The 144,179-nt window shown below is 45.6% G+C and overlaps 2 protein-coding genes and 1 non-coding gene across 6 annotated transcripts; 1 reads left to right on the top strand and 2 right to left on the bottom strand.

Moving 5' to 3' along the window:
* The first annotated feature begins 44,893 nt into the window (after positions 1-44,893).
* LOC116987106 lies at positions 44,894-45,085 on the top strand. The gene has a single exon (XR_004415646.1). It is a non-coding gene; the product is annotated as a U2 spliceosomal RNA (small nuclear RNA).
* Positions 45,086-55,054: 9,969 nt separating this feature from the next.
* On the bottom strand, positions 55,055-92,927 carry ampd1 (adenosine monophosphate deaminase 1). The gene is made up of 15 exons (XM_033042795.1): positions 92,780-92,927; positions 88,139-88,313; positions 85,617-85,776; positions 83,804-83,969; positions 77,943-78,162; positions 74,609-74,738; positions 72,799-72,993; positions 69,838-69,969; positions 68,187-68,350; positions 65,315-65,441; positions 63,381-63,544; positions 60,628-60,748; positions 58,188-58,361; positions 57,396-57,506; positions 55,055-56,665 (listed from the first exon to the last, which is right to left on the bottom strand). The coding sequence occupies exons 1-15, from the start codon at positions 92,799-92,801 to the stop codon at positions 56,507-56,509; spliced, it is 2,220 nt and encodes a 739-aa protein (XP_032898686.1). The 5' UTR covers positions 92,802-92,927; the 3' UTR covers positions 55,055-56,506.
* A 12,694-nt stretch (positions 92,928-105,621) lies between these two features.
* Positions 105,622-130,539, bottom strand: nras (NRAS proto-oncogene, GTPase). 4 transcript variants are annotated; one of them, XM_033042792.1, is made up of 6 exons: positions 130,427-130,539; positions 122,928-123,062; positions 118,886-119,064; positions 116,655-116,814; positions 111,326-111,449; positions 105,622-110,700 (listed from the first exon to the last, which is right to left on the bottom strand). In XM_033042792.1, the coding sequence occupies exons 2-5, from the start codon at positions 123,036-123,038 to the stop codon at positions 111,330-111,332; spliced, it is 570 nt and encodes a 189-aa protein (XP_032898683.1). In that variant the 5' UTR covers positions 123,039-123,062; positions 130,427-130,539; the 3' UTR covers positions 105,622-110,700; positions 111,326-111,329. The 4 variants fall into 4 exon arrangements, with proteins under 4 accessions (XP_032898683.1, XP_032898684.1, XP_032898685.1 ...); XM_033042793.1 differs by having other exon boundaries at positions 130,422-130,529; XM_033042794.1 differs by having other exon boundaries at positions 130,351-130,502.
* Between the last annotated feature and the right edge of the window lie 13,640 nt (positions 130,540-144,179).

Here is a 144,179-nt window from a genome sequence, read left to right as displayed (position 1 = left end):
GCATAAACTAGGCACCACAGAGTCAAAATCAGTTGCCGTTACATTAGGTGTAGGATAAACATATTAAGAACTCAATGCCCATTTTTTCTTTAAGATTCAATGACATTGAATGAGAATGGTGAGATGGTCACAACTGGGAGCAGAGGAGAGGAGAACGTGGCCAATTCAGTCACAATATTCTTGCCATAGAGGGAGTACAGAGAAGGTTCACCAGACTGCTTCCTGGGATGTCAGGACTTTCATATGAAGAAAGACTGGATAGACTCGGCTTGTACTCGCTAGAATTTAGAAGATTGAGGGGGGATCTTATAGAAACTTACAAAATTCTTAAGGGGTTGGACAGGCTAGATGCAGGAAGATTGTTCCCGATGTTGGGGAAGTCCAGGACAAGGGGTCACAGTTTAAGGATAAAGGGGAAATCCTTTAGGACCGAGATGAGAAAAACATTTTCACACAGAGAGTGGTGAATCTCTGGAACTCTCTGCCACAGAAGGTAGTTGAGGCCAGTTCATTGGCTATATTTAAGAGGGAGTTAGATGTGGCCCTTGTGGCTAAAGGGATCAGGGGGTATGGAGAGAAGGCAGGTACAGGATACTGAGTTGGATGATCAGCCATGATCATATTGAATGGCAGTGCAGGCTCGAAGGGCCGAATGGCCAACTGCTGCACCTATTTTCTATGTTTCTATGTTTCTAATAGGCAGCACGGTGGTGCAGCGGTAGAGTCGCTGCCTTACAGCGCCGGAGAACCGTGTTCAATCCTAACTACGGGTGCTGTCTGAACGGAGTTTGCACGTTCTCCCTGTGACCGCCTGGGTTTTCTCCGGGTACTCCGGTTTCCTCTAATACACCAAAAACGTACAGGCTCGTAGGTGAATTGGCTTCTGTAAATTGAAAATTGTACCTACTGTGTAGGATAGTGTTAGTGTACGCGGTGATCGCTGGTCGGCGCAGACTCAGAGGACCAAAGGGCCTGTTTCCATGCTGTATCTTTACAGTCTGAAGTCTAGATTGTCCCCACATGAGAACTCCCTCTGAAGATGCATGTTAGCTCCATGTCCATCGCAAATCCATTTACAGATACAACATGGTTGTAAACACTGGCTGGACCAGTTCCACACAATGTGCTGTCACTATTGAACGTCTGAGCTTAGTTTATTGAGTTTAATTTGAGTTAAGTTTATTGTCCCATTTACCGAGGTATAGTGAAAATCTTTTGGTGCATGCTAACCAGTCAGCTGAATGACAACACAAGATCACAATCGAGCCATCCACAGTCTACGGATACATGATAAAGGGAATAACGCAAATAGGTTTTAGTGCAAGATAAAGTTCAGTAAAGTCCGATCAAAGATAGTCTTGAGGTTCTCCAAACAGATAGAGAGTAGTTCAGGACTGCTCTCTAGTTGTTGGTACGATGGATGATTCTGTTGCCTGATAACAGCTGGGAAGAAACTGTCCCTGAATCTGGAGGTGTGCGTTTTCACACTTCTATACCTCTTGCCTGATGGGAGAGGGGAGAAGAGTGAGTGGCTGGGGTGAGACCTTTGGAATGTGGGAGGAAACCAGAGCACCCGGTGGAAACCCACACGGTCACAGGGAGAACGTACAGACACCAAACTCCGTACAGACGGTCCTTGATTATGCTGCTGGCCTTGCAGGTATAAATGGAGTCAATGGTTACCATTTCCATTTGCTCTCCAAATCCTGGTCATCTCGCATGTCCATCTCATATTTCGCTTGGACAGCTTACAACCCAGTGATATGAATATTGATTTCTCTCACTTCAAGTAACCCCGGTATTCCCGCTCTCTCTATCCCTCCCCCACCCAAGTCGCACCAGCTTCTTGTTTTCACTGAACAAACAGCTAACAATGGCCTGTTTCATTTATCATCGTTACTTTTTTGCATATCTTTCATTCGTTGTTCTTTATCTCGCTACATCATCGTCTATATCTCTCCTTTCCCTTTCCCGTGACTTTCAGTCTGAGGAAGGAGACTCGACCCGAAACGTCACCCATTCCCTCTCTCCAGAGATGCTGCCTGTCCCGCTGAGTTACTCCAGCTTTTGGTGTCTATCTACGGTTTAAACCAGCGCCTGCAGTTCCTTCCTAGACAAAAAATGTTTAGTTACTGGAATGCCCTTTCATAATCTGCAGAGGTTCCTGGAGGTTTTTGTCAGTCTCCCTACCTGCATCCACTACCTACAACCTCCGGCAACCACCTTCAACCTCCGGGAACCGCACGGAAACCTTGGATGGGGCGCAAAGTCTCCAGAGGTTTCCGCTCAGGTTTCCTAAGTGGGACAGGGGCATTAAGCAATCAACCCGACGTGCACAAACAAATAGATCAAATAGAACAAGTTGTCCTACAACTTTAGACTGTGCACGCCATACGCAAGAAGGAGAAGAATAGCTCCCTGTGTGTCGGATGTGAAAGTAGGATAACACGGAACTAATGCATGGGCTTAGATTAGTTTAATTCAGAGATACAGCATGGAAACAGGCCCTTCAGCCCACCGAGTCTACGCCGACTAGCGATCCCAGCACATTAACACTACCCTACACACACTAGGGACAATTTGACATTTACACCAAGCCAATTAACCTACAAACCTGTAGCTCTATGGAGTGTGTGAGGAAACAGGAGATCTTGGAGAAAACCACGCAGGTCACGGGGAGAACGTGCAAAATCCATACAAACAAGCATTTGTAGTCAAGATCGAACCCGGGTCTCTGACGCCATAAGGTAACAGCTCTACCGCTGCGCCACCGTGCCACTGTACATGGTGATGGATAGCGGGCTTGGACTCGGTGGCCCAAAGATCCTGCTTCCTCACGATAAAGAAGCAGATTTTTCCGGGATGGATGACAACAAACTTCTTTGATATTGTTGGAGCTGGGTTCTGGGAAATTCATAAGAGGACACTCCATCATAATCCTGGCATCGTCTGTAAGTGGTGGGAAAAAGCTTGATGGAATCAAGTGAGGCATATTTTACGGAATACCCCGCATCTAATCTGAAATAGTAACATTATATTCTGCAATTTGTTCATTTTTATTTTTGCACTGCTGAATGTGCCCAAGTATGGTATGATTCCCCTGGGGAGCACGTAAATCAAAATGCTTGACTGTGTCGAAGATAGACGCAAAATGCTGGAGTAACTCAGCGAGACAGGAAGCATCTCTGGAGAGAAGGAATGGGTGACGTTTCGAACCAGCATCTGCAGTTCTTTGTGTAAGAAAGAACTGCAGATGCTGGTTTAAATCAAAGGTTGACACAAAATGCTGGAGTAACTCAGCGGTTGAGGCAGCATCTCCGGAGAGAAGGAATGGGTGACGTTTCGGTGACCCGAGACATCGCCTTTTCCTTCTCTCCAGAGATGCTGCCTGGCCCGCTGAGTTACTCCAGCATTTTGTGTCTGTCTTCGATTTAAACCAGCATCTGCAGTTCTTTCCTACACTTTTTGTTTTGCTGTGTCTATGGACACGTGATAATAATAAATCCATACCAATACCAAGGCTCACCCATTGATCACGTATAATCTGGTTGGTTGAAGGCAATGTAGTTGATGTATAAACAAGGAAACAAGAATGTAGAAAAATCCTTTTTCTCCAGAGATGCCGGCTGACCCGCTAAGTTACTGGGGGGCCGCTGAGAACCAAGTGGGACCTGATGTGGGGGGGGGGGGGGGGGGGTGGCAGGAGTCTAGAACAGAGGGAGCTGGCAGTAGGGGGGAGGGGCACCGAGAACGCAGAGGGACTATCATGAGCACTTTGTGACATTGTCGGCTTCCTAATCAGAGGACTGAACTTTCTGATGCCTTTCCCCACAGTGGAAATTTTTTATTCTGTTGTGGGGGGACGTTTGTGTTGAATTATACAATATGTTGTGTCATTTTTCTTAATTTTAATTTTTCTATGGATGTACGGATGCTTAATTATTTTTTTCTATGTAAAGCACTTTGGTCTCAACGCGAGTTGATTTAAACGTGCTATATAAATAAATTTACTTTACTTTACTTTACTATACGTGGCGACTCTTTGCATACTTAGTGTTTTGTATGCAAAACAAAGAATTTCACTGTGTCTAGGTACATGTGACAATAAAGTATCATCTGTTTGTGTCAATCTAAGGAACTCCTGATAGATACAAAAAGCTGGAGTAACTCAGCGGGACAAGCAGCATCTCTGGAGAGAAGGAATGGGTGACGTTTCGGGTCAAGACCCCTTCTTAAACCCTCAACCTGAAACGTCACCCGCTCTCCAGAGATGCTGCTTGTCCCACTGAGTTACTCCAGCATTTTGTGTGCTGCAGTGTAGTTAACGTTACATTTAACATATTACAGATTTTCGGCGAGACCCTTCCTCAGACTTTTGTTTTATTAATTAATAAATAATTATTAATAGGAACATTGAAACCCAGGGAGTTAAAAGGGAAATTGCTGCATTGTCACAAATATTACCTGCAGGAAAGTAAATAGGGTTCTGATAATGGAAGGTAGACACAAAATGCTGGAGAAACTCAGCGGGTGAGGCAGCATCTATGGAGCGAAGGAATAGGTGACATTTCGGGTCGAGATCCTTCTTCAGACTAAGGGTTCTGATAATGGTTGTTTCTTATGTTGGGGGGAAATAGGTGGTGAAAGTCTTTAATGTTAGAATGGGACCACAACTGTTTTCGATGTACGAAAATGACCCAACTTGTGAGTTCACAACGCAATTCTAAAATTTTCAGACAACGCAAAAATTAAAAGTATTAAGTGAGAAATCTGGCAATAGACTTAAAGGGAGCACACACCAGTGTAATAGAAATACAAGGAACTGCAGATGCTGAAATCGTAGGTAAAACACAAACTGCTGAAGTAACTCAGCGGGTCAGGAACACAGCGCCAATTTTACAATTTTACCCAAGTCAATTATTCTACAAACCCGTCCATATTTGGAGTGTGGGAAGAAACCAGATCACCCGGAGAAAACCCATGTGGTCACGGGGAGGAGTGCAAAACTCTGTAAAGACAGCGCCCATAGTCAGGATCGAATCCGGCGCTGTAAGGCAGCAACTCCACAGCTGCGCCACCGTGCCGCCCCCGCTATTGATCTGCAACGTTTCTGGTCATGATCTTGAAGAAGGGTCCTGATCTGAAAAGTCACCTGTCCATGTTCTCCAGAGATGCTGCCCAAACTGCTTAGTTACTCCAGTACTCCAGCACTTTGTGTCCTATTGTTGTATTAAATTGAGCAGTAAATCAGCGGAATAAGCAGCATCTCTGGATGGAAGGAATGGGTGACGTTTCGGGTAGAGACACTTCTTCAGACTGAGAGTCAGGGAAGAGGGAGGCACAGAGATAAGGAAGTGCTCGGTGTGAGAAGGAGATATCAAAAGGGATGAAATCCAAGGATAACGTGGAACAGATCATTGTTAGCTAGGAGAAGGTGACAATGAAGCATGCAGAGATAAAATGTAATCAAGGGGACAGTCAGACTGGCCGGAGAACTAGGAAGGAAGAGGGATGGAGAGAGAGGGAAAGCAAGGGTCACTTGAAGTTAGAGAAGTCAATGTTCATACCGCTGGGGTGTAAGCTGCCCAAGCGAAATATGGGATGCTGTTCCTCCAATTTGCACTGGGCCTCACTCTGACACTGGAGGAGGTCCAGGACAGAAAGGTCAGTGTGGGAATGGGAGGGTGTCCAGTCAGGGAGTATTGTTGCACAGAATATTGGAGGGTGCAGGGTAGGTAAACAAGAGCATGTGGAATGTGGATTTATTTAAGGAGCAGAGAACAAAAATCACAGGATGTTATGATAGAATTAAGTATATTGCAAAAAAAAAGATTACATTGGCTCCGGCTGAATTATTGAATCGAAATCTGGGCACCACACCTAGGAATAACAGGACGTGTTTTGGAAAGGTTGGTGAAGAAGTGTATTAGAATGGCCCTGGGATGATGGATTACAATTGCCTGCATGGGTCAGCAAAGTTAGAGTTGATCCAACTGCAGAGAAGTGGAGAGTTGACAAAAAGTCATGGAGTGTTTAAATAATTTAAAGAAAAATTGCTCCTCACAGCCGAAAAGTTGACTCAAGGCACAGAATTAAGATGGTCGGCCATAGAGCCAAAGGCAATGTAAAGAAAATTATTATACGTAAAGTATATTTTGGTTAGGGCGGCACAGTGGTGCAGTGGTGGAGTTGCTGCCTTACAGCGATAGAGAACCGGGTTGGATCCTGACTACGGGTGATGTCTATATGGAGTTTGTACGTTCTCCCCGTGACCTGTGTAGGTTTTCTCCGGGAGCTCCGGTTTCCTCCCACACTCCAAAGACGTACAGGTTTGTAGGTTAACTGTCTTTGGTAAAATTGTTAAATTGTCCTGCTGAGTGCCCCCCCACCCCCCCTGGACTGTCTCCCTCGGATGGTCGTATTTATTTATTTATTTTACTTTTCTTTTTCATCGGTTGGAGCTGCATACTAAATCTCGTTGCACTGACGTGCAATGACAATAAAATATATTATTATTATTATTATTATTATTATTATTATTATTATTATTATTATTGCAGTTGTACAGGGTCTTGGTGAGACCACACCTGGAGTATTGCGTACAGTTTTGGTCTCCAAATCTGAGGAAGGACATTATTGCCATAGAGGGAGTGCAGAGAAGGTTCACCAGACTGATTCCTGGGATGTCAGGACTGTCTTATGAAGAAAGACTGGATAGACTTGGTTTATACTCTCTAGAATTTAGGAGATTGAGAGGGGATCTTATAGAAACTTACAAAATTCTTAAGGGGTTGGACAGGCTAGATGCAGGAAGATTGCTCCCGATGTTGGGGAAGTCCAGGACAAGGGGTCACAGTTTAAGGATAAGGGGGAAATCCTTTAAAACCGAGATGAGAAGAACTTTTTTCACACAGAGAGTGGTGAATCTCTGGAACTCCCTGCCACAGTGGGTAGTCGAGGCCAGTTCATTGGCTATATTTAAGAGGGAGTTAGATGTGGCCCTTGTGGCTAAGGGGATCAGAGGGTATGGAGAGAAGGCAGGTACGGGATACTGAGTTGGATGATCAGCCATGATCATATTGAATGGCGGTGCAGGCTCGAAGGGCCGAAGGGCCTTCTCCTGCACCTAATTTCTATGTTTCTATGTTTCTATTATTATTATTATTATTATTATTATTATTATTATTATTATTATTATTATTATTATTATTATTATTATTATTATTATTATTATTATTATTATTGCCTTAAGTGTGTAGGATAGTGCTAGTGCATAGAGTGACCTGCGTAGTGGACCTGGTGGGCTGAAGGGTCTGTTTCCGTGCTGTAACACTAAAGTCTAAATTCATTCTTGAAAGGATGGGAGAAGCAGATTAAGTAGTGGTGTTCAAAAGGGAATTTGTTTTAAAGATCCAGTATGGAAACAGGATCTTCGGCCCACCGAGCCCGTGCCGAGCAATGATCCCCGTACACTAGTTCGGTCCTAAGACGAGAGACAATTTACAGAAGCCCATTAATCTACAAACCTGCACATCAATGGGATGTGGGGAGAATTTCTTTCGTCAGAGGGCGGTGAATCTGTGGAATTCATTGCCACGGAAGGTTGTGGAGGCCTTTTTAAGGATATTTTTTAAGGCGGATTAATGATTAGAACGGGTGTCAGAAGTTATGGGGAGAAGGCAAGAGAATGGGGTTGAGGAAAACCATGAGAGGATCAGCCATGATTGAATGGCAGAGTAGGCCATGAGGCAAAATGGCTAATTCGCTGCTCCTTGGATTTATGAGCTTATGCAGCACTTATGAAACCGGAACACCCGGAGCAAACCCACGTGGTCACAGGGAGAACGTATAAACGGTCAAGCATCAATAGTCGGGATCGAACCCGGGTCTTTGGCGCTATAAGGCATCAACTCTACCACTGCGCCACCGTGTTAAATATTTGGAGAATTGTATTGTTGGTATATGGGGAAAGAATGGAAACATGGAACCTGGCATTTTGCTTTCTCAATGATACAATGCAAATTTAACAGGAACGAATACCTGTGTGCAGTGTTGTTCCGCGATACTATGATTTAGTTTGTGGTCAAAGTCTAGCCTTGACCTGTGGTGGTTAGATGGTTTAGTAGATAGTGAAACATGGTTAGACTTTCCCTCGCTGGAGATGATCATTATTTGGCCCTTGTCACTTTCAAGCCTTGGTGCTGTTCAACAAATACTGTGTCGTCACAAGCTGACTGTTTCATTACCTGACTTTGTATTGATCTAACTAAACTCAGCCAGGAAAGCTTTGTGGCCCCATTGCCTGAGCCCACTGATAGAGGAAGAACATTTTATAACGCTGTTAGTAAGTATGTACTTTACTAACTCTTAAAGACCTTGACAATTTAAACATTTCAAGCTGGTTCCCTGGTTGGACAGACCAACGTCAGGGTAGGGAGTTCATAAGTTCATACACGTAAGTGATATGAGCAGAATTAGGCCATTCAGCCCATCAAGCATACCCCTCCATTCAGTCATGGCTGATCTATCTTTCCCTCTCAACCACATTCTCCTGCCTTCTCCCCATAACCCCTGACACTCCTTTGTAAACGTACATCCTTTTATTCTGAGGCTATGGCCTCTGGTCCTGGACTCTCCCACCAGTGGAAACATCCTCTCCACAACCTCGCTTGGCCACTTCAGCCAATGGTACAGCCTCACAGCACCAGGGACCCAGGCTCAACCCTGATTCAAAGTGTAACTCGAACTGAAGATAAAAGGCCATTACTAAACGTTCACCAAGAAAGATTCATATCACAGCAACAGAGCAGCTTCATTAGCGCTGGGATTGTATGATCATTATCAGAAGCGGCAATGTTTCCGATAGTCTTAGTGTGGGCGTTGCTGCTGAGTAATTGCTTTGAAGTCAAAGCTACTTCAATTTATTCAGGTACATAAACTGGCATTAATTTTCATAATCCATTCATTAGGCTTGAGGATCTAAAAACAACACTTCTCCTTGCCTACTTCAAATAACCCCTGAAGATATGTGGGTTTGTAGCTTAATTGGTTTCTGTAATTGTCTTTAATGTGTGCAAAAGTGGAAAGACAAAGAACCAAGGGCGGCACGGTGGCGCAGCGGTAGAGCTGCTGTCTTACAGCGCCACAGACCCGGGTTCGATCCCGACTACGGGTGCTGTCTGTACGGAGTTTGTACGTTCACCCCATGACCACGTGGGCTTTCTCCAATATCTTCGGTTTCCTCTGAATTTCTGAGATAGAGGATTCACATCAGCTTTGTAGTGTATGTAAATAAGTATGTAAATCAGTATGTAAATAAGTATGACGTCATGTGATCATGCTTGTAACCCTCAGTCCAGGAAGTGGTTGGAATACAGAATGCTCTCCTTCCTATCCAAGGAAGGACCCTATTCCTATCTGGCTCTGGGGAGGGCCCAGATAAGGTTTTCAAGAATGATTCCAGGAATTAGTGGGTTGGCACTGGGCCTTTACTCATAGAGTCGTAGAGTGATACAGTGTGGAAACAGGCCCTTCGGCCAAACTTGCCCACACTGTCCAACAATGTCAGAGCTACACTAGTCCCACTTGCCTGCACCTGGTCCATATTCCTCCAAACCTGGCCTGTCCATGTAAACTCGCTGGAGTTTGGAAGGTTGAGGGGGGACCTCATTGAAACTTACAGAATAATGAAAGGCATAGATAGAGTGGATGTTTAAAGAATGTTTCAACTGGTGAGGTCTAGAAGCAGAGGTCATAGTCTCAGGACACTCTTTTAGAGGACACTCTTTTAGAAAGGAGGTGAGGAGGAATTTCTTTAGTCAGAGGGTAGCTAACCTGTGGAACTCATTGCACAGAGGGCTGTGGAGGCCAAGTCAGTGGATATTTTTAAGGCAGAGATAGACAAATTCTTGTTTAGAACGGGTGTCAAGGGTTATGGGGAGAAGGCAGGAAAATGGGATTAGGAGGCAGAGATCAGCCATGATTGAATGGCGGAGTAGACTCGATGGGCCGAATGGCCGAATTCTGCTCCTATAACTTGTAAACTTGTGAACGTGAACTCTCCTAGCTTGTAATGGAATCAGACAGTAATGAATCACAGACCATACAACGTGGGAAAATACAACATAGGACCAATGGTCGGCATGGACTCGGTGGGCGGAAGAGCCAGTTCGCGTGGTGTATCTCTAAGCTAAACTACACGAAACTGGAGCACCTGGAAGGAATACAGAAGGCCACAGGAAGAATATACAAACGTTGAACTCTCACTGTTTCTCTCTCCCTCCACACTGAAAGCACCTGACGTCAACGTTGAACCTGGGTCCCTTTCTCCATATGCTGCCCGACCCGCTGGGTTACTCCAACATTTTGTGTCTATATTCTTGAACCTGGGTCGCTGGATCTATGAGGACTCCTTTGCTTGCTGCATCTCTTTCCCGTCTCAATTGCGTAACTTTGAAAGGGAAATTGGACAAGTTGATGGGATGTAAAGGCATTTAGGAACGTGTAGTTGGGCTGCGATGGAATGTGCGTGAAGTTCTTGGAGGTGAATTCGATGGTCCCACTTCCTGTGGGAACATTTAAGGGCGGCACGGTGGCACAGCGGTAGAGTTGCGGCCTTACAGCGCTTGCAACGCCGGAGACCTGGGTTCGATCCCAACTACAGGTGCTGTCTGCACAGAGTTTGTACGTTCTCCCCGTGACCGCATGGGTTTTCCCCGAAATCTTTGGTTTCCTCCCACACTCCAAAGACGTACAGAATTGTAGTTTAATTGGCTTGGTATAAGTGTAAATTGTCCCTAGTGTGTGTAGGATAGTGTTAATGTGCGGGGTGATCTCTGCTCGGCGAGGGCTCGGTGGGCCGAAGGGCCTGTTTCTGCACTGTATCTCTAAGCTAAACTAAACTGTGCCAACTGACTGAAAGTAAAGTCTTTACAAGCACCATCAACCCTGTAATACCACAGAGCTGGCCATTTTGCTGGTGTCATCATTCCTGGCCAAATGCTGAAAGGGACGGCCTTTGGTTCCACCACAATTTGATGGTAATTCTTGAAATTTCCTGCACTTACTGTATGTTGAAATGTGTGAACGCTGCATATATTTTCTCAAGAGGAACTTGCTGACTGGAAAGGTCTAATTTTAGTACTCGATACTCAATGTGGCTCAGCGGTAGAGTTGCTTCCTTCAGGGCCTGTCACACTTAGGCTATGTTTTAGGCGACTACAGGCGACTAGGCCGTCGACGCATGGTCACCCGGGTGTCGCCTGTACGGTTGTGAGTCGTCTCCTCAGTCGCCCAAAGAGTCGTAACTTCTTTCTGTTCGCCGCTGGATTTTCAACGTGTTGAAAAATCTTCGGAGACAGTCGGCGACAGTGGGTTTGACGCCAATGAGCGTAGCTTGACTACTCCTGACATAGGCGCTGTCGTAGTTGTCGCCAGGTTAACGTAGGTTGTTGCCGGTGCTGACTTCAGTTTTTTTGTTGTTAAAGTAATGACCCTATTTCAAATTTTATGTCGAAGGGGGGGGTCCAGTCACCAGTTTTTCGGTGACCTGCTACGATTATGACAGTCGCCGGCAATCGCCTAAGTGGGACAGTCCCTTTACACTGCCAAAGACATGCGTGGGATCCTGACCACAGGTGCTGTCTGTACGGAGTTTGTACGTTCTCCCCGTGACCAGCATGGGTTTTCATGGCCATGACTTACAGAGGCCAAGTAACCTACAAACCCGCACACCGTTGGGGTGTGGAAGGAAACCGGAGCATCCGGAGGAAACCCACGCGGTCACAGGGAGAACGTACAAACTTCACACGGACAGCACCCGAGGTCAGGATCGAACCTGGGTCTCTGGCGCTGTGAGGCAGCAACTCTACCAACTCTGCTGTCCTTCTGGCAGTGACATTTTTTAACTTTGTACAGAAATGACAGAGGGGAAATGATCCTTTGTTTTTACTTTCTATTATTGGAGATGTTTTTGTACCAGATGCTATTTCTGACGTTTCATGCCGAAAATTGATGGGTTTTCCACTTTGACACTCCCTGTATGAGTCAGCGGCCGATGGGAGAATAGTTTCATTCTTATGTTGAGCCGTGCACAATGACAAATTGCCCCCAAGGAACTTTACACTGACTTGTATCGACTCAATATGTAGTCATTATTATAATGCAACCGTATGTAACAGTTCCCCGAGCTACGGCAACGTTCCACAAACCATCAGGAGAACACGGCAATTAACCAACGGCGTGCAGTTAGTTGGGCGGCACGGTGGCGCGGCGGTAGAGTTGCTGCCTCACAGCGCCAGAGACCCGGGTTCGATCCTGACCTAGGATGCTGTCATGACAGAGTTTGTACCTTCTCCCGGTGACCTGCCTGGGTTTTCTCCGGGTGCTCCGGTTTCCTGCCACACTCCAAAGACATACAGGCTTGTAGGTTAATTGGCTTGTTAAAATTGTAAATTGTCCCTAGTGTGTTTGGGATAGTGTTAGTGTGCGGGGGGCCCCATAACTGATGCGTCCACGTCGCGGGGCTGGAAACTGGAAGTATCCTGAGCTAATTCTGCCACCACCATCATCTATTGCAACAAGCGATGGCTCCCACTGATTGTCGCTGGAAGCTTGCGTCCTTTTCAGGATGGACGATGACAGCGGTGTGAACATTTGTAACAAGGTGGACGCGAAAGAAGAAGAAGAAGTGCGTGCGGATTGCTGGTCAGCTTGTGCTTGGTGGGCCGAAGGGCCTGTTTCTGTGCTGTATCTCTATAATAAACTAAACTCTTCAATGCCTCCTCTGTTCATCTGAAAGACGACACTGACGGTACAGCATTCTTTCAGTGAGTGCCAGCTTAAGTATGTGACACACATATCTGTAATGTTCTGACTCACAGCAAGAGTATCATCTAGGGAGATGTGCCAAAGCCCACACTTTGCGCGTTATATATCTATATATTTATCTATAGTGATCTATATTAGTCGATGCCTCAAAAAGGCAGCCGGCATCATCAGGGGCCCACACCACCCTGGCCACACACTCATTTCACTCCCGCCATCGGGAAGAAGGTACAGGAGCCTGAAAACTGTAACGTCCAGGTTCAGGAACAGCTTCTTCCCTACAGCCATCAGCTTATTGAACACAAGGAACTCCAACTAAACACCAAAGTGCGAACTGTCTTGGTTGCAATAAGGATTTTGGGCTTTGTTTTGTTTCTCACTATATTAATTTAAAAAAAATAGATTTTCATTTTTGTTTGTATATTCTATTATCTATTGTGTACTGTATTTACAAACCTGTTTTGCTGCTGCAAGTAAGAATGTTCTTGTTCCGCTTTGGTACATGAAATAATAAAACACACTTGACTCTATCATTTGTGCGGCACAGTGGCGTAGTGGTAGAGTGGTTCGCTCACAGCGCCAGAGACCTGCATTCAATCCTGTCCTCGGCTGCTGCCTGTGTGGAGTTTGTATGTTCTCCCTGTGACTGCACGCTGTATCTCTAAACATAGACATATGTCCATTAGGCATTCATGCTCAATAAACCAAACCTACAGTAACACAGAAAACGTAAAGGGCAATTGCTGCATCTCTCACATGTACTTGACCCAGGGCAGGGGAATCAAGAATTAGCAGACAGGCTTAAGGTGGGAGGGGAAAGATGTAATAGGAACTTGAGGGGGGAACCTTGAGCGTGGTGGTTGAGGAAGGGACTATAACAACATTTACAAGACTCTTGGATGGATACATGGATAGGAAAGGTTTGGAGGGGGATGGGCCAAATGTGGGCAGGTGGGACTAGTGTACATGGGACGTGTTGGTCGGCATGGGCAGGTTGGGCCGAAGGGCCTGTTTCTGTGCTGTATGACCATGATTATCTATTCCTTACTTCAACACCCCCTGTTGTTGTAGGTTCTACGCTCCCACCCTACACTTCCACGCTCGATGAGCAAGAGCAGCGACTAGCGTTAAGCTGGTACACATTATCACCCAGAGAATTGCCAGAGCACTCCAAAATGAACAAGGTAGACAAACGTGCTGGAGAAACTCAGCGGGTGAGGCTATGGAGCGAAGGAAATAGTCGACGTTTCGGGTCGTGACCCTTCTTCAGACTGATGTGGGGTTGGGGGGGGGGGGGGTGGCGGGAAGAAGAAAGGAAGAGGCGGGGACAGTGGGCTGTGGGAGAGCTTGGAAAGGGAGGGGAAAGAGGGAGAAAGCAGGGACTACCAGAAATTGGAGAAGTCAATGTTCATACCGCTGGGGTGTAAACTACCCAAGCGAAATATGAGGTGCTGCTCCGCAGATCAGTCATAAGCTCCCTCTAGCAACTGTCTTATGAGAGTCATGAAAGCCTAGTTATGTTGTTGGGTGTTGGCTGGTTTAAATGAGTGTTTGTTTGCAGCCTACTTGTCAATATATTTCCCTGCGTCACGTCTCAACAGGTAGAACTGCTTTTGACTTGTAACGTTCATCTCCTTTATAGATCATGCTCAAACAGGCAAGCTAACCGGGCCAGTGGTTGGAGTGGGTGGGGTGTGTTGAAACGACAAGCTAAGTCAGGTATTATTTTGTTGCTCGTATATATAACCCACCGCACAACCGGAAATGACAGGAAATATATAACACTGAGATCCGACATGAAAGTGAATTCCGGAGTTACCGAACAGGCGGCATGGTGGCGCAGCGGTAGAGTTGCTGCCGTACAGCGCCGTGGACCCGAATACGGGTGCTGTCTGTACGGAGTTTGTACGTTCTTCTTAGAAGATTGAGGGGGGATCTTATAGAAACTTACAAAATTCTTAAGAGGTTGGACAGGCTAGATGCAGGAAGATTGTTCCAGATGTTGGGGAAGTCCAGAACAAGGGGTCACAGTTTAAGGATAAGGGGGACATCTTTTAGGACCGAGATGAGAAAAACATTTTTCACACAGAGAGTGGTGAATCTCTGGAATTCTCTGCCACAGAAGGTAGTTGAGGCCAGTTCATTGGATATATTTAAGAGGGAGTTAGATGTGGCCCTTGTGGCTAAAGGGATCAGGGGGTATGGAGAGAAGGCAGGTACAGGATACTGAGTTGGATGATCAGCCATGATCATATTGAATGGCGGTGCAGGCTCGAAGGGCCGAATGACCTACTCCTGCACCTATTTTCTATGTTTCTATGTTTCTATGTCTATGTTTCCTGTAACTGTGTGGTTGTTCTCCGGTTGCTCCGGTTTCCTCCCACACTCCAAGATGTACAGGCTTGCAGGTTAATTGGCTTCGGTAGAAATTGTAAATTGTAAATTGTAAATTGTCTCTAGAGTGTGGAATAGCGCCAGTGCGCGGGGGTTGCTGGTTGGCATGGACTCGGTGGGCCGAAGGGCCATTTCTGTGCTGTATCCTTGAACTACGAGAAAAACGGCGGCACGATGGCGCAGCGGTAGAGTTGCTGCCTCACAGCGCCAGGGACCCAGGTTCAATCCCGACTACGGACGTTTGTCTGTACGGAGTTCGTACGTTCTCCCCGTGGCCTGCTTGGGTTTTCTCCGAGATCTTTGAAGTCTACACTAGTAGATCTACACTAGTCCCACCTGCCTGCGTTTGGCCCATATCCCTCCAAACCGGTCCTATCCACGTACCTTTCTAAATGTTTCTTAAACGATGGTGGGATTTCATTCCAGATTCATGAATAATGGAGGTGAAGTGGACCAAAGATAATTGGAAATCGAGCTGACATTGGTACTGGTGAACTGTCTGTCATTCTGTTCCAATAGGCTCATAATGTATAATGCCACAGCTCCAACTAGGCAAACAGAGTTAACTATTTAAACAGCAGTGACCTATATTTAGATTCCTATATACTGTGCTCCAGTTAACAGCAGCCGACATTACTGCCTCTCCCCGTGCTCAGCTCCTGCTGAAACAATATATTGCATTCCATCTCTGAATCAAATGGGCTCAATTGCTAGAGAATTTCTATCTCCCTTTTCTTGCTTGATGTCATTAGTTAATTTAGTTTATTGTCACGCGTATCGAGGTACAGCAAAAAGCTTTTGTTGCGTGCTAACCAGTCAGCGGAAAGACAATACGTGATTACAATCGAGCCATTTACAGTGTACAGATACATGATAAGGGAATAACGTTTAGTGCAAAGTAAACTCAGCAAAGTCCGAGCAAGGATAGTTCGAGGGTCACCAATGAGGTAGATAGTAGTTCAGGACTGCTCTCTGGTTGTGGTAGGATGATTCAGTTGCCTGATAACAGCTGGGAAGAAACTGTCCCTGAATCTGGAGGTCCCTACCTCTTATAAGAGTTTAGGATCTTGCAAGAATTAGTGAAGGGCACCTTTTATTTTGATGCAAGGAACTGCAGTTGCTGGTTTTAAAAAAAGACACAGTGCTGGAGTAACTCAGTGGGTCAAGCAGCATCTCTGGAGAGCATGGATAGGTGGAGTTTCGGGTAGGGAACCTTTCTTCAGACTCACAGGGGGGTTTGGTGAGAGAGGGTATCACAGCTCCCCCCCCCCCAACACAGAGAGGAGGAGAACATGTTAAAAGTAGGCATACCTTGAGAAGATTTTGCAGTCGAGCAGTAGTTTAGTTCAGTTTAGGGATACAATGCGGAAATAGGCCTTTCGGCCCATCAAGTCCACTGCTGGCCAGTGATCCCCATACACTAGCACTACGCTATACACTAGGGACAATTTACAATCTTTGCAGAAGCCAATTAACCTACAAACCTGTGCATCTGTATCTTACCCTCCTGTTATTTAGTTCCATAACCCAGGATCTGTAAACAAAAAGCATCTCTGATACCACATCTGTAGCACAATACAGTATCTGTAATGCATCATCTGTACCCTGTTATCTGTGGCTCAGCTTTTAAAACACATCTTCAGGGCAGTACTGGCAAATGCATCTGTGAGTTGGCATTCAGTACCACCTACACCTGTAACATAATGTATAGATTATAATATTTGTAGCACTGCTTCCTGTATCTATCATTTAGAACAATGCAGCTAATATATACTGCAGCAATGGTCTGAATTTTACTTCGGAGTCACGTGAGTGACTACGTGAAGAACCTGCTCAGCGCGCATGTGCGGCATTAACGCCAGCAGTGCAACAGCGGCTGCAGTGGGAGTTAGCCGCTCTCGCTACAGAATGAAACGGACCGTCAGGTGAGTACCCTGAGGTCGGGCTTCTATTACAGGGGAGCCTTTTTCTGCTTGTGTTTTACAGGCAGAGAAAAAGGCTCTGGAACAAAACTGTCCCCCGTTCGAGGAGGAACGTTTTCCGTCGGGGAGGGGGGCAGCAACAGGTGGTAGGAGCGTTTACCCGGTGTTCCGCTATTCCCCGACACCGTGCCGAGCCACCGGGGGAGAGAGAGCCGCCTGAGCCGCTGGAGCGGCTCTCGGAGCAGGTGCCTGCGAGACGCGCTGCTTGAGGGGCGCTCTCGCTTCTACAAGGCACAAAAGCTCTAGAAGAACCTGTCCCCCGCTCGACTCCAGCGGAGGAGCGTTCCATTGCAGGGGGGGGGGCAGCAACAGGCGGTAGGAACAATTACCGGGCGATCCGCTATCCCCATCACCGCGCCGAGCCCAGTCCCGCTAGTGCCTGAGCTGCAGGCTGGATGTTTAGCCATCCGAAGAGGCATCCGGCCGGTGGCTTCCGACTTGTAGGAGGGGACGTCTCTCCACCCGCATGGGAGAGAGACAGCCGCCTGAGCCGCTGGAGCGGCTCCTGGAGCAGGAGCTCCTGCGAGACACGCTACGTGAGGGGCAGTCTCGCTGGAGGGTTCAGGCATACCCTCCACAGTGCCTAGGCACTGCCCATCGCTTCCTCCTTAGTGTGGTTAGCTTTGGGGTGACCAGGGCTGGGCTGGTCATGAAGAGGGGGTCGCTGGCTGAAGAATTCGGGAGTATGCCAGGGGTGCAGGAACAGGAAGATCTGCTGGTTGTGTGTGGACCGCTACGTGGCTACCCCACGTGCAGGAAGGCCATTAGAGCCTAAAAACTAACGGCCAGCGTTGACCACCTCTCCGACAGGCACCTACAGGAGCAGGTGGTTATTAAGGCTTAAAATGTACAGCTCAAATGAATTATAGTCCTTCAAAGTGCCAGCAGTCAACAGCCAAATCTGGGGGCACGTCGGGACAAATACTCGGACCAGGAGCTGATACTGCAGCGGATCCTAAGGCTCCTGACGTCAGCCATCACACCATTTGCTCGTTTTCTGTGGACAATACGGAGATGACCACTAACTAACAAATCACTCTCGCACTGTTGTGCAACACGCAGAGCGAGATAAATTACCTCCGTATATAAATCATAAGACCTGCCCTAAATCCCAAATTTGGGTTGTGCTAAACCCCAGCCACTGAGTCAGCCTCACAGCTCTTTGGCAAAAAACCTCATGGGAATAAAAACTTTCGGCCTCATGAGGGCAGGCCCCAGGACGAGCAAACCCCAAAAATACAATACCCAAGCGGCAGCACCCCATCGCGTCCACCAGTCGACGTCTACCATATGGGACTGGTGAAAGTTCGGGGACCGCATTTTTTATGCCCGGGAGTCTTTTAGACCACGGCCCAGAGCAGGACCCCATGGAAAATGCGCCACCCCCCAACATCACCGCCACGTCAGACAACGCGCCAGACTCGCTGGTCTGGGAAGAGACAGAGGAAATGCCCATATCCATGGAGGTAGGTGGGTCTGGTGCCTACAAGAATATGTAAAATAAGGAATCTAATTCCAAAGGATACTTTATGGCAAGCATTGGTCTCAAATATGCTTACTATTCAGTACCCATTCAAAAGGATCTACGCAGATACCTAAAATTTACCTGGATGGGGCAACTATGACAGTTAAAGCATTACCCCATGGGGTAACGTCAGCTCAAGGTTATTCATCAAGATACTAAAACCAGCCCTGGCAAAACTAATAAGAAGACCATGGAATTGGCTATGTCAGCTGTTTTTCAGCTACAAAACAGTTTTCGAAACCCTGGGGTTTGTTTTACATCCAGATAAATCAAAGTTGAAGCCGTCCACTATCATGGACTACTTAGACTTCACAATTAATTCAGTCCATATGACTGTAACTTTGCCAAAAGACAAAACAGTTGAATTGGCACAATTATGCCACAATTAATGGTCAACGAGCAACCAACTATTCGACAAGTAGCAAGAGTAATTGGGAAAATGGTAGCAGCATTCCTGGCTATACAATTCGGACCATTGCATTATAAAATCTACAAAGAGCAAAGGTACAGGCATTAAAATATCATGCAGGTCATTATGATCGGGTCATGAAATTACCCACTGAAACTATATCAAAACAGTTGGCATAGTTTCAGCCCTATCATTATCTAACAGGTGGTAGATGGACTAATCTAAAGTCATCATTGCTACTTACACGGGGCATCAATTATTTAGCGATGTTGGGTGCCTTTTATGGATTAAAAGCATATACATCAAATATGCATCACTGCATGTACGGTTACAAATGGATAATACTACGGTGGTGGCCTACATTAACCATATGGGAGGCATAAAATCGTTATCATGCGACAAATTGGTCAACACAATTTGGCAATGGTGTGTCAAAAAGACATATTTGGCTGTCAGCAACTTACCTATCAGGTAAGCTAAATACAGTGGCAGACACCAGGTCACGCAAATTCAATGACAACATCGAATGGATGTAAAACCCAAAGTATTTGCAAACATTATCAAGCTATATGGCACGCCAGATATCGATTTATTTGCATCAAGGCTAAATCACCAGATACCTATGCATGTCGCTTGGGAACCAGACCCAGAGGCAGCAGCGGTAGTAGATGCCTTCACGCTGGATTGGGGAAATTCCTTCTCCTATGTTTTCCCTCCCTTCTGCCTCATCAGTCAGGTACTACGAGAAATACAGATGGACTCTGCATCAGGGTTTGATAGTACCCGACTGGCCTACACAGCCATGGTTCCCAGTAATCCACTAAGAAGCAGTACTTAACCAGCATCAAGAAATGCGAGAAGTACTGCCAGGAAACAAGGACCACGTACACAACAGCAACAGTCACCAACGCACTGGAGTTCCTGGCCTACCTACACCACAAAGAGGAATCAGCTACAGTGCCGTCAACACAGCAAGGAGTGCCCTGTCTGCTTATTTGAAACCAGCACCAGGACAACAGCCGATGGGATCCCATCCACTGATGGTCAAATTAATGAAGGGCATCTATAACATCAAACCCCTAGACCAAGGTACACCCATTTATGGGATGTCAGTGTGGTCCTGACGTACCTCAGGGGATGGCCACCAGCCAGATCCCTCAGCCTCAAACAAACTATCCTGAAAACGCTCATGTTGATGGCACTTGTATCCACTCAGAGGGTCCAGTCACTACATCGATTGCGACTGGACAACATGGGGACCACCCCAGACCAGATCTCGTTCATCATCCAGGGTCTGGTAGAACAGAGCAGGCCAGGTATAGCCAATCCAGTTGTGGTGTTCCGGGCTTACCCGCCAGAGCCGCGGTTGTGTGTCATGACCTATCTACTATATTATATAGACACAACCTATAAACATCAGAGGGAGTGAAAAAGCCTTATGGGTCAGCCACAAAAAACCTCATGGCCGGGTAACGAGCCAAACCATTGCAAGATGGCTCAAGCAGGTACTAAAGGCTGCCGGAATAGACTAACTTTTTTCAAATCTCATTCCACCAGGGCAGCGTCTACATCAACGGCCGAAAGAATGGACGTACCGGTTGACCATATTCTGACGACAGCAGAATGGTCGAGGGAAACGACATTCAAAATTTTTTACAATAAGCCGTTGACGAAACCTGACTTGTTTGCAGAAAAATTTTACAAACTGCAAATATTTAATTTAAGCCCGGGGGAGCAATTTAATTTGTTATTGTTACTAAATACCATTTTTGTTTCTCGAAAAACAGGTTAATTGGTTAGTTACGATAACACACTTCCTCCCTCAAGAACTTCGGCAGTGAGTGAAATAAAACTGTTACACGGTTTGAAATCACAGAGCTCTGAAGTCTTCACGTAGTCACTCACGTGACTCCGAAGTAAAATAGTAAGATTAAACAAGAACTTACCAGTTTGAAGTTTGATCTGTATTTTATGAGGAGTTACGATGAGGGATTACGTGCCCTCCGCTCCCACCCTCATAATATAGGTCAAACTGATAACTGATGTCTCCTTTTCTTTACTATGTTTACTTCAACAACTGTGTCTATCTGTGATTCCACACCGCTGCTTGGAAGTATGCCGCGCATGCGCGCTGAGCGGGTTCTTCACGTAATCCCTCATCGTAACTCCTCATAAAATACAGATCAAACTTCAAACTGGTAAGTTCTCGTTTAATCTTACTATTATATACTGCCTTCATAGGAGTTTAAAGTAGAAAATATTTAACATTAGGATAAGTTTATGGATAGGACAGGTTTGGAGGGATGTGGGCCAAATGCAGGCAGGTGGGACTAGTATAGATGGAACATTTATGCCCCTGTCCCACTTAGGAAACCTGAACGGAAACCTCTGGAGACTTTGCGCCCCACCCAAGGTTTCCGTGCGGTTCCCGGAGGTTCCCGGAGGTTTTTGTCAGTCTCCCTACCTGCTTCCACTATCTGCAACCTCCGGCAACCACCTGCAACCTCCGGGAACCGCACGGAAACCATGGGTGGGGCGCAAAGTCTCCAGAGGTTTCCATTCAGGTTTCCTAAGTGGGACAGGGGCATTAGGTCGGTGTGGGCAAGTTGGGCCGAAGGGCCTGTTTCCATGCTGTATGACTATGACTCAATTAGAACACAAAAACACAAAGAGCATCTCGGGAAAACAAGGATAGACAATAGACAATAGGTGCAGGAGTAGGCCATTCGGCCCTTTGAGCCAGCACCGCCATTCAATGTGATCATGGCTGATCATCCCCAATCAGTACCCCGTTCCAAATAGACAATAGATGTTTCGAGTCGAGAAGAAGGGTCTCGACCTGAAACATCACCTATTCATGTTCTCCAAAGATGCTGCCTGGCCTGCTGAGTTACTCCAGCACTTTGTATACTTTTGTGTATTAACCAGTATCTGCAGTTCTTAGTTTCTAAAAGTCTAAAGAGGTAAGCTTTAATAAGATGTGAACCAAGGAGCTGCAGATGCTGTTTTAAACCGAAGATAGACGGAAGAAGAGTCTCAACCCGAAACGTCACCTATTCCTTTTCTCCAGAGATGCTGCCTGACCAGCTGACTTACTCCAGCACTTTGTGTTTGACGCAAGATTCCAGCACCTGCAGTTCTTTGGGTCTCTATGTTTTAACAAGAGTCTTGAAGGAGGAAAGAGAGTTGAGGGACTGAAGTTCCTCAAGTGAAGGGATGTCCATAGAAATCAGGTCAGTCTGAAGAAGGGTCTCGGCCCGAAACGTCACCCATTCCTTCTCTCCAGAGATGCTGCCTGTCCCGCTGAGTTACTCCAGCATTGTGTGTGTATCCATCGTAATATATCTGCACATGTTAGAAACACCATGATGCGCAGATGAGAATTGTGTGGATGTAGTGTTATCCAATTAGTAAATTAGCACTGGTTATTAAAGAAGTATGAAATTTTTGGTGTGAGATTTTTTTCTGTATTCTAGCACCACTTTATGTGCGTTCAGCTACCCCGGAGGATAATCATGATACAGTACCTGAAATTATTCTCTGACAAGATTTTCAACTTTAGTAGTCTGATTCATGCTTGCCACATACAGAAGAACCAGTTTTTAACTATGCCATTGGAGAGCGAGGGGGGGGGCCATCGGAGAGCAAGGGGGACCTTCGGATAGCGAGGGGGGCTGTTGGAGAGCGAGGGGCCACGTGTGGTGGTGGGCAGTAGATAGGACTGTTTGGTGTACTTTACTTTTTTACTTTAGAGATACAGCATGGAAACTGGCCCTTCGGCTGACCAGCTATTGCCCATTCACTAATTCTATCTTACACACACTAGGGAAACCGAAGATCTCAGAGAAAACGAACACAGGTGACAGGGAGAACGTACAACTCCATATGGACAAGGACCCCTAGTCGGGATTGCAACCGGGTCTCTGGTGTTGTGAGGCAGCAACTCTACCGCTGCGCCACCGCGCCGCACAACTTTGGGAAGGAGAATTGGTTTGATCTATAAACGTTTGCGAATGGGAACTTGTTCATTTCTGTGTGGGTTTGTGAGTGTAAAGTGGTTTGTTTGCGTGAGCTTAGATGTGAGTTTATAAAAATAAGACAAAGTGCTGGAGTAACTCATCGGGCCAGGCAGCATCTCTGGAGGACATGGATGGGTGAGGTTAAGGGTCCTTGGCTGAAACATTGCCTATCCATGCTGCCTGAGTTACTCCAGCACTTGGTGCTTTTTCTCCCCTCCAGTAGCAGAATGCATGGATACTGAGGCGAGGTTCCCAGGGTGAGGGGGTGACCCTGACTTCGACCTTGAGTGCGGAATTGGCACTTGCGTTTGTTTATACTTGAGGTTTGCCTAGCAAACAAACATTAACGAAAAGCCAGAGAGACCTGTGCCAGGTTTAGCGCAGGCTTTTGGCAGTGCTAATCTTTTGCATATTACACCCAAAGCAAAGGCATGCATGAAAGCCTTGCTTCACCAGCTTCAGAACTGGTGTGTGAGCATATTCTAGGCAGATGGGAGATGTTTAGGTTTATTATCGTCATGTGTACCAGGATAGAGCGAAAAGCTTTGTTTTGCACGCTATCGAATCTGTTCTGGGGCGGCACGGTGGTGCAACGGTAGAGTTGCTGCCTTACAGCGCCAGAGATCCAGGTTCGATCCTGACTACGGGTGCTATCTGCATGGAGTTCGCACGTTCCTCCTTTGACCACGTGGGCTTCTTCCGGATGCTCCGGTTTCCTCCCACTTTCCAAAGACGGGCGGGTTTGTAGGTTAATTGGCTTCTGTAAATTGTCCCTGGTGTGTAGAATAGTGCTAGTGTACTAGGCGATCGCTGGTCGGCGTGGACTCAATGGGCCGAAGGGCCATTTTCCACACTGTATGCCTAAAACTAAAGTCTAAAGTCTGCAGATGGTGGAATTTGGAGCAAAAAAACAATCTGAGTAGGGAAGAACTGCAGATGCTGGTTTAAATCGAAGGTCGACACAAAATGCTGGAGCAACTCAGCGGGTCAGGCAGCATCTCTGGAGAGAAGGAAAAAACAAAACTTTTTAGGCCAAGTCCTGATGCTGGGTCCCAACCTGAAATATCAACCATGATCTGCTAAGTGTCTCTATAAGTTTACTCTTTGCTCCATTTGTTCCTAAATTCCTTCATGTACTTATGATTCACAGTTATAAATATCAATGTTCTACAAGCATAAGATGCAATAGTAATTTAAAAAATAAATGGTGCCAGGATCTGGTAACGGGGGGTGGAAAATATGGTTGGTATATCCCTTTTTGCAGAGTTTTTTTATAATAGAGCGATTATTTATCTTTCTTTCTTTCTCTTCTAGGGTCTATTTCTTAACTTTCTTCTCTAACTCTCTTTCTAATGGGCTTTCTTTCCCCAACACTTTCCTGCACTATCACGACTCTTTCTCACTTTCCTGCACTATCACGACTCTTTCTCACTTTCCTTACTTCTTTTATTTCTATCTTTCTTAAAGCTCAAAAAATGTAGGGGTACAACAAATGTAATAAGATATATGTGGTGTGTATTACTGTAACCTATTGTACTTCTAATAAAAAAAATAAAAAAAATAAATAAATAAATGTCAATGTTCAACTTCAGAATATCTGCCCTGAAATTAGAATTAAGTTCGGAAGTTCAAAAGCGATGGGTGAAGAATTAGGCCGTTTGGCCCATCAAGTCTACTCCGCCATTCAATCATGGCTGATCTATCTTTCCCTCTCAACCCCATTCTCCTGCCTTCTCCCCATGAACCCTGAAACACTGAAGTTTCAATGAGGTCCCCCCCCAACCCCCACCACCCCCCTAGACCCCCAGAGCCGTCAAACGCTCATCATACGTCAACCCACTCATCCCTGGGATCATTCTCGTAAACCTCCTCAGGACCCTCTCCAACGCCAGCAGGTCCTTCCTCAGATACGGGGCCCAAAACTGCTCACAAAATACTCCAAGTGCGGTCGGACCTGTGCCCTTTAAAGCCGCAGCATTACACCCCTGTTTTGATTTTGTAATTAAGTTTCCATTATTTTTACTGCAAACACATGGACTGCGCTGTGCTGGGCGTTCCCAAACTGAGTCAGAGTTCCAACACCCCCTTGAACCCTGAGCGCTGGAATGAGTGTTTCCTCCCTGATAGAGATTTGCTGGTACCCTTTTCAACTTTCATCCCTCGAGTGCCTATTGAGATAAAAAGAAGAGCTGGATTGCAGCGTGGTGGGTGGGGTTGCTTATTGCAAATAGCCTTTGTCGTCTCAGGTCCAAATAAAACTCACACGGATGGGGTGAAAACTCCCATTTCAGCTATGGAGGGCTGGATAGCTCTGTGACTTGGAATAAAGCCTCATCACATTCGACACTCAGAGTGAAAGCAGCACACACCAGCTCCACAGCAATGACACTGCCAAGGTGGAATTACTTAGCCAAGAGTGATTTAAATTGTTATTAAAAATGAGTGTAACAGAACTTACACCCTTTAGAAAAGAGAGGACTGAAGTGAGGGGTACAATAGCATGAAGGGTTCTGATAGAGGGGGAATAAGGAACTGCAGATGCTGGCTAATACACAAAAGGACACAAAGTGCTGGAGTAACTCAGCAGATCAGGCGGCATCTCTGGGAAATATGGATAGTCGATGTTTCGAGTTGAGAAACATCACCTATCCATGTTCTCCAGGGATGCTGAGTTTCTCCAGCAATTTGTGTCCCATTCTGATAAGAAACATCAAAAATAGGTGCAGGAGGAGGCCATTTGGCCCTTCGAGCCTGCACCACCACACAAGAGTATTGGGAATATTCTGTTTCCACAAGCAGGGCTGGATAATCACGGGGTACAAACAAGGCACAAAATGGTGGAGTAACTCAACGGGTCAGGCAGCATCTCTGGATGAACATAGATGGGTGATGTTTCAGGTCGGAACCCTTACACTCTTGTTAATTCAAGTTCAAGTTTAAGTTCAAGTGAGTTTATTGTCATGTGTCCCCGATAGGACAATGAAATTCTTGCTTTGCTTCAGCACACAGAACATAGTAGGCATTGACTACAAAACAGATCAGTGTGTCCATATACCATAATATAAATATATACACACATGAATAAATAAACTGATAAAGTGCAAATAACAGATAATGGGTTATTAATAATCAGAGTTTTGGCGGAGTAGACTTGATGGGCCAAATGGCCTAATTCTACTCCTATCCCTTATGACCTTATGGCCAATGACATTGGCCTCCACCTCCATCCATGGCAATGAATTCCACAGATTCACCACTCTCTGGCTGAAGAAATTCCTCCTCGTCTCCATTCTGAAGGGACGTACTTTTATTCTGTAGGGCCTGTCCCACGGGCGTCATCTGCGCGTCATTTACTTGACATCATTTACGCATCACGACATGCGACGAGCGCGTTGTGACGCACACATGATGCGCGCATGGCGTGCATTACACGTGCATGGTGCGTGGTGACGTAGGCAGTAACGCGCAGTCGTGCGCGGCGCCCCAGGATTTGCGGATTCACAAAATCTTCGCTCGCCACCTGCGTGATGGGCGAATGACGTCCAAGTGGGACAGGCCCTTGACTCTCCCCGTGACTGGAAGCATCCATGTTTGCATGGGGTCACGGCACAGCAGCGGTGAGGTTGTGAGGGGAGGCTGCTTGCACTCACTGGTCAGACTGGGGGATCATAGACTGTTACACTTGTGATTAACAATACAGAGAAACAGACATACGTAGCCTGTCTTATCTGAAAACAGGAAACAGATGCTTGCAGAGAAAAGGATGCAGATGTTACAAGAACTGTATTTTGTGGCAGTCCATGTGGTATTAATCTTCAGAGCAGCAGTTATGCATTGAAGCTGAGGATATTTGTGGAAGCCATTCCATGACCAGCACCTTCACTCCAGGGCCTTAATGGCTTCAACGGCTAAGCAATTGCAGGGTGGGACTGCATTGCATAAGACACAATCAGAAAATGAAGGTCATTCAACTTAATTCGGAGTATTAATCCCTCATTTTAATATTGCGCCTGCTTTGAAGTTGGGAGTGAATGGAAGTTAAGTCTTTCACCTTTACTTTGTTCAAAGGATTTGAATGGTTTAGAGATGCAGCACTGAGATGCAGCACTAGAGATGAAACAGGCACTTCAGCCCACCGCGTCCGTGCCGACCAGCGATGCTCGCACACTACCGCCATCCTACACGCACTAGGGGAAAATTACAATTATACCAAGCCAATTATCCTACTAACCTGTATGTCTTTTGGAGTGTGGGAGGTAACCGGAGCTCCCGGAGAAAACCCACGCGGGTCACGGGGAGAACGTTCATACTCCGTACAAACAAGCACCCGTTGTCGGGATCGAACCTGTGGTTCCGGGCGCTGTAAGGCGGCAACTCTACTGCTGTGCCACCTTGCCGCATAAACAATTGACTGCTAAGTGCTGGCTGTTTTCCTGGTTCTTTAAGTAGACTGTTTACTGGGAAAACCAATGTCGCTGCAAAACTGGCCGTTTGTTGATCCCCACCTCGAGCTCGTTGCTGAGAGTGTTGGCAACAGATACTCTGCAGGAAAAAAGGAAAGACTTGCATTTATGACCTCGGGATGCCCCCAGGAAGCTTTACAGCAAAATAAGTATTTTAGAAATGTGTTCACTGTGTAATGTAAGCAATACGGTTTCTAGTTTATATACAGCAATGAGATAATAGTGAGATTGTTTGTTTTAGGTGAGTGTTGTGAGATCAGTCACAAGGTTGGGGTGAGACCTTGCTTTTCTTTGAAATGTCTTTGAAATTTAATCTGGAGGAATGTCAGGTGTTGCATTTTGCGAAGTCTAACATGGGCAGGACCCGCAGGTGCATAAAGTCATGAGAGGAATAAATCGGGTAGAAGCGCAGAGTTTCTTGCCCAGAGTAGGGGGATCGAGGGCCAGAGGACATAGGTTTAAGGTGAAGGGGAAAAGGTTCAATAGGAATCTGAGGGGTAACGTTTTCACACAAAGGGTGGTGGGAGTATGGAATGAGCTGCCAGAGGAGGTAGTTGAGGCTGGGATTATCCCAACGTTTAAGAAACAGTTAGACAGGTACATGGATAGGGCTGCTTTGGAGGGATATGGGCCAAACGCAGGCAGATGGGACTAGTGTAGCTGGGACATGTTGGCCGGAGTGGGCAAGTTTGGTCAAAGGGCCTGTCTCCACGCTGTATCACTCTATGACTCTATAAAACCATAAGACATCGGAGCAAAATTAGGCCATTTGGCCTATCTAGTCTGCTCCATTCGATCACGGCTGATCTCTTTTTCCCTCTCAACACCATTTTGTTTAGTTTAGTTTAGAGATACAGCATGGAAAGAGGCCCTTCGGCCCACCGTGTGCATGCCGACCAGCAACCACCCGTACACTGGTTCTATCCTACACACTAGGGACAATGGCGGCATAGTTCATAGTCCACAATTCAATTATGGCTGATCTAGTTTTCCTTCTCAACCATATTCTCCTGCCTTCTCCCCGTAACCTCTGACACCCTCCCTAATCAAGAATCTGCCAATCTCCACCTTAAAAATACCTCATGTCTTGGCTTCCTCGACCATACCTGGTAATGAATCCCACAGATTCACCACCCTCTGGCTACAGAAATTCCTCCTCATCTTCATGTTGGGCTGCTGTAAAGTCATATTTGATCGGTGGGCATGGACTCAGAAGGATGAAGGGTCTGTTTCCCACGCTTTATGACTCTAGTTTAGTTTAGTTTAGTGCAGAAACAGGCCCTTTGGCCCACCGAGTCCACTCGGGTCATGGGGAGAACGTACAAACTCCGTGCAGACATGCACCCATAGTCGGGATCGAACCCGGGGTCTCTGGGGCCATAAGGCAGCAACTCTACCGCTGCACCGCCATGCCTCACCAGGCACAATTTGGCTTTAGGACAATTCAAAATTCCGCTGGGCACATAGAAACATTGCAAATTGGTGCAGGAGTAGGCCATTCGGCCCTTCGAATCAGCACCGCCATCCAATATGATCGTGGCTGATCATGCCAAATAAGCCCACCGCTCCTGCTTTCTCCCCATATCCCTTGATTCCGTTAGCGCTAAGAAGCATGTCTAACTCTCTCTTGAAAACATGTGAAGCATAGACCAGCAGCAGCCTGTCGGGCTGAATGGCCTGTTTTTAACATCGTGAATTCTAATCACATGAGACACAAGATCTGTTATGGCACAGAATATAAAGAGATAGTTGAAGGACAAAAGGGAATAATGCAAAGAGAAGGAGGTTAAGAATTCAGAGACGTTGCCCACAATATGGCAGCTTTTTACATTTCAAGAGCCTTTTCAGTTAATGCATTTGATGAGTTTGAACATTGCAATAATAGTCTATTCACCCCGGAGCTGTCCCTGAATTTTCTTTGACTTTGATTTTAAACTCCCTTTAGGGATGAGGTGATATAATAAGAATGGAATGCTTTATTAGGAATAGGAAAGCTTCTTCGGGCATGTTATTTAGATTAGGCTGACTAATTTTATCTTCAGTAAACGAAAATGAGAAGAACTGCAGATGCTGGAAATCTGAAATAAAACAGGGAAATTCTGGAAAAGCTCAGCAGATCAGGCAGCATCTGTGGAAAGAGGAACAATTAATATCCCTCTTTCATCCATAACTGATCATCATCCTCTGACACTTTGATCAGCTCCGACATGAACCCACCACCAGTCACATCGTCCCATCTGCATCCCTATCTGCCATCTGCAGAGACCGTTCCCTCCTCAACTCCTTGGTTCACTCACCCCTTCCCTCCCGGCATGGGTGGCGCAGCGGTAGAGTCGCTGACTTACAGCGCCAGAGCCCCCCGGTTCGATCCCGACAACGCGTGCTGTCTGTGCGGAGTTTGTACGTTCTCCCTGTGTCCTGCGTGGATTTTCTCCGAGATCTTCAGTTTCCTCCCGCACTCCAAAGATGTACAGGTATGTAGGCTATTTGGCTTGGTGTGAATGTAAAATTGTCCCTCGTGCATGCAGGGCAGTGCTAATGTGTGGGGATCGGGGACTCGGTGGGCCAAAGGGCCTGTTTCCGTGCTGTATCCCTTAAACTAAACTAAACCCTAACCACTCCCTACCCCCAGATACCTTCCCCTACAACCGCAGGAGGTGTCACACCTCCATCCCCCACCTCCATCCAGGGACCCCAGAAGTCCTTCCAGGTGAGACCTCCTCTAACCTCATCTCCTGCATCTGGTTTTCCCAATGTGGCCTCCTGTACCTCCGGTGAGGCCAAATGTAGACTGGCCGACCGTTTCGTCGAACACTTGCGCTGGGCCTGCTGGATCTCCCGGTTGCTAACCATATTAACTCCTCCTTCCATTCCCACACTGACCTTTCTGACCAGGGCCTCCTCCACTGCCAGTGGGAGGCCACATACAAACCGGAGGAACAACACCTCATATCCCACTTGGCTAATATTTTGGGTCTGTCATCCTTCATGTTCTCAACCCTGGAGCCAATTCCACACAAACTTTTAGCTTCAAAAAAAAAAATTGTTGATGCTACGAATCCATTTGATCTTCAATGGCATTCCCTGTTAATTTGTTTCATATGCCTTTGAGAATTTCTGTGCAGGATACACTTTCCAACTTTCTTAATAATTGGGAATTTGGCTTGTACATGAGTGGTTTATCTAAGACAGGTTCCTGTCAATTTTATAATGGAAATGGGACGATTCCAACTCTCAATCCTGCTCGATTCCAACAATCCTTCCTCATAATGGGGTGGCACGGTGGCGCAGCGGTAGAGTTGCTGGCTCACAGCGCCAGAGACACGGGTTCGAACCTGACTACGGGTGCTGTCTGTACGGAGTTTGTACGTTTGCCCTGCGATCTGCGTGGGTTTTCACCGGGTGCTCCTGTTTCCTCCCGCGCTCCAAATACGTACAGGTTTGTAGGTTAATTGGCTTTGGTGTGACATTGTAAATTGTCCCCGCTGTGCAGGATAGTGTTAGCATACGGACTGATCGCTGGTCGGCGTGGACTCGGTGGGCCGAAGGGCCTGTTTGTGCGTTGTATCTCTAAACTAAACTTAAGTTCCTGAAGTTAACTGATTCACCCAAGGGATGGAAAAAAATCACCAGTTTATATTCTGGGAGGGTGAAAGAAAAACATTAGGAGAGTAAGGAAAGATTGTTTGCAATAGTTGGGACACTGAACTTGTTTGATGAGAGTCAAAATTACTATCCCAACCAGCACCTGTGCGCTCAATGAGCAAAAAACAATGTGCTGGTGGAACTCAGTGGGTTAGGCAGCGTCTGGGGAGGGACATGCATGGGTACAAGAATAGGCAGTGGGCCAGCTCTTGCCCCAACCATCCCCTCTGAAGTTGTTACACTGGCAATCTGTCCCTGACTCTTTCAATTCAGATGAAGGGATTTGACCCGAAATGTCACCTGTCCATTTGCCTGTCCCACTGAGTAAGAGAGCCATAGGTTCATATAGCACGGAAACAGGCCCTTCGGCCCAATTCATCCATGCCAAAAATAAGCCCCACCTAAAATTGCCAGTCCCAATTGCACTGTGCTTTTTTCTCAAAATATCCTACTGTTATTTCCAGTTTTATCACCCCCCCCCCTACTACAATCAGTCTGAAGAAGGATCCCAACCCGAAACGTCGTCTGTCCATTTCCCTCCGCAGATGCTGCCTGACCCGGTGAGTTCCTCCAACGAGGATGGACACAAAATGTTGGAGTAACTCAGCAGGACAGGCAGCATTTCTGGAGAGAAGTAATGAGGTTGGGACCTTTCAGGTTGAGACCCTTCTTCAGACCCTCCAGCACTCTGTGTTTCACTCAGGATTCCAGCATCTACACTTCCTTGTGTCTCCCATTGACCTCGTTGTTTCCTCGAGGAAGATTGTCGAATTTGCTTCCTCAACAGCACTCTGTGCAATTCACAAAGTGGAATTGTTTAGTGAAAACAGTTTCACGCAGTCGAAACAAATACCGTATGAAATAGTGACCTCATTGTTTTGTCACGAGGAGAAGGGAGTTGGTTACAACATTGTAACCATGAGAACCAGGACAATAGACATGCAGTCCACAGCGAACAGCATATAAGATGAAAAACAATGGTTGAGAAATGAGGCAATATGTCTCAAACATGCAGGGTTTGGAGTGACTGCTGTCTGTACGGAGTTTGCACGTTCACCCCGTGACCTGTGTGAGTTTTTCTCCGGGATCTCCAGTTTCCTCCCACACTCCAAAGACGTACAGGTTTGTAGTCGAATTGGCTTGGTATAATTGTAAATTGTCCCTAGTGTGTGTAGGACAGTGCAAGCGTGTGGGGATCGCTGGTCGGCGCGGACTCGGTGGGCCGACGGACCTGTTTCCACGCTGCATCTCTAAAGGAAAGGAAGCAAAACCAAAAGTTCTCAATCCAAAACATCACCTATCCATGTTCTCCAGAGATGTTGCCTGACCTGCTGAGTTACTCCTGCACTTTGTGTGCCTTTGCCTGATAAGCGATACAGGAGAAGGGGGGAGGGGGGGGTGATTGTAATAAGGCTGGACAAAAGCTAGAGATGAAACGACAGAAAGTGTGAGATAAAGATCGTAGAAGGCACAAATTGTGAAGCCAGAGGAAGGAACATAGGTGGGAGGGGACCATTGCACAGGGAATGGGAGAAATGGGTGCACACCTAGGAGGGGCAGAGGAAATCATTTGCCAGACTTAGTCTTGCCCCCACTTCTCTTCCAGGTTTCACACTACCCCACCCCCAGCACAATCAGTCTGATGAAGGATCCTGACTCAAAACACCACATATCCATGTTCTCCAAATATGCTGCCCGACCTGCTTAGTTACTCCTGCATTTGTGTCCTTTTCCCCCCCCCGTAAACCAGCACCTGCAGTTCCTTTTGTCTCCATGCAAGGGTTTGTTTTCATTTTATTTCTGTCTCCCCACTGTTTACTTTAGTTTAGAGATACAGCACGGAAACCAGCCCTGAGGCCCACCGAGTCCGCTCCGACCAACAATCCCCATTACACCAGCACACACTGCACACTCGCGACTATTGACAATTTTGAACAAAGCCAATTAACCTACAAACCTGTACATCTTTGGCGTGTTCGAGGAAACCAGAGCACTCAGGGAAAACTCACACTGTCACGGGGAGAACGTACAAACTCCGTACAGACAGCTCCCATAGTCAGGATCGAACCTGGGTCTCTGGCGCTGTAAGGCAGCAACTCTACCGCTGTACCAACATGTCGTCCTGCAAGACCTAATAAATATGAGTACTTGCTTAAATACTCATTATTCAGAATACTTACACTGGTGGCATTTATAGTAATTTGCTAGTATTGTACCTAATAGTTAAAAGAACTATCTAATTAATTATATTGTTGACAGCTCCTAGGGTTGGATATCCACTCAGTATTGGGAGCATTTATCATGCAAACCATACAGAAACCTGAAAGAGTTCACCACTAGACTCAGGAACTAGTTCTTCCCCTCTGTTTAGTTTTGTTTAGTTTAGAGATACAGAACGGAAACAGGCCCTTCGGCCCACTGAGTCTGCGCCGACCAGCGATCCCGCACGCTAGGGCCAATTTACAATTTTACTAAAGCCAATTAGCCCAAAAACTTGAACGTCTTTGGAGTGTGGGAGGAAACCAGAGCTCCTGGAGCAAACCCATGCAGGTCCCAGGGAGAACGTACAAACCTTAGTAGTCAGCAGCACCTGTAGTCAGGATCGGACCATGTGGGTTTCCTCCGGGTGCTCCGGTTACCTCCCGCACTCCAAAGACGTGCAGGTTTTGTAGGTTAATTGGCTTCCGTAAATTGTCCCTAATCTGTCAGACAGAACTAGTGTACGGGGACCGTTGGACCGCCCGCACTCGGTGGGCCGAAGGGCCTGTTTCCCTGCTTTTGTTCTAAATGTAAAATTAAATGAAGAAACAAGTACTGATTGAAGTTACCGAGGTCCGAGAGCCAGCGTAGCCAAGGTAAGCGAGGGGGATAGTGCATGAGTAATAAGGAGTAATGAGGCGTAAATGATCAAACTCACAGTAATACACAACCGCGCTGATGTAAAGTACTGCTACATGGTGTAGTAACTTGTGACCTGGTTACTTTTCACTTCACCCCAGTGCTGCTTCTGACTCATATCCATTCCACCTAGTGAACTGTAATTCACTATCAGGAAATTCAGAGAACATTCATTCAGAAAGTAATTCTAGTCGAGCTAGATTCACTTCCTGCTGCAGTCAGATGTGCTGGGAATGTGTGGAACTTTAAAGCACAATGCATCTGGAGAAACTCATGACCCTTCAATACCTGCCACCCATCTCATCAAGTAAGTAAGTAAGTTTATTGGCCAAGTATTCACATACAAGGAATTTGCCTTGGTGCTCCGCCCACAAGTAACAACATGACATACAGTGACAGTTACGAATGACTCAGAAAACAGTAAACATTAATAATAATAAAACGTTAATGATAAAACACCATTCAACACCACAGGGTGGTACTGTGGCACAACTGGTAGAGGCGCTGCCTCACAGAGCCAGAGACCCAGGTTCGATCCTGACCTCTGGTGTTGCCTGCCTGGAATTCGCACATTCTCCCCTGTGACCCTGTGGGTTTCCACCTGGTGTTCCGGGTTCCTCCCACATCCCACGGACGTGTGGCGTTGTAGATTAATTGGCCTCTGTAAATTGCCCCTAGAGTGTAGGATATGTGGGATAACGAACAACCTGTCTGAACGGGTCTGTACGGGCTCGGTGGGCCGAAGGGTCTGCGTCCAGGCTGTTTCTCTAAACTAAGCCCAATGGGTCAGGAAGCACCTGTGGAGGGAGACACAAGAAACTGCAGATGCTGTCCTTTACAGAAAAAGGCACCAAGTGCTGGAGTAACTCAGTGAGTCAGTCAGGCAGCATCTCTGGAATATGGATGTTCGACAGAGATGCTGCCTGATCCATTGCATTACTCCAGCTCTTTGTGTCCTTATCAGTGGAGGGAATGGTCAGGCAATATTCCGGGTTGGAACCTTCGCTAGTCTAAAGTATGGTCCCGACCCGAAACGTCACCTGTCCATTCCTTCCAAAGGTGCTGCCTGACACGTTGAGTTTAGTTTGGAGATACAGCGTGGAAACAGGCCCTTCGGCCCAGCCGGGTCCGCGCCAACCAGCGATCCCCGCACACGAGCAGTATCCTACATACATAAGGGACAATTAAACCAAGCCAGTTAGTCTGCAAAGCTGTATGTCTTCAGAGTGTGGGAGGAAACCGGAGCACCCAGAGGAAACCCACGCAGGTCATGGGGAGAATGTACAGATTAGCACCCGTAGTCAGGATCGAACCCGGGTCTCTGGCACTGTAAGGTAGCAACTCTACTGCTGCACCACCGTGCCGCCCTCCAGCACAGACTTCCTCCAGCACTTTTGTGTTTTGATCAAAACTCAATCACCTGCACTTCCTTGCGTTCAATTCAGTTTAAGTGTGAACGCTTGTGTCTGTTCCATGGTGAATGGAATGTAATTGAGGCGGCACGGTGGTGCAGCGGTAGAGTTGCTGCCTTACAGTGCCAGAGACCCGGGTTCGATCCTGACTATGGGTGCTGTCTGCACGGAGGTTGTACGTTCTCTCCGTGACCTGCGTGAGGTTATCTCCGACATCTTCAGTTTCCTCCCGACACACGAAAGGCGTACAGGTTTGTAGTTTAATTGGCTTGGTATAAGTGTAAATCGTCCCTAGTGTGTGTAGGGTGGTGCTACTGTGCGGGGATCGCTGGTCGGTGCGGACTCGGTGAGCTGTAGGGCCTGTTTCCACGCTCTTTCTCTAAACGAAACGAAACTAATGAGGACAAAATCGTCACCTGAACTACATACATGATTAATGTTGCCATCAGTGCTGACTGGAGCTTTACTTCAGTGAAGGAAACTCCCCTGTCATCGGTCCAAGATGTAGTGGGACTTGCAGGGGAGTTCCGAAGGCAGGAGGTAAGGATTCCTACCACACAATCTTTTCATAGAACCGTTGAATTGTTACAGCTCAGGAAGTGACTACTCAAACTCAGCAAGGCTTCACATTGTGGTCTTTGGCTCCTGAGAGTTAACGCCAGAAAATAAACATCAGTCACAGCTAATTTTTCATCCACTCGACGGCAAGGCTTACTTGCAGAACATTCGCCCTGAATTCTGCACTTGGTCGGTTAATAAATCACAATCTCAGATGGGAAGTTGAATGAGGAGCAATAAGGCCATTAGCACCCCCAATTTGTTTAGTTTAGTTTTAGAGATATGGACGGCAATGGTGGCAGAGCTACTGCCTTATGCACCTGTCCCACTTAGGAAACCTGAACGGAAACCTCTGGAGACTTTGTGCCCCACCCAAGGTTTCCGTGCAGTTCCCGGAGGTTCCCGGAGGTTTTTGTCAGTCTCCCTACCTGCTTCCACTACCTGCAACCACCTGCAACCTCCGGGAACTGCACGGAAACCTTGGGTGGGGCGCAAAGTCTCCAGCGGTTTCCGTTCAGGTTTCCTAAGTGGGACAGGGGCATATCAAACCAGCGAACCGGGTTTGATCCAGACTACGAGTGCTTGTCTGTACGGAGTTTGTACGTTCTCCTCGTGACCTGCGTGGGTTTTTCTCCGAGATCATCGGTTTCATACACGTGCAGTGCAGGTTTGTAGGTTAATTGGCTTGGTGTAAATGTAGAAGTGTCCCTACTGTGTGTAGGTAGTGTTAACTGTGCGGCGATCGCTGGTTGGTGCGGACTTGGTGGGTCGAAGGGGATGTTTCCACATTGTTTCTCTAAACTAAACGGAACTAAGACATAGCGTGGAAACAGGGCCTTCGGCCCACCGAGCCCGTGACAACCAGCGGTCACCCATACACTAGTCATACGCTATCCCACTTTTGCATCCTAAACACTAGGGGCAATTTACAGAAGTCAATTAACCTAGAAACCTGGTACACAAAAACGCGGTCACGGGGATAATGTACAAACTCCGTACAGACAGTGGCGGTAGTCAGGATCGGGCCCGAGTCTCTCGCACCGTGAGGCAGCAACTCTACTGCTGCGCCACTGTGCCGCCGCTAATACTAGGAGCAATAGTCAGGATTACAAAGAAAGTAAACCCCAAAATTAAAGAAGAAAAATGTTCTGAACGTTTTGGGTTATGTGGAGTCAAACGTTGGAAAGGTCAAGGAATGGAGGAGGCGTGTGAGGTCCATATTGTTCCCACCCAGCTGTGAGACAGATGTCTCATCACATTGACAGAGCAGATCGGATTGGGCCCTGGGTACTGATTGTATCATGAAATTGATTCAAAAATGAAAACATGTGTTGATCAGCGGTTTTTGCCGAAACGTTTTGAAGAGGAATGTTCTCTGATTGTTCAGGTTCAGGAAAGATAGTTCCAAATTCAAAACTAGTCTAGTTTAGTTTAGAGATACAGCAAGGAAACAGGCTCTTCGGCCCACCGAGTCCGCACCGACCAGTGATCCCCGCACATTAACACTATCTTACACATACTAGGGACAATTTACATTTGTACCAAGCCATTTAATCTACAAACCTGTACGTCTTTGGAGTGAACTTGCTGCAAGTGTGAACATCACTGTGGTTGGCTACAAGCCAGAATTCTGCCTTCAGTGAATAATATACTTTCAGGGCGGCACGGTGGCGTTCCTTTAGGTAGGAGAAGGAATTCTTTCTCCTCCGAGGATGGTGAATCTGTGGAATTCATAGCCACAGAAGGCTGCGGAGGCCAAGTCGAGGGATATGTCTAAGGCAGAGGTGGATAGATTCTTGATTCGTACGGGTGTCAGGGGTTATTGGGAGAAGGCAGGAGAATGGAGTCGGGGTGGGGGGGGGGGGGGGAAGAGATAGATTAGCCATGATTGAATGGTGGAGTAGGCTTGATAGACCGAATGGCCTAATTCTGCTCCTATCACTTATGAACTTATGAACTTTACCTACAGCAAAGGACTTTTAAAGTCCTGTTGCTACTCTTGGGTGAAGGTGCCACCGTCTGGCTGCAAGAGTCACTGGTAGTTTTACACAATGATTTATGAGGCCAAGGCATTAATCTACAATGAGTGAAACTAAATGCAAATCATTGCAATGTTGCATTCATTGACTTGATGGTCTGGTTCACATGCTGAATGGCAACGTATTCACTCTGATAACGATGAATAGAGTTAATTAAGAATGGCTGCAATGAATTAGTAACCAGAGTCTTAAACATCAGGGGCAAAAATGTTTGTGGATTTGTTGGTAGCGGCCAACAGATTGTGTGGGATGTAAGACTTGATGCGGAATCATTGCCCTACCAGTCATCGTCTTGCACAGCCTAAAGTTGTAGGTCAACTTGTTCTATTTGATCTATTTGTTTGTGCACGTCGGGTTGATTGCATTAGTCAAAACAGGGTAGACCATGTGAAGGTTGCAATCCCCTACCCCGCCCTACCAATGAAGCTTCTGGACAGGAGAATACATTTTATGGAAGTCTACCTCAAGTTCAGTGAAGGTTTTACTGGTGTGTGGGAGGGAGCTGCAGATGCTGGTTTAAACTGAAGATAGACACAAAATGCTGGAGTAACTCAGTGGTCGAGGATACCTCTCTGGAGAAATGGAATAGATGACGTTTCGGGTCGTGACCCTTCTTCACCCTTCCACTCTGGTGAGCAATCTACTTCATTCCACTCTATGGGCGGCACGTTGGCTCAGCGGTAGAGTTGCTGCCTCACAGTGTTAGAGACTGCGGTTCAATCCTGACTACGGATGCTGTCTGTACGGAATTTGTACGTTCTCCCCGTGACCGTGTGGGTTTTCGCCGGATGCTCTGGGTTCCTCCCACACTCAAAAGACGTGCACGTTTGTAGGTTAATTGGCTTGGTATAAATGTAAAATTGCCTCTAGCGTGTGTAGGATCATGTACGGCGATCGCTGGTCGGCGCGGACTCTGGGGGGGGGGGGGGGGGGGGGGGGGGGGGGGGGGGGGGGGGGGGGGGGGGGAGGGGAGCGAATGGACTGTTTCCGCGCTGTATCTCTGAACTAAACTATAGGGGATAAACACACAGCCTTGTTGTGCACCTGTGTTGATGGTCATAGAGTAGAAGTTGTTAACCCTGTTTCTCCTTACGCAGATGCTGCCTGGCCTGCTGAGTTTTACTAGCGTTTTCTGTTTCATTTCAGGTTTCCAGCATCTGTGAGTTTTTGATGTATGAAACGGACCCATTGAATCCTTGGACTCTCTTGAGATTTAATTATCAACCAGCTTTAAACTTAAAAACCTTTCATATCCTGGTGACCTGAGGAAATATTGTAATTCCAGCTACATTGTAATGATGAGCGAAAGGCCTAAATGGAGTGGATATGGAGAGGGTGTTTCCAGTATAGGGAGCATAGAGCAGGGGATGAGTAGAGCAGGGTAGTGCAAATCACCAATTGAGATGTTTCCAATAGTGGGAGAGTCTAGGACCAGAGGGCACAGCTTCAGAATAAAAGTATGTATTTTTAAAATGGAGATGAGGAGGAATTTCTTCAGCTTGTTTTGCGCGGTTTTTGCTTGCTTACGTCAGTTCAGCGCTGACCACCGTTGTGGGCAGACGTGTCTAAAGAACCTGTATACTGGAAATCGAACTTTTGACTAAAGATCTGTTGGAAACCCCAGTTGTCGTTCTTCAGACCGGCAAAGGTTCTTAATTAGTATGGGTGCCAAAGGCCATGGGGCTTAGTACCTGCCACAGGTCATGGGGAGAAGGCGGGAAAATGGGGTTGAGAGGGAAAGATAGATCAGCCATGACTTGATGGTGGAGTAGACTTGATGGGCCGAATGGCCTAATTTATCTGAAATTATGAACATGAAAAGGACAAAAAAAGACAACGGCAGAAATCTGAAATAAAACAGAAAGTCTGAGAAATATCCAATGGTTCAGGAAAGGGAAACGTAACTTCTGATGCAAGATCGTTGACCTGAAATGTTAATGTTGCTTCTCTGTTTGTGGATAATGTCTCCCAGCATTTCCCTTTTTGTAATTTACAGAGATGCAGAGATACAGCAATACAGCGCGGAAACAGGCTTCTTGCTGCCTCTACTGTACAATGTCTGGTAGATCAGCCCAGAGTATTGGGAATAAATCTGTCTGTTGACAACTGACCCGATGCAAGGTTCCTTAAAGCATTTCCACCCTCAAACAGCATCTTTCTATTAAAACCACTTTTTTGCTCAGAGAACTGCTGTTCCATCTGGATGACTTCATTCATTCCGTCTGAGAAATCTGCTTCCAATTATTGAAGATAAACACTTGGGTCAAAGTACCTCGTTTGTCTGTGTTCCTGCCCTTAAAAGGGGCTCATCAAGTGCCTGTCTGTCCCTTCCTCCGCTTCATGAGTGAGTCCGCAGCTGGCAATCCTTCCAATTGGAAACATGGAAACATAGAAACATGGAAAATAGGTGCAGGGGTAGGCCATTTGGCCCTTCGAGCCAGCACTGTCATTCAATATGATCATATGTGAATCATCCAAACTCAGCACCTTGTTCCTGCTTTCTCCCCATATCCCTTGATTCCGTCAGCCCCAAGAACTATATCTAACTCTCCCTTTGAGTTGCGGCTCCATGGACTCACTCTCTCCTCCTAACTCCGGGGCATGCCAAGGAGACTATTCCGTACCATTCCCACTTGTCTCCGTTCCCGAAGCCTCTGGGCCCCTGGACTCGGGACCCCCGACCCGGCTGGGGGGGGGGGGGGGGGGAGGAGGGATGGGGCGAGAACGGAGGGGGGGAACCCGGTGAGGGGGGGGGGGGGGTCCGAAAGCCAAGGGGGGAACCTGGCGAGAGGACGCTGAGAATGAAGGGGGTACCCAGCGGGAAAGGGGTGCCGCTGGGAATTAAGGTGTGACTCGGCAGTGGGGAGGTGGGTGGGGGGTGGGTGGACGGTGTGGGGTGGGGTTGGGATGGGGTGGGGGGAATCGAGGACCAGAGGACACAGGTTTAAGGTGATGGGGAAAAGATTTAATAGGAACCTGAGCGGTAAATTTTTCACGCAAAGGGTGGTGGGTGTGTGGCACGAGCTGCCAGGGGAAGTAGTTGAGGCTCGGACTAGCCCAATGTTTGAGAAACAGACAGGACAGGTTTTCAAGGATATGGACCTAACACAGGCAGGTAGGACCAGTGCAGCTGGGACATGTTGGCCGGCGTGGGCAAGTTGGGCCAAAGGGCCTGTTTCCACTCTGTATCACTCTACGACTCTAACTGCAGGTTCCTGATTTTTAACATGATGTTCCATACTTAGTGTGTCATGACCAAGAATGGACACAGCTCACAGCTCACAGCTCACAGCCCCCCCCCCCCCCCCACGCCCCCCCCCCCCCCCCCCGAGTGCATCCTCTGAACTCTGGACCCCAGCCTAACCTTTCTTTACCTCCCTTCCCTGCAAATGTCCCAATTTCCTAACCCTCCAAGCCCTTGATTCATTCAATCCCCAATCTTGAGGACATCTTTGACCTCCCAATTCCCACTGTGGTTCACCCAATCCTAATTTACCAACCTCTTCATCCTCACATCCCTGAGACTCCCACGATCTCTGGATGGATCGATCCCCTGGCCACTTCTACACTGATGGAGTCTCCCATGTCCAGAAATGGGATTTCAGCTCCAAAGCATGGGCTTCAATCCTTCTACCCATTCAACCAAAGGTTAGATCACTCCAAACACATCACCCTTCCCCCTGAACAAACAGGCTGGTTTAACCCCCCCCAGTTCCCCCAGACCCTAACGCCATGTTTCATCTCTCCCGGCCTTGGGTTAAACTTTATCCCCTTCACTCTGTTATAGTGGACAATCGGCAATAACAGACACTATCCTCCGCCAGTTGTCTGTAATTGCAAGGGTTTACGGTGACACCTACAGGGTGGTAACTTGTTCATTTTTCCCACTCACTTCGTGTAATTTAGAAAATAATGAGTCATTATTAATCAGTCATTATTAATAATGAGTCATTATTAATGAGCCACCCAGCACAGAGCGGCTTGGTGGCGCAGCGGTAGAGTTGCTGCCTTACAGCGCTAGGGACCTGGGTTCGATCCTGACTACAGGTGCTGTCTGTATGGAGTTTGCACGTTCTTCCCGTGACCGCATGGGTTTTTTCCGAGTGCTCCGGTTTCATGCCACACTCCAAAGACGTGCAGGTTTGTAGCCTAATTTGTTTCGATAAGGATGGTAAATTGTCCCTAGTGTGTAGGATAGTGCTGGTGTAGGGGATCGCTGGTCGGCGCGGACTCGGTGGGCCGAAAGGTCTCTTTCCGGGCTGTATCACGAAACCACACCAAAGTATTTTCACAAAACAGTCAAATTGGGAAATGGGAATAGGTACATGGTTGAGGTGAATAAACCCTCCTGCGTAGGTGTGGTGTGGAACAATTCACAACCCTAACGATAGACGCAAATTGCCGGAGTAACTCAGCGGGACAGGCAGCATCTCCGCAGAGAAGGAATGGGCGACCCTCCTTCAGACTGAGCTGCAGAATTCTCATCGCAGAGAGGAGGAGAACTTCTTCAAGGTCGGCAAACCTTGAGGAGATATCGCAGTGGAGCGGACAAAATGTTTAGGCGGGAACTACAGGTTCTGGTTTACACCGACGACAGACACAGATACGGCAGCACAGTGGCACAGCGGTAGATTTGCTGCCTTACAGTGCTTGCAGCACCAGAGACCCGGGTTCGATCCCGACTACGGGAGCTGTCTGTTCGGAGTTTGTACATTCTCCTCGTGACCGCGTGGGTTTTCTCCAAGTTCTTCGGTTTCCTCCCACTCTCCAAAGACGTACAGGTTTGTAGGTCAATTGGCTTGGTATAAGTGTAAAATGTACCTAGTGCGTTTAGGGCAATGTTAGCATGCAGGGATCACTGGTCGGCGCGGACTCGGTGGGCCGAAGAGGCCCATTTTCGGGCTGTGTCTCTAAACTAAACTAACCTAAAATGCTGGAGCAACTCAGCCGGACAGGCAGCATCTCAAGAGAGAAGGAATGGGTAACGTTTCGGGACGAGACCCTTCTTCAGACTGAAACATCTTCGGTGCAAACCGGCATCAGCAGTTCTTTCCCACACAATTCATAGCCATATGTGTTTTCCACCTCTGGAGAACCACGGAGTTCAGAAGGGGATGGAAAACAGGAAGCGCCACAGGAATGACACTTGGAGTCAGATCGGATCGGGCACCCCGCCCAAAGACGACCTTTGCTCCTGGGAGCAGATGGCTATAAATGGGATTTCTGGAGATTTATAGGATTCATCCTGTTGCCATCCTGTCCTGCTCCACCCCAGCTCACAACGTAGTTCCATTCTGATGTGATAAAAGGAAGTTAATTACTTAATCGTGGGGGGGGGGGGGGGGGGTCAACATTCCAGGTCAAGAACTTCCCTTTCCTGCTGCTACAACTCCTGCTCTTTCACTTCAAACTAAATCTCCAAAAGTTTTTAGTCACAGCAAACGGCCATTGAAATGGATTCATTTGGTTTCTGATTGACCACGACGCTGAGGTTCCCCTTGCAAAACCAAGGAAATTCTTCTTCTTTCGGGGCAGCACGGTGGCGCAGCGGTAGAGTTGCTGCCTGACTGTGCTTACAGCGCCAGAGTACCTTCTCCCCGTGACCGCGTGGGTTTTCTCGGAGATCTTTGGCTTCCTCACACACTCCAAAGACGTACAGGTTTGTAGCTTAACTGGCTTGGTATAAAATGTAAATTGTCCCTAGTGTGTAGGATAGTGTTGTCCCTAGTGTGTAGGATAGTGTTAGTGTGCGGGGATTGCTGGTTGGTGCGGACTCGGTGGGCTGAAGGGCCTGTTTCCACGCTGTATCTCTAAACTAAACTAAACCTGTACTTCGGGCCTATCTTTGATCGAACTTTACTGGCTTTACCTTGCACTAAGCGTTATTCCCTTTATCATGTTTCTGTACGCCGTGGATGGCTGGATTGTAATCATGTATTGTCTTTCCGCTGACTGGTTAGCACGCAACAAATGCTTTCCTCTGTACCTCGGTACACGTGACAGTAAACTAAACAAACACAACTCACCATGTTGACTTGGGAATGATACGGGCTTTAGATGATAAACTATAGAGATACGGTGTGGAAACACAATGTTCGGCCCACCAAGTCCGCGCCAACCAGCGATCACCCCGTGCACGAGCACCATGCTACACACCAGGGACAATTTCACAATTTACAGAAGCCTATATAAACCTATTTATTTATCTATAAACCTGCACGTCTTTGGAATGTGGGAGGAAAGCGGAGCAGCCAGGGAAAACTCGTGCAGTCACAGAGATAACGCACACTCTCCGTACAGACAGCACTCGTAGTCAGGATCGAACCCCGGGTCTCTGAGGTTGTAAGGCAGCAACTCTACTGCTGCACCACCGTGCTTTAAGCTTTCAGGCTGGTGTAAGCAGGGTGAATCTGTTGTATGCAGCATGGGTGGTGGTGATTGATATATCTCTAAAATATAGTGTTCTATTTTACTTCGGAGTCATGATGAGGGATTACGTGAAGAACCCGCTCAGTGCGCAGGCGCGGCACATAAAGGTTAAGGGTTGTACTAACAAGGGGTGGATGAATCACGCCTGGTTAGGAAGCTATCACTCTTGGTAGTTATATACCAAAAAATAAATACAAGGGGATCCAGAATCAACTAGCCCTGACACTTAGAAACATTCCGTCATGGCATGTCTATATATTAACGACAAACTATCCTTGGATACAGCTTTAGCTGCATCGCTTCTCGGCCTTTTGGCTAAGATCAAGTGTAGTATCTGTTCTTATCAGTTTAATAATCTGATACGTCCCTTATCTAGGGACCATATATTAAATTGAATTTTGGAACAGGGAGATGGAATAGGGGCTTGCTCCGTCCACTCCACGCATCGACCCAGTATTGCAGTGCCTCTGGGAACGGTGCACAAAATATATATCCAGATATTTACGTTGACCATCCACAACGTTGTTATCTGGTATTAATTAAGACTATCAGTCATGGTGCATTAACCACCAATCAACTACGTGGCAAAGTAATTGGGATATAGCAGCATTACCAGCTACTGAACTTTGTACCTTTCCTATGAGCTGAGATACTAGTGTTCAAAACTATCTCCATACCTGTAATATGGGGGCAAATGGATTAATCTGTAGTGTTATCATGGAATTTATCGGCAGGAGGATTATGGTTGTACACTTCCACCTGTTTTGAGTAACATCTTATGTGTCCTGATGTGTTACTGAGCTTGTAATACTTAATGCCAATATGAATTGACTTAAACATGTTATATATTAACTTACTTAATTCTAGTGAAGCATTTGCTCAGTAATCCACCAAATTTGCATGTTCGTTTATAAGATAACAACATCAGTGGTGGCATATACCAAACCACTTGGGCGGAGAACATCGATATTAGGGGACAATTTATTAACAATTGGAAACCGTATGTCGTCAAACATGTTTGACCATCAGTAACTCACCAATCAGGTGAGCTAAATACTGTAAACATACATTTAAACCCAAAATATTTGCTGAAATCACTAAGCAATATGCACACCAGATATCGATTCCTTATATCCAATTAAATCACCACGTACTAACTTACGTCACATGAAACCAATCTCAAGGCAGCGGCAATGGAGACATTCCCGCGTATTGAGGGGTGGGGGGAACCTAATCTCTATGTTTTCCTTTCCTTCTACCTCTTCAATAGGTACTACGGCTTCATCAGTCGGTTACTACGCAAATTACAGTGGACCAAGTCCACAAGCATGGTTCCCAGTGATCCTCGACATTGTCATTAAAAGAATTGCAGAATTGGGAAGACCATTGCTGTGCTTGGATCAGGAGCACTATCAACCTGATGACAGCATGCCGTTGCATATCCTAGGGAACATACCTGAGGAGCATCAAGAAATGGTACACTGTTTCCAAAACAGGAATTATACATTCAACTATAACAAAAAAAAAAAAAAACAAAAAAAAAAAAAAAAAAAATGTACTGGAGCTCCTGGCAGGTCTTCACCACAATGAAGGACATGTTCTGTTAGCCTACTCAACTTGGGTACCGCTCACTGGTGATCAGATACAGGAGAGGTATATCAATCCATTCCCCAGAAATAGGTACACCCAAATTGGGATGTCAGTGAAATCCTGACATACCTTAGGGGATGATCACCAGCCAGGTCACTCACCCTGGAACAGCCTACCCTGAAGATGGACATGCTGGTGGCCTTGCATCAACACAAAGAGCCAGCTCTCCCATCTACTGCGATGGGACAACATGGTTATAACACCAGATAGTGTCACATGCCCATTCAAGGGTTGGCCAAACAGAACAGACCAGGAACATCAGGTCCAGTCATGAAATTCCGGGCATACCCACCTGAACCACGTTTTATGTGTCATGACCCACTTAGAGATCGACACAATAAGGAATACCGAGGGAGAGGAAAAAGCCTTATGGGTCAGCCACAGGAAACCTCATGGTCGGGTGACGAGCTAAACTATCTCTAGTGGCTCAAGCAGGTACTGGGAGTTGCTGTAGTAAATACTAACGTGTATAAAATCTTATTCCACCAGAACAGCTTCCACGTCAGTAACTAAGAGGATGGACGAGCCTATGGACCACATCCTGGCTACTGCAGGGTGGTCTAGGGAGTATACGTTCCAAACTTTTATAACAAACCACTGACAGAACCTGTATCGTTTGCAGAAAAAGAATCTGCAAAAAATATATAATTTAAGCCCGGGGGAGCAATTGGTCTTGTTGTTGTTAATAACACCATTATTGTTTTTACAAACAGATTCATGGTTGATTACGATAACATACTTCCTCCCTCGAATGACTTCGGCAGCGAGTGAAGTATGAACTGTTACACGGTTTGAAATCACAGAGCTTTGAAGTCTTCACGTAGTCACTCACGTGACTCCGAAGTAAAATAGTAAGATTAAACGAGAATTTACCAGTTTGAAGTTTGATCTGTATTTTATGAGGAGTTACGATGAGGGATTACGTGCCCTCCGCTCCCACCCTCATTATATGGATCAAACTAATAAATTGATGTCTCCTTATCTTTACTATGTTTACTTCAAATAACTGTGTCTATCTGTGATTCCACACCGCTGCTTGGAAGTATGCCGCGCCTGCGCACTGAGCGGGTTCTTCACGTAATCCCTCATCGTAACTCCTCATAAAATACAGATCAAACTTCAAACTGGTAAGTTCTCGTTTAATCTTACTATTTTGGTTTATTGTGTTCAGTATTGGTCATCCTGTTATAGGAAAGGTGCTGTCAAGCTTGAAAGGATTCAGAGAAGATTTACCAGGATGTTGCAAGGACTCAAGGAGCTGAGCTATAGGGAGAGGTTGAGCAGGCTAAGGTTTTATTCCTTGGGGCGCAGGAGGTTGAGAGGTGCACAACACCTCACAAGATGAGATGTTGGAGAGGAATAGAACGGGAAAACGCCCAGAGTAGGGGAATTGAGATGCAGAGGACACAGCTTTACGGTAAGGGGAGAACGTTTTGATAGGAACCTGCAACCAGAGGAGAGACAGCCTTGATTATGGGCTGAACTGATCAAGGTGACACTTGAACAGACAACCGCTTAGTTTGTTTTAGTTTTAGTTTAGTTTAGTTTGTTTTAGTTTAGTGAAGCGGGGACACGAGTGTCACAAGCGAAGAATTCTTTAATCGTCGGTAGACAAAAGTGCTGGAGAAACTCAGCGGGTGCATCTGCAGTTCCTTCTTGAACAATTGTTTAATCATAATGTACTATACAGCTCATAAAACCACAATGACTTCCACTCCAACTCCAACTCGAATTCCAACTGCCAAACTAAGTCACGTGACCCAGCCCCTAGAGCCAAGGGTTCGCACCACGCGTGGCTAACCACCACGGGCCTCCACATTAGTTGAGTTTAGTTCAGCTCAGTTCAGTTCAGTTCAGCTTGGTTTAGTTTAGTTTAGAGATGCAGCATGGAACAGGCCCTTTGCTCCAAACCCGCTCCAACCAACAATCTCTCCACACACTAGTTCTGTCCCACACATTAGGGACAATTTACAGAAGCCAATTAACCTACAAACCTGCACGTCTTTGGGATGTGGGAGGAAACCGACGCAGCTGGAGAAAACCCACGGGGTCACAGGGAGAACGTGCAAACTCCGCACAGACAGCACCCGTGGTCAGGATCAAACCCGGGTCACTGGTGCTGTGAGGCAGCAACTCTACCGCTGCGCCACCGTGCCGCTCATTATTATTTTTACAATATGTAAATCTCCTTTGACACAAGCGGCACGGTGGCTCAGCGGTAGAGTTGCTGCCTCACAGCGCCAGAGATCCGGGTTTGATCCTGACCGCGGGTGCTGTCTGTACAGAGTTTGTACTTCCTTCCTGCGACCTGCGTGGATTTACTCCGGGATCTCTAGTTACTTCCAGCGTTCCAAAGACATACAGGTTTGGAGACAAATTGGCTTGGTACAGTTGTAAATTGTCCCTTGTGTGTGTAGAACAGTGTTAATGTGCGGGAATCGCTGGTCGGCGCAGACTCGGTGGGCCAAAGGGCCTGTTTCCGCGCTGTATCTCAAAACTAAACTAAACAAGACACTCAAGTGTTTCCTACTGCATAATGTCCAACGTATAACATTCCTGTTTTTCTTTAACTCTTTGCTATCTTTCAACATTTCTCATCATCCCAGAACAAGCGTATGCAGTTTGCTAGGGAGGAGGGCCCTGGCTCCATGAACTGGTTGGAAGAGGCATCCCACCGTCTCCCCTTCCAGTCGATTAACACCACTATGTCTCCAGGCCTCGCTATCTGCTTCGCACAACCTCTGAAGACAACACTATCTGAGTTAAACCAGAGCCCTCAGCTGTCCGTAAAGCCTGCACTTACTGTATCTCTCTCATTGTTTGAAAGCTAATGTTATTAAAACGACACTGATATCGGTTAAAGGGGAAGTGTACTCTTGTCCCAGTTGTCAGTAGTTTACCACATTGGTTTTCTATTTGGTTTTCATCCCAAACTCTCACTAGGTTCCTTCCACACCAGAATCTAGTCTCTCACATGCCCGCCATTAACCCCCTCGCTTTGCAAACCCCCACCCATTTCCTTACCCAACCTTTCCACTACTTTCCCGGCTGTCAAGGAGCAATATAGTACACAAACAGATCCTTCAGCCCATCTCGTCCATGCTAACCCACATGCCCCATCTAAGCTCGTCCCATTTGAGGGTCTTACCCCGCCCTCTTCTTTTAGTTGTAGCCTTCGGCCCACCGAGTCCACACTGACCAGCGATCCTTGCACACTTACACTATCCTACACACACTAGGGACAATTTACACTTGCACCAAGCCAATTGACCGACAGACCTGGACGTCTTTGGAGTGTGGGAGGAAACCGAAGATCTCAGAGAAAAGCCAGGCAGATCACGGGGAGAAGGTACAAACTCCGTACAGACAGCACCCGTGGTCAGGATTGAACCTGGGTCTCCGACGCTGCAAGCGCTGGAAGGCAGCAACTCTACCGCTGCACACCATCACCGCCCGTCTCTTCCAGATTTCTTCCCCCTCTCCCTCCCTCGCAACATGTCAGTCTGAAGAAAGGACCTGAACTGAAACATCACCTATCCATGTTCCCCAGAGATGCTGCCTGAGCCGCTGAGTTACTCCAGCACTCTATGTCTTTTTTTTGTAAACCAGCATCTGTGGTCCTTGCTTCTGCCAATAACAATAAACACCGTTTATATTCCCTCAAATTTACACAGGTTAATTGCTGATAGGATTGAGGCATTTTAAAAACTAAAGCGTGCCTTCTCTGCTGGGGGAGAAGAAGACATGGGAATTAGGAGCTGGGCTACTTTAATGGCTTCACCGAGTCTTTATTTTAAATCAGGAACTCTATCCTCAGGCACAGCAGCCTGCACGGTGGCTCAGCGGTAGAGTTGCTGCCTTACAATGCTCATAGCGCCAGAGACCCGGGTTCGACCCCGACCACGGGTGCTTGTCTGTACTGAGTTTGTACGTTCTCCCCGTGACCTGCGTGGCTTTTCTCCGAGAACTTCAGTTTCCTCCCGCACTCCAAAGACCTACAGGTTGGTAGTTTAATTGGCTAGGTATAATTTTTACATAGAAACATAGAAAATAGGTGCAGGAGTAGGCCATTTGGCCCTTCGAGCCTGCACCGCCATTCAATATGATCATGGCTGATCATCCAACTCAGTATCCCGTACCTGCCTTCTCTCCATACCCCCTGATCCCTTTAGCCACAAGGGCCACATCTAACTCCCTCTTAAATATAGCCAATGAACTGGCCTCAACTACCTTCTGTGGCAGAGAGTTCCAGAGATTCACCACTCTCTGTGTGAAATTTTTTTTTTCTCATCTCAGACCATTGCTGCAGTATATATTAGCTGCATTGTTCTAAATGATAGATACAGGAAGCAGTGCTACAAATATTATAATCTATACATTATGTTACAGGTGTAGGTGGTACTGAATGCCAACTCACAGATGCATTTGCCAGTACTGCCCTGAAGATGTGTTTTAAAAGCTGAGCCACAGATAACAGGGTACAGATGATGCATTACAGATACTGTATTGTGCTACAGATGTGGTATCAGAGATGCTTTTTGTTTACAGATCCTGGGTTATGGAACTAAATAACAGGAGGGTAAGATACAGATGCACAGGTTTGTAGGTTAATTGGCTTCTGCAAAGATTGTAAATTGTCCCTAGTGTATAGTGTAGTGCTAGTGTATGGGGATCACTGGCCAGCAGGGACTTGATGGGCCGAAAGGCCTATTTCCGTATTGTATCCCTGAACTGAACTAAACTACTGCTCGACTGCAACATCTTCTCAAGGTATGCCTACTTTTAACATGTTCTCCTCCTCTCTGTGTTGGGGGGGGGGGGGGGGGGGCGGAGCTGTGATACCCTCTCTCACCAATCCCCCTCTGTGAGTCTGAAGAAAGGTTCCCTACCCGAAACTCCACCTATCCATGCTCTCCAGAGATGCTGCTGGACCCACTGAGTTACTCCAGCACTGTGTCTTTTTTTAAAACCAGCAACTGCAGTTCCTTGCATCAAAATAAAAGGTGCCCTTCACTAATTCTTGCAAGATCCTAAACTCTTATAAGAGGTAGGAACCTCCAGATTCAGGGACAGTTTCTTCCCAGCTGTTATCAGGCAACTGAATCATCCTACCACAACCAGAGAGCGGTCCTGAACTACTATCTACCTCATTGGCGACCCTCGAACTATCCTTGCTCAGACTTTGCTGAGTTTACTTTGCACTAAACGTTATTCCCTTATCATGTATCTGTACACTGTAAATGGCTCGATTGTAATCACGTATTGTCTTTCCGCTGACTGGTTAGCACGCAACAAAAGCTTTTTGCTGTACCTCGATACGCGTGACAATAAACTAAATTAACTAATGACATCAAGCAAGAAAAGGGAGATAGAAATTCTCTAGCAATTGAGCCCATTTGATTCAGAGATGGAATGCAATATATTGTTTCAGCAGGAGCTGAGCACGGGGAGAGGCAGTAATGTCGGCTGCTGTTAACTGGAGCACAGTATATAGGAATCTAAATATAGGTCACTGCTGTTTAAATAGTTAACTCTGTTTGCCTAGTTGGAGCTGTGGCATTATACATTATGAGCCTATTGGAACAGAATGACAGACAGTTCACCAGTACCAATGTCAGCTGGATTTCCATTTATCTTTGGTCCACTTCACCTCCATTATTCATGAATCTGGAATGAAATCCCACCAACGTTTAAGAAACATTTAGAAAGGTACGTGGATAGGACCGGTTTGGAGGGATATGGGCCAAAAGCAGGCAGGTGGGACTAGTGTAGATCTACTAGTGTAGACTTCAAAGATCTCGGAGAAAACCCAAGCAGGCCACGGGGAGAACGTACGAACTCCGTACAGACAAACGTCCGTAGTCGGGATTGAACCTGGGTCTCTGGCGCTGTGAGGCAGCAACTCTACCGCTGCGCCATCGTGCCGCCGTTTTTCTCGTAGTTCAAGGATACAGCACAGAAATGGCCCTTCGGCCCACCGGGTCCGTGCCAACCAGCAACCCCCGCGCACTGGCGCTATTCCACACTCTAGAGACAATTTACAATTTACAATTTACAATTTACAATTTACAATTTCTACCGAAGCCAATTAACCTGCAAGCCTGTACATCTTGGAGTGTGGCAGGAAACCGGAGCAACCGGAGAACAACCACACAGTTACAGGAAACATAGACACAGAAACATAGAAACATAAAAAATAGGTGCAGGAGTAGGTCATTCGGCCCTTCGAGCCTACACCGCCATTCAATATGATCATGGCTGTTCATCCAACTCATTATCCTGTACCTGCCTTCTCTCCATACCCCCTGATCCCTTTAGCCACAAGGGCCACATCTAACTCCCTCTTAAATATATCCAATGAACTGGCCTCAACTACCTTCTGTGGCAGAGAATTCCAGGGATTCACCACTCTCTGTGTGAAAAATGTTTTTCTCATCTCGGTCCTAAATGATTTCCCCCTTATCCTTAAACTGTGACCCCTTGTCCTGGACTTCCCCAACATCGGGAACAATCTTCCTGCATCTAGCCTGTCCAACCCCTTAAGAATTTTGTAAGTTTTGTTTTAATTGTTCCTGGTGCAGGATGGTGTCACTGTGCAGGGATGGCTGGCCGGTGCGGACTCTAGTGGGCAGAAGGGGCTGCTTCCAGCCTGTATCTCTAAACTGAAAATAAACAGTGAACTAAACAGTGGTGCAGCTGGTAAAGCTGCTGCCTCAGAGCACCCGAGACCTGGGTTTGATCCTGACCTCCGTGCTGTCTGTGTGGAGTTTGCATGCTCTGCATGTGACCCCTTGATTTTCTTGACTCTGGGTGCTCCGGTTCCCCCCCACATTCAGTTCCAGTTTAGTTTATTGTCATGTGTACCGAGGTACAGTGAAAAGCTCTTGCTGCGTGCTAACCAGTCAGCGGAAAGACAATACATGATTACAATCGAGCCATTCACAGTGGACAGATACATGGTAAGGGAATAACGTTTAGTGCAAGGTAAAACCAGTAAAGTCTGATCAAAGGTCGAGGGTCACACAAACCAAAAACATGCGGGTTTGTAGGTTAATTTGGTTCTGTAAAAATTGTCCCTGGTGTGTAGAAAGTGTATGAGACTGTGGGATAACATAGAACTAGTGTGAGCGGGTGATCGATGGTCGGCGTGGACTCTGTGGGCCGAAGATCCTGTTTCTGTGCCGCATCTCTTAAAAGTATAAACTAAAACTATTAGACTGTGTATCTTGGAGTTCAAAAACATCTTCCAAGAATGAGATCTGAAGAGCACAAAATGTCAGATGAATAGTGAGTATCTTTGGGGATAAAAAGAACACTGGATCAGGCCTAATGATGTTAAACTGAGCCTGATCTGAGAGCTGAGTTTGGGCACCGCTTTGATATCATGCTCTCCCTGCAATGGAGAGGATCTGCTGCCATCTGCTGGAGATCTATGTTGGTCATAGAGCCATAGAATGATACAGTGTGGAAACAGGCCCTTCGGCCCAACTTGCCAACACCGGCCATCATGTCCCAGCTACACTAGTCCCACCTGCCCGCATTTGGTCCATATCCCTCCAAACCTGTCCTATCCATCCTGTCTAACTGTTTCTTAAACGTTGGGATAGTCCCTGCCTCAACTACCTCCTCCGGCAGCTTGTTCCATACACCCACCACCCTTTGTGTGAAAAGGTTACCTCTCAGATTCCTGTTAAATCTTTTCTACTTCACCTTAAACCTATGGCCTCTGGTCCTCTGGGCAAGAGACTCTGTGTATCTACCTGATCTATTCCTCTCGTCATCTTATGTGGTTGAGAACGGGATCAAAAGTAAAGGGGAATTTAGGATATAATAATATAACCTCTCTTAGATCACTCCTCATCCTTCTGCGCTGCATCTCCAACCTAACAAATATTGTTTACAGAGTACTATTTTCATATATTCCGTTGTGTGCAAGTAAGAATTTCATTGTTCTGTCTTGAACATATGACAATAAAACACTTTTGACTCTCTTGATTCTTGAGGTAGGCCTTCGTCATTCACAGATTTGAGTTTAGAAGTTGTCAATGTTTCCCCTGCAGGATGTGGGAAGTCTGGGAAAGTGCTGGTGCCCCTGTTGACTACACTTGTGGGAATTGTGTCCAACTGCAGTTCCCTAAAGGCCGCATTAGGGAACTGGAGCAGTAGCTGGATGACATCAGGACTATCGGATAAATGGGAGCTTCATTGAGATGAGTCATAGCAAAGGTGTCATAAGGTCATAAGTGATATGAGCAGAATTAGGCCATTCGGCCCTATCTAGTCAACTCTGCCATTCAATCACAGCTGACCTATCTCTTCCTCCTAACCCCATCGGCGAGAGGTCGCTGTTCATGTCTCAGTTTCAGTTTAGTTTATTGTCTCCTGTACCAAGATACAATGAAAACCTTATGTTGCATGCTAGCCAGCCAGTGGAGAGACAACACATGATTACAATCGAACCATGTACAGTGTACAGGTAAACGATAAAGGGAATGATGTTTAGTGCAAGGTAAAGCCGGCAAAGTCTGATCCAAGATAGTATGAGGGTCACCGACGTGGTAGATAGGAGTTCAGGCCTGCTCTCTGGTTGTGGGAGGATGGTTCAGTTGCCTGATAACCGCTGGGAAGAACGTGGAGGTGTGCGTCTGGGAAGAGAGTAGATGGGTGACCAGAAGAAAAGGGAGTAGGCAGGTGTCGCCTATGGATGTACCCATTTGTAAACCGTTGAGGAGGATGACCAATTTCAGGACGTTGCCCAAAAGTCAGTCGGCTTTCCTTATTTAATGAAACAAAGAGCAGCAAAGTGCATGTAAAGAATTTATTCTGTCAAAGCAATGGCTGCACAACATGTTACAGTGTCTTTGTCAACTTTCTCAGTTTAGTTTCAAAAATGCTTACTTAATTATGGCTTAATAACGGCAAAAAAACTTATACTTAAATTCTGGAAAAATGCACCCACACCAACGCTCAAAATGTGGATTTCAAACATGTCGGAAATGTTACATCTTGAAGGTATGAGATTTGTCCTATCAGGCAAATTGGACCAATTCTTAAAGATTTGGTCTCCATTTATCGACTTATTACAAGCATGTGGTGCAACGCAACCTTAGAAATTAATTGTTTCAGAACCGGGTGAGAGGTGGGTAAAGATACGAAGTAGGTATATCTCTATAATTTTTTTCATATTTCACATCACCTTTTTGTTTTCTTTTTCGAGCTATATAATATTCTCTTTCTCTTTATTTCTTGCTTTTCTTACTCTTCTATTTTACTATTAAATTTAAAATAAGTTATACATGAAATGTAATATGTTATTCTTGTCTTATATTATAGTACATTACTTCTAATAAAAATATTTTAAAAAAACTTTCTCAGTTTATGTGGCCTTTATGTAGCGACTACTTGCATACCTTTCGAGCAAAGAAAGTCACTGTGACGTCACACGTGACAATACAGCATTCATTCATTCATTCATTCATTCATTCATTCATTCACTCCCCATTGATCCTGAGGGACTGTCTAAGGAGACGGAAGACAGATAGGGAAAGAAAAGAGGTGTCAAATCAAACAATGGAGGGGGTTCAGAACCATTCTGTAAACAATCCTTTTAAAAAATTGGACTAAAAATATAAGTAGCGCAAGTCAACTATTTTACTGACGACCGAACGTTTGCGCAATAACAGCAAAAACATATCAATGGCATATAAACCAGCATCTGCAGTTCCTCCCAACATACATCGCCCCCTGTCCACGGGCACCCTGAGGGAGTTCCGGGACCGCTGGGCTCCGCTGGGTGTTGAATGTATCCTCAATAAGGATTGTAACATAGTTGTATTGGAGTTTATTATGGATATATGTTTGTATTGTATTATGGTGGTGGGTTCTGGATTGTTTTATTGTAGTGTAAATATTATTTTTTAATAATTCAATTCATTTTTTGAATTTAAAAAAAACATACATCGCCAGGGTTTACTGTATTCCTCATCTGCAGTGGAAGCTGAGAATCGATGAGTTGTCAGGATTCCTGCCTCCCATTATACGCCTATTGTCATTGAAAGGCTAAGCAGCGGACTGTGGCGGGTACCTGCGGCATTTTGCGGCAATCACAAACCATTTATCCTGCCTCCGAACCACTAAAACTACAGGCGATGGACACAAAAAGCTGGAGTAACTCAGCGGGACAGGCAGCGTGCTGCACGAGCATCAACGAGGGCCCACGACAGACTCATTCACGTTGCTGCTACGGTAGACAGTCCTCTCATTCCAGGCCCTGCAGTCCCTCCTTGATCAGGTTCAGTTCGTAGGTGAGTGTTTCGTAGCGGTAAGCCATCCGTATCTGAGCCACGTTCGTCTTTTGGATGCAGTTCCCCGCCGGGCCTTCCTTGTGGTAATCCGGGCCAAGGAATTCGGCTTTCTCCTGCAATGTAAAAATTAAACGGTAGCACAACACTGCAAGTCATCCCCAACACCAATGTGATTGTGTTTTCACTGTGCATGCTGGAGTGCTGGTAATGACCGGGCATTTGTAGAGTGGTACCCTGCGTCCTCTGCATGTGTATAAGTTGTAGGAGCAGAATTAGGCCATTCGGCCCATCACGTCTACTCCGCCATTCAATCATGGCTGATCTATCTTTCCCTCCTAACCCCATTCTCCTGCCTTCTCCCCATGACCTCATAGCCCCTGACACCCGTACTAATCAAGAATCTATCCACCTCTGCCTATCTATCTCGAACCTGACTACGGGTGCTGTCTGTACGGAGATTGGACGTTCTCCCTGTGATCACGTGGGTTTTCTCCGGGTGGGTTTTTTCCTCCGTCACACTCCAAAGACGTACAGGTTTGTAGGTTAAATAGCTTCTGTAAATTGTCCCTAGCGTGGGATAGAAATAGTGTGTGGGATGATCGCTGGCTGGGCATACTCTGAGGGTTGAAGGGCTTGTTTCCACACTGTATCACTCAACTCCACTCCACTCCACGCCACTCCACGCCACTCCACTACACTACACTCAACTCAACGCTCTGTGGTAGATTGTGATGGAGATTCACCACCCTTTGTAAGATAGTTGTGTCTGTTTGGCTTTCTGTACCCTCACTGTTGGAAAGCTCCTGGCTACGGGTGTAAGCATCCCCCAAGCTGACCAGTTACCTCCTTGGAGAGGCTGCTCTGCAGGACACTGTTCCGGGCTATTTCACACATGTCACAGGTAGTCAGCTTGAAGACTTGTGCTGCAATAGCATATTCCTCCATCAGGGGCTCCTGCCAATGTCAGGGAGAATGAAAGATACATTAGATATCTCATGCGAATAATGCACCGAGCAACAGCAGAGAATAGAGGAGTACAGAGGGTGAGACATTGGGCTCCATGTCTGTTCACAGGAGGGGGAGCAGCGAGAGAAGGTGTCACAGAATCCTCGTCGGAGAGAGGAGGAGAACTTGTTCAAGGTAGGCATGCCTCGAGGAGATTTCGCAGCGGAGCAGACGAAATGTGTAGGAAGGAACTGCAGATGCTGGTTTACACCAAATATAGACACAAAACGCTGGAGTAACTCGGCAGGTCAGGCAGCATCTCTGGAGAAAGGGAACAGGTGACGTTTCGGGTGATGACTGCACCGCTGCATGGCACTGGTGACATGGCACATGGCACATGGGAACAGGTGACGTTTCACCTGCACCGCTGCATGGCAAATTCATTTCACTGTACCTTGGTTATTGTACCGTGACGAATAAATTTGACTTTGACTTTGACCCTTGTTGACTCTCAGTCTGAAGAAGGGTGTCGACCCGAAACGTCACCCATTCCTTCTCCCCAGAGACGCTGCCTGTCCCGCTGAGTTACTCCAGCATTTTGTGTCTGTCTTCGGTACAAACCAGCATCTGCAGTTCCTCCCTGCACACTGCGTCCACATGTGTCATCGGGGTGACCTGAGGTGTGCTCACCTTGGTGTAGTGGAACTGCATGGGATCGTCGGTGGAGAGCGAGACCATCAAGCCTTTCTTCAGATACTCAGGAAGCGGGTTCTTGGCGTACTCCAGGAAAAGGCTGTTGTTGCTGAGAGGAGACATTGCGATGGGGATCTGAGTCAGAAAGTACAGGTACTGCAGCACTGGACTCTGAAAAGGAGAAAGGGCACTTGGATAAGTTTAGGACGGAACTGCAGATGCGAGATTAAACCAAAGATAGGAATGGGGTATTCCTGACTCTCAGTCTGAAGAAGGGTCTCGACCCAAAAAATCACCTATAGGGTGATTTCACGAAAGGTCACTGGAGCGTAGATCCTCACCCACGTGACCGCAAAATCCAACTGGGGTACAAGCGTCACTTCCGGTACATGTTAGTGATGCTGAAAACACGCACTTTCACACCCGTTAAAAACCGCGAAAACGGCCCGTTTTTGAGCTGTAAATTATTGTGCCAGTCGGGCTGACCGTGAGGCACAGCTACCTAACTTTACAGTCCAGAAGAAAGATAAAAACTAAGGTAAATTCAAGAGGGAGCTGAAGGTGCAAAAACAGCGGAAGTGGTTAGCGGACATTTGCCGTGGAGATATAAAGATCGAAAATATCGGGAATTATCGCGTTTGCTCGCTGCATTTCATCAAAAGTGGCATTATTGACGTTTTATCTTTATTCATTTGTTATATGAAAAGTTTTAAAAGTGAAAAATCCGTCAGTAAAATTGCAAAATCGCCCATGGTTCTCAGGTGGGTTTTAACATGCAAAATGAAAACGCTTCTGAAGCTCCATTTACCATTTAAATAATCGTAAACTATCAATGCGTTTTGAAATAAATTTTACTCAGATGCAAGCTAAGGAATGGGATAATCTGCTTTAATACTCTCTTCTTGTTGCACATGCATGGCGTTCATGTGCACATTGTTTATCCTGCTCACAGTGGGTGCCCAATCAGGATTGTTGACATCATTCCATGCTGCAGTTTGGGTGATTGTGCAGGCTTTAAACAAGAAACATTGAGAAATATATTTTGGCAAATAATAAAATGTCCTGATTTTGTCCAATTAACAGCTGACAATTATCCCATTCCTTAGCTTGCATCTGAGTAAAATTTATTTCAAAACGCATTGATAGTTTACGATTATTTAAATGGTAAATGGAGCTTCAGAAGCGTTTTCATTTTGCATGTTAAAGCCCACCTGAGAACCATGGGCGATTTTGCAATTTTACTGACGGATTTTTCACTTTTAAAACTTTTCATATAACAAATGAATAAAGATAAAACATCAATAATGCCTTAATTTTGATGAAATGCAGCGAGCAAACGCGATAATTCCCGATATTTTCGATCTTTACATCTCCACGGCAAATGTCCGCTAACCACTTCCGCTGCTTTTGGACCTTCAGCTCCCTCTTGAATTTACCTTAGTTTTTATCTTTCTTCTGGACTGTAAAGATAGGTAGCTGTGTCTCACGGTCACCCCGACTGGCACAGTAATTTACAGCTCAAAAACGGGCCGTTTTCGCGGTTTTTAACGGGTGTGAAAGTGCGTGTTTTCAGCATCATTAACATGTACCGGAAGTGATGCTTGTACCCCAGTTGGATTTTGCGGTCACGTGGGTGCGGATCTACGCTCCAGTGACCTTTCGTGAAATCACCCTACATCCCTGTTCTCCAGAGGTGCTGCCTGACCTGCTGAGTAACTCCAGCTTTTTGTGTCTAGTTTAGTTTAGTTTAGTTTAGTTTAGTTTAGTTTAGTTTAGTTTAGTTTAGTTTAGTTTAGTTTAGTTTAGTTTAGTTTAGTTTAGTTTAGTTTAGATTTACAGAGTGGAAACAGTCACTTGGGCCCGCCGAGTCACTTGACACGGTGGCGCAGTGCTAGAGTCGCTGCCTTACAGCGCCAGAGATCCAAGTTTGATCCTGACTACGGGTGCTGTCCGTTGGGAGATCGTACATTCTCCATGTGACCGCGTGGGTTTTCTCCGGGAGTTCTGGTTTCCTCCCACACTCCAACGACTTGCAGGTTAATTGGCTTTAGTAAAAATTGGAAATTGTTCCTAATGTGTAGTGTAAGGGGTGATGGCTGGTCGGCGCGGGTTTGGTGGGCCGAAGGGCCAGTTGTCACACTGTATCTCTAAAGTCCAAAGTCTAAAGAGTCCTCGCTGACCAGCGATCACCTATACTATACTACGCACGAGGGGCAGCTTACAGAAGCCAATTAACCAACAAACCTGCACGTCTTTGGAATATGGAGATACAGCGTGGAAACAGACGCTTTGGGTCACCGTGTTCACACTGACCAGCGAGTAGACTTGATGGGCCGAATGGCCTAATTCAGCTCCTACAATTTATGAACATGAACATGATGAGATTCATCTCTCCCTCCTGAAAGCAACCCCTTCCTACTTCTCTAAGCGCACTGACCTTCTTCAGGTTAAGTCCATGTGAGATGTTGTCCGCGGTCATAAAAGCTGCTAGTAAGTGTGTCACTGCCCCAGCTTCTCCACAGTGCGGCCGAAACATAAAGGTGTTCAGCCCTCTCTCCCTGCAAGACAGACAGAGAAATAAACCTATTAGTGCCAAAGTATCCTTCCATGCAACTCTCAGGTTCTTGAACACTGCACAACACCAAGGGTGGCACGGTGGCGCAGCGGGTAGAGTTGCTGCTTACAGAGCCAAAGACCTGGGTTCAATCCCGACTACGGGCGCTTGTCTGCACGGAGTTTGTACGTTCTCCACGTGACCCACGTGGGGTTTTCTCCGAGGTCTTCGGTTTCCTCCCACACTCCAAAGCCGTACAGGTTTGTAGGTTAATTGGCTTGGTATAAATGTAAATTGTCCCTAGTGTGTGTAGGGTAGTGTTAATGTGCGGGGATCGCTGGTCGGTGCGGACTCGGTGAGCCGAAGAGCCTGTTTCCGCGCTGTATCTCTAAACTAAACTAAACCAGCTACAGCCATCATCTTACCTAAGCTTACTTTAGTTTAGTTTAGTTTAAATTAGTTTAGTTTAGTTTATTGTCACATGTACCATGGTAACGTGAACAGCTTTTACTACCCGATTACAATCAACTGTATGTGATTACAATCGATCAGAATTGAGTGGAATAGATCGGGTAAGCACAGGGTGAAAGAAAGGTGACCTATAAGATACCTCCTGTGCTCCAAGGAATAGAGTCCTAGCCTGCCCAACTCTTCTGGTGCATAGAGTCATGAGGGAAATGGTTTGGGTGAGTGTACAGAGTCTTTTACCCAGGTTAAGGGATTCAAGAACGAGAGGATATAAGTTTTAAGATGAGAGGGGAGAGATTTAATAGCACCTGAGTCATAGAGTCAACCAGCATCTAAAGAGGCCCTTCATACTAACTTGTCCATGCTGGACAAGATGCCCCATCTAAGCTAGTCCGAGGGTGGTGGGTATATGGAACAAGCCAGAGGAGATAGTTATTGTAGATATTATAACAGCCTTTTACTGAGACATTAAGAGGTACATGGATAGGAAAGGGTTAAGAGGGTTATTGGCCAAATGTGGGGATATGGGACTTGCTTGGATGGGGCATCTTGGTCAGCATGGACGAGTTGGGCTGAAGGGCCTGTTTCTGCGCTGTATGACTTGATGACTCTAACACGTGTACTTGCATCTCCTCTTTGACAATAAAAATGTCCAAAGCAGTCCACCCCGTGCACGTCTCTGAAGGTCGTTCCTGGGCCCAGCACATTGACGGAATCACTAAGAAATCTCTCTCATCAATGCCTCTACTTCCTTAGAAGATTGAAGATATTCGGTCTGCTAACAAATACTGTCTTGAACACTGACAGGTGTACGGTGGAGAGCTTATTGACTGGTTGCATTAAGGCCTGGTTCGGTAAATTGAACGCCCATGAACAGAAGAGATTACAAACAGTGGTGTGCATTGCCTGGTCCGCCATGGGTCCCGACCTCCTCACCATAGAAGGGATCTACAAGAGTTCACTGCTTCAAAATGGCGGACAGTGTCATCGGAGATCCACACCACCCCTGGCCACACAATCGTTTCACTCCTGCCATTGGGAAGAGGGTATAGGAGCCTGAAAACTGTAACGTCCAGGTTCAGGAGCAGCTTCTTCCCTCCAACCATCAGGCTATTAAAAACTAAAACTTCCAAATAAGCTCTGAACTACAGAGACTTGGAGACATTGCTACTGTCTTTCCACTACTATTGTTTTACACACACACACACACACACACACACACACACACACACATATACATGTGTGTAGGTGTGTATGTATAAATATATATATACATATACACATATATATACATGTACATACACACACGCACATGTAGCACATGTATATAATGTGTGTGTGGGTGCGTGATGTGTAACTACCTGTACTATTATTTTATACACACATGCACACTTATTTACACACACTTATTTACACACACTTATTTACAGAAACATCCGTAGACATACACACACACACACACTGACATCTATATATATATATAACCATATAACCATATAACAATTACAGCACGGAAACAGGCCATCTCGACCCCTCTAGTCCGTGCCGAACACATAATCTCCCCTAGTCCCATATACCTGCGCTCAGACCATAACCCTCCATTCCTTTCCCATCCATATAACTATCCAATTTATTTTTAAATGATAAAAACGAACCTGCCTCCACCACCTTCACTGGAAGCTCATTCCACACAGCTACCACTCTCTGAGTAAAGAAGTTCCCCCTCATGTTACCCCTAAACTTCAGTCCCTTATGTGTGTGTGTGTGTGTGTGTATATATATATATATATATATATATATATATATATATATATCTATATAAAGTTCATATATAGCCTGACCTTTTTGTTGTTGTTTATTATGGTGTTTACAGCGTACTATGTTTACAGATCTGTTGTGCTGCTGCATTTTATTGAGCCGTTGTGGGACATATGACCATAAAACACTCTTGAGTCTTGTGTATTGTATTTACAGGCCTGGGTTTGTTGCTGCAAGTAAACCCTCCTGATTCTGGGGATGAGCACTGACTAACAGCAGAAGCCGGCAGTGGCACAACATATTTTCATCAAAGTGCGTGATTAGTATTTACCGTGCACCTATCGGTGGATAATGTGGGAGCAAATTCCATGACGTTGCTCTGCAACACTTGCCTGATCCAAAGATCTTACCTCCTCAGGTTGTTCAGGACCATGATGTTAGCATACATGTAACAGAGGTAGTAGGAGTACGAAGGGTTCTTCGGGACGTTCCATTCCTCGGGTTTTGGGCTCTTTGTGCAGAACATATGTCCACTGTGTTTGGACTCATCATCCACGCTGTCAAAGGCCGTGATCTGAATCAATGCAGAAAAGACAAAGGTTCAGTTTAGTTTAGGTTATTGTCACATGTACCTCGGTACAGTGAAAAAAAGCCTTTGTTGCGTGCTAACCAGTCAGCAGAAAGGCAACACGTGATTACAATCGAGCCGTTCACAGTGGACAGATCCATGATAAGGGAATAACGTCTAGTGCAAGGTAAAGCCAGTAAAGTCCAATCAAAGATAGTCCAAGGGTCACCAAGATGGTAGTTCAGGGCTGCTCACCAGTTGTGGTAGGATGGTTCAGTTGCCTGATAACAGCTGGGAAGAAACTGTCCCTGAATCTGGAAGTGTGCGTTTTCACACTTCTATACCTTTTGCCCAATGGGAGAGGGGAGAAGAGGGAGTGGCCAGGGTGCGACTCATCCTTGATTATGCTGCTGGCCTTGCCGAGGCAGCACGAGGTATAAATGGAGTCAATGGAAGGGAAATTGGTTTGTGTGATGGCCTGGTCTGCGTCCACAATTCGCTGCAATTTCTTGCCGTCTTGGGTGGAGTTGTTCCCAAACCAAGCTGCGATGCATCCCGATAAAATGCTTTCTACGTTGCATCTGTAGAAGTTGGTGAGAGTTGTTGTGGGACATGCGGAACCCTCCGAGCCTTCTAAGCAAGTAGAGGCATTGGGGTTACTTTCTTGGTGTTTTTTTCAATATGGGCGGTGGAGGCGAAGTTGTTGGTGATATTGACTCCTAGGAATTTAAAGTTTTCAACCATCTCTACCTGCAATGCAAACGTGGGCACGTGCACCACTTCGCTTCCCGAAGTCAATGTCTTGCTGACAATGTGAAACTCAGCAAACAAAATAAAGCTGCTATTGATCTTCCACGCTGCCATTACATTTACAGAGTTACTTACATTCACAGAGCACCTAATCACCAAACCATCCTAATCCTATCAATACAGTTATTCTAAAGATATCCTCGTATTGTTTCCAAATCCTTCATGAGTTCATCGCTCTACGTTCAACCGCGTACTCTTTGCACCTGCATTTCCATCTTGGAAGCACAAGTACTTTTAGAGGGTCTCTCTGCTTAGTGCAAGAGAAGTGGCTTGGGGGGAGGTGCACGAGGCCGTGACTGGTTTAGATACGGTAAACAGAGGGAAGTTGTTCCTCTTAGATGAAGGCTTATGTGCAGGTAGGAACAGCAGATGCTGCTTTATTCTGAGGATAGACACAAAGTGCTGGAGTAACTCGGCGGGTCAGACAGTACCCTAGCGTATGGAAGGACAAATCAGAAGCCTAATTACAGAGGGGAAAAGGCTGTTCCTGAGGTTGGTTGTGCACACTTTCAAGCTTCTGTGTAATCCCACAGATAAGCTCCAGGCCTACAAGGCCTTTTCTTAACTGCAGTTCCCTCCCCTTCTTTTAGGACGTTCCTTTAGGAAGGGGATGAGGAGAATTTTCTTTATTCAGAGGGTGATGAATCTGTGGAATTATTTGCCACAGAAGGCTGTGGAGGCCAGGTCAGGGGATATATTTAAGGCAGAGATAGATAGATTCTTTATTAGTATGGGTGTCAGAGGTTATGGGGCGAAGGTAGGAGAATGGGGTTAGGAGGGAGGGATAGACCAGCCATAACTTGATGGGCCGAATAGCCTAACTCTACTCCTATCCCTTATGACCTTCTGACCCTCGACTGAAGAAGGTGACCCATCCTTTTTATCCAGAGATGCTGCCTGACCCGCTGAGTAACTCCAGCCCTTTGTGTCTGTCTTCAGACCATAAGACATGACGGCCTTACTCACATGTTTGAGGAAAATGCTGAGCTTGATGTTATTTTGAGGGTTCACCGTGGCTTCAAAGAGTGGTAGGAAGATGTTTTCAAGCATTTTCCCAAAGTGTGGGATGACGTTCTGAGCCCTGAATATATCGCTTGAAACAAAATGCAGAAGAGGTGTCAGAAAACCAAAATTAGGAAGTAATTCCAACTGTTACAGAGCATTCAAGACAGGCGGCATCTCCTTGAGAGAGATTTATTTGTACAAACTCATTCTATCTGGGACCAAGACGAACTGGATCAGTCACAGCATTCAGACACTGTCACCCGTGATACTGATGAGGGAAACCCACAGTTATGGATTCATACAACACAGAAACAGGCTCTTCGGCCCAACATGTCCATGCTGACCAAGATGCTCCATCTATGCTAGCCCCATTTGCCCATGTTTGGCCCATATCTATCTATGCATGTACTTGGCCAAGTGCCTTTTGAATGCTGTTATAGTCCCTGCCTCAACTACCTCCTCTGGCAGCTCGTTTCATATTCCCACCACCCTCTGAGTGAAAACTCTGTACTTCAGGGTCCTATTAAATCTGATAATTTCAATTATTATTCCTATTAATTCAAATATTAACCTCTCTTCAATAACAGTTAATCCCATCAATAATCCCTAATCTTCCTAATGTTCTATAGAACATGGAACAGTACAATACAGGACCAAGTCCCTCAACTCACAAAGTCTGTGCTGAGCATGATGTCAAATTGAGTTTAGCTTAGTTCAGTTTAGAGATACAGCGTGGAAACAGGCCCTTACGCCCACCGAGTCCACGCCGACCAGCGATCACCCCTACACAAGTTCTATGTTATCCCAGTTTCCCATCCTACACACTAAGGGGAAATTTACAGAAGCCAATTAACCTACAAAACCTCCACGTCTTTGGACTGTGGGAGGGAAAACCCACGCGGTCACAGGGAGAACATACAAACTCTGTGCAGAAGGCACCCAAGGTCAGGATTAAATCCGGGTCTCTGGTGCTGTAAGGCAGCTGTTCTAAATGGTGGCCGACTAGGAAAAGGGGAGATGCAGCGAGACCTGGGTGTCATGGTACACCAGTCATTGAAAGTGGGCATGCAGGTGCAGCAGGCAGTGAAGAAAGCGAATGGTATGTTAGCTTTCATAGCAAAAGGATTTGAGTACAGGAGCAGGGAGGTTCTACTGCAGTTGTACAGGGTATTGGTGAGACCACACCTGGAGTATTGCGTACAGTTTTGGTCTCCAAATCTGAGGAAGGACATTATTGCCATAGAGGGAGTGCAGAGAAGGTTCACCAGACTGATTCCTGGGATGTCAGGACTGTCTTATGAAGAAAGACTGGATAGACTTGGTTTATACTCTCTAGAATTTAGGAGATTGAGAGGGGATCTTATAGAAACTTACAAAATTCTTAAGGGGTTGGACAGGCTAGATGCAGGAAGATTGCTCCCGATGTTGGGGAAGTCCAGGACAAGGGGTCACAGCTTAAGGATAAGGGGGAAATCCTTTAAAACCGAGATGAGAAGAACTTTTTTCACACAGAGAGTGGTGAATCTCTGGAACTCCCTGCCACAGAGGGTAGTCGAGGCCAGTTCATTGGCTATATTTAAGAGGGAGTTAGATGTGGCCCTTGTGGCTAAGGGGATCAGAGGGTATGGAGAGAAGGCAGGTACGGGAAACTGAGTTGGATGATCAGCCATGATCATATTGAATGGCGGTGCAGGCTCGAAGGGCCGAATGGCCTACTCCTGCACCTAATTTCTATGTTTCTATGTTTCTACTGCTGTGCCACCGTGCCCCCCACAAAGTTAAACTAATCTTCTCTTCCTGCAAATGATCCATATCCCTCCATTCCCTGCATATCTATGTGCCTATCTAAAACCCGCTCCAAAGCCACTATCATATCTGCCGCCACCACCAACCATGGCAGCGCATTCCACGCACCCACCACACTCTGTGGTAATAAAGTTGTCCCACACGTATCCTTGAATATCTCCCATCTTTAAACTTCCCAGACAATTAGTTTGTCTCTCCCACGGCATTCCTTACAAAAAATATTAATGCATCCCACTTTTCCCCCCTAGTAACAGTAAGATGCACAGCGTTCAAAGTGTAGCAATGTTGGTTGGACTAAGTGTGGCTGCCTTGTGCTTGAATTGTACGCGTTGGAATGAATGGACCTCAGAGAGTCCAATACTTGCCGAATCTGCTGCGTTATTATACCCCAATGGATGAAACAGAAAATAAGTTCAGAGGCGGACTAGTCTCTCTAATCGTAATTCTTTCTCCACATCAATGTACCTGTTACTTTTTCACCCTATTAACTTTTCTCATCAGCTGCAGGCAGCCCATATTAGGAAGATGCTGGAGTAACTCAGCGGGTCAGGTAGCATCTCTGGAGAAAATGAATAGGTTTTGAGTCGAGACCCTACATCAGAATGAGAGCCCTGCAGACGCAGTCTAAAGGAGGGTCTCGACCCGACACGTCGCCAGTTCCTTGACCCACTGAGTTACTCCAGCCATTCGTGTCTATCTTCGCTATAAACTAGCATCTGCAGTTCCTTCCCACGCCATCCATGTGTTAGCCCCTGTCCCACTTAGGAAACCTGAACGGAAACCTCTGGAGACTTTCTGCCCCACCTAAGGTTTCCGTGCGGTTCCCGGAGGTTGCAGGTGGTTGCTGGAGGTTGCAGGTAGTGGAAGCAGTGACAAAAACCTCCGGGAACATCCGGGAACCACACGGAAACCTTGGGTGGGTCACAAAGTCTCCAGAGGTTTCCGTTCAGGTTTCCTAAGTGGGACAGGGGCATAGGGTCCATCCGGTCACTCATAGAGTCTTTACTCAGGGCAGCTTCCAACTTACTAGATTCTGGGGATCTGAATCATCCACTTCATGTAGGGAGAGATGACCCTGTGCTTGATAAACCACGTGGCCAGCTTTGACCACTCATCCGGCGACCGCCCATAAATGGACAAGCGAGGCTCGGCGTACTGGTACTTGGCGTCTTCAAAGTCCGACGCAACCTCCTGCCACACATGAGAGGTATCGTTAGTATCGCTGACCATCAGTTTCAATTCCAAAATCGAGCCGCAATGGACATTGAGGTCACGCACGTTGCCCTTCAGATCGCTTGGCTCTGCATTCTCATGGGTGTGGCACGGTGGCGCAGGGGTAGTGAGAAGGTCATTCTGTATCTACCAGCATTGACCAAGAACACAGTGTTTATACATTGTACGTTCTCCGCATCGTAACATCTTGCAAACAGTGCACGGCGCTCGGTGCACTCCATTAGGCAACGAACACCTCAATAATGTGGGGCGGCACGGTGGCTCAGCGGTAGAGTTGCTGCCTTACAGTGCTCGCAGCGCTGGAGACCCGGGTTCGATCCCGACTACGGGCGCTGTCTGTACGGAGTTTGTACGTTCGCCCCGTGACCGCGTGGGTTTTCTCCGTGATCTCTTCGGTTTCCTCCCACACTCCAATGATGTACAGGTATGTAGGGTAATGGGCTTGGTGTATGTGTAAATTGTTACTAGTGTGTGTGGGATAGTGTTAATGTGCTGGGGATCGCTGTTCGGCGAGGACTCGGTGGGCCGAAGAATGGGCTGTTTCGCGTTGTATTTTTCAAGCCAAGGAGGATGAGACTGGAGAGGATTAACTGGTCAAGAAGATGGGTTTTTAGAAGGAAGGGGATACGTGGAGAGAGCAAGGGCGTGTGGAAGGAATCCCGAAGGTTGGTGTCAAGGCAGCGAAAGGATTACCCATCAATGGAAGTGGGATAGCATAGAACTAGCATATGGACAATTATGGTTAGTGTGGACTAGATGGGCCAAAGGTTCTCTTTCCACGTTGGATCCTATGTTCATAAGTGATAAGAGCAGTATTAGGCCATTCGGGCCATCAGGTCTACTCCGCCATTCAATCATGGCTGATCTATCTCTCCCTCTTAACCCCATTCTCCTGCTTTCTCCCCATAGCCCAGACACCCGTACTAATCAAGAAGCTATCTACCTCTGCCTTAAAAATGTCCACTGACTTGGCCTCCACAGCCTTCTGTGGCAATGGATTCCATGGAATTCACCACCCTCTGACTAAAGAAATTCCCCCTCATCTCCTTCCGAAAGGAGCGTCCTTTAATTCCGAGGCTATGACCTCTTATCCGGGACTCTCCCACTGGTGGAAACACCCTCTCTATCCAGGCCTTCCAAAATTAAATTCTCTAAAAATAAAAATAAAAATAAATTAAATTCTCTAAAATGAAAACTAAAAGAAAATAAGGGTGAGACAAGCGTTGGAGACACGGGCATAATGGCAGAGTGTACGAAGATTATGTAGATGGAAGCTAGGAGCATGGGGGGGGACTTATTAACGAGGAATTCAAATTATGGGAACAGAGTGTTCGTTATTGGAGACAGTTTACAAGCGGTGTTTAAGCAGGGACAGCTTAATGAGTGAAGAAGGAAATTTCAATACCTTCTTGGAAGTCAACCAAATAAGTTAAGAGACCACATACCTTGATGATATGAGCAAAGTATTCTCCTTCTATGGCGTTCTCTGTTTTCAGGTACAGATCTCGGAGTTCACTGGCGCCCATTGGATTGTACTTGGCATTGAACTTGTCAAAACGTTGGAAAGTCTGACGCCCCTGTACAAATATAATTTCAGACGGATGGTTTCCGTGCTATACTCATGCGTCATTGTTTTTATATAAACTCTTGGGATTTGGATGTCATTTGCATTGATATTTACTGTCCAGCCTTTGACTGGGTTACAGTATATGGTCACTTCCTCGGTCATATTTCAACCATCCGCCTCTTGTTTAGTTTAGTTTAGTTTGCAGATACAGGCGCGGGAACAGGCCCTTCGGCCCATCGAGTCCATGCCGACCTGCCGGCCCCGTACACCAGCACTATCCTATACATTAGGGACGGTTTACAATCTTTGCAATTTACAATCTTTACCGAAGCCAAACCTGTACCTCTTTGGAGTGTGGGAGGCGACCAGAGCATATGGGGAAAACCCACGCAGGTCAGGGGGGGGGAGAACGTACAAACTCTGTACAGACAGCTACCCCAGTCAGGATCGAACCTGAGTCTCAGGCGCTGTGAGGCAGCAACTCTACCGCTGCGCCACCGTGCCGCCCCTATCTCCCTCCCTCTTGTTATCACACCTTCCCCAGCCAACAATGGACCATTGTGGACTCCACCGTTCCTGAGGTCATCTGTTGCCACCTCTGATTTGTTCTCGCCTTTTCTCAGCTCCAGTTTATATTTCCAAACCATGCTGTGAAAGGGCGCTGAGGAGATTTACCGGGATATTTTCTAGGATGGTGCAGGGAAAAGGGTTATCCATATTCACTCCCCTCCAGGCAATCCCTAAAGGGAATGCGGTAAGGAAAGGATAGAAAGCATTTTATCGGGATGCATCACAGCTTGCTTTGGGAACAGCTCCATCCAAGACCGCAAGAAATTGCAGCAGCCCAGACCATCACTCAAACCAGCCTCCCTTCGCCTGGACCTACCTGATCTCCCAGTTGCCAAATACTTTAATTCCCCTTCCCATTCCCACATTGACCTTTCTGTCTGAGGCCTCCTCCATTGTCAGAGTGAGGCCAAACTCAAATTGGTAGAACAGCATCTCATATTTCATTTGGGCAACTTACATCCCAGAGGTATGAATATTGATTTCTCTAACTTCTAGTAACCCCTGCATCCCCCCTCTCTCCATCCTTCCCCCACCCTAATACCAGCTTCAAAGTCGTCTTGTTGAGTCTCATGGTCTGTAGCATAGCAAAAGGATTTGAGTATAGGAGCAGGGAGGTTCTGCTGCAGTTGTACAGGGTCTTGGTGAGACCACACCTGGAGTATTGCGTACAATTTTGGTCTCCAAATCTGAGGAAGGACATTATTGCCACAGAGGGAGTGCAGAGAAGGTTCACCAGACTGATTCCTGGGATGTCAGGACTTTCTTATGAAGAAAGACTGGATAGACTCGGATTGTACTCGCTAGAATTTAGGAGATTGAGGGGGGATCTTATAGAAACCTACAAAATTCTTAAGGGATTGGGCAAGGCTAGATGCAGGAAGATTGTTCCCGGTGTTGGGGAAGTCCTGGACAAGGGGTCACAGCTTAAGGATAGAGGGGAAATCCTTTAGAACCGAGATGAGAAAAACATTTTTCACGCAGAGAGTGGTGAGTCTCTGGAACTCTCTGCCACAGAAGGTAGTTGAGGCCAGTTCATTTGCTATATTTAAGAGGGAGTTAGATGTGGCCCTTGTGGCTAAAGGGATCAGGGGGTATGGAGAGAAGGCAGGTACGGGATACTGAGTTGGATGATCAGCCATGATCATATTGAATGGCGGTGCAGGCTCGAAGGGCCGAATGGCCTACTCCTGCACCTATTGTCTATGTTTCTATGTTACATTTCACCTGGGCCACAGCTAACAATGGCCTGTTTCCTTTATCATCATTACTTTTTAGTGTATCTTTAAATCATTTGTTCTATATCTTTCATTATCACCGTCTATGTCTCTCGTTTCCCTCTCCCCTGACTCTCAGTCTGAAGAAGGGTCTCGACCCGAAACATCACCTATCCCTTTTCTCCAGAGATGCTGTCTGACCAGCTGAGTTACTCCAGCTTTTTTGTGCCTATCTCCCTCCCATTGGCTCCATTTATGCCTCACGCTGCCTTGGCAAGGCCAGCAGCATAATCAAGGCTGTGTCACACCCCGGCCACTCTCTCTTCTCCCCTCCCCCATCAGTCAAAGGTATAGAAGTGTTGAAACGCACACCTCCAGATTTAGGGACAGTATCCTCCCAGCTCTCAGCAGGCAACTGAATCATCCTACCACAACCAGAGAGCAGTGCTGAACTATTATCTACCTCTTTGGTGACCCTCAGACTATCCTTGATCAGACTTTGTTGGCTTTACTAAACGTTATTCCCTTATCATGTATCTGTACACGGTGAATGGCTCGATTGGAATCATGTATTGTCTTTCTACTAACTGGATAGCACGCAACAAAAGCTTTTCACTGTACCTCGGTACACGTGACAATAAACTAAATGGAGAAAGTGATCAGATACATTGTGGACTTACTGCCACCTTGCTCTTCCTTCGAACACAGCTTTCTGGTGGAAGTATCTTAAACATAGCCAAAAGGTGAATCGAGCACCAGAGGACACAGGTTTAAGGTGAAGGGGAAAAGATTTAATAGGAATCTGAGGGATTATTTTTTCACACAAAGGGTGGTGGGTATATGGAACGAGCTGCCAGAGGAGGTAGTTGAGGCTGGGATTATCCCAATGTTTAAGAAACAGTTAGACAGGTACATCGATAGGACAGGTTTGGAGGGATATGGACCAAACACAGGCAGATGGGACTAGTGTGGCTGGGACATGTTGGCCGGTGTAGGCAAGTTGGGCCGAAGGGCCTGTTTCCACACTGTATCACTCTATGACTCTAAATACTTACAGCATGCACGTCCAAGGAATCAACGGTTAAGTCATAGGCGTTCAACTTCAACTTGGTGAAGAGCTCTTTCAGAGTTAGCTTCTCTTCCTTGGTGCTGCAGACCACACGATCTGAATCCAGCATCGAAGTCTTCTTTATAAAGCGCAGCAGGTGCTTCTGATTCATGCAGGCTGCCGCATGGATGTGGGTGTCAACCTGAGGCCGAGAAAGTAAAGATAGACACAAAACACTGGAGCAACTCAGCGGGACAGGCAGCATCTCTGGAGGGAAGGGATGGGTGACGTTTTGGGTCGTGACTCGTGACCCTTCTTCAGACTGAGAGTCAGGGGAGACGGATTTTAGAGATAGATTCAAGATTCAAGAGAGTTTATTGTCATGTGTCCCAGATAGGACAATGAAATTCTTGCTTTGCTTCAGCACAACGGAATATGGTGGGCATTGACTACAAAACAGATCAGTGTGTCCATATACCATTATATAAATATATACACACATGAATAAATAAACAGATAAAGTGCAAATAAACAGATAATGGGCTATTAATGTTCAGAGTTTTGTTTGAGTTGAGTTTAATAGCCTGATGGCTGTGGGGAAGAAGCTGTTTCTGAACCTGGACGTTGCAGTCTTCAGGCTCCTGTACCTTCTACCTGAAGGTAGCGGAGAGATGAGTGTGTGGCCAGGATGGTGTGGGTCCTTGATGATGCTGGCAGCCTTTTTGAGGCAGCGACTGCTATAGATCCCCTCGATGGTAGGGACCATAGGGTCCCGTCCCCCAACGCAGGGGGGCATGGCATCTGCGGGGGGGGGGGGGGGTCATGGCGTCTGCGTTCCAATTGGGCACAAGGTACAGAAGTGTGAAAGACAAGCACCTGTAGTCGGGATCGAACCCGGGTCTCTGGCGCTGCAAGCGCTGTCAGGCAGTAACTCTACCGATGTGCCACAGAGGCTGTTAGAGGCTTCCGAACGTTGGAGAATTCCAATTTGAGTGGACCAGTTGGTCTGACTGTAAAGTATTGGCTGGGCCATGAGGGATGAGGAGAGGTTCAGGTAGATCTAGAATGGTGATGAGGTGGAATTCATTGCCACAGACAGCTGTGGAGTTCAAGACATTAGGCATTTACTGTGTAGAGCGGAATTGATAGGTTCCTGGTTAGTAATGGCCCTGTCCCACTTAGGAAACCTGAACGGAAACCTCTGGAGACTTTGCGCCCCACCCAAGGTTTCCGTGCGGTTCCCGGCGGTTTTTGTCAGTCTCCCTACCTGCTTCCACTACCTGCAACCTCCGGCAACCACCTGCAACCTCCGGGAACCGCACGGAAACCTTGGGTGGGGCACAAAGTCTCCAGAGGTTTCCGTTCAGGTTTCCTAAGTGGGACAGGGGCATAAGGGCATCAAAGGTTATGGGGAGAAGCCAGGAGAATGGGGTTGAGAGGGGAGAATAGATCAGCCATGTTTGAAAAGAGGAATGGACCGAATGGCCTAATTCTGCTTCTATGTCTAAGGTAGACACAAAATGCTGGAGTAACTCAACGGGTGAGGCAGCATCTCTGGAGCGAAGGAATGTGCGACGTTTCGGGTCGAGACCCTAGGGTCTCGACCCGAAACGTCGCCCATTCCTTCTCTCCAGAGAAGCTGCCTCACCCGCTGAGTTATTCCAGCATTTTGTGTCTACCTTCGATTTAAACCAGTTCTTTCTTACTGCTTCTATGCCTTATGGGCTCAGTGAATATAACCCCCAGAGACCTGTGTGTGAAGATACGTCGGCATGTGAGCACAGTCGGACTACAGGACACAGGGTCTGGGACTTTACCTTTCTGACATTGTAGAAATCTCGATGAGGATTGATCTTCAGTTCCTTAATCTCTTCCATGTCGTTCAGCATCTCATGCAGATTAAACTTCGAATTAAGAAACTTTAAACGCCGGTGAGTGTACGTCTTTCTAAACGAAAACAAGAGACGAAATGGAAAAGAGTTTTTACTTTTGTCTTCCATGATGGCGGCACAGTGGTACAGCGGGTGCAGCTGCTGCCTCATGGCGCCAGAGACCCGGGTTTGATCCTGAGCCCCTCTGTGGTGTTGTCTGTGGTGGAGTTTGCACGTTCTCCCTGTGACTGTGTGGGTTGGCCCCCAGGTGCTCCGGCTTCCTCCCACAACCTAAAGATGTGTAGTGTGTAGAACGGAATTGCAGATGGCTGGTTTGTACCAAAGGTAGACACAACGTTCTGGAGTAGCTCAGTGGGTCAGGCAGCATCTCTGGAAAAAAACTATGGATGGCGTTTTGGGTTGGGACCCTTCTTCGGACTGAAAGTAGAGGGGAGGGAACAAAAGGCCAGAACAAAGCAATACACAAACAAGGAGAGATGGAGTCCATCTATGGAGCGAAGGAAATAGGCAACGTTTCGGGCCGTAACGTTGCCTATTTCCTTCGCTCCATAGATGCTGCTGCACCCGATGAGTTTCTCCAGCATTTTTGTGTACCTTCGATTTTCCAGCATCTGCAGTTCCTTCATAAACAAGATGGAGTCCATAATGGCCCATTGTTGGCTGGAGAAGAGGTGATAATGATGCAAGGATACAAACAGTGGAACCAGTAGGACTGGTTTATGCCGAAGATAAACACAAAGTGCTGGAGTCATTCAGCGGGTCAGGCAGCATCTCTGGCAAAAAAGGATGGGGGACATTTCAGTTTGGGATGCTTCTTCAGACGTGTGGGTTAGTCAGTTACTTGGCCCTCTGGAAATTGCCCCTGGTGTGTAGGGAGTGGATGTGAAAGTGGGATAATATAGGCTAATATGAATGGGTGATCAATGGTCAGAGCGGATGTAGACAAAAATGCTGGAGTAACTCAGCGGGTGAGGCAGCATCTATGGAGAGAAGGAATAGGCGACGTTTCGGGTCGAGACCCTTCTTCAGACTTCGATTTTTCCAGCATCTGCAGTTAGACAATAGACAATAGGTGCAGGAGTAGGCCATTCGGCCCTTCGGCCCTTCGAGCCAGCACCGCCATTCAATATGATCATGGCTGATCATCCCCAATCAGTACCTCGTTCATGCCTTCTCCCCATATTCCTTGACTCTGCTATCTTTAAGAGCTCTGTCTAGCTCTCTCTTGAAAGCATCCAGAGAACCAGCCTCCACCGCCCTCTGAGGCAGAGAATTCCACAGACTCACAACTCTGTGTGAAAATGTTTTTCCTCATCTCCGTTCTAATTGGCTTACCCCTTATTCTTAAACTGTGGCCCCTGGTTTCTGGAGTCCCCCAACATCGGGAACATGTTTCCTGCCTCTAGCATGTACAAACCCTTAATGATCTTATATGTTTTAATAAGATCTCCTCTCATCCCTCTAAACCCCAGAGTATGTATACAAGCCTAGCCGCTCCATTCTATCAACATATGACAGTGTTAAGTTATTTCTTAAACAATGGTCAGAGCGGACTCGGTGAGCGAAAAGGACTGTTTCCATGCTGTATCTCTAAACTAAACTAAACTAACACTATTTTAGTGATTTGCATACAATGTGGATGATTATGCCCATAGACTATCTGAAGAAGAGCCAAGAGCTGGACAGGACCTGCTAAGATTCCACATCTCTAAAGAAACAAAAAAGGGCGGCACGGTGGCGCAGCGGTAGAGTTGCTGCCTAGGTGTCCTTGAGACTCTTGAAAGGCGCCCATAAAATAAAATAAATAAATTTATTAACAGCGCTTGCAGCGCCTGAGACCCGGGCTCGATCCTGACTACGGGCGCTGTCCATACAGAGTTTGTACGTTCTCCCCGTGACCTGTGTGGGTTTTCTCCGAGATCTTTAGTTTCCTCCAACACTCCAAAGACGTGCAGGTTTGTAGGTTAATTGGCCTGGGATTGTCTACTCGGTCGGTATAAGTGAAAATTGTTCCAAGTGTAACTGCATGGGGATCGCTGGCCGGCACGGACTCGGTGGGCCAAAGCGCCTGATTCCACGCTGTATCTCTAAACTAACCTAAATTGTTGGCCTGCTCATTATGTTAAATTTGACACTTTGCTCTCTCTTTGCCTCTGTCTCTCTCCTTCCTTCTCCCCCTTTACCTCTCTTTCTCCTTCTTTTCTCTTTTTATCTCTCTCCTTTTTCCCTCAATCTCTCTCTATCTCTGTATCCTTCTATCTCCCTCCTTATCTCATTCTTTTCCCGTTCCATCCCCCTCTTCCCCTCTTCCCCTCTTCCCCTCTTCCCCTCTTCCCCTCTTCTCCTCTTCACCTCTTCTCCTCTCCCCCTCTCCCCCTCCCCATCTGTTGAACGTTCGATCCACATCCTGTGCCCCTCCTGAAATTGCACCTTCCCTGGAGTGAGTGTGTGTCCACTTGAATTCAGTTGCTGCCACGATTAGAAACATGTGAATGGGTTAAAATAAACCTCTTTAAGACCATCAATGAGCCACAGTACACAGTCTCTTGCTTCTCCCACACCCACAGTGACTTTCCTGAAGGCATCGCCGCATGTGACTCATCCCTTGATCGGCACACGATCAGGGGACAGTGTGGATTAGTGAGGAGGTTGCAGGGGCTTGAGGGGATGTTGGCCGATGACATACAATGGTAATAAAACGATAATTGGAAACTAGAGTGGAAAAATGAGAGCTCTTGCCCTTTAGTAGAAAAAATAGAAAAACAGAGCATTATTTCAACATGGTGAGAAGTTGAAAGGTATTCATGTTTAGATGGGAACTGCCTGGGTATCCTTGTAAACCCTTGGTGGCGAATCTGTGGAATTCACATACAGACACACACACACACACACACACACACAAGTGTGGAGGAACTCAGCAAGTCATCTCTGGAGCATAAAAGACAAACAATGTTTCAGGTTGAGACCCTACTTCAGACTTGACATTTTATATCTGTGGACACACACACACACACACACACACACACACACACACACACACACACACACACACACACACACACCAGATAGTTGCTCTGAGACAGTGGGAGCTTGTATCAGTGAACGCCCCACCACCCCAGGTAGGGAGTAGTATTTAACAGTTTGGGCCTGGGATTGCCTGGTCTAGAGTGGCTCAATAATGCATTGAGTTAACGGGTCATCGGGAGAGTTTACATTCCGTTATTTCAATGCAAAGCACAAAACAATTGTCAGGACTCACACAGGCCCCTGAGCGATGAGTGCGATGAGAAAATTCATGTCGTCTATGAAGCCGGGCACGTCCAGGTAAGGCAGGTCTTTGGGTTCATTGTTCTTGATTGATTCATTGTTGGCGTAAATGTAAATCATACCGTCTTTCATCTTACACACGTAGCCAAGATTCTCAGGCAGACCCTTGGGATTAAAGGGGTCATCTCCCGCCTTTATCAGTGGAGTATACACTGAAATAAAAGTAAATGTTATAAGGTCAAGAATAACTTTTCTGGAAGACCATCGCATTTATTATAAGGACCAGATGCTAAGATCTTCACTCTTTAAGAGAACAAGGAAATGCAGATGCTGGTTGACAAGACGGCACGGTGGCGCAGCGGCAGAGTTGCGGCTTACAGCGCCAGAGACCCGGGTTCGATCCTGACTACAGGTGCTGTCTGTGCGGAGTTTGTACGTCCTCCCCGTGCCCCAGTGAATTTCCTCCGGGTTGTCCGGTTTCTTCCCACATCCCCAAAGACCTGCAGGTTTGTAGGATAATTGGCCTCTGTAAAAATGCCCTGAATGTACAGGATAGAACAAGTGTGAACATAGAATATGGAACAGCACAGCGCAGGAGCAGGCAGGTCCTTGGCATTAAAGGGATCATCTCCAAGCTTTATCAGTGGAGTGTATACATGAAATAAACAAATAAATATTATTTACTTATTTATCTCCCTGTGACCACGCACAAACGTACAAACTCTGTGCAGACGGAGCCCGTAGTCAGGATCGAACCCGAGTCTCTGGTGCTGTAATGCTGTAAAGGGCCTATCCCACGAGAATGTGACTGCATGCGGTAAGCGCGACCTAACGTGGTCGCTTGAGCCGTACGGCCTCACAGGGCCGGTCCCACTTCGATCACCGGAGCCGTATGGAGTTGTGCAGAGCTGGTCCCGACATCGTGCGGGGCTCCGAAAAACTGAAAGCAATGGTCCAAAAATTCCGTGCGGCAACGGCCTGCTGGCCCGCAGCCGCATTGAGGCCGTACGCACTGGCTCGATGGCCGTGCGGAGCGTCTCGACGCCGTACGCGGCGTCTTGACGCCATACGCAGCGTCTTGACGGCGTACGCCTAGCGCGAACTTCTCGCGGACTTCGCTCGAACTTCACGTTGATCACGCGACCTCCGCGCGGCCCCCACTTCCGGTTTGGTCGCGCTTGCCGCTTGCAGTCGCATGCTCGTGGGACAGGCCCTTTACTCTACCGCTGCGCCACTGTGCCGCCCTGAATGTGGTCTAAAGGACCAACTGCAGTTGTATTAAATTCTGCAGCAGTCCATGCATCCTTCTCAGTGTTGCTGTTACAGAGGAGAGTTTTATTACTGGGCTAAAGATAATTGTGTACATCGATTCACTTCGGCATTCTTTACCATGGTTCGGTCGTGTTCACTTTAGTTCCAAACTCAGGCATCGATATGCTTTAAGAAAAGGCTGGAGAGGATTAAATCACTACAGAATGAAGAGAGAATGAAACTAAGTCTATTCTGATAGGGAACAGAGTTCCATTTTTTTTTCGCTTGGAGATGCAGCGTGGAAACAGGCACTTCGGCCCACCGAGTCCACGCCGACCAACGATCCCCGCACCTAACACTATCCTACACATTCTGGGGACAATTTACAATTATACCAAGCCAATTACAGTAGCCTACAACCCTGTACGTCTTTGGAGCGTGGGAGGAAACCGGAGCTCCCGGAGAAAACCCACGCAGGTCGCGGGAAGAACGTACAAACTCCGTACAGACAAGCACCTGTAGTCAGGATTGAACCAGGGTCTCTGGCTCTGTGGCAGCAACTCTACAGCTGTGCCGCCCCAAGTTGGCAGATGAATATGTTAAAAACTGCACCTTAATGAAATACAATCTTACTCAGAAGATGGTACGGAGAATGGTTTGGGCAAAAGTATCAAAGCAAGATATTTGCTGAACAGTGATTTAAATGCAGAGATCCTTCCAGAATTTGAGACATCTTAGAGATCAAATAACACTGATTCATGGCTCCTGTGAAATGAATCCTTCCTTAATTAAACTTTTATGAACCCACCCAGTTCTTTGCATTTAAACAGACCAATTATATTTGATAAATAGTACCTTATTACAAGGAATATTTTATTACTCTGTAGTAGCCTAATTTTTAAATGGGGTACGTCATCTAACGTGAGCCATTTCTTTCCCAGAGTCATGAAACAATGTATCTTTCTTATAAGAACTGGCTCTCGTTATGTTTAAGAAAGAACTGCAGATGCTGGAAAAATCGGAGGTAGACAAAAATGCTGGAGAAACTCAGCGGGTGAAGCAGAATCTATGGAGCGAAGGAATAGGTGACGTTTCTGGATCGAGACCCTTAAGGGCCTATCCCACTTACACGACCTTAACAGGCGATTGCCGGCAACCGTGATAGGTCGCCGAAATTTTCAACATGTTGAAAATTCAGCGGCGACCAGAAAGACGCTACGACTCTTTGGAGACTCCTCACGACTATAGGAGACCTCTCACGACCATACAGGCTGCATGGTTCGAAGGGCCGAATGGCCTTCTCCTGCGCCTATTTTTTTTTCTCTATGGTCATCATTAATTGGTGAGGATCCCATGTACTCTCCCATTAATTTTCATAAGCTCAGGACATAGGAGCAGAAAAAGGCCATTCGGCCCATCGAGTCCCACCACCATTAGATCATGGCTGATCTATTTTTTTCCTCTCAACCCCATCCTCCCACCTTCTCCCCACAATCTTTGACGCCCTTAAGAACCTATCAATCAAGAACCTATCAATCTCTGCTTTTAAAATGCCCAATGACTTGGCCTCCACCACTTAGAGATGCAGCGTGGAAACAGGCCCTTCGGCCCACCGAGTCCACGCTGACCAGCGATCCCCGCACACTAACACTATCCTACACATTCTGGGGGCAATTTACAATTATACCAAGCCAATTAGCCTACAAACCTGTACGTCTTTGGAGCGTGGGAGGAAACCGGAGCCTCCATTGTAGCAATAAATTCCACAGATTCACCACCCTTTGGCTAAAGCAATTCCCCCTCCTCTCCTTTCTTAAGGTACGTCCTCTTTTTCTGAGATGTGTTCATTTTCATTCGTGGTATTGCCTTACATCCAGGTTTTGCTGTTTAAGATCGCAGCAAAAGACTTCGGATGGAAAATATTACATCTTAATCAGATAAGTGTTGCTTTGTTGTTGAGATAAATGGAAATAGATCAGTTAGGATAAGGAGTTAAAAGATTGAGAGGAGAACTGAAGTGGACTTTGATCACCCAAGAGAATGATGAGTACAGGGAACACACTGCTTGGGAGTGTATAAGGAATGAGTGGGTTAACCTATGATGAGCGTTTGTTGACACTGGGCCTGTACTCACTGGAGTTTAGAAGAATGAGGGCAGACCTCATTGAAACATACAGAATAGTGAAAGGCTTGGATAGAGTGGATGTGAAGAGGATGTTTCCACTACCGTAGAGTGTAGGACTAGAGGTCATAGCCTCAGAATTAAAGGAAGTTCTTTTAGGAAGTAGATGAGGAGAAATTTCTTTAGTCAGAGGGTGGTGAATCTGTGGAATTCTTTGTCACAGAAGGCTGTGAAGGCCAAATCAATTCATATTTTTTTAAGGCAGAGATAGATAGATTTTTGATTAGTTCCGGTGTCAGAGGTTATGGAGAGAAGGCAGGAGAAGTTAGGAGGGAGAGATAGATCAGCCATTAATGATTGAATGATGGAGTAGACTTGATGGGCCAAATGGCCTAATTCTACTCCTACTCCTTATGACCTTATGATCACTAAGAGAGCACACTCAGAATGGAGTGACGTACCTTTAGAAAGGAGATGGGGAGGAATTTATTTGGTGAGTGGGTGGTGAATCTGTGGAATTCATTGCCACAGCCGGCTGTGGAGGCCAAGTCACTGGATTTTTTAAAGCGGAGATTGACAGATTCTTATTAGTAAGGGTGTCAAAGGATATGGGGAGAGGGCAGGAGGCAGGGATGATAGATCAGCCATGATTGAATGGCGTAGCAGACTCAATGGTAGTAGCCGGAATTTTTATGTTATCGGAGCCTAAATTTCCTCAGATAACTTATGAACATGAAGAAGTGCACTCAAGTCCACCTTGGCATTGAAGATTACGGACCAAATGTTGGAAGATATGATTAATATAGATGGATGCCTGTGGGTCAGCATGGACATGATGGGCCGAATGGCCTGATTGCATGCTCAATGACTCTCTGATTGAAATTGGACCTTTGTGGTGTGGGATAGGGATGTGGTGAATGTTAGCAGCATAGATCCATATAGTTCGGAAGCAGGCCCGTCAGCCCAACTTGCCCAAACCGACCAACATGTCCCATCTACACTAGCGTAGGAAGGAACTGCAGATGCTGGTTTAAACCAAAGATAGACAAAAAATGCTGGAGTAACTCAGAGGGACAGGTAGCATCTCTAGAGAGAAGGAATGGGTGATGTTTCAGGTCAAGATCCTTCTTCAGAGTGAGTCCCAGTTGCCTGCGTTTGGCCCATATCCCTCTAAACCTGTCCTATCCATGTACCTAGGTAGCTAGACTACACTCTTTCCACCCTGCTTCCTGTAAAGAATCTATCCCCTACTCCCAATTCCTCCGTCTACGCCGCATCTGCACCCAGGATGAGGTTTTCCACACCAGATCAACTGAGATGTCCTCATTCTTTAGGAAACGGGGGTTCCCCTCTTCCATTATAGATGAGGTTCTCACTGGGGTCTCCTCGATATCTCGCAGCTCTGCTCTTGCTCCCCCTCTCCTCCCCATTCGCAGCAAGGACAGAGTCCCCCTTGTCCTCACCTTCCACCCCATCAGCCGTCGCATGCAGCATATAATCCTCCAACACTTTCGCCACCTCCAACGGGATCCCACTACTAGCCACATCTTCCCATCTCCACCGCTTTCTGCTTTCCGAAGAGACCGTTCCCTCCAAAACTCCCTGGTCAACTCGTCCCTTCCCACCCAAACCACCCCCTCCCCAGGTACTTTCCCCTGCAACCGCAGGAGATGCAACACCTGTCCCTTTACCTCCCCCCTCGACTCCATCCAAGGACCCCAACAGCCTTTTCAGGTGAGGCAGAGGTTCACTTGCACCTCCTCCCACCTCATCTACTGTATCCGCTGTTCCAGGTGTCAACTCCTGTATATCGGCGAGACCAAGCGCAGGCTCGGCGATCTTTTCGCTGAACACCTCCGCTCAGTCCGTCTTAACTTACCTGATCTCCCGGTTGCTCAGCACTTTTACTCCCCCTCCCATTCCCACACTGACCTTTCTGTCCTGGGCCTCCTGCATTGTCAGTGAGGCCCAGCGCAAATTGGAGGAACAGCACCTCATATTTTGCTTGGGCAGCTTACACCCCAGCGGTATGAACATTGACTTCTCTAACTTCAAATAGCCCTTGCTTTCCCTCTTTCTCCATCCCCTCCCCCTTCCCAGTTCTCCCACCAGTCTTACTGTCTCCAACTACATTCTATCTCAGTCCCGCCCACTCCCCTGACATCAGTGTGAAGAAGGGTCTCGTCCCGAAACGTCACCCATTCCTTCTCTCCAGAGATGCTGCCTGTTCCGCTGAGTTTATCCAGCATTTTGTGTCTACCTATCCATGTACCTGTTGTAATTGCTTCTTCAACGTTGTGATCGTCCCTGCCTCAACTACCTTCTCCGGCAGCTCGTTCCCTATACCCAGCAACCCCTGTGTGTAAAAGTGACCCCTTAGATCCCTATAAAACCTTTCCCCCTTCACCTTAAACTCTGGTTCTCGATTCCCCCACTCTGGGCACGAGACACAGTGCGTCCATTCATGATCTCATCCTTACCTGGATGTACTTCATCCTTGTCTTTCCACTGTTCGTGCTCCATGGTTCGCAAGAAGCGGGACGTGGTCCTGAAGAACCTCTGAACAGAGAGCCGCATGTATTTTTCCCGGATGGTCAAAGCTCGATACAGACCCTTGCAGGCAACTTCAAAATCATCCATGGTTACCTATAACCATATAACCATATAACAATTACAGCACGGAAACAGGCCATCTCGGCCCTACAAGTCCGCGCCGAACAATTTTTTTCCCTTAGTCCCACCTGCCTGCACTCATACCATAACCCTCCATTCCCTTCTCATCCATATGCCTATCCAATTTATTCTTAAATGATACCAACGAACCTGCCGCCACCACTTCTACTGGAAGCTCATTCCACACCGCTACCACTCTCTGAGTAAAGAAGTTCCCCCTCATGTTACCCCTAAACTTCTGTCCCTTAATTCTGAAGTCATGTCCTCTTGTTTGAATCTTCCCTATTCTCAAAGGGAAAAGCTTGATCACATCAACTCTGTCTATCCCTCTCATCATTTTAAAGACCTCTATCAAGTCCCCCCTTAACCTTCTGCGCTCCAGAGAATAAAGACCTAACTTATTCAACCTATCTCTGTAACTTAGTTGTTGAAACCCAGGCAACATTCTAGTAAATCTCCTCTGTACTCTCTCTATTTTGTTGACATCCTTCCTATAATTGGGCGACCAAAATTGTACACCATACTCCAGATTTGGTCTCACCAATGCCTTGTACAATTTTAACATTACATCCCAGCTTCTATACTCCTGTTCACAAACAGGGAGACAATCAAATGCAGAGTGGTCTCAGAGTTTTTACTTTGGACTTGAGAGATACAACTCAGAAACAGGCCCTTCGGCCCACTGAGTCCGCACCGACCCATGATCACTAGCACTATCCTACACACGAGGGATAATTGACGCTTCACAGAAGCCAATTAACCTACAAACCTGCACGTCTATGGAGTGTGGGAGAAAACCGGAGCACCCGGAGAAAAACCGGGTCACGGAGAGAATGTACAAACAGTACAGACAAGAACCCGTAGGTAGACTCGAAATTCTGGAGTAACTCAGCCGGTGAGGCAGCATCTCTGGAGAGAAGGAATGGGCGACCACATTCTGAAGTCTTCAGTCTGAAGAGGAGTCTCGACCTGAAACGTCGCCCGTTCCTTCTCTCCAGAGATGCTGCCTCACCCGCTGAGTTACTCCAGCATTTTGAGTCTACCTTCGATTTTACCAGCACCTGCAGTTCTTTCATTCTTGGACAGAACCCGTAGTCAGGATCGAACCTGGGTCTCTGGCGCTGTAAGGCAGCAACTCTACCGCTGCGCCACTATGCTGCGCTAATTTCTGCTGAATTTTTTCAACTGTCCAACCATCCAGTCCATATCAATGCAATCTGATTCCCATAGAAGCCCTATAGTGACCAGAACACATAGATCATCTTTGTAGAGTTGGCAATAAGACTTCATGACGTGCTGGTTTGTTTGGAGGCACAGTGGTGCAGGGGTTCTGAAGGATTCTCACCCAACACGTCACCCACCCTTTCTCTCGAGAGATGCTGCCTGACCAGCTGAGTGAATCCAGCACTTTGTGTCTCCGGTACAAACTAACATCTGCAGTTCCTTTCTGCTCAACCTTTCCCTGCCGCTCTTCCCCCCCGTTCTGCTAACCTTCCTCCGCACCCTTTCTGAATCCTCCGCACCTTTGTCCATTGTCCCTCAGTGAAAGGGTCACTCCTTTGTTGGGAAGGAATGGTATTCTGCGCAAAGCTTCATTCTGTAACATAGACTTAACCTTACCCCTGATGCATAGTCTCCAGTGATAGAGACTCTCTGGAAATCGGGTACATCAGCGTATGATGGCTCCATCATCAGGTTCGGCGATGGCTGCATTACCTCAGCCACATGGACCATTTTCATTGATGATTCAATCACCTTTGATTTCATTGTTAGCTTCTTCCTAATGTGACAACACAATCCACAAGTCTTCATTAATTAAAACATCCTGGCTTTGAAACAGACCGGATTCATCAAGGTAACACGGTGGCACAGCGGTAGAGTTGCTGCCTTAAAGCCCTGTCCCACTGTACAAGTTCATTCCAAGAGCTCTCCCGAGTTTGCCCTGATTTGAACTCGGAGATTTACGGTAATGGCCACTCATCGGTACTCGGGGCTCTCGTGGACATTTTTCAACATCTTCACGAGTCTTCCCGTGCTTACCTGCCGTTAGCGAGTCTTCCCGAGTACCTGCCGTTAGTGTTACGAGCCGCTAAGGGACGTCCCCGAGCTCCGACATACCCGCTACATTCATTCTCCGTGCTTACCACGAGTTTGATATTTTTAAAACTCGGGAGAGCTCTTGGAATGAACTCGTACCGTGGGATGGAGCTTTTACAACACCACGGACCCAGGTTCGATCCTGACTATGGGTGCTGTCTGTATGGAGTTAGTACGTTCTCCCCGTAACCTGCGTGGATTTTCTCCGGGGGCTCCAGTTTTCTCCCACACTCCAAAGACGTACAGGTTTGTCGGCCAATTGGCTTGGTGTAATTGTAAATTGTCCCTAGTGTGTGTAGGATAGTGTTGGTGTGCGGGGATCGCTGGTCGGCGTGGACTCGCCGTGCCGATTGGCCTGTTTCCGCGCTGTATCTCTAAACTAAACTAATCAACAAAACCTGGTTCTTGTTTTTTAAAAAATGTATCGCTGTACCTCCTCCGAAGTCCCTAAAGATGATTAAATCCACAAATTTGTGCGTTTTATCAACAGCTCTGACACATGCACCTTCGAGCTCCGCACTTTTTTTTTATATGAACGAAACTAATTTAAATCAACTATTTACAAAAATTACACACGCAAATACAAAAACAAACCCACCACCATCAATACAAAAACCCTTGTGCTTGTTGGTTCTCTTGATGTCAATTTCTGTTCATGATTCTATAATTCATTGATTCTATGATTGCTATGGTCAAAGTTATCCACTTCCATCTCTACAACGTCACCAAATTCTGACCCAACCTCAGCCCCTCTCCATTTGAAAACATCATCCATAGCTTTGTCCCATCTAGATGGCACCGTTGCAGTGCTTATTCCACCCAACATCCCATCCTCTCAATTAAAAGTGGACTTTGACTCTCCAAAGGCCAATAGACAATAGACAATAGGTGCAAGGAGTAGGCCATTCGGTCCTTCGAGCCAGCACCGCCATTCAATGTGATCATGGCTGATCATCCCCAATCAGTACCCCGTTCCTGCCTTCTCCCCATATCCCCTGACTCCGCTATCTTTAAGAGCCCCATCTAGCTCTCTCTTGAAAGTAATCAGAGAACCGGCCTCCACCGCCCTCTGAGGCAGAGAATTCCACAGACTCACAACTCTCTGTGTAAAAAACTCTTAACTTGCATTAAGTCCTGTTCATCCCTATGGTTACTGACCCTATAATGCTCTTGAACTAACAATAGCTCACTTTTGAAACCCTGAGCCATGTTTCTCAAACCTATTAGTGACCTTAAACCCATCGTAATCTATAACTTCCTCTGGTCTTCCAGAATTTCGAGAACTTCATGTCCCTACAGTCTAGAGATACAGCGAGGCCCACTAAATCCACAAGCACCCATACACTAGCTCTCTCCTACACATTAGGGGCAACTTGAAGAAGACAATCAACCTATAAACATGTGCATCTTTGGAATGTGGGAGAAAACCGGAGCACCCGGAGAAAATCCATGCGGTCACAGGGGAAAGCGTACAAACTCTGTACAGGTAGCGCCCACGGTTAGGATCGAAATCTAATCTCTGGCGCTGTAAGGCAGAAACTCTACCGCTGCACCACTGCCCCGCCCCTACTGCGCCACTGTGCCACCCAGGGCAATTGTTTGATTTTACTCACTTCATGACTTACTGCCGTGCGTTCAGCTGCCCTACACTTTGGTATTCCCTCTCGAAACTCACCTTTTTTTGGCTAAGTCACAGAGTCATTCAGCATGAAAACAGGCCCTTCAGCCCAACTAGCCCACACTGGCTAACGTCCCATCTGCACCAGTCCCACCTGCCTGCATTTGACCCATATCCCTCCAAACCTGTCCTATCCGTGTACCTGTCTAACTATTTCTTAAACATTGGAATAATCCTTACCTCAACTACCTCTTCTGGCAGCTCGTTCCATACACCCACTACCCTTTGTGTGAAAATGTCACCCCTCAGATTCCTATTAAATACTTTCCCCTTCAACGTGAACCTATGTCCTGTAGTCTCGATTCCCCTTCTCCAGGACCTACTATATTGAAGGTGTTTTTGAGATTTGACCTTTGTGCTTTGGTACCTCTTCTCTATGGATTCCTTTGTCTTTCTGTCAATTAGGTTGTCCTGCATCTCAATGTGTCCGATTGGGCAATCCTCTGGTATTCCAAATGGAGAGATCTCATCTCGTTGATCTTCATCCTTGGCATCGTGGGCAAAGACCTTCTCAGCTAGGATCCGATCGCTTTCGTCCAATCCTGAAAAATAAAGTCATATGGATATATAGATATATACACACATATATGAGTGAGAAGATTTAATCAAGCAGCACATTTTACGAGATGAGCGTTTGACAGCACTGGGCCTGTTCTCGCTAGAGTTTAGAAGAATGAGGGGGGGACCTCATGGAAACTTACCGAATAGTGAAAGGACTGGATAGAGTGGATGTGGAGAGGATGTTCCCATTAGTGGGGGAGTCTAGGACCTGAGGCCATAGCCTCAGAATTAAAGGTTGTTCCTTTAGGAAGGAGACGAGGAGAATTTCCTTTAGTCAGAGTGTGATGAATCTTTGGAATTCATTGCCACAAAAGGCTGTGGAGGCCAATGGATATTTTTAAGGGGGAGATTGATAGATTCTTGATTAGGACGGGTGTCAGGGGTTATGGAAAGAAGGCAGGAGGAGGGGGTTGAGAGTTAGATAGATCAGCCATGATTGAATGGCTGAGTAGACTTGATGGGCGGAATGGCTTGATTCTGCTCCTATTACTTATAAATTTATGAACTTATAATGATACCAACGATTCTACAGACTAAGAATTTAAGGTGATTCGATTGTAGTGGAAGCACACTTTTTATGATCAAACTTGGGCAATTCTTAGCAAAGGGTAGAAATGTCTTGTTAAACTGCACCAATTCCAAATAATATTTTTAATACGATACTGAATTCTCTCAATCTACATAATGTTGACTTCAACTTGCCTTGCAGGAGTAGAAGGCAAAACTGAAAGATGTCACTAAGCTAGAAAGGGTGCAGAGAAGACTCGAGGGCCTGAGCAAAAGGGAGGGTTGAGCAGCCTCGGACTTTATTCCTTGGAGCACAGGAGGATAAATTCCGCATGCGATCTTAAACACCTCTGAAAGATCACCCTTCATCCTCCTGCGCTCCAAGGAATAAAGTCCTAGCCAGCTCAACCCTCGCTATAGCTCACGCCCACGAGTCCTGGTAAATCTTCTCCGTACCTTTTCCAGCTTAACCACATCTTTTCTATGTCAGGGTAAGCAAAGCTGAACAAATGTGGCCTCACCAATGTCTTGTACAACTGTAACATGACCTCCTATCTTCTATACTCAATACTCTGACTGATGAAGGCCAATGTGCCGATAGCCATCTTGACTATGATGGGGGAGGCCAAGATATATGATCAAAGGGAGTTGCACAAATTGGTGGAGTTTAAAAAACAAAACAGGTGCAGATTAATGTGGAAACAAGGAACTGCAGATGTTGGTTTACAAAAAAAGACACAGATTGAGCACAGATTAATGCATGGGCCCATAAACCTCTAACAATCAGGGCTCTCTCCAGAGACAGCCACTCCCCTCTTCCCCGCCACACAGGGGGAATCACTTGAGCCAAGAAACAGCTGGAGGGGAAGAAATCCACACAGTTGGGCCAACCAAAGCCAATGACCCTACAAACCTGTACGTCTTGGGAGTGTGGGAGGAAAAACCACACAGGTTACGGGGGAGAACGTGCAAACTCTGTGCAGACAACACCTGTGGTCAGGATCAAGCCCAGATCTCTGGCACTGTAAGGCAGTTGCTCTACCCAGAGTCATGTTTCGGTCAGCGCATGTTTCATCAGTGCTTTTACGCCTTGCCAGGATCACTTCATTGCTTTGCTAATTTGAGATGTGCAGATTGAATCATAACCTCATAACACATCATCAGGAACCCAACGCTACATTTCAACATAACATAAAAACGAAAAAAAAAGTGGATTATTTGAAGTATGTCATAAATAGATTGGAAAAATAAGGAAGCGGTAAATGAAAGCACAAAGTGCTGGAGTAACTCATCGGGTGAGGCAGAATTTCTCAACTACAAGGTTAGATAACGTTTCGATTCGGCGCCCTTCTTCAGATTCATAAATAGATACGTGCAGGAAGGAACTGCAGATGCGGGTTTAAACCGAAGATACACACAAAATGCTGGAGTAACTCAGCAGGATCTCTGGCGAGAAGGAATGGGTGATGTTTCGGGTCGAGGCCCTTCTTCAGATTGCATGGCTCCATAATAGAAGCTGGGAAGGGTACAAAGAACCCATAAGGTTCATCCACACTGTCTTTTGACTTTAGACTTTGCTTTTGAGATACAGCGTGGAAACAGGCCCTTCTGCCCAACGAGCCCGCGCTGACCAGCAATCCCCGTATACTTGCACTATCCTACACGCTAGGAACGATTTTACAATTTTTACCCAAGCCGATTAGCCTACAAACCTGTATGTCTCTGGAGTGTGGGAGGAAACCAGAGCACCCGGAGGAAACCCACGTGGTCACGGGGAGAACGTACAAACTGCATACAGACAGCACCCGTAGTCAGGATCGAACCTGCGTCTCTGGCGCTGTAAGGCAGCAACTCTACCGCTGCGCCACCGTGCCACCCCTAAACAGGGTAGATTGGAAATGATTATTATCTCCAATGTCAAAATCATATTGGCACGATATTCCCAGGTGAAACACTGAACTTCTTTTGAAATAACAACATGACAGGTGATTTTATTTTCTCTTTCCATCTGATCTGCTCGCACTTCTACAGGGAGATTAGGTTTCCTTCCATCGAGGAACAGGCCTTAATAACTCGTTATGAAACATTCTAAAATCTGCATGGGGTGGACATATTTTTCAGAACTCCAGCCTAGCAAGTATCAGTTTGAGAGATAATGTTTCTTCGTGAGTAAAAACTCACGGCAGTAATCAAATCTGGACAATGGTAATAATAATGAATATAGGGATAAAACAACTGCAGTTTTGTTTCTCCTGCTAATGCTCCCCTTGTGATCCACTCAATATGACAGAGAAGACACTTGGACTACCTTCTTCCCAACAACAATCATGCTCTTGAACTCTGCACAACACTAAATATGCAGAAAGGAACTGCAGATGCTGGTTTACACCAAATGTGGTTTACACCAAATTACACACAGAATGCTGGAGGGAGTGGAACACAGACTGAGACTGAATTTCCCTCTCCCCTGACTCTCAGTCTGAAGAAGGTTCTCGACCTGACTGATCACCTATTCCTTTTCTCCAAAGATGTCACCTGACCTGCTGAGTTACTCCAGCGCTTTGTGTCTACCTTCTGCACAACACTAACCTCAACTATAAACTGTGGACTGTCTTTGGTTGCACTAAGGACTTTGTATTTTTGATTTGCACTAGTATTGAGGTTATTAATTTATTGAAATGGTGTTAATTATATATTATCTATATATGCTATGTTTAATGTGAATTGGCCTCCACTGTCTTTTGTGGCAGAGAATTCCACAGATTCACAACTCTCTGGGTGAAATTTTTTTTCCTCATCTCAGTCCTAAATGGCCTACCCCTTATTCTTAAACTGTGAACGTAAACGGCCTCTGCAGTCCGTCTGTCTTTTTTTTTTTAAATTGTCCTGTAGAGTGTAAAGTTTGTGGTGGGTTTTTGACTGTGTATGTGTGGGGGGGGCGGGGGGGGAAACTTTTAGATCTCTTCCCTGTACGGGGACCCGACCTTTTCCCTGTCGGGTCTCCGTTGCCGTTGGGGCCTAGCACCGTGGAGCGGCCTCCAACCGGAACGGCCTGGGGGCTCAAGTCACGGAGCCTGCGGAGCTGCGGACCTACCATCGTGGAGCTGGCCGGCTTCGGAGCGTGGAGAACTGCGGTGGCGCGCTGCTGCGACCCGACTCCAGTGGATGGTGACACCGGGAGCTCGCGGGTCCCCGGTGGGAGACCGCTTCACGGAGCACCGGCAACGGCGACTTCTCCCGCTCGAATTGCGGGGTTGAGAGTGACCTGGAGCGGGGCCTTACATCGCCCGGCGCGGCTTTAAGTGGCCGCGGACTTGCTAGCGCCCGCCGGGGGCTCCAACATCATGACCCGGGGCAGGGCCCTACATCGCCCGGCGTGGCTTTAAGTGGCCGTGGGACTTGCTAGCGCCTGCCGGGGGCTTTGACTTTGACTTCGGGAGAGGAATGGAGAGGAGTGGAGAGACAAGACTTTGTCTTCCATCACAGTGAGGAGGAGATTCACTGTGATGGATGTTTGTGTAAATTGTGTTGGTGTGTGTCTTGGTTCTTTTCTTGTATGACTGCAGAAACCAAATTTCGTTTGAACTTCATGTGAGGTTCAAATGACAAATAAACGGTATTGTATTGTGACCCCTGGTTCTGGTCTCCCCCAACATCGGGAAAATGTTTCCTGCATCGAGCCTGTCCAATCCCTTCAGAATTTTACATGTTTCTATAAAATTCCCTCTCATCTTTCTAAATTCCAGTGAATAGAAGCCCAGTCGATCCATTCTTTCATCATATGTCAGTCCCGCCATCCCGGGAACTAACCTGGGCTGCACTCCCTCAATAGCAAGAATGTCCTTCCTCAGATTAGGAGACCACAACTGCACACAATACTCCAGGTTCATACACCAGAACATGGTGTGAATCGCTCTGGATACTGGAGAATGCTTCCTACCTGATTTCTTGTCTTTAGACATCTTGACTTGCGGTGATTTCTCCCTCTGTGGTCGATTGCAGTGCCGGTTAAACGTGCGTCTAATGTAGTATCTCCCGCAGTGTATGGTCCGTGCTCAGCTGCAGCTTGATCTTGCTTGGCCATCTCCTATAAAAGGCTGGAAGTATTTATACACATAGCTATTTCAGGAGGACCTTTGCGTGTGGACGCTATGTGATAGGTTTGGCCGTACAGTATCATTATTGCATTATCATCATGAATTTTAACATCAAATATTATTATTCAATTTTCTCAGATGGTATTACAAATTAGTTGACGTTAGTCATGTGTACCAACATACTGTAAAAAACTTTGTTATCCAGTCAAATCATGTTATCAAAATGTGTAATCCAGTCAAATCATGCTATACATGTCTGAAGAAGGGTCTCCACCCGAAACGTCCCCTATTCCTTCGCTCCATAGATGCTGCCTCACCCGCTGAGTTTCTCCAGCATTTTTGTCTACCTTCGATTTTTCCAGCACCTGCAGTTCTTTCTAAAACATACTATATGTGAGTACAGTCAAGCTATGTCCAGTACTACAGGTGGTGCAGAGAGAAAAAATATTAGCATGCAGAATATAGTGTTACAGAGTTATAGAGTTACAGTTACAAAAGAAGAGTAGTTTGAAGGGAAAAAAGTGCAAGAGCTGCAATGAGGTTGGTTACAAGATCGGGATTACACCCTTTGTGATAGGATGTTCAACAGTGAGAAGGAAGCTATTCCTGGATCTGATGGTACGTGTTTTCAAACTTTTGTAACTTCTGCCCATTGTGATAAGGGAGAAGGCGGAACGACCAGGGTCTAACTGGATTAAGATGCCTAGTGTGAAGTGTAGATGGAGTCGATGGAAGGGGGCTGCTTTGTGTGATGGACTGAGTTGCGTTCACAGCTCTCTGCTATTTCTTGCCGTCCGGCCAAACCAAGCTATGATACATCCTGAGAGGATAATAATAATAATAATGGATGGGATTTATATAGCGCCTTTCTAATACTCAAGGCGCTTTACATCGCATTATTCATTCACTCCTCAGTCACACTCGGGGGTGGTAAGCTACTTCTGTAGCCACAGCTGCCCTGGGGCAGACTGACGGAAGCGTGGCTGCCAATCTGCGCCTACGGCCCCTCCGACCACCACCAGTCACTCACACACATTCAAACACATTCACACACAGGCAAAGGTGGGTGAAGTGTCTTGCCCAAGGACACGACAGTATGCACTCCAAGCGGGATTCGAACCGGCTACCTTCCGGTTGCCAGCCGAACACTTAGCCCATGATGCTTTAGTTTAGTTTAGTTCAGATATACAGTGCGGAAACAGGCCCTTTCGGCCCATCGAGTCCACGCCGGCCAGCGATCCCCGCACATTAACACGATACTACACACACTAGGGACAATTTACATTTATACAAGCCTGTATGTCTTTGGAGTGTGGGAGGAAACTGAAGATCTCGGAGAAAGCCCACGCAGGTTACGGGGAGAATGTACAAACTCCGTACAGACAGCAACCGTATTCGGGATGGAACCCTGGTCTTTGTGGCTGTAAGCGCAGTAAGGCAACAGCTCTACCGCTGCGCCACCGTGCCGCCCTTTAGAAACATAGAAACATAGAAAATAGGTGCAGGAGGAGGCCATTCAGCCCTTCGAGCCAGCACCGCCATTCACTGTGATCATGGCTGATCGTCCCCAATCAATTTCTACTGTGCATCTGTAGAAGAGTGAGAGTCGTTGGTGACAGGCCGAATTTTGTTATTCTTCTGAAGAAGTAAAGGCAAGTTCAAGTAGGCATTTACTACAGAACAGATCAGTGTGTCCATATACCATAATATAAATATATACACACACGAATAAATAAAATGATAAAGTGCAAATACCAGATAATTGGTTATTAATAATCAAAGTTTTGTCCGAGCCAGGTTTAATAGCCTGCTGGCTGTGGGGAAGTAGCTATTCCTGAACCTGGCTGTTGCAGTCTTTAGGCTCCTGTACCTTCTACCTGAAGGAAGCAGGGAGATGAGTGTGTGGCCAGGATGGTGTGGGTCTTTGATGATACTGCCAGCCTTTTTGAGGCAGCGACTGCGACTGCATTGGTGTGCTTTCCCAGCTGTATCTTCCATGTGGTTGGTCCAGGACAGATTGTTGGTGATATTTATGTCTCAGAACTTAAAGCTCGGCACCATTGATGCTGATTGGGACATGTGCTCCACCTTGCTTCCCGAAGTCAATATCTAGCTCCTTTGTCTTGCTAACGTTGAAGGAGAGGCTGTTTAGTTTAGTTTAGTTTAGAGATACAGCATGGAAACAGGACGTCTGACCCACCCTAACATACCATGGCATTATTGTCAAGGAAATTAAAGAGGGGTCTCTTCAATGTAATGGCTATCATTTTCACTTTGGCCAACAGCACTTTGTGGAATTTTGCTGTGTGAGGGGAGATCTCATTGAAACATACCAAATAAAGAAAGGTCTCGATAGAGTGGATGCGATGTTTCCAGTAGTTCTAGTAGTTTGTTCCCAATGTTGGGGGAGTCCAGAACCAGGGGCCACAGTTTAAGAATAAGGGGTAAGCCATTTAGAACGGAGACAAGGAAACACTTTTTCTCACAGAGAGTTGTGAGTCTGTGGAATTCTCTGCCTCAGAGGGCGGTGGAGGCAGGTTCTCTGGATACTTTCAAGAGATAAGGCTCTTAAAGATAGCGGAGTCAGGGGATATGGGGAGGAGGCAGGAACGGGGTACTGATTGGGGAAGATCAGCCATGATCACATTAAATCAAAGCTTGAAGGGCCAAATGGCCTACTCCTGAACCTATTGTCTATTGTCTATTGTCTATATTGGGAGAGTCTAGAGGGCACAGCCTCAAAATAAAAGGGCATATAAAAGAGGAATTTCTTTAGCCAGAGGGTGGTGAACCTGTGGAATTCATTCCCACAGGCAACTGTGGAAGCCAAAACATTGGATATTTTTTAAGCAGAGATTGATAGGTTCTTGATTCGTACGGGTGTCAAAGGTTACATGAAGAAGGTAGGAGAATGAGGCTGAGAGGGAAAATAGATCAGCTTGATTGAATGTGGGAGCTGACTGACTCAATGGGCCAAATGGCCTAATTCTGCTCCTATTTCTTCTGGACTGGATTTAATTTCACACACGGGGTAGTCTGGAGCACATTATTTCTATCCTCTTCTATTGTTTGTCGGTACTTAAAGACAGAGACAGAATACTGTGAAGGAATCCATCAAGGCAGAAGATGACAATGACTATTACCCATTCCCACATTATCAAGGACACATTACTACCACTTGATACCATTAGCTTGTATTTACATGGAATTATTAGGACATAGCTCAACTGTTTCCTGGCAGATAAGCAGTTTTTCTACCACTCATTGTCCGGTCTCGAATATGAATGATGGTTCTGAGGGTGATACATGTATCAGTTACTGACAGCAGGAATGACAAGGATGAACTAAACTAACTTTTGGCAAGGTCAAATGTCCCCTCCAAGACCACCTCCAGAGAATCCAACTCCGCCCCCAAGACGGAGCAAACCTTCCTGATGAGCTTCTTAATTCTGTCCCCCCCCCCCCCCGCCCCATCTCTCCTCCACTCATCACATTATTTTCATGTTTCATGTATTGTGTTTTATGTCTAACCAATTTCCCTCCTGGGATAAATAAATAAAGATCTATCGTATCGTTAGAACACTTTCTATCACGCATCTGTAGACGTTTGAAAGAACTCTAATGGACATGCCAAAACTTCCCAGACACCTAATGAAGTAAACACAGCACAATATGCGTGTCCTGTTTGGGAGAGATCATCCTATGCCAAGAAACTAGACCCAGCGTTGAATAACACCTGCCGCTCAATCACTGGCTGCTTGAAGCCCACCAACATAAACAACCTGCACCTCCTCGCTGGCATTGCCCCTGCTGATGTGAGACGGGAAGTCGCTAGCCGAGTAGAGATGACCAAGGCCACCAGTGATGAACGCCACCTCCTCTATGGACGTGTACCCCCGGCCCAACGGCTGAAGTCCAGGAGAAGCTTTCTCAGCCATGTCCAGCCCTAATAGCATCACGGGAAGAAACCAGACTCCAACTATGGACAAAAAGGCTTGAGGACGACCCCCATCCTACTGACATGGGTATCCCTCCTTCTGAAGCCCTCCCTCCGGGCTCAGAAGCACCATGGGTCCAGTGGAAGACGCTCAACCACCTGAGAACAGGAACAGGGCGATCAAAAGCTGCCATGGCCAGATGGGGCTATGAAACTGGCCAAACCACCTGTGAATGTGGAGAAGAGGACCATACAATGCAGCACTGCCTTGTCTGCCCCCTACTACCCAACCAGTGCAGCTCAAAGGATCTTGCAGTGTTCAATAAAAACGCAAAGGACTGTGTAAAGGAATGGGAAACTGTCATATAGTCAACCAGCTTCAAAGACACGAAAAGAAGAAGAAGCACAATGATACACTTTCTTAAGGGGTTGGACAGGCTAGATGCAGGAAGATTGTTCCCGATGTTGGGGAAGTCCAGAACAAGGGGGGTCACAGTTTAAGGATAAGGGGGAAATTTTTTAGGACCGAGATGAAAAAAAAAATTTTCACACAGAGAGTGGTGAATCTCTGGAATTCTCTGCCACAGAAGGTAGTTGAGGCCACAGTTCATTGGCTATATTTAAGAGGGAGTTAGATGTGCCCCTTGTGGCTAAAGGGATCAGGGGGTATGGAGAGAAGGCGGGTACAGGATACTGAGTTGGATGATCAGCCATGATCATATTGAATGGCGGTGCAGACTCGAAGGGCCGAATGGCCTACTCCTGCACCTATTTTCTATGTTTCTATGTTTCTATGTTTCTGTTCACTGCATCAGTGTGAAGGGTCAACGTTAGGGCCAGGTCGGTATCATAACAGAACCTACAATTGCAAATTATTATATTGCATTTAAAAGTAAATGGACATCTTGAAGCTGTGAGAAACACTGTATAATGTGAATTACTGTAGTTTTAGAGATGCAGCATGGTAACAGGCCCTTCGGCCCACTGAGTCTGCACTGACCAGTGATCACCCGTACACGAGTTCTATCCTGCACACCAGGGCCAATTTACAGAAGCCAATTAACCTACAAACCTGAGGTAGACAAAAATGCTGGAGAAACTCAGCGGGTGCAGCAGCATCTATGGAGCGAAGGAAATAGGCAACATTTCGGGCCGAAACGTTGCCTATCTCCTTCGCTCCATAGATGCTGCTGCACCCGCTGAGTTTCTCCAGCATTTTTGTGTACCTTCGATTTTCCAGCATCTGCAGTTCCTTCTTAAACCTACAAACCTGTACGTCTTAGGAGTGTGGGGGGAAACCGGAGCACCCTGAGAAATCCCACACGGTCACAGGGAAAACGTACAAACTCAGTACAGTCAGCAGTACAGTCAGTCAGGATCAAATCTGGATCACGACCACTGCCACTGTATCGTCTGGCTCTTTGTTTGGATTTCTTTCTCCAAGACGGGTCTACTGAGGGTGGTTCTGTAGCAGGACTTGGCGTCGTATTCAGAACGGACATTGTGGGCCGAAGGGCCTGTTCCTGTGCTGTACACTTCTACGTTCTATGCTCTATGACTGCTGGATGTCTTAATTTTGCAGAAATGATTACGTCCAACTTGCGAGTTGCTTTTAGATACATCTGCCCTTATACTCGGAGCTCATGTAACATTACTTTGGTAATTTAAGCCAGTTACGTCTCCTCCCACCCGAAGTAATAGAAGCATCATTTTCTTGGTGCAAGTGTTTGCATAAGCCACTATGCTTCCTTAGAAAAGGTTAAAGATTATTGGTTTTAGTTTTCCAATATGTTAGATAATGATGACACAGAGGGAGATCAATCAATGCAGCATATCTGTGCCAAGTGACTAAAACCTGCCCAGTAATTTTACCCTCCAAGTGTTGCGTCAAAAATACAATTCAAACGTCTTCCATTCTACAGCAAATATCTTTTCATTCCACTGAGAATTTCCAAATCTACTACACTTTCAGGCAGTCAGTCAGTTCTACTCTCTGTGTTAAGGGCCTGTCACACTTTCACCACCTAATTCACGACCTCTGCCGAGTTTGCCCTTGACTCATACTCATTCACAGCATGGTTGTAGGTAGATCGTAGGTCGGTCGTGGCAGGCTGTGATGCTAGTCGTAGGTACTCGTAGGTCAGGGAGTTTTTTCTAGCCTGATGAAAAATGTTCATGAGTAAAAAAGGTCGTGAATTAGGTCGTGAAAGTGGGACTGGCCCTTAACACAAATTCAACTCCCACTGAATCCTCTGTACCGATTACTTTAAATATTTGTCCCCTGACTTTTGACTTCATCTTCTCTGAAAAAAAAAACAGCTGCCCAATCTATCCTCACAGTTATTTTTTTCCCCCAATACTGGATCCACATCCAAATATCTACTGTGGATGTGGATCCTTCTTCAGTCTGAAGAAGGGTCTCGACCCGAAACGGCCCCTACTCCTTCTCTCCAGACATGCTGTCTGTCCCGCTGAGTTACTCCAGTTTTTTGCGTCTATCTTCGGTTTAAACCAGCATCTGCAGTTCCTTCCTACACTGTGTGAATTCTCGGTGGTTTATGATAACTTTGCAGTCAAACTCTTAAACCCTTCAGTGTGACATCTTCTTCCAGTTCTGGACAGCAGTTACTGACCCTTTCATAATGCATTAAATAAAAGTGTACAAATGAAATAAGATCGCCACCCATGGCCTCATCAGTCCGAACTAGATTCAAGAGACTTAGTGACTGGTGCAGCAGCCTGCCAAGTAAATAGCAAGTGCCTGAGCTTATGAGTATTTATACTTATAACATCGGGACAGGGATAATCTGTGAAGAGCAGCATGAATAAATAAGCTGCTAATATCCAGAAATCCTGAAGATTGGACCAAGTGAGTTACCAGACAGTCCAACTAATTGAGATACAGGATGGGATTACGAGATGAGGAAAAACCTTTTCACCCAGAGGGTTGTGAATCTGTGGAATTCTCTGCCACAGAAGGCAGTGGAGGCCAATTCACTGGATGCATTCAAGAGAGAATTACATATACAGTAGCTCTTAGGGCTAATGGAATCAAGGGATATGGGGAGAAAGCAGGAATGGGGTACAGATTTTGGATGATCAGCCATGATCATATTACATAGAAACATAGAAAATAGGTGCAGGAGGAGGTCATTTGGCCCTTCGATTGTGATCATGGCTGAATGGCAGAGCTGACTCGAAGGGATGAATGGCCTTATTATCCTGCACCTATTTTCTGTTACTGATGTTCATGCTCCCAGTGATGTACAGTGAGGGATGCGAGCGGCTCAGTGGCGCAGCTGTAGAGCTGCTGCCTCACAGTGCCAGAGACCTGGGTTCGATCCTGATCTTGGGTGCTGTCTGACTTTGCACGTTCTCCCTGTGGCCGCGTGGGTTTCCTCCAGGTGCACCGGATTTCTCCCACATCCCAAAGATGTGTGGGTTTGCAGGTCAATAGGTCCCTGTGTGTATTAGGATAACTAGTGAACGGTTGGTGTGGTCTCAGTGGGCCGAAGGGCCTGTTTCCATGCTGTATCTCTAAACTAAAAACAAATGTTGGTGGTAGTTTACAAAAAAGACACAAAGTATTGGAGTCACTAAGTGGGTCAGACAGCAGCTCTGACGGATATGACTAGGGCGGCACAGTGCCACAGCAGAATTGCTGCCTTATAGCGCCAGAGACCCAGGTTTGATCCTCACGTTCACCCTGTGACCGCGTGCATTTTATCTGGGTGCTCCGGTTTCTTCCCACATTCTAAAATCGTACAGGTTTGTAGGTTAATTAGCTTCAGTTATAAAACTTAAAATGGCCCCTAGTGTGTAGGATAGTGCTAGTGATTGTTGGTCAGTGCAGAATCGCTGGGCTGGTGGGCCTGTTTCCATGCTATATATCTCAAGTCTAAAAAGTCTAAAGGTAACGTTTCGAGTCTGGACCTTTCTTGAGAGGGGAGAAAGCTGGAAGGGAGATGGGGAAGGCCAAAGCCAGGCAAGTGTTAGTGTGGTCAAAGATCAGGAGAGCAGCAGAAATCAGAGGGGGAGCAGTGAGAGTCTCGAAGAACTCCTGTCAGAGGGAGGAGGAGAACGTTGTCAAAGTAAGGACACCGTGAGATTTTAAAGTAAAACGTATCTTTTGCTGCTTCACTGCGAAATCGCCCAATGCTACCCCTACTTTGAAGAGGTTCTCCGCTTCCCTCCGATGGGAGAATGTAGAAACAAGGAACTGCAGATGCTGGTTTACAAATAAAGGCACAAAGTGCTGGATTAACCCAATGGGTCAGGCAGCATGTCTGGAGAACATTGATAGGTGATGTTTGGATCCGGAACTGAAATAACTATAGGTGTATCAGTAAGGAGGATGTCGTTGTGATAGTTCAGTTTAATTTAGTCACGTGTACCGCGAAAAGCTTTTGTTGCATGCTAAGCCAGTCAACGGAAAGACAATACATGATTACAATCGAGTCCACAGTGTACAGATACATGATAAAGAGAATAACATTGACGTTTAGTGGAAGATATAGGCCAGAAAAGTCCAATTAAAGATAGTCCAAGCCTCTCCACTTTGATACATCTTGCTTGACGGATGAAGGGAAAAATGCAAGTGGGTAGGGTGCGACTCGTCCTTGGTTATGTTGCTGCCCTTGCCGAGGCAGCGTGAGGTCTAAATGGAGTCAATGGTTGGGAGGCTGGTTTGTACGATGGTCTGGGCTGCGTCCCCAATTTTTTGCGGTCTTGGATGGAGCTGTTCCCAAACCACGCTGTGATGTGTGAACATAGCGACTGGGTTTAACTGGGGGAAATGGAGTGAAATCAAGAGCTGGCCCTAGAACCAGCAACAGCTCAGCTTTTCTCCGGTTGGTAACTGATGTAACAGCGGTGTAGCCTTACAGACGGACAGGAATAAACTCAACAGCTGCCTGTGAATTGCTTTTGCTTACTGCAAGGCGAAGAGACACAGAGCAAAGAACAAACTGCTAGAGGAACTCAGCAGGTCGGGTAGCATCTGTGGAGGGAAAGGACTGATTAAGGACTGCATCAGGACTGAGCGCGGAGAGGAAAGCTCTGGTTTCCTCCCACACTCCACAAAGACATGCAGGATTGTAGGTTAATTGGCTTTGGTAAAATAGTAAATTGTCCGTCATGTGTAGGATAACGCTAGTGCACGGCGATCGCTGGTCAGTGCAGACTCGATGGGACGAAAGGCCTGTCTCCACACTGAATCTCTAAAGTCTAGAGCCTGAAGTCCAAAGAGCTAAGTTGGAGGTGATGTTTCCATAGATCCACTGACATGCCCTTCACAGCATTCCCTGTAGAAGCACAGTGTGTGTGTGTGCCTGTAATGTGCTGCCAGGGGTGGTGGTGGTGGAGGCAGAGGCAAATACGATCGTTCCATTTAAGAAGCTTTTAGATAGGCACACGGATGTACGGGGAATAACTAGTTTAATTTATCATTGTCACGTGCACCGAGATACATAGAAAAGTATTTTTGTTGCTTGTTATCCAGACTGCAAAAAGACAATATATAACAGGCAGACAGAGAAGATTAGTTTAACTTGGTATCGTGTTCGGCAAGGACAGCGTGGGCCAAAGTTTCCTATTCCTGCACCACACTGTTTTATGTTCTTTCAGCATGGTATATAGAAGGTGCCGCCTCAGAGATATTAATGTGCAAATCGATGCACTGCAGGCACACCTTGAGACTCGTTGTAAGTTTTGAATATGAACACCAGAATATTAGCCACAGTAACTTGAGATATTTATCAACTAAGGGAAGATTGATTATTTTTAGTTGAGTCCATCTCACTCTGCCTCAATCAAACTGTAACAAATGAAGGAACAGCATCAATAGCAAATGCTCCATTTTATTCCACGCACTCAGGATCTCATTCAGAACAGTAGCTCCCTCTCCTGGCCCAAGATTAACCCATCAAAAAGGAAAAGCAACAAAAGGTGCTACCTTTAAGCATAGAAGTTGGGAGGTCTGTGTTGCAGTTGTACAAGATGATGGTGAGGCCGCATTTAGAGCATTGCGTTCAATTCTGGGCACCATGTTATAGGAAAGGTGTTGTCGAGCTGGAAAGGGTGCAGAGGAGATTTACGAGGAGGTTGCCAGGACTCGAGGGCACGAGGTATAGGAAGAGATTGAGCAGGCTAGCTTGGACTCTGTACCTTGGAGCGCAGGAGGATGAGGGGTGATCTTATAGAGGTGTACAAAATCATGAGAGGAATAGATCTAGTAGACGTACAGAGTCCCTTGCCCAAACCAGAGGACATAGGTTTCAGGTGAGAGGGAAAGATTTAATAGGAACCTGCTCTGCTGCTCCCTGTACACCCATGACTGTATGGCCACGTACAGCACCACATCATTTTTTAAAATCTCAATGATATCACTACGGTCTGCCTTTTCAATAAAAATGAGACGGGGCAACAAGGCGAATAATCTTTTGTCATGTTGTCAGAACACCTAGTCTTTGACGTCAACAAGAGAAAATAATTGGTTGTTGACTTAAGAGAGGGATGAGGGTTGTGTGGAACACACTGTTCTTCTCATCTTAAGGCAAAAAGGGGTGGACACTACCCAGTCCAGCATGTGTACTGACCACCCCACCATCGTAGGGATCTACAAGAGTCAGTCTCAAAAAGGCAGCCAGCATCGGAGACCACCACCAACCTGGCCATAAACTCATTTTACTCCTGCCATCAGGAAAGAGGTATAGGAGCCAGAAATCTGTAATGTCCAGGTTCTGGAGCAGCTTCTGTCAAAATGTCATATCTTGGAGTATGTAGGTAGTATGCAGCCAAATCTTATGGTCATTGCATCAAAGCCATTATCTTCTTGTAATTAATTATTCTATTTTATTGTTATTAATGCATAATACACCGCTGTTAAACTCGGCCCCTTTGCATCATTCTACTCATCATAATACAAATTGTTATTTTGCTCACCTGTACCTTGCCACCCCACCTTTATAGTTTAAAGCATTGTGGTTCCTCATGATATAATCCCCGGCAGGTTTAATGCAGCCAACCTCAGCAAAGAATCACTCTCTTTTGATAATACTGATGCTGCTGTCCCTGACTTTCTCTCTATTATGAACCATACATTTAAAACTCCTATTTAAAGCTAGGCAAACAGCAAATGACTTAGGTAAAATCCCAGGACAATCAACCTTGAGGTTCTGCCATTCTAAAAGGTCTCTTAGCAAAATCATATTTTGTGTACCAATGTTGTTGGTTCCTGCATGGACCGAAACAGGGCCTTCCCCTTCCCAGCCCCAAACTGGTTTAACTTTGATAATGAACAGGTAAAGTCTTTGACACTCCTCATCACAGCTGCAGAGAACTGATGCAGAGTAGTGGGCGACACAGCGGTAGAGTTGCTGCCTTACAGCGCCAAAGACCCAGGTTCAATCCTGACTATGGGTGCTGTCTGTACGGAGTTTGCACGTTCGCCCCGTGGGTTTTCTGCGAGATGTTCGGTTTCCTCCCACACTCCAAAGACATACAGGGTTGTAGCTTAATTGGCTTGGTATAGATGGAAATTGTCGCTAGTGTGTGTAGGGTAGTGTTAATGTGTAGGGGTCGTTGGTCGGTGCAGATTCGGTGGGCTAATGGGACTGTCTCTGCATTGCCTCTTGCAAAAAACTGCATCTACCACCATGAATGCACTGTCCCATTATCACTGCCATGTCTCCTTTCATTCTCTGCACATCAGTTTAACAATGACACTATTGTTATACTGCCTGGATCCCTATATCTCCCCGGTATGCAATCACATCTTTATCCTCTCCACACCCAGGTCAGCAACCTAATGCGACTGCTGCTAAAGTTAAACTGCTACAGCGACTTATTGCATACAAATCTTGGAGCTAAACCTCAAGGTGCAAAGACTTTCTTCAGTTATGGTGGTTGGGGATCTTACTGGTTTTCAACTCTCATCTACAACACATCCCCCCCTTTGTCCTTCCTGTCAGACCTTGCTTCATAAATTCAATTCATTAGTTTTTAACTAAATGGACTAATTCTTTTCACATTTAGTCCAATACTTAAATGTAACCTTTTTAAAATATTTAATTATATTTAAATGTTACTGTACTGCAAGCTTTAAAGAAAATATCTGCATGAAGCACAAAAAAAAAGTACTCGCTGTTTACTACTCTGAAGAATAATAAGTGGTCAGTGATAAAACACAGCAAAAGGCCCTTTGGCCAAGCTAGGTAAGTTTCAACCATTAACCATTTATTTACCTTCATCCTATAATAACCCCCATTTTATTCTCCCCACAACCCATTAACTCCCCCCCACATACTACAACGTACCCACACATTTGGGGCAATTTACAGCAGCCAATTAATTTATCAATCTTCATATCTTTAGGATACTGGAGGAAATTGGAATATTGAAAGGAAGCTAAAGCAGTTATGGGGAGAATTGTTAAACTCCACACCGACAGCATCGAAGGTCAGGATTGAACCTAGGCTGTTGTCTGGAGGCAGTATCTCTGCTATCTGTGCCACTAAGGTGTCCGCAAGTATTGAAACAAAGCCGTGCCCATGTGACCATCTCTGACCAAATAAAAAACTTTACACGCTGGTAGAGTTGCAGTGCTTATGTTACCATATAACCAGAATTGAATAATGAATGAATGATTTGAAATCAAATTAGAAATTCATACAAATAAATTGTCAGTAATGTACTTAAAATTGAAATATATTGAAATCAAAATTAACATAAGTGCAGACAACCATCATCTACAGAAAAAAAGTTGTTTTATTATCTCACTGCATTGAATACATAAAATGGCTCAGGGCGAATGTTCCTGCATTCAGGAGAAACAAATGACCGTGGAGAATTAAGGGTCACCAGTGCTTTTTTTTTGTCCCAGAGCTCAGCAATTCCATTCATCTACAGAAAACGTTCATGTTTTCAGAAACGTATTTACAAAAATGGTCAACATTGGGGGGAGGGGGGCGGGGAGATTCGTTGCAACGTGCTAAGAAATATACTTTAGCCAGCTATTTTCACATATTTTCAAACCAGCACTTAGGTTACAGAACACAGGATGGAGTTAATAAAAAGTAAAAAGATATAGCATTTACATTGTTAAAGGGTACATAATTATTTTCTTTCACTCAGAATATTGTCAAATCTGAAAAAATCCTGAGTGCACAAAAATAAAAAATAAAACAAGATCAGCAACATTTAATTTCTTTATTTGCAATTATTGATTTTTGAGGGGTGGAGCATAAGCAGGGGAGAATGTTAAAGAATGTCAGAAACACTTAAAAATTGCTTATCTGTTCGAAGTTTTTGTTACAAAATACAAGGTGAATAAAGCAAAATAAACGATGTCCAAAACCTGTAACAGTAATGTATGCAGTAATCCAGATTTTAATGGATGCTAATATTCAAAGTTTTAAACAATTTGCAAGGTCTCTTCACAAAACACTGATTATTTAGTCTCTCTCAAATTATAAAGAACTCCAACCAGCCCAAGGGGTGGAATATCTACCATCATTATACATTGTCACACAGGGTCATCATAGAGAGGAGGAAACCTCATCAGTATGTTAGTTTAATGGTTTAACACAAGGAGCTAGATTCATCAACATGTAAAGTCATATCCACATAATATTCAATTATTTATCAATGTATCATTGGATCAGGTTGTGAGTGCCAATTTTGAGTATTTTCTCCAACTAGTGCAGAAACCAAAAATGTTAAATTCAAAGTGTATACGCCTCCAGAACTGCAATATACACTGCACAATTCCTCACGGTACAGTCATTTTGCAGAGTTATAATTCAAGGTACAATTTAAAGCTGCAATGTACATTTGAGTGTTTCCAAATAAGCAAAAACGTTCTGTAAAAACGAGAGAAATGCTATGTTACAGTCTGTTTATCAGATACATCAATATTTATCCAAATCTCTTAAAATGTACTGAACATGCTCATTTGGTGCAGTGCATCACAAAAAGATGTCCTCAACCAAGAAAATCCCAATACAAACTGTGTTCTCATGACATGCTCAGAAGAACTGAGGAAAGTGCTCTTCTGTTACGCATAAGTCAGAGAGAGACAGCATCTTTTTTTTGGAAAATAACTTTTAGATTGATGGACAACTCCACACCAAAACAGAATAAATGAAAATATCAAAGCAAAATTGTCCAAAGCAAGCCTATTTTATCAAAGTATATTAAACTCTAGCCCAAGTTGGAGATGATTATAAAAAATTGGGAGAATATTTTCCCTCTGCAAACTGTACAATGAATCCCTATACAATATGAAAGTAAGGAAAAACTTACAACTTTTCACATACTTTGACTAAATTTAACATTCTTTAAATATATAAAATTTGTTATATGAACTTTGCAATACAAAAAAATAGATTTGAAGAGATGTAATAATGTTAATGGCAGAAAGCATCAGCTGTATCTGCATTGGCTGTTTGGATTTAGCTCCTGCAGACTGAAGCAAAAAAAAATGCTGTCTCTCAGAATCTTAATGCAATTGAAATCAATGGTTTTCAATTTATCTGAAGTCACAGCATATGTTTTGGTACATGCTAAACAAAACCTTTGCCACTATATTCCAATAGTTTAATTACATCAGAACAAGTCATCAGGCTCAAGAGATCAACTTGGACCGCTGAACAAAACTGGAAACGCATCAACATTAAATACAATCACAACCACAATACAATACCACGAAGGATACAAACAGAAAATTTCAGAATAATTTTCAAGTAAACCTATGTAGTTTAAAAAGCTAATGTATGATTCACTAGCTTCTAGGCAGAGGGCTACAACACAAGAGCGTTTTTAATGGAACTGAATATTTGTACTGTTTTATTCTGGTAAGGGACAGTCAACCTGAAATGTAGTCTGTTTCTCGTTGCACAGATACTGCCTGAGCTCAAGCGTTTTCAGGATTTTCTCTTATTTTAGATTTTTTGTATATGTGTGGGAGGTTCTGAGCAGATAATACAGGTCCTTTCAATACATTGGTGCCTTGATTCTGCGTTTGAGTCAAATGAGCCCACGGGTAACACCAATTTGGAGTAATAATAGAGAAGCAAACCTAGCTTTCAACTTCTGATCCAATTAATTAACAAAAAAAGTGACATTTTTGAAAAGCAGTCTATGAGGGCTCTGGGGCATTGGTGGGTCTATGGAATTAGGTCTCAAAATAGTCATGATCTTATTTGATTGGTGAGGTGAACCAACGACTTCAGTTTGCTCTTTCCCATAGTGAGTATGCAATTGTGTTAGTTAATCAATAGTACAATGAATTTGACATCAGAATATAGTGGTTAATAACTGCAGTTCCATACTTTAACATGAGGCTGGTATTTTTTAACATATCACCTGTATGATTACACAGAATAAATATTGGGGAAAAGATCTGCCCCAATCTGTTCAACAGAAGGCCACAGCAATAAATGTGTGCAACAGTGTACAGAGTTTCTGGATGTCCTGAGGCAAGGTGTACTTCATGGCAAAGAAAGAAACTGGAGATTAAATAAATATTCTCTACATGTATCTGAAGTGAATGGATGGAAAATAAATCAAACTTAAAATCGAAAGAACACAAAAACATAGCTAGGGCTGCTAGTAAATCAAACATTATCTTCTTAAGCCTATATTAAGACTTAGTATCTCAGGGGGTATTATAATTAAAAGAGAAAAAAATGCACGAGTTAAAAATGTAATCAGGCAATTATGTACAATGCAAAAATCTAATTAAAGTCTTTGTCAGGTGAAAGGTTAACACAGTAGTTATCAGAATAGGTCATGTTGAAAAACAAGTTTAATTTGCTATTATTTACCTCAACACACAAAAAAAGCATAACTAATTGGGAGTTGAATAACCTACTCCTGTTCCTTTGCTGCCAAGTACAGGTGCCTCTGCAGGCTCCAAGCTCCCCAATTCTAGAGCTTAAACCTGAGCAGGCCTTGCCCAGATCAGTTAACATGTGGAGGCAATGAACATGAGCCTACCAAACAAAGCAAACCCTGCTATAAACTAAAGATCACTATGCAATGAATATTAAGCTTAAAAGGAAAATCATCATTTTAAGGTGGGAACTGAAAAACATGCACTGCATATGCACTAGTACTGCAGAATAATACACCACTGGATGTCAGAAAAAGCAATCCTTATTACACACCATTGCAGTTTGCTAACAACCTCTTCCCGAATTGAATGTCAGGCAATCATTCATGGAACTATTAAGGATTTAAAAAACAAATGTTTAAAATACTAACACGGAATTTCATTATACCGATATCTACCTTAAATTATACTGTAATTTTTTTTGTAATGCTTCCAAGTACTAAAGATGGTTTTCAATTAAACAGTGCTCCCGACCAAGAAGTATTTTACGCCTCAATTTTATGACCACAAAGTAAAGTAGAGGAAAAGCTTAGATCTAAAACTCGTTCACTGGTTATTTGTTTTAAAACAGTCTTAAGGATTCCACCCCCATCCCCAACACACACACACGCACGCACGAGCATGCCAAGGGTTGCAAAGTTACTTTATGGCTCCTGCTTTGACTAGCTAGTGTTTCTAACAAATTTGTTTTAGATATCCAGCCATCATACAATTGTCATTAAACCACATCCCTGGAAGGCTCCACATGGATAACGCTGCTTGGCAATGTAAGAAACAAACTGTGCTGAAATAATTGATGAACACGCCCCAATGCACAAAACACGAGAGAAAATAAAGCTCATGTGCCCCTCCCTTCCTTGCCTATTAATGGCCATAGACAACTTCAGCCTTGTACCTTGCAGTGAAAGTGAGTGTTAAAGCTGAAAAAAGTATTTGATCCTTTGCAACAAAGCTAATTCGAATCGAGTAAAAGTCAAGGTTACCGCACTCAGAAATTAGTCATAAAAATATTCCAAACTAAAATCAATCCATTTTTTTTTTAAACTTTCAAACAAAATAACTTAAGAACCACATTGTATTCATTAGGGCCATTGCTTAGCTTTCCATGAATGCCAGTCCATTATTTTCCCAATGGTATGATTAAGCATGGATATTGAAGAGAAGTGAACAAGAAAGCTATTCTGCAGAACCACCGTATTCAATTCCTAAATCAGGATCGTGGACAAGCAACCTAGTCTCCTTCCGGGCTACAATAATTTAGCAAGGGAGGCAATAAATATAAAGAATACACCCTTCATACCAAGTGTGGTACAACCACTTTGTGACTTTCTTGCACAGTATTAAAATGGTCACATCCATTGGATTGTTATGGTAGGTAATTGCGGCTACATTTGAACAGTATTAGCCCGAGTGTCCTTTTAATACTTGGTGTGCCTGCCCACATAAACCATTCTAATCAACTGTCAATGTAGATCTCAACATACTGATGATATTCTATACTTCCAAGGCAAACAAACCAGACAAAATAAATTTGTTTACACATACAAAATCTGTTGGCCAAAAGTAGGCAATTCTAGTAAGCACAAGGGTTTAAAACAGCAAAAATATTTGTTACAGTAAACAGGCACTTTATATTGAAAAATCAGTTTGCATTCAGACTTGTATTACCACAGTCTGATCACACATCTGCAGCATGATTTTGTTAGTGTACTATAAAAATTACATCCGGTACGTTTAGTGTAATGCACAAAGAGAATGAGCAAATAGTGCACCTGTACCTAGTAAACCTATTGTACAATTCAACAGATTTCTTTATATATTTTTTTAAAAGGGTCAGGTGGGGTCAATCTCACACCAGGAATTTTGGTCTTTCTCTTCCATCTTTGCTCGATTTTCTTGTTATCTTACAGGTCATATAGAAGGTATCCAATAACCTTCAGAGGAAACAAAAAAAATGTTAAGACTGTCCATAAATATAACATTTTTATTAATAAATCCAACAGAAAATTTAAGATGACAAGAGTGCTGGAGTAACAAGTCAGTCAGCATCTCTTTGATAGCTGACTTTACATGTTGCGACCCTTCTTCAGACGATCATTGGGGGGGGGGGGGGGGGGGGGGAGAAAGAAAGCTAGAGGGGAGAGGCAGGCGATAATGTGGCACTTTAAAGGTGAGGTTTTTCAATAGGCAGAAGATTGGGCCAAAAGCCAGAGATAAAAGCAAATGGCAAGAGACATGGTTGAAGACATGTGAATAGTGACAAAATCTGACAATGTGCACTTTAACCACATGCGATTTTTTTTTCTATTACAATCTCAAATTGTGGAGTACCGAGGCAAATAAATAAATGATGGGTCTTTGTCCCAAACATTATGGAGGGCACTGTATCTCCATGGTTAGCTGTCTAGAAGTGCAGTTTGTTTCGCTAAGTACAAATGACCCCAAGCTGATTAAAAAAGAATGCCTCTTAGTTATAGCTATAGAGAAAGAGCTTCTCAGGCTGGATTTTCTATTGCCTTAACTGAACAAAAGTGACAAGTATAAAAAGGTATTACCTACCTAATTACATAATGATGCATTTTAACCCCAAGCAACCTTGATTTCTATCGTCTTGACTGTTGAGTTTTATCGTTCTGTATTGCCGAATCTCTCGTACCAGTGTGTAAAATGCATCTTCAACTCCCTTCAATTCAAAGACAAGATTCTATTAGATTCTGGTTGAAGTAAAGACACATGAATAACAGTCTTTTATCAACATTTTATTAAAAGCAAGAGTATACAAATGGACAGACATTCAGTAGAAAGCATGTAAGGATTCCTAACATCAAATTGATACGAATATTAGGATTATGGCTACAATGGTCCATTCAATCAAAGTGCTTGACTATTGTTTCTTAAACTGTATATGTTTTTGAACAGTTGGGACAGATCATACTGCTTTTAGTGTGTTTTAAAATACAATGTTTATCATTATCATATTACACCTTCAACATTGGTATCTATATCCTTTTTGTAAAGACATACTTGAGGATCTTTCAAATGCGCAAACAGTCAAATCTCATTCCATCAAGCGCTTGGTTCAAGAACTTTAGTCAAGCTTTATCCATCACCTCTGACAGTAAAACCCCATCAACTCAACCATTCATTTAAAATCAACCAAACAACATTCTACCATTCATAGACACAAAATGCTGGAGTAACTGAGCCGGCTGGAGTTGAAAGAATGGGTGTTGTTTTAGGGTCAAGACCTTTCTTCAGACTGACTGACATTCTACCATTCATGACGGTCACCTACGATTAAGATGTGCAGCACGTTAAATACACTATTTCACCTAACATGGTCAGTGCATATATATCGTAGAATTATGATATCTGTGCTGCCTTATGGTAGAATTGCTGTTGCAGTTAATTGTCCAGCCAGTGTTGGGTTTATTAAATATATCGAGAGCACATTGTTAAGATCCAAAGCATAAAGAGCAGTTGCCAATAACCTTTCTTCACACCGCCATCAGAGAAAAAATTAGATCAAGAATACATACCAGGAACATGATCCAAGATATTACCTATTGAGCAGCAGTTATCCACAACATCCTGTACAATCCCTAGACATTGCCTACCTACAGCAGCATTGCAGAAATGCCACTAATAATGCCTCTGCCAAAGCATCAAAATCAATTGGAAAGATAAGTGAACCAACATCAATATTCTTTCCCAGGCCAACATCCAAGCAAAGCTTACACACTTTTGGCTTCAATGCTCAGGTCATGTAATTTACAAGCCAAACATCAGACTCCCAAAACAGATACTATTCTCTTTTCAGGACAACAGATTACCTGGTAGACAGAGGAAATGATTCAAGGATTATGGGCGACAGAGACCCGGGCTCGATCCTGACTACGGGTGCTGTCTGTACAGAGTTTGTATGTTCTCCCTGTAACCGTGCGGATTTAAGCTGGGATTCATCCCACACTCCAAAGAGGTACATGTTTGTAGGTTAATCGTAAATTGCCCCTAGTGTGTGCGATAGTGCTGGTGTGATCGCTGGTCGGCACAGACTCGGTGGGTGGAAGGGCCTGGTTCCACGCTGTATCTCTAAAGTCTAAAGTCTAAATTCTCAAAGCTTCCTTGAAAAAGTGTAGCATCCAACTGACGTGGGAATCCCTGGTCTGCGACTGCCTGAAATGGAGGCACTGCATTTGGTAACATGTCGAATCCATTAATTGGAAGTGCATAAACATTCACTATAAATGGACTGCATCAGACTGCAAAACTACATGCTCACTGGATCAAACACCACCACCCCACATTGTGCCAGAGTTTCTGAACCCCACATTGGCTTCATCAGCTATCTCTGAACTTACAAAATTGGAGTTACCTAGGGATTACCAAAGAATAGAACAAGAAAATCTCAGAATCCATTACACCTTGACTAGTTCAGCAGATTTAAATTGGTAGTTTACTTTAAATTTTTAATTAACAAAGGACTGAAGGAGAGGCTGATGTAGAAGATATAACTTCAGTGTTTATAGAAAGTGACAGCAGTAGGATTAAAGGTGCCCTCAATAAATGATCTACACTATATTATTCAATTCGTCATAAATCAAGAACTAAATTCTGTACTGGGTCGGTTGATCTCTACTGTGAGTTTCAGTTCCCCATAATAATGTCTCACCTTGAAGACAAGGAAAAAAAGCTATATTACAGGAAGGGGGTGGGTCACCTCTGGTCAATACTCAGAAATCTTATCAGAATAGATAAAACTGAACTAGTGTGAGCAAGAACCATATCACAATTAGCCCTTTAACATTAAACACACTCCTAAAGTGAAAATTCAGCAGTTCTGCAAGTTACTGTACAGACCAGCATTTATTTCCCACCTTTAACATCCTATGAACTGAGTGATTTGATACAGCATTTCAGAGGACTGTAAGAGCCAAACACATTGCTACACGTCTGGAGTCACATGTAGGCTCGATTGGTTAAGGACAACAGACTAAAACAATATTAAACAAAGCAGGTCATTATAACAAACTATTAGATTTGTGGTAATCATTTTTGAGGGTAGACTCCTCCTTGAAATTCCTGATTATACATTTAACTGAATTTACATTTCCCATTGTCATCATGGTAGTTGGAGATCTCTGGATTGGGAGGCCAAATCTCTAAATCACAAAGCCAGTCACAATATTGCTAGTACAAGGTCAACAGCTAACAGGAGGAAGAAAACTGAAGGAGGGAAAATCAAACAGCATCTTACGTGGGGTGCAGGAGTTCACAAACTGCCAGAGAAGTATCAGTTTGCAGAGTTTATAAACATCTACTAAAGTGACATTCCAGGCATGTACAGACTTATCCTATGTACAGAATAATCAAGGCTGCTCAAGCAGGTTAGTTCTGTAATAAACTGGTTATGGGAAGTATCTGGTTATGGTATAGAACCTAATGATCAAGAAACTTTTAAAATATATTTAAGTGTAAGATTTTGGCAGTTTTCAACTTGGAAACAAGTGAGGAATAGTACCAGGAGGTAGTTAAGAAATGACAGCATTGAAATCTTGAGGAAAAAGTATGATTAAAGGGCGACTGGTCGTTTCTGACTTTCCAAAACAATGGCATGTGAGGAGCTAAAACTGACCCCAATTTTAAAGTGTTTTGAATTGATACATTTTATGTGACAGAGCTGCTAATAATTCAAATGACATATTTTACCTGTAAATATATAACATTGAACTTTGTAATATTTACATGTAAAACAGCACCTTATACTTATAGCTCTGGAAGCACAAAATGGACCTAAATCTCAACTAAAAATGTTCCACCTCCTTTCTGCTAAAACCACAGGCTTTTGCTGAGGTAGCGTCACACATGCAGGTTATGTGGTAACCAAATGCGTATTCGTCTGACGGTAGTCAGCATTATCTTTAGAGAATGTTGCAGCCAAGCCAATCGTGTGACAATTATTATTCACATAGTCATGTTCCAACAAGGTCATTGAAGAGCAATTGGGAAAACAGCAGCTAGTGATTCTCACTAGCCCATGAACAACAAAGTCAATTACTGGGCCCCAAATGTTAATATACTGATAACTCAGCACAGAACCAAAAATGAAACCTTCACATGCATGCTTCTGCAAAGCCAGGTTTTAACACAGGATAATGCAGAACATACACCTCCATGCAATGATTACCGAAGATTTGATTGAAGAAAGTAATTGCACAATAAACTCTGACGGTCAATTACAAATCTGAGGAGTTGAAATGTGCCCGTTTCGCCTGATGTTCCCATAAATAATAAGTCAGTTTTGAGTTGTCGTTCATAAGTTATAGGAGCAGAATTATGCCATCAAGTCTGCTCCGCCATTCAATCACGGCTGATCTATCTTTTCCTGTCAATCCCATTCTCCTGCCTTCTACCCATATCCTAACACCCCGACTAATCGAGAATCCATTGACACAATATCAGTCAGAAAAATTTACTTCTAAACAAGTTCTAAATGATCTTGCAATTGTAACTACATGTGCCAACATGACGAGAGCGCCTGGGAGTCTCCCATTGTGGTTAAAACTTACTGTGTCAATTCTTTTTCACCTGAAGCACAACTTTTGAAAGTACATACAATTACGAATGTTCCATTAACACTAAACGGGTTAGGAACAAAACTGCATTAGATTAGATTAGAGATTACAGCGCGGAAACAGGCCCTTCGGCCCACACACTAGGGACAATTTACATTACAGCCTGGACGTCTTTAGAGTGCGGGAGGAAACCGAAGATCTCGGAGAAAACCCACACGGTCACGGGGTGAACGTACAAACTCCGTACAAGTATTGAACCAAGGTCTCTGGCACTGTAAGGCAGCAACTCTACTGCTGTGCCACCATGCCGCCAGCGGTACAATTGTTGTTGTAAATTTATTTAAATCTACCCTTTTCCCAAAACTATGATGGAATCTTCCTACGAATGATAATTGATTCACAGAAAGATACAGGGCAGGAAACACCCACTCATCGTCAACTGCGTTCTGTCTGTTCAAAGATTATTATTTTGGTAATTTCCCATTTCTCGATCTGCAGCCTTGTAGATTATGTCTCTCGTGCTCATCCCGATATCTTAGAAACACATTCAGGATTTCTGTCTTCACCACTCTTTTAGCCTGAGAGTTTCTGAACCCCTCTACACTTTGGGTGATTATTTTCCCCCTTTAAACTTCCCTCTACTCTTCCCATTAATTAGCTTAAATCTATATTCCTTTCTTATCGACCTCTGCTCAGAAAAAAAAATGGTTCTACCTATTGTTCCCACCCAAGCCTCTTGTTTTTACTTGGACTCAACTCAAATTTCCCTTAGCCTCCTTCATTCCAGAGAAAATCATCCCACTTTATTGCGTTTCTCACAACTATAATTCGCCAGCCCTGGCAACATCCTCAAACTTTGTGTTTTGAGTGATATATTTATCTTTTACAATAATGATCAAGCCTAATTAACAGTGAGGATATATTTACGTGTAGAAAGAAACTGCAGATGCTAGTACATACCGAAGATAGACACAAAGTGTTGGAGTGACTCATGATTTAATTTACTTTTTTAATCCTTATTTACTTTTTTTATAATGCCATACATCAAACTACCTTAACTATCTGATCTGTTACCATTATTTTCTTGGATCAGTACATTTCTATTTAGTCTCCAATTACCTTTCTTGAATTCCCTCAACAAATGTATTATCTTATTTCTCAATCCACTTGCCATCTTTGTGCCCATCTGCCAAATGTCAACCTCCTGTATCCCTGTAAATGTCAGTCCAAACTTAATTAACAATGAATGTCAGTGATTTGATTAATCTATGACCTTAACACAAGTTTTTCCAGGACCCTCCCACTCAGCTTACCTGTCTTGTTTTTGCCGAGGTCTCTATGAAAGGTATTCCATAACTCCTAGCCAGTTCCTGTGCTTGTTTTGTGTCCACAGTCCGTGAAGGTAAATCACATTTGTTTCCCACCAAGACCATGGGGACATCTTCAGAATCCTTTACTCTTTTAATTTGTTCTCTAAATGAACAACAAATTAAATGTCATTATATATTTATGTCACAAAACCAAATGCAAGCAATTCAAAAGGTGACAAGAAACAATTGACAACTTTGATTGGGCACAGTAAGAAACCAATGGGGCACAAAAATTGATGCTGCATTGTTTTATTGCTTGTTTATTGTATAAGTATTAGGCAACAATTATAAAAATGAGCTAAATTACACAATTCTTTTTTTTTTAATTTAAAGTTACAATTAAGTTGGAATAGTGAAATTGGTGCTTTTTCACATTTGATGTTCAACCTCCATTTCTAAATTTCTAAATTTATTCCCATGTACATTGGTCATCAAACTTTGAATGATCGCAAACACTTGTGCTCAGTCCGCCAAGGCCAGCTATATCTCCTAGTTGCTAACCATTTTAGCCCCCCTTCCATACTGACCTTTCTGTCCTGGGCCTCCTCCATTGCCAGAGTGAGGCCGCACGCAAACTCGATGAACAGCATCCCAATTGCTGCTTGGATAGCTTACAACCCAAAGGTATGAATAGTAAATTCTCCAATTTTAAGTTACCAACTTACAAACGAGTGCTGCCTGTATAGAGTTTGTACATTCTACCCGTGAACGCGTGGGTTTTCTCCGAGATTTTCTGTTTCCTCCCACAACCCAAAGACGTACAGGTTTATAGGTTAATTGGCTTGGTATAAATGCAAATTGTCCCTAGTGCATGTAGGGTAGTGTTAATGTGCAGGGGACACTGGTCGGTGCGGACTTGTTAGGCAGAAGAGCCTGTTTCTGCGCTGTATCTCTAAACTAAACTATCATCTTTCACCTCTTTTAGAATAGGTGGTCATTCTGGCCAGATGTTGATTGGTTTCAAGTTGCAGTTTCTTCAGCATTATTTCCTTACAAAGTTTCTCACCCCTACCTCTTCCGACTATTTCTGGTATAATCAATGTCTTCTATATTTAAGGCAGATATAAAACATGCACTATTTCCTTTATCTTTTTTCTCTGATCAGAACTACTGCTCTTATTCTCTTTTTACATGATGCAAGAAACTCTTACCAACATTTATCTTATTTACAAGTTTACTCTTATCTTGTCCTGGTAATTTGTGGTCCATCTTTGATGGTTTTTAATTCTCACACATCCCCTTTCCTCTGCAATTTAATGCTTAACCCTACTTTGGTTAATCAATTGTCCTTTTATTTTTCAAAATCAAGTATTTCCATTGATAATTCTGAAACAATATTTGACACATTATAAATCTAAAATTTTCAATTTACCATTATACTTCTACAATTGTGTTCAAGACTATATAGCTTTAGTCTGCAGCATGTCACTCTTCAAATATAATTCTACTCCCACTGAATACATAAGACACCCAAAATAGTTTTTTCTCTGGTTGCTTTCAAAACATATTTCTGATGTATTTTCCGAAGTCTGTGTAGGTTATTATACAGGAATTATTTGCCATACAAAATATCTCCACACATTTGAACGCAACTGAACTTTGGACAATACCCTAACTAGCTAACTTAAAATTATGTTAATAATAATAATAATAATAACTTTATTTATAGAGCACTTTAAAAACAACCACTGTTGCAACAAAGTGCTGTACATGACTAATCATGGACAAAAAATTATTACACAACAATAAAAACATTAAAAGAGAGAGTAAACACAATAAAAAAAACATTAAAAACACTAAAACAGGAGCAAAGTCTCATGCAGGGTCAAAAGCCAAGGAATAGAAATGGGTTTTAAGATTGGTTTAGAAGATGGACAGTGAGGGGGCCTGTCTGATGTGCAACGGCAGAGTGTTCCATAACGCCGGAGCAGCAACAGAGAAGGCTCTATCCCCTCTGAGCTTCCGCTTAGACCTCGGTACCTCCAGGAGCAGCTGATCAGCGTTAACATAAATCAATCATTTTACTTTCAAAAATAAGATGCACATAAGGAGAGGCAGGTTTTCATAAGCATGGATCTTCAGCATCTAAATTTAAGGGGTCATGGCAGAGGAACCTAAAACTCAATTCATTTTCAAAAGTAACAAAGTTGTATAGAGAATATTTTAACACCCACCTGTACAAATGAACATCTGCAAATGATTTATGATTGTTTATGGCAAAGACGCAGAGGAACCCTTCTCCTGTCCTCATGTACTGATCTCTCATAGCACTATACTCTTCTTGACCTGCTGTGTCCAGAATGTCTAATAAACATGTTTCACCATCAATCACTACCTGCTTCCTGTAGGAGTCCTGAAGAGAGAAACAGAACATGAACTTATTTTCAATCATAGTTTAGCAATCAATTTACACAACAAGTATATCACTATAGAAATGTATATACATTTATTCCAATAATGTACTTCTACATATTTGTAACAGACATCAACCCTTAAAACTCTTTTGTGGCCACAGTATCAAGCAATGACAATTTAGTGAATGATCCCACCAAAAAGGAACAGTAATTAAAAGGGATTTTAGACAATAGGTGCAGGAGTAGGCCATTCGGCCCTTCGAGCCAGCACCGCCATTCAATGTGATCATGGCTGATCATCGCCAATCAGTACCCCGTTCCTGCCTTCTCCCCATATCCCCTGACTCTGCTATCTTTAAGAGCCCTATCTAGCTCTCTCTTGAAAGTATTTTAAAGCATACAAAAGGAAAGTGCAGAAAAGATGGAGAAACCACATTAAAAAGGAAACAGCCTGGAAAAAGCCGATATAAATTAAAAGAAAAAAAACCCGACAAATGTTGGAAATCTGGAAAATAAACAGAAAATGCAGGAAAAACTCAGCAAACCCGGGAGGATCTATGGAAAGATAAACAGTGGTGGCTGATCTGCTGAGTGTTTAGAGCATTTGGTGCTTTTATTAATGAAAATTGATGCTCAAAATTCATCTAAAAGGGAGAGAAAATGTTGAACTCAGTAGATCAGACAGTGATGAGAGAAAGTTAATCTGTCAGATATTTTAAAGGCCTGCAAGGACAGGCCCAGCAACTACAATTTCACCTCCTCATAAACCATAATGTAAGAATAAAATCAATTGGCACTTGGAGAAGCTAGAGTTAATGATGAGAACCAGTATAAAGTTTTGAAAGCCTAATTACTTGATTTATTTTTATAATAATGTACAGAGAAGCTAATGAAGGGAATGCGGCAGAGATCACCAATATGGATTTTCAAAAGGCATTTGAAGTCCCAACGTAAAGACTGGTTAGCAAAATTGTGGGCAGTGGAACAAAATGACCAATGCCAGCGTGAATAACAAATTGGCTTAAAGATGACAGCAGACGCATAGAACGTGATGTTTTCAGACTAGAAAATAATATACTATAATATCCCCAGTTTCAGTACTAGGACCACTGCTCATATATATTAACCACAGATATGGAGGAACAAGGCAAAATTGAGGCTCTATAAGACGCTGGTCAGGCCACATTTGGAGTGAGTACATTCGGACCCCGTATCTGAGGAAGGATATGCTGGCTTTGGAGAGGATCCAGAGGAGGTTTACAAGAATGATTCCAGGAATGAGTGGATTAGCATATGATGAGCACTTGACAGTACTGGGCCTCTACTCACTGGAGTTTAGGAGGTTAAGGGGGACCTCATTGAAACTTACAGAATTAATCAAATTCTTCCGTTTTCATTCACAATTTACGTCACAATGGGATCCCGAACCTCATTTACATTTAATAAAATCGTGATTTTCAAAAGAACTCCATTTTAATCAAATATTTCCGTTTTCATAAACAGCTAGCATTGTGTTTAGGTTATTTTAAAGAAAAAACTCGATTGTCATTGAGAATTTCGTTTTTTTTTTAAAAACATCGCGATTATCATTGTGGAGGGTGGGATAGGGGGGAGGTTTCATTTTAAAAAATCGCTATTTTCATTGTATGGGGGAGTGGGATGGGGAGGTGAGTAGTGGGGGAGCAGGGGGATAGAGGGAGAGGAGTAGGGAGGGGAGAGGGGTTATGGAGGGAGGGAGGGAGTGACTGAGGGTAGGGGAAAGGAGAGGGAGGGCAAGGTGAGGGAGGGGGAGGAGGAGAGGGGAAAGAAGAGGGATGGTGAAGAGGAGGAGGAGGAGGAGGGAGTGCGGGGGGATGAGAGGGAATGGAGGAGGATATGGCTAAGAAGAGGGATGACGAGGCGTAGTTAGGAGAGTCGCTTCACAATGGCGATCTCTGGCGTCACAACGGGAACCCCTCGGCCGTGCCTGCGCAGTTGGGGGCTATGGGTCAGTGGTGGAATATTGCCTTGCGGGACCAGGCCCAACGGGTCTGCAGTTGGTCTAGTTTATATTTAAAAAATCACAATTATGCCTCAAACTATTGCCAATTCAGGCCACTACATTCTAGGAAGAATACAAAGATCTTATAGAGTGTGTAAAAAAGATTTACTAGCATGGTTATGATAAAGGATTTCAGCTACAAGATTAAACTTAAGTTGTTCTTGTAGAAAAGAAAGTGGATAAGAGTTTTGATACAGCTGTACAAGATCACATTGGGGTTAAATAGGATCAAGGGAAGCTGCTCCCACAACTAAGGGAATAAATTTAAAGCGATGTGTAGGAAATGCAAAAAAACATTATTAAATAGAGTAGTGACTAATCCATAATTGTTTTTCTGTAAGGATGCTCAAAATATTTAATCAGGACTTTTAATGGAACTGGAGGGGGACTTAAAGGAAAATAATTCTCAGGGTGAGAGGGAAATTGGACTAACATATGCTCTGCAAAAAGCTGGTATGAACTTAATATGCTGAATGACCATCAACTGAGTCACAGCAATTCAGTGATTCTAAAAGTTCTGAATTGCTGAGTGCTTTCTCTTTTTACATCACACATCCAGCATTTTTCTTCTGGGTTAATAAGAGGCCCCAGACGATCCATATTTCAGTTTTGAAGTAGAAGCACTAATTTTCCAGAGTTCTTTGGAAACAGTAATTATACTATGTACCAGAGAGTGGAGAATGTTACTTATCTGCTCCGAAAGAAGGTAATAGCGGAGAGCAGGCAAATTGCTTGCCAATTAGCATTATCTTTCATTAAAGGTTGGTAACAAGAGGTTTATAGAATATTCCATTTCAAAAGACAAAGAAACATTAAACAAATGCATGAACCAATGAAAGCCAGGTCAATTTTATCATTATTTAAGGAATTATCAAACAAATGGGCAAAATAAATTCAGTTGGAATATAATCTGACTTGAAGATTAAAGCCCATTTTAATAATGGTGCCATATGCGACTCAACAAAAGTTAAAATGTTGCCGATTCCAATCCTGCCCATGGGATTTAAGCACTATATCTAGACTTAAGTTAGGTAACATATCACATTGAAGCCTGAAAGGAAATTGCCTGGCTTCATTCTAGGAGCGGGAGTGTTTGTATTCTGGCTTATCTTTAAACTCTCCTTAATAGATTGCAAATTGTGGGACTTGCAATCTTGAAAATGGCCTGTGTGTTTTCAACATTTCAGCAGTGCTAAATTGCAGAATTACTTAATTGGCTGGAAAGTACTTTAAGGCCCTGAAGTTGCAGCAGGTATTATAAAATTGCTACTTCCTCCTTTTAAAGTGGCAGTACGATTGTTGCAATGGTTTAAAGATGGAAACATTTTTCAGAGCTTCGTTTTTTGTACCATCACAAGAAGTTGTAGCTTAGCCTTATGGTAATAAAAGAAACAGCTCCTCTTCCTTTATACGTTATAAATGGCCACCCTGTATCTATTTGAGGAGATTGAGTTAATAAATAATAGACCACTTTGCTGACAGTTCTATACAAACATCCAAGGTTAGATTTGAACCCCAAATCTTTTATAACTGCAAGGACCCAGCCAAGGTTTAAATCAGAAAAGGAATAATCAGATTTATGCAGTAGTCTGAATAAAATGTATTGAAGAATAGGTATCCAATTTGGCCACAGGTGGGGTAACTTCTGCCTAGGAGATCAATAACGGAAAGTGTTTTGAAAAAGTTCAGTGTTGTTACCTGGTTCTTTTTGACTACAGGAAAGAAAACACTATTATTCCATACACAAACACGAATAAAACTCTGTTAAAGTGACTTTAAGAACCTATCGTCTGTCTAAAGCACAGGTCTATGCTCTCTTACCTCAATCGTTGGATCATATTCATCCACAAAGTGGTTCTGAATCAATTGGATCGTTAAGGCACTCTTTCCCACTCCACCAGCTCCTACCACGACAAGTTTGTATTCCGTCATTTCTTGCTTCCCTTTGCAGTTAATCTGAAAGTGGTAAAAGGTGGGAATATTAATCGGATTTATCCGTACAATTTTAAAAGGCTGTAATGGTGGACTTGTGACACTTGGAAAAGCATCAAGAATAGCAATCATAAATTTTTTCTCTGAAACTTGACTGCAACCTGGAGAGTATCCCAAGCCATATGAAATGACAACCCTGTTACTCTAGGTCAGTGCAGAGATAAATTTATAAAATAGTAAGAGCAAAGTTACTAATCTGTGCCTGCCAAATTACAACCGTATCAGCTGACTCAATCATCAAAGTAATAAGTGCTGGTGGAAGAATTAGGCAACACTCATTCACATGTGAAAACAATGTGCTGGAGTAAACAGCACATTTCTATTCCAAATTTGCACGTCCGTATTTTATTTTCAAGTTTTTCAGCGATGGCTAGTCTTGGTATTTTCCAATGTGAGCAAGAGCTAAATTCCAGAGGTTAAGTGAGTGCAATAACCCTCAAAGTCAAGGCCGCGCTCGACTAAGCTAGAGTTCGAAGAGTTTTGCTACTGAATTCAACGAGACACTAAAATGGGTGGTATTGTAGACAGTGATTAATGTTATCAAGAATTACAGCGGGACCTTGATCAGCTGAACAAGTGGAGTTTAATTCAGATAAGTGCAAGGTGTTGCATTTTGGGAAGTCCAACCAGGATAGGACTTTCAATCAGGCCCTGGGCAGTGTAGCGGAACAGAGATGTGCAAGTATAAGATTAGATTTCCTGAACGTGCGACACAGGTACATAGGGCGGTGAAGAGGGCTTTTGGCACACTGGCCTTTTATAGCGAGGGCATAAATTTGGAATATTTCATTGGATTGTTACAAGACGTTATTGAGGCTCCACTTGGAGTATTGTGATTAGTTTTGGTTATATTGTCATAAAAAAGATGCCATTAAGCTGGAAAAACTGCGATACAAAATTACAAGACTGTTGCCAGGAAACAAGGAACGGAGTGAGACGGCGAGGTTGAGCAGGCACATAGGAGACAATCTCATTGAGGTGCATAAAATTGTGAGAGGCAGAGATAGTGTGAATGCAGCTTTTTTTTTTTAAACCCCATGGTTGTGGAATCAAGATTCACAGGGTAAAGGTATAAATTGGGAGGGGAAAGATTTATAGGAACCCAGGGGGTTCTCACACAGAGGGTAGTATGAATATAGAACAAGCTGCTAGACGAGGTAGTTCAATGACATTGAAGTCATTTAGACAGGTACACAAAAGGGTTAAAAGGATATGGGTCAAACGTGGGCATATGGACTTGCTTTGATGGGCATCTGTATCAACATGGACAAGTTAGGCCTAGTACTATTTAATAAGCATGGTACTGTTTAATGATCATCGCAATATTAAACGTGCCAAATTGATGCAACCCTCCACCTGCAGCAGACAACCAAGGGATAAAGAAGAACGAACTCTGCACTCTCCTACTCTTTGGCAGAAGAATACTTTTACAGAGTCCAGATGACAATGTTAATCATTAACATCTGATGTCACTCTTATCCCTTATTCTTCCTCACAACCAGCTATAAATTTGATTTCTAATAAAGCAAAACAATGGGATGTGCACATAAACATGTTAAAAAGCTTAGAGTGAGAAGGCTAGACAACATAATGGTTCTGCCAATAAAAAATTATATCATGATTAAGTTTTGATTGCTATTATTTTGAGTGATGGATACTTTTCAAGTTACCAATTAAAATATCTTGATTAAATCTTAGCAGGATGTTTTTGAAGTGTTTGACACCTAATTTGCTCTGTTGTAAGCTTCTCTAAAGTTTCTCAAATATCAGCAACACAAAACCCCATTCATCCTTATGTTTCAATGGGCACATGTAACAGTAGTGTATACTCTGCTGAGGTTGTAGAGGTAACATCTTCAAATCAAACCATTCATTATGCTATCAAATACCAGGCAGATGTCATACAAACAGCTAAATATTACACAGAGGAGTACAGCCCAGGAACAGGCCATTCAGATGATGAAATGGTGCCAACGTAAGGCCAAATTAAACTAATCCCTTTGGCTTGCACATGATCCACATCACACCATTCCTTGCATGTTCAACTTCCTTTCTAAATGGATCTTAAACATCACTACATCTGCTTCCAATGTCATTGGCAGTACATTTCAGGCACCTATCTATCACTCTCACAGTAAAAATCTTGCACCACACATCTCCGTTAAACAAAGTGTGGTGTAGCGGCGCCTAATGGCAGCGGCTCGATTGCAGTCCGTCTGTCTTTTTAAAAAATATTTTTGTCTCGTTAAATGTATGTTTGATTCTAGTTTTATTATTTTTTTAGCTGTGTATATGTGGGGGAAACCGTTTTAAATCTCTTCCCTGTTCAGGGGCTCGACTTTTTCCCTGTCGGGTCCCTGATGTCATTGGGTCTAACATCGTGGAGCCGGCGGCAGCCTCCAACCGGAACCAACCTGAGGGCTCCAGTCGCGGAGCCTGCGGACTTGCCATCTTCGGAGCGGGAGGAGCTGTGATGGCGCGCGGCTGCGAACAGACCGACTCTGGCCACAGGCCCTGTGGACACATGAACATTGGGAGCTCGCAGGTCCCTGGTGGGAGACCGCTTTTCTGAGCTCCCGCAACAGCAACTTCTCCCGCTGGAATCGCGGGGTTTAAAGGACTCGGAGCGGGGACTAACATCGCCCGGCTCGGCTTAACGGCCGCGGGACTTACCATCGCCCGCCGGCGGCTTTTAACATCGGGAGCCCCAGTTCGCCTCAACGCTGCAGTTGGACTGCTGGACCACGGGAGAAGAACAAGGGAAGAGATAAGACATTTGCCTTCCATCACAGTGAGGAGGTGTTGGATATTCACTGTGATGGATGTCTGTGTAAAGTGTGTTAAGTGTGGGTCTGTTAAAAATGTAGAAAATGCAATTTCGTTCAATCCAAGCTGTTTGAATGACAATAAAAGGCATTCTATTCTATTCTAGTCTCCCTCTCACCTTAGAACCATGCTCTGCAGTATTTGATATTTTTACTGGGGAAAAGGTTCTGACTGTGCACCTCATTGATGTTTAGTTTAGCTTAGTGATGTGATACAGCGAGGAAACAGACCCTTCAGCTCACCGAGTCCACTCCGACCAGCAATCATCACACACTAGCACTATCCTACTCACTAGGGACAATTTACAATTTTACCAAGCCAAGTAACCCACTAGCCTGTATGTCTTTAGAGTGTGAGTGTGAGAGGAAACCGGAGCACCCGGAGAAAACCAACGCATGTCAGGGGGAGGACGTACAAATTCTGTACAGACAGCACCTGTAGTCAGGATCAAACCCAGGTCTCTGGCGCTGTAAGACCATGCCGCCATGCCTCTATATATACTTCTTTCAGCACTCCCTTCAGCCTCAAACACTTCAGGGAAAACAATCCAAGATTGTCCAACCTCATATATCATAGCCACTATATCCAAGCAGCGTCTTGGTAAAGTTGCAAGCAACGTGTACTATGAACACACCAATAAATGACCATCCACAGTAAGGGAGAGTTCAATCACTTGTCCTTGACATAGAATGACATCATCAAATCCACGACCATCATGTGGATCATCAGCGACCAGAAACTCAACTGATGTCACCAGAGAAATGCTAGGGCTTACAAGCACGGGTGGCACATCTGACAATCTATTGACATTTCACAATCTATAAGGCGGAGAGTAATCAGCAGATTAGAAACCTGGTGGTAAAGACTAACAACCTGGAATCGCAAATTCAGAATGGAATTAATTTAGAACAGAACATTTTGGTGATGATGACCATGAAACTACCAGAAAGTCATGACACCACCCCCCCTCCCCCCCACACCCCCTTCATTGCAGCACTCCTTACTAACACCCTCATTGCTCTATGGCCTCCAGTTCCTGCCTTCCTTTAGCAAAACAAAAAATGCTGGTGGAACTCAGCAGGTCAGGCAGCATCTGGGGAGGGAATGACAGACGACGTTTTGGGTCGTGGCCCTTCTTCAGTCTAAATAAATACCCTCAATTATAGAAATGTATTTGTGTGCTGAAAGCAATTCAGGGAAGACCTACTAACTAGGATGGGAGAGTTGGCTTGGGAGGAAAGGGTTCACAGGCTCGAATCTAATGAAGTTTGGATGAGAGTGAGAGGTGATGATTGAAGGGTCCTACTAGGGGTGGGGTGGATAATCAGAAGAGCATGTTTGCTCCTGTGAGAGAATGTGAAACAAGAGATCACCTTTTAGAAATTATGGGGTCACCCATTTGGAAGAGATGAAGCAAAGTTTACACTCGAAATGTCTCAAGTCTTTGGAACTATATTTCCAATGGGTGGAAGCAGAGCCAATGAATATCTTTAATACAAAGATAGATTTGAATATTTTTATGCAAAAGTAGATAACTTCTTGATAAGCAAAAGTGAAATGTTCCCCCACACATTCACTGGAACAGGGAACTGTGGTGACACTCAAAACATTAATCATATTAATAGGTGGAGCAGGCTTGAAGGCCTGCTCCTGATGTACATGATCAAACAATACCTCAGCCTCCGCTAATCCGCCTCCTCCATGTGCCAGCAATCCCCCCCCCCACCCACTCCCCCCCAGACTTCCATTGCCCTCCCCTCCCCATGAACTACCAACCTGTGCATCCCCTCAACACCCCCCTCCCTCGCCCACTCTCCTTTCCAATGTTCTCACCCCACGTCTTCCTTCCAAACTACCCCCCTCCCCCTTGCCCCCATCCTCATCCCCCTCTCCATCCCTCCTTCATTTCTCCTCTTGCCCGTCCTTCACAGCCCCATTGTGAACTTCCTATCTTTACCTAACTTCCTTTGCCTCTCTCCGTCGCTTGGTCTATCTTTGGCTGCTTGTTTTACCTCCTCCTTACCATTCATTTGGTGCCCACCATTGCCCTCCCCTTCGAATGTCTATCACTCTCCCAAATCCATCCCTCTCCTTCCTGTCCACATCCCACGCTCCTCCCTCCTTCCCATTGTCCCCCTTCATCATTTGCCCCATCCTTCCCATTCCCTCACCCCTCCCACTCTCTGCATTCCCCCATTCTCCTGCCCACAATCCTCCATGCTACTGATTTTGCTCCACCTATTCCACTCCTATACTAACATTCCTCTATACCCATTCTCCCTTCCCCACCTCACATTAATTCCCACTCCCTTCACTTCACTGCTCACCCCCATCCATCACCCCTTTATCCCCGCCTGATCCCCACCTCCCCTTCTTTCCTCCCTCCAATCAACCCTTCCCATCGTAGCCCATCGCCAACATCCCCTCCATTACTCTCCCCATCGCAATCCACACCTCCTGCTCTTACCCTATCCAACCCCTCTCCCCTTACACTTCCCTCCCGCATTCCTCTTTCCCTCCTTTACTTGCACTCCCCTCACAATCCATTTACTCCCTTGCAAAGTCCATTGTCCTCTCCTAGTTCTCTTGCCTTCCACTTACTTCACCACTCCTCTCCTGCCGCGTCTCCTCCCTCCCACATCCCCTTGTCCTCTCCTCTCTACCACTCCCATACCCAAATCCCAACCCTCTCTCCATTCCACCCACCCTCATTTCATCTCTCACTCCCCCTCCCCTCCCCCCTCACTCTCTCTCCCATCCTGCCCTCGCTACCCCTCCCATCTTAACACTCCCTCCATCCTGCCTTCACTTTTCCTTCCTCTTTCTTCCTCCTCCCTCCCCTCCCGTTCTTACACGTGCCCTCATCCCCTCCCTCAAACCCCCACTGCCCTTGCCATCCTCACCTTCCAGCTCCACTCTCTCCCTCCCCTTTCCTCGAATACCCCTTCTGTTGCCCTCTCCTCCACACCCACTCATCCCCTGACCTCAACTCTCCCGCACTCTCCCTCCTATCCTCATCCCTCCTCACACACCCTCCTAACTTCTCCCTACCCCTACACCCACCTTCACTCCCTTTCCCCACCCCACCCTTCCTCACTGCCCCTCACTCCCATGCACCCACTTCCACCATCTCATCCTCCCCGCTGCCGACAACCCTCCTCACCCCTCCCCTTCCTACCACTCGCACACCCCTCTCTCCCTCATGCCACCCCACCCGTCTCTGCCAAAACTCTCCCTAACCGCTCTCCTCGTACTCCCATCCCCCACTCTTCTCCCATGCATCCCTCTTCTCCCCTCCCACAAACCCTCCCTGCCCTTACACCTCTCCCACTCCCTCACAACTCACCCTCCTTTCCCCCCCCACACCCTACCCCTCACAACTCCCTCCACTCACTCACCACACCCCCACCGTACCCGCAACGTCCCCCTCTCCCGCACTCTCACCTCACCCACACCTCTCTCATCCAACCCCTCTCCCTTCTGCCCCCACTCTCCCCCTAACTCATCCTCTCACCTCACCTTTCTCCCTCCCACCAACCTTCCCCTTTCCCCCCACACTTCCCTCAACCTTCTCCCTGCCACAAAATGTATCACCACTCCCCAACCCTCACTCCTCTTCCCCTCCACTCTCCTCACCCTCCATCCCCTTCACACACCAACCCTCACCTGCCCACCCTCGACTCCCAAACAACCCTCCCTCGCCCCAACCACCCTCCTCTCCCCCACCCATTCTCTTGCCTCAACCTCCCCTCCCTCCCCAACCCCCTCACGCCTCCTCTCAACCTTCTCCCTAGCCCTCTCTCCTCACCCCAACCCCTCCCACCCACTCTTCACCCCCCCTCTCACACCTCTCCCCTCCACCTCTACCCCACTCCCTTTTCCCTCCCACCACCCCAACTCCTCACCTCCCCCCTATCGTTTCACACACCCTCCCCTACCCCACTCTGACTCTCTCCCCACGGAGACGTCCCTCCCCTTGACAACCCTCCCTTCCTCACAACTCTACCCCACACTCCCTACCCCCTCCTCCCACTCGCCTCCTTCCTATAACCCGCACCCTTCTCCCACACCTTTCCCCACCCTCCCCCCCCACCGTGTCCCCCACCCCCACACTCTCACCGCTTCTCCTTCAGCCCCGGCACCGGCAGCGCAGGCTGTCCGAGCGCTTCAGAGCATGCGCGCTGGCCCTCGCCTCGCCTCTCGCCGCGCCCCGCCCGCTAACGCTCGCGCTCGCTCCCTCCCCCCGTCCTCGTGCCCCCTCTCCCCACACCACCGCGCGCTCCCGCCCGGCGTTACGTCACGTGCCTCGCGCCCGCGCCTCTCCCAACCGAACAACCAACCCTGCCCCTCAGCAGCAGCAGCAGCAGCGGCACCCACACACACACGGCTGCCCGGCCCCCCCCCCCAAACACCAACTCCCCCTCACCCAGACATCGCGGCACCGCGCACGTCAGGCGTGTCCCCCCGTCAGCCTATCGCTCCCTGTTACATATTCACCTTACCCACTCTCTCCGGGTGGCGGAGCCTTTGTTTTTTTTTTACTATATCTCAGGCAGATAGCCAGGGCGCCGGACGGCGCGCATGCGCAGTGGCAGCTAACGGCCGCGGAGGTTTGGTTTGCGTCGCCGGGCACGTGGGCGGCGCGGTGACGTCAGCACGCGGCGCAGATATAAATAGCCGGTATAAAAGCAGCAGCAAGCGCGCCGGCTGGCAGTTGGTGGCGAGGAGGCGGGTCGTTCTGCTCTGCTCGGACTCTCCACTGCCCCTCCCCCCCCTCCATTCCACTCCTCCACTCCTCCACTCCTCCACTCCTCCACTCCTCCACTCCTCCTCTCCTCCTCTACTTCACTCCACTCCTCCTCCCCCTCCCCCTCCTCTACTTCACTCCACTCCTCCTCCCCCTCCTCTACTTCACTCCACTCCTCCTCCCCCTCCCCCTCCTCTACTTCACTCCACTCCTCCTCTTCCCCCCTCCCTCTCCCCCCCTCCCTCTTCCCCCCCCCTCTTCCCCCCCCCTCTCCCCCCCTCCTCTCCCCCCCTCCCTCTCCCCCCTCTCTCTCCCCCCCCCCTCTCCCTGCCCCCCCCTCTCTCCGCCCCCCCCTCCCTCTCCCCCCTCCCTCTGTCCCCTCCCTCCCTCTTCCCCCCCCTCTCTCCGCCCCCTCTCCCTCTCCCCCCCTCCCTCTCCCCCCCTCCCTCTCCCCCCCCTCCTCTCCCTCTCTCTCCCTCCTTCTCTCCCCCTCCTTCTCTCCCTCCTCCTCTCCCCCCTCCTCTCTCCCCCCTTCCCTCTCCCCCCCCCTCTCTCCCCCCCTCCTCTCTCCCCCCCCTCCCCTCCCCCCCCCTCACCTCATGCCCCCCCTCCCTCGTCCCCCCCCTCCCTCTCCCCACACCCCTCCCTCTCCGTCCCCACCGCCTTCCCTCTCCCCCCTCCCTCCCCCCCCCCGATCCCTCTCACCACCCCCTCCACTCTCCCCCCCCTCCCTCTCACCCCACCCTCCCTTACGTCCCCCCCCTCCTCTCCCCCCCCTCCCTCTCCTCCCCCGTCCCTCCCCCTCCCTCCCTCTCCCCCCCTCTCCTCTCTCCCCCCCCTCCCCCCTCCCTCCCTCTCTCTCCCCCTCCTTCCCCTCTCTCTCCCCCCCTCCCTCCCTCCTCTCTCCCCCCCTCCTCTCTCTCCCCTCCCTCTCTCTCCTCCCCCTCCCTCTTCTCCCTCCTCCCCCTCCCTCTCTCCCCTCTCTCCCCTCCCTCTCTCTCCCCCTCTCTCTCTCCCCCCCCCCCCACTCACACCCGCCCCTCCCCTCCTCTCTCCACCCCCCCTCCCCCCCCCCCCACACTCCACTCTCCCCCCCCCCCCCCCACACTCTCCCCACAGGCATTTACAAAATAATCATCCTGTGACGCTGCACCTCAATGGCGTTAAAGTTACAAGTTTACTACGCCTACTTAGGTGAGATAATATTGTGAGGGGCATATGTGTTAAGGGGCTGTCCCACTGCAGTAACCTAATCCGCGAGTTCAGACGAGTTTGCCCTCGACTCGTACTCGCAGCATGGTCGACACGAGGTCCTAGGAGGTGTTTGTAACTCTCCTTCATGCTGGAGAGTAGTGCCCGCCTACTCGAGGCCTCAGCTAGGTCGCGGCGTATTTTTCAACATGTTGAAAAATGCCCGTGACTAAAAAAAGAGCGCCATGGATAAAATCAATACTTTTTTTACTCGTAGGTTTAGTCGAAGTAGGTTGTAGTAGGTCGGCATGTTATTCGTAGGTAATCGAGGGTAGTCGTAGGTGAAGGGAGATCGAAGGAGGTCGGTCGTCTTCACTCTCCACTATTTGGTGTCCAATTTTCTCGAAGCTCGTCTTCAACATAGTCGAACATGTCTTCAACATGACATTTTTTTTAAACACTCCTAAACTATTCTAAACTCGCCAATTAGGTTGCCAAGTGGGACAGCCCCTTTAATGACTAGAACCAGTGAGTGCACCTTCTCCCAGTGCTAGCTGTATTTTCTCTCTCTTGCTTGTCTGTCTTTTCATCATGTCAAGGCTATGATTTTGAAATCGGGATATATTGCAACATCTCATGCTTTAATTTCTGAAGCATCATAACTAGTATTTTTTTGTGTGTGACTATCAACACTGGAACGGCATGCAGGCAAGTTTTGTATCTACAAAAAAAAACATTGATCACACAATGGAGCATATTACATTCCTGGCATATTTAATTCCTTCCTACAAGCTATGGAGAATTATGTTCGGACCATTCAACTTGTCTCCATTTCCATCAGACTGAAGTCTGAGCTCAAAACCAGCTCCTTCAGTCTTCAATTCTGTGCTAGGATGGATCTCCATCTTAGCGACTTGATCTCATTTGTTCTCTATTCAATGATTCAATGACACTTTATTGTAACCTGTACAGTGAAATTCCTTATTTTTATATACAATCCAATAAGATCAAACAGCAGAGCTCACCTTGGCAGAACACAAAGAGTCAAGTAGAAGGGAACTGCGGATGCTGGTTTAAACCGGAGATGGACACAAAATGCTGGAGTAACTCAGCATTTCTGGAGAGAAGGAACGGGTGACCTTTCGGGTCGAGACCAAAGCGTTGCCATGTTTCTGGCCGCGACTATGTTTCAAAAGTTCTTAGTACGGTCTTACTGTCTCGCAGTGGCGAACCAGGCTTGCCGTTGCACGTGGCCACAGGCGGCAACCAGGCCCCTCAACGTACTTGACAGTCCCCTGTTTATAAAATTATGAGAGGCGTAGATAAAGGTGGAAAGACAAGTGGAGCAGACAACTGGAAAAGCCATCACCTTGTTGATGGTATCCTTCCTAGTGAGAGGAAACTGAGAGGCGTTACCATTCTTTTTGGAAGAAGAGCATGTACAATTTTGTAGAGGATCAGAGTGGCTGAAAGGACTTAAGGAGAGACAAGAGGGGTGAGCTGGATGTATGAAGACTTTTAAAAAGATGGATGGATCAGTCAAATGAAGCATTTATTGATCAAGGGCCGGAATAGCTCAGTAAGACATGGTGCAGCACGGTGGCGCAGCAGTAGAGTTGCTACCTTACAATGCCAGAGGCCCGCATTTGATCCATACTACGGGGGCTGTCTGTGTGGGGTTTGTACATTCTTCCTGTGACCGCATGGATTTTAACCAGGACGTACAGGTTTGTTGGTTAATTGGCTTGGCAAAGCCATATTTTACTACACCGCTCAAATGTAAATTGTCCCTAGTATGTGTAGGATAGTGGTAATGTGGGGATCGCTGGTCGGTGCAAACTATGTGGGGCCGAAGGCCCCACTTTTGCGCTGTATCTCTAAACTAAACTAAAGGATTAGGATAATGGGTAGATGCAAAATAATGGAGTAACTCAGCGGGTCAAGCAGCATCTTTGGAGAAAAGGAATAGGTGATGTTTTGGGTTGATTCAAAATGTTGGCTTGTGGCCTCGAGAGATGCTGCCTGACCAGCTAAGTTACTCCAGCATTTTGTGCCTATCTTAGGTATAAGCAAGCATCTGCAGTTCCTTCCTACACATTAGGATAATGGGTATACTGGCTTATGTAGGAATAGGAATAAATAATGGTCACATACACAGGTGTTTAAATCAGCACAGTTATTGTCAGAGTGGAAGTGGTTAATGTTGTAAAACTGGAAGTAGATGGGATCATATAAGACGTGGAAATTAGTTGAGAAGCTATTGCAGCAAGAAGTGGTTGCATTTTACCAAAGCTCAATAAAAGTTTGCAAACTGTAAATTTTGCAAAAATAGAGGGTGTCAATTATTGGTGAATTGATCATTTTGTTTACAGGTTATTCATGAGCCGACCTAGAAATAGGTTCATGTTGAGAAAGCAGTGATTTCTAAACCAGAAATCACCTAGACATTCTCGAGGTTTCTTGTGTAGTGGAAGGCCTTAACGTAGCCATAGTCTTTCCTCCTTTCACCCTAACATTGCAGAGCTGGGTATAGGGAAGTGGAAACGTTGGTTTGTGGGATGGGGGAAGAGTCAAAACTTCAGTGAGAAAAGGACAAGAACTTTGAGGGTTAGGGTTGGGCTTTGAGTGAAGTTTGATTTTTAGCAGAGGGGTCAAGGTAGCAATCCAATGCTTCGACCATGGTCTGTATGATAAACTGTTTCCTCACTTTTTAGTTTAGTTTAATTTAGAGCTACAACGTGGTTAACAGACTCTTCGGCCCACCGCGCCGACCAACGATCACCCTGTACACTAGCACTATCCTGCACCCACTAGAGGCAATTTATAATTTACAGAAGCCAATTAACCTACAAACCTGTACGCCTTTGGAGTGTAGTAGGAAGCCAGAGCACCCGGAGAAAACCCACGTAGGGCACGGGGAGAATGTGCAAACTCCGTACAGACAGCACCCGTATTCAGGATCGAACCCGGGTCTCTGGCGATGTAAGGCAGCTGCTCTACAGCTGCACAATATCTAGCACAATACAGTCATATATCTGATTTGGTTCAGTCAAGCAACCTCCATTTGTGGTTTAGATAGAAGGAATGGGTGACGTCTCAAGTCGGGACCCTTTAGGGTCTGAAGAAGGTTCTTCACCCGAAACATCACCCATTCCTTCTATCCAGGGATGCTGCCTGTCCCGCTGAGTTACTCCAGATATTTGTGTCGATCTTCGGTGTAAACAACATCTGCAGTTCCTTCCTATACATTTGTGGATTACCCTTCTCAATCAAAGCCACGAGGCCAACTGATGTTCCCTCTCTCAAGAACCCTTGTCCAATCTCCTCCTCTCTCATCCATTCTCCTTGCTGTCACCAGATTATCCAGTGTCCATTCTGGTCACCCTTTAGTAAGATGATTGCAGGTTAATTTTCTTCTTTTCATATTATTAGCCTTTAATGTTGCTGACCACATTTGATTTATCGACTGATTTATTTACTGATCTCTCACTCGATGTGTTAGTGTGATGATAAGTCTCTTGCCACTAAATCAGATGGTTGTAGATCAAACATGACTCTGCAAATTATAGCACAGGGATGGCACAGCTGGCAGAGCAGCTGCCTCACAGCACTAGAGACCCAGTGTTCAATCGTAATCTCGGATGCTGTCTATGTGGAGTTTGCATGTTCTCCCTGTGGCCGAGTGGGTTTCCTCAGGGTGCTCCGGTTTCCTCCCACTACCAAAAGACGTGCATGTTTGTAGGTTAATTGGCTTCTGTAAATCGCCCCTAGTGCAAAGGGAGTTGGTGCGAGAGCGGGATAACATAGAACTAATGCGAACGGGTGATCGATGGTCAGAATGGACTCGGTGGGCCGAAGGGCCTGTTTGCATGCTCTATCTTTCAATCAATCAATTCAGCGTAATCTTGCTGGTTCATCAAAGTTGCAATTGCATTTTTTCAGATAACACATTGAAAGGAAGACTTGATTCCCCTCTCAGATTGTATAAAAGATTCCATTAAATTATTTTGCTGATCTCTTTCGTGTTCATAGCCAATATTTATTCCGCAAGTTCCAACCAATACCTAAAACAGATCAGACAGATTTGAACGATGCATCTAGATTTGTTGCGTGAAAATTAATTCATGAGTTTCTTACATCACAAAAGTGATGGGGCGAATAGGGCAACATGGTGGCGCAGTGGTTGAGTTGCTGCCTTACACCGCCAGAGACCCAGGTTCGATCCTTACTACGGGTGCTGTCTGTGTGGAGTTTGTACGTTCTCCCTGTGACTACGTGGGTTTTCTCCGGGTGCACCGGTTTCCTCCCACATACCAAATGCATACAGGTTTGTATGTCACCAGTCCGAAGAAGAGTCTCAACCCGAAACGTCTCCCATCCCTTCTCTCCAGAGATGCTGCATGTCCCGCTGAGTTACTCCAGCTGTTTGTGTCTATCTCAGGTTTGTAGGTTGATTGGTTTTGGTAAAATTGTAAATTGTTCTGGTGTGTAGGATAATGCTAGTGTACGGGGTGATCGCTGGTCGGCGCGAGCTTGGTGGGCCGAAGGACCTGTTTCCACGCTGTATCTAAAGTCTAAAATCTCAAAGAATTGAAAAAAACAATTATTTGACTGTAAAAATTGGATAGATGCTATGGCCACAAAAGATGCAATAAAAATGAAAGTTCCACTTTTTTCACCAAGGACAATAGGTGCAGTAGGCCATTCGGCCCTTCGAGCCAGCACCACCATTCAATGTGATCATGGCTGATCACAACTAAACATGGCAAAGAAACGTTCAAATCATCATGCTATCTTTTGGTCCAAGTTGGGCCGTCGTGTGGTTAACAAGTCTGATACAGAGAATGCATGCTGCACAAACACATATCATGATTACTCATGCTTCATAATCGAGCCCACACCACTGTGCAACCTGTACACAATGAAACTCTTGTGCTTCCCTGAATGCAACATTGAATATTTGATTTATTTCAATTTTGAATTAGGCTGTAATTTAAAACCATTGGTGCAGGCTGCCAATGAAGCATTGAACATTGAATGATCACTCTGATCACAAGCTGGAAGCCTCAAATAGAACATTAGCTTTTGCTGTGCAGATTACATTATTGTATTTTCACTGAAACTGCAAGTCAGCAAAAATAAATGTAACATTTAGACAGCAATCAACAAAGATCAATGAACACGGGCAGCACGGTGGCACAGTGGTAGAGTTTCAGTTTTACAGCACTTACAGCGCCAGAGATACAGGTTCGATCCCGACGACGGGTGCTGTCTGTACGGAGACTGTCTGTACGTTTGTATGATCTCCCTGAGACCGCATGGGTTTTCTCCGAGATCTTTCCCACACACCAAAGACGTACAGGTTTGTAGGTTAATTGGCTTGGTAAAAATGTAAATTGTTCCTAGTGTGTGTAGGACAGCGTTAATGTGGGGGATCGCTGGTCGGTGCGGACCAAAGGTCCTTTCTCCGCGTTGTAAATTAAACTAAAAATAATGAACTAAATGTTCGAACTAATTCATGATCAGAAAACCAATGCAATACTGTTCCAATGATTAACCCAGAGGGTGACAAAGTAGTGAATTGCAGTATCAAAGCATTGGACTATCAAGTAAATAACGTTTAACAGGGATGGGATTGCACTAAATAGACTTGCACAGATCGGGAAAATTCATGCATTTCATCAGCTGGACTTAAACCAAACCCACAGGCAAAAATAGACAGAGACAAGACCCAATTATGCAGTCAAAAATAATGGAAGATGTAAATAGACATCAAGAGATGTCTATTCTTGGTTTCCCTCTCTCTCCGTCCCTCCCCCATCCATGTTTTCCGACCAGTCTGACTGTCCCCCTGATTAAATTTGACAATTTATTGCCTAGTTGTCACCTTCCGCTAGCTAACAATGATCTATTCTACATTTTCCTTGACCCTTGTCCCTTTTGATCTCTAATTTTCACACCTTACCCTTCCATATCTCTCGTTTTACCCCTCCCCTGACTATCAGTTTGGAGAAGAGTCTCGACCCAAAACGTCACCCATTCCTTCCATTCAGTGATGCTGCCTGTCCCGCTGAGTTACTCCAGTATTTTGTGACTATCTCCAAGAGAAGGCTTGACGGGTACATTTGCAGAGAGCTCAGTCAGAAGATGAGTAGATATGTGGGTGAGGTAACAAAATGCTAAATAGAAAACCATTTTGAATGCTGCAAATCTGAAATATAAAAGAAATCTTAAGACGTGCAGCAACACATATCAATATCCAAGAAAACAAAGCAACTAAGTATGGTAGCATTCTGATTCTGAGGATAGGCTGGTGGTCCTTAAATCTCAACTAATGACTGCGAGATGGGAGAATGAGCTTTATCATAATATATGAGAATTAAAATAGAATTGATTAAATCAATAAACATGGAACTAATAACATACTCTTGTGAAGGGTGAAGCACGATACATTCAGACCCCATGTGTAGGGAGGAACTGCAGTTGCTTGTTTACAGCAAAGATAGACACAAAATGCTGGAGTAACCCAGCGGGTCAGGCTGCATCTCTGGAGAAAAGGAAAAGTTTCGTTTAGTTTAGAGATACACCACAGAAACAAGCCCTTCGACCGATCGAGTCCACGCCGATGAGAGATCCCGCACAATTACACTATCCTACACACTCGGGACAATTTACAATTTTACCAAGCCAATTAGCCTACAAACCCGAGATAGACACAAAAAGCTGGAGTAACTCAGCAGGTCAGACAGCAGCCCCCCTGAGTTACTCCAGCTTTTTGTGTCTTTCTTTGGTTTAAACCAACATTTGCAGTTCCTTCCTATGCAGCCTTCAAAGCTGTACATCTTTGCAGTGTGGGTGAAAACCGGAGCACCGAGAGACAACCCACACAGGTCACGGGGAGAACGTACAAACTCCATACAGACAGCATCTGTAGCTGGTGCTGTAAGGCAGCAACTCTACCTCTACGCCACCATACCACCCAGTCCCAGTTTGAATAAGGGATCCGAAAACGTCACCTAATCATTTTGTCCAGAGATGCTGCCTGACCCGCTGAGTTACTCCAGCATTTTGTGTCTACAAATGTTAACAAGTGATAGGCCATTTGGCCCATCAGATCTACTCCGCCATTCAGTCATGGCTTATCTATCTCTCTCTCCTAACCCCATTCTCCTGCCTTTTCTCCATAACCCCTGACACCCGTACTAATCAATAATCTATCTATCTCTGCCTTAAAAATATCCATAGATGGCTTCCAAAGCCTTCTATGTATAGTAAAACCCTATTTGGCATACTCCTTCACTGAATTATAGTGTCTGGAGTGCCCTTACCTAGCCAATTTATATTAAGTAAACAGGGCAGCGCGGTGGCGCAGCGGTAGAGTTATTGCCTTACAGCGCTTGTAGCACCGGAGACACGGGTTAGATCCCGACTATGGGTGCTGTCTGTACGGAGTTTGTACGTTCTCCACGTGACCGCGTGGGTTTTCTCCGGGATCTTCGGACGTGCAGGTTTGTAGGTTAATTGGCTTGGTGTAAGCGTAAATTGTCCCTAGTGTCTGTAGGGTAATGTTAATGTGCGGGGATCGCTAGTCGGCGCAGACTCGGTGGGCCGAAGGGCCTGTTTCCGTGCTGTATCTCTAAACGAAACAAAACAAAAACAATTGGCTAATGTAGCTCCAGACCTCCAGCAAGGTAATTCGTTCTGCAAAATGACAATCAGTTGGAAGGGCAATAACTGCTGGCTTTATCAGCAATACCCACATCCTGTGAATGAACTAGAAAGAATACATTTCCTATGCACCGTGTAGATTAACGGGGGTGGATAGTTGAGATATAGTGAAACAGTCGCACTTGAAACTGTGATCAAAAACTGGAGGTTTTCTACATTCCTACTTCTACCCGCTGAGCTACTCCAGCATTTTGTGTCTCTCTTCGAACAATATTTCAGGATGATTTTCTTGAGCTGTAGGAAACTTGCAATGAACTAGTTTAGAGATACAGCACAGAAACAGGCCCTTCGGCCCACCGAGTCCTCGCTGACCAGCAATCCCTGCACATTAACACTATCCTACACACTCTAGGACCAATTTACAATTTCACCAAGCCAATCAACCTACAAACCTGTGCACCTTTGGAGTGGGAGGAAACTGGAGCTCCCGGATAAAACCCACGTGGGTCATGGGGAGAACGTACAAACTCCATGCAGACAGCACCCTTAGTCAGGATCGAATCCTGGTCTCTGGAGCTGTAAGGCAGCAAATCTGCTGCTGCGCCACCGTGCTGCCTAGATTGTGGGCTGGGAGGGGTGGGACAGGCTGGTAGTGGGGAGATTGGTGAGGTGGAGGAAATGAGGATCGGAAGATGAGGATCAAAGAATTGGTGGGAGAAAGGGAGATGGGGGAAGGGACGATTAAAGAGAGGTGGGGAGAGGATTTGGAGGACGGGGGGGGGGGGGTTAGGGGAGGGGGTTATAAGGAGAATGAAGGGTGATGAGAGAGAGAAGAGGGATGGGAGAGGGTGGAAAGAGGGGAAGGGAGGATGAACAGGGAGAATGGATGCTGTGTTGGAGACAGAGAGGAAATATTAATATCAATTGTGTGTCCGTGGTAATTCAGTGAAAGGTACAGCATCAAAACAGGCTCTTTGTTTCGACCCGAAACATCACCCATTCCTTCTCTCCAGAGATGTTGCCTGTTTCGCTGAGTTACTCCAGATTTTGGTGTCTATCTCTGTCACACTTAGTCCACACCGAACATTGATCACCCCCATTCACGCTAGCTCTATGTTATCCCACTTTCACATCCGCTGCCGACACACTAGAGGCAATTTACAGAGACCATTTGACCGATAGACCCCCTCAAGTCTTTGGGATGTGGGACGACACCGGAGCACCTGGACGAAACCACAAGGTCACAGGGAAAACTGCACATTGACAACGCATGAGGTCAGGATCGAACCCGGGTCTCTGGCGCTGTGAGGCAGCAAATATACCAGCTATGCCACTATGCCATTGCAGCAAGAACTAATTAAAACAATGCTGGAGGCTAGATGGTAGTCTTCAGAAATATGAAATTCAAGACCCGAAAAGTTAACTGGCTATTCCCTCCACAGATGCTGCTTGACCTGCTGAGTTCCTCCAGCAGTTTGTGTTTTGCTCAAGATTCCAACATCTGCAGTTTTGTCGTTCTTCACTATCACCCAAGCAAGCTTTGCACAATCCGTTCTTCATGATTACCATTAAAAGTGCGACAAGTCCACTTGCCAGCACCGAACAAAACATTTTCAAGCCAAGAAAGCACTGGAACAAAGATTGGCAATAGCTAAAGTCGTGATTGAAACTTAACCCTAGTATTGTGTAAAACACAGTGAGCACACCATTTGGCAACCTCAGAGCTGCACTTCCTGCTCTGCCACATATTGAGCAACCTGTCGTGGCTTCAGCAAAGGTAGAGGAAGGCTGTTCAGTTCCCTGTTCTGAAGACCAAAATGCCCATGAAATCTTTCCTCAGACCGCTCCAACTGCAAGGTTAATCTTGGCCATCAGGTTCTGAGGATACACTTCAGGTGGTGTTTAATGGAAGCTGAATGTTCATAAGTGATAGAAACATAGAAAATAGGTGCAGGAGTAGGCTATTCGGCCCTTCGAGCCAGCACCGCCAATCAATATGATCATGGCTGATCATCCAAAATCAGTTCCCCGTTTCTGCTTTTTCCCCATATCCCATGATTCTGTTAGCCTTAAGAGCTAAATCTAACTCTCTCTTGAAAACATCCAGTGAATTGGCCTCCACTGCCATCTGTGGTAGAGGATTCCACAGATTCACAACTCTCTAGGTGAAAAAAAAAATCCTCATCTCAGCCCTAAATGGCCTACCCCTTATTCTTAAACTGTGACCCCTGGCCCTGGACTTCCCCAACATGGGGAAAAAATTTCCTGCATCCAGCCTGTCCAATCCCTTAAGAAGTTTACCTGTTTCTATAAGATACCCTCTTATCCTTCTAAATTCCAGTGAATACAAACCCAGTCGGCCCATTCTTTATTCGATAGGAGCAGAATTAGGCCATTCGGCCCATCAAGTCTACTCCACCATTCAATCATGGCTGATCTATTTCTCCCTCCTAACCCCGTTCTCCTGCCTTAATAATAATAATAATAATAAATTTTATTTGTGGGCGCCTTTCAAAAGTCTCAAGGACACCTTACAGAATTTAACAAGAGTAAAAAACATATAATCGGAGTAAAATAAATAATAAAGACATCACCAATACACAAATTAAAGACAGAATTCGATCCAAAGACAAAAAAATCAAAAACACAATGTGAAGAGAGAGCAGCGGCAGCTAAAGCGCGCCAGCGTACACTCTCCCTTCCGACAGCCATCTTGGACACAAACTAAAATAATCACTTACACACAAAAATCATCCCCCCACAATGGTTACCACTGCCTTCTCCCCATAACCCTGTACTAATCAAGAATTTATCTATCTCAGCCTTAAAAATATCCATTGACAGCCTCCACAGACTTTTGTGGCAATGAATTCCATAGATTCACCACTGATTCCACAGATTCACCACCCTCTGACTGAAGATATTCCTCCTCTGAATGGGTGACAGATGATCGGTATGGACTTGGCGGGCTGAAGGGCCTGTTTCGATTCAGTATCTCGAAACAAAATGATGTGAAGAAACTGCATCCAACTTAGCATAGCTTATAGCATCCTTTACCTGACAACATGAAATAGCTTTCTCCTCCCCCCACTACAACCAGTCTGAAGAAGAATCCCAACACATGTCCTCACGAGATGCTGCCTGACCCGCTGAGTTACTCCAGCACTCTATGCTTTCTTTTGTAAATCAGCATCTGCAGCTCCTTGTGTCTGCATGAAATTATTATCGCTGTCTAGGACCCATCATCTGTTCCTGACTCTTATGGTTTAGGATGGCACAGTGGCGCAGCAGTAGAGAGGCTGCCTTACAACGCCAGAGACCCAGGTTCGATCCTTACTAAGGCTATCTGTATGGAGTTTGTATGTTCCTCCTGTGACCGCATTTATCCGGGTGTTCTGGTTTCCCCACACTCCAAAGACGTACAGGTTTGTACGTATATTGGCTTCGGTAAAATTGTGAATTGTCCCTAGTGTTTAGGATAGTGTTAGTGTGCGGGGATCGCTGGTCGACGCGGACTCGGTGGGACGAAGGGCCTGTTTCTGCACAGTATCTCTAAATTAAAATTGAACAAAAATGAAACCTGGAGGACACAGGAAGAACGAGCAAACTCCATGCAGACAGCACCCGAGGTCGGGATTGAACCCAGGTCACTGGAGCTGTGAAGAAGCAGCTCTACCAGCTGCAGCACGCACCCTGCCCAATAATTTAACATCATGAGGCGGTTGAAAGTAAATGGAAAGAAAAGGCACTCGGAGACATTTCCCATTTACTGAAAACAAGCTCAAATGGCTCGATCCAAAGTGTTATAAGCTGCAGTAGACACAAAATGCTGGAGTAACTCAGCGGGACAGGCAGCATCGCTGGAGAGAAGGAATGGGTTAAAAGGTGTGGCAAAATTTGGAAACCTCGCCCTTTTTAAGCACATTAAATCCACAATGTAGCACAAATCTAATCCTACAGCGTAGGTCGTTATGCATGTTGGGTTCCCAATTGGATGTAACTTCATTGGATTCAAGACTCTACAGGCCACCTTGCCCTCTCTGTAAAACTGCACCACATGATGTTATGCAATGTGGTGTTCACATAGATGTATTGTGAACTCATTGCTGTCTTCAAACAGTAAGTGTGTAGGGAAGAACTGCAGATGCTGGTTTAAATCGAAGATAGACACAAAATGCTGGAGTAACTCAGGCAGCATCCCTGGAGAGAAGGAATGGGTGACCTTTCGGGTTGAGACCCTTCTTCAGAGTGAACAGTACTGTCGAAGATAGTGCCCTGACCCTTACAGTATTTCCAACATAATTCTGTTTCAGCACAGTCATAGAGTTGTAGAGTAAAACAGCGTGGAAACAGGCCCTTCGTCCCGTCTTGCCCACATCGGCCAACATGTCCCACACGTTTGACTGGATAGCACGCAAACAAAAGCTTTTCACTATTCCTCGGTACATGTGACAATAATAAACTAAACTAAACAAAACTGTATCCCGATGAAAAAATTATTTGCACAGCAACTCTCTTATTTAATTCATGAACTTTGCGTGTGTGAGCGTGTGTGTGCGTGCACAGGGTTGTGTGATCGTGTTTGTGTGCACACTGTATGTGTGTACGTAGTTGTGTGATCATGTTAGTGTGCATGTGTGTACATGATT

The sequence above is a fragment of the Amblyraja radiata genome, chromosome 24, assembly GCF_010909765.2.
Source record: "Amblyraja radiata isolate CabotCenter1 chromosome 24, sAmbRad1.1.pri, whole genome shotgun sequence".
In the NCBI taxonomy this organism is placed as follows: Eukaryota; Metazoa; Chordata; class Chondrichthyes; order Rajiformes; family Rajidae; genus Amblyraja; species Amblyraja radiata.
Note: the sequence above shows the minus strand (reverse complement) of the source record. Positions and strands in the feature narration are given on the sequence as shown.

What these genes read in the sequence shown, in the direction of transcription:
- ampd1 (XM_033042795.1), bottom strand. Translation starts at nt 92,801, where the DNA reads ATGTCTAAAGACAAGAAATCAG. An exon ending in ATTCAGATCCCCAGAATCTA is followed by an intron (nt 65,442 to 68,186) that starts GTAAGTTGGAAG and finishes TTTTGTTTCAAG; the next exon opens with CGATATATTCAGGGCTCAGA. An exon ending in AGAGCAGCCTCTCCAAGGAG is followed by an intron (nt 56,666 to 57,395) that starts GTAACTGGTCAG and finishes TTTACATTGCAG; the next exon opens with GAGAAAGCCGAATTCCTTGG.
- nras (XM_033042792.1), bottom strand. Translation starts at nt 123,038, where the DNA reads ATGACGGAATACAAACTTGTCGTGGTAGGAGCTGGTGGAGTGGGAAAG. An exon ending in GCAGATGTTCATTTGTACAG is followed by an intron (nt 116,815 to 118,885) that starts GTGGGTGTTAAA and finishes TTGTTCATTTAG; the next exon opens with AGAACAAATTAAAAGAGTAA. An exon ending in CCTCGGCAAAAACAAGACAG is followed by an intron (nt 111,450 to 116,654) that starts GTAAGCTGAGTG and finishes TTTGAATTGAAG; the next exon opens with GGAGTTGAAGATGCATTTTA.